This window comes from Podarcis bocagei (assembly GCF_964188305.1).
Source record: "Podarcis bocagei genome assembly, chromosome: 4".
NCBI classification, from domain to species: Eukaryota; Metazoa; Chordata; class Lepidosauria; order Squamata; family Lacertidae; genus Podarcis; species Podarcis bocagei.
Window position 1 is genome coordinate 67,614,157 of NC_138128.1, and position 121,896 is coordinate 67,736,052.

A 121,896-nucleotide genomic window follows, 5' to 3' on the forward strand; every position below is an offset into this window, starting at 1 on the left:
ACTCTAGAATTATATGATTCTAAAATCCACAGATTAGAATGACAAATGGTTATTATTGCATGCTGCTGCCAAATATAATCCAGTCACTTTCTTTGAATTAATTTGAGCTATGCAAATCTGTTTGAAGCAAAGTCAATGCACTTAAATTGGTACAGTTAAAATACAATCATTGATCCCCAGATACTAATTTCCACATATCCCATTTCTAAATAGGCCTGTACATTTCCAAATAAAAAAATCTGATGCAACGATCTCTTAAGGCATATATGTGTGTGGCAATGTATGGTAGTCACAGCAACAACATTAAAACTTGCAAAATGCCTAACTATTAGAAAGCTATCTTCCTCAGCTGAATTACTTAAAAGAAAACTCACAAGGAGCTACTGCCAAACAAGAAGTTTGTGACTAGTGTTGTTTTTTACATTACCTTATATTAACTGATAGGGAAAAGTGAAGAACATACAATTGCATGCATGTTACTTTTGTAAGGAAAGTCTTAAGTCCAAAAGGGCACTGAAATATTCTTCATTATCAGGATCCAATTTCAAGGCTCGTTCATAGCACTCAATTGCCTGCTGCTTTTCCCCATCAAGCTGGTGAATGAATCCACGGATGCCAAAACCCTTAGCATCTGCCGGATCTATCTTGGTTCTTCTTTCTATTAATTTCTTCAGGTTATATTTGCATTTATTTCTCTCAAATGATTCATTTTCAATCTTCAGCACAGCCAGATAATGTTCAACAGCCTCCAATTCTGATTTCTTATGGTATTCCAGAAAGCGCCCATAAGTGAAGTGGAGCTGCTGTTTCTCTTCACAAGTAAGTTTCCTCATTGCAAACACTTCCTGAAACGTCTCTTCCGCTTTCTGGAGCTCTTTCCCTTCTGCATACATGTTTGCAAGATCCAAGTGAGCATAGACAAATTTGGTTTTGTGCTCCACCACTTCTTTGAAATGAAAGATGCACAGTCTGATCAGTTCTGCCATCTTTCTTCTGTCTTTATATGGGTCTTTTGATAATTTGATTTTAAAATACTGTGCTCTGTAGCAAAGCCCCATCTGGTGATGTAGGAAGCCTGAGTTTGGTGTCAAGCTCAACGCCTCCTTCAAAAGCTCCAGGGATCTTTCCACATCACCTTTTTTCCTGTAAAATATGGCAGCGTACCTCAGCACATAAGGGATGCCAGAGAATTTGCCTAGCGCTTCTTCAATGAGCTCTTTTCCTTCTTCCACTTTATTAGTTTCCTGCAGCTTCAATGCAAGGATAGGCAGGAGAAAGGCATTATCGGGATTCAGTTTTGCTGCCTTCTTCAAGGGTTCCAGAGATGACCCTTCTGCTGCAGATTTTTTCCCATAATAATCTTCCAGGCGATATACTGTGATTGCATAGCCAGCATTATATTCTGGGTTTTCAGGTTCTTTTCCTAGTGCCTTTAAAAAGCTCTCCTTGGCTTTTTCATGATACTTTCCCCCAAATTTTAGGAGTGCCCATCCCTTTTCACCATCGATATGTGGGATTTTCATTCTATAGGGAGAGGCACTTCCATGTTCCTTGCAGGTTGTTTCCACCTTCTTTATGTAGCTTTGTACTTCTGCTAGTTTGTCCATGTGGTAATACACCCAGGCAAAGTTGCCCCATGTAATAAGGCTTGCCTTTTCGACTTCTTCTGGGTACTCTGTTTTTATACTCTTTTCAGCCTTCTGCAGATTTTCCAGAGCCTCTTCTTTCTTGCCATTCAAGTACTTCACATAGGCCAGCAGGTTATAATTTCTGACTTTGGACTTGGACGGTAAAAACTTGATCTGTTCAGCCATTCTTTCCTCTAATTCATCAAGATCAATATCTTCTTTCAGCAACCTCCAAGTAAAATGGCATTCAAGTTCCAAGAGGATCCGTTTTAAAGATTCCTTGGAAATTTCACTACAGACCATGAGGGAAGAGAAAAAAGACAGTCACATTTATATGCTGGAAAAACCACAGATCCAAGCATATCCTCATTTGTCATGGAAGTTCTTTCAGAACTGACTAGATTTCATTTCTTTGCCACATATGCATGCAGTACTTCAAATGGGAGAACTGCGAAGTTTCACAATGCAGCTGGTTCACGTCTGACCTGAAAGCTATCATATGTAGCTGTTACACATGTAATAAATCACCTTTCCCACATACTGAGGGTCTTTTTAAAGTTTTTTTCAAACGACAGCATATTTTTATTAAAGATTTCTTGGTTTACAAAAGTATGCGCAATGTCTCTTTTTTCAAGTTACATTTTCTACAGATCAGTTTCATTTGTCGAGACGTTAGTGTTACATTAGGAAGAAAGGGGGAAAGAGGTGGAGGGGGGCATAGTGAGTGGGGTTGGGTGGCAATGGTTCTATTCTACTTAGTGTATGTGTGGGGTTTTGTGTCAGTATCGTTTGTGCAGGTTCTCTTTACTATTCACTTACAGTCATACCTTGGGTTACAGACGCTTCAGGTGGCGTTTTTTCCGGTTACTGACCTGCCGAAACCCGGAAGTACTGGAACAGGTTATTTCTGGGTTTTGGAGGTCACACATGCACAGAAGCACTAAATCGCACTTTGCGCATGCGCAGAAGTGTCGAATCACAACCCGCATGTGTGCAGACACGGCGCTGTGGGTTGCGAATGTGCCTTCCGCATGGATCACATTCGCAACCTGAGCGTCCACTGTATTTGGTGTTTCTTTGGTGGTGAGAGAGGTTGGGGTTGGCCTAGAGTGTGATTGTTTGTTTGTGATTGGATGTGGTGAACTTTTTCCCCATGTGTGAGTGGGTTGGGTGGGTGTTTTTGGATCAGGTTAGCCAGATTGATTCGAATGCTGTTGGTGGGTTCTTCTTGTTGTCTTGTTGGGCTGTGTATGTGATAAAGGGTAACCATATCGGGGTATAGGTGTCTTCTTCTATTTGTCCCCTTGTCAGTTTCAGCTTGTTGGTTAGTTTTTCTAATAAGGCTGTTCCCCATACTATTCAATACCATTGGTCTATGCTTGCTCCTGACAGGTCTTTTTAAAGTTCGGTGTCAAGTGTGTCCAGAGAAAAAGGCTGTTTTAAGGATTAATAGCATGGAACAACTCAGATTAATCCTTTAGATCAGTTTTCCCAATTTGTGGTCTGTGTAATCCACCCAGGGGTCCATGGCATCATTCACATAATGAAAACTACCGTTATAGGGGGTCCATGGCTTAGCTTCTGAAAAAATAAGGGGTCTGCATTACGTAGCCAATTGGAAATCAGTGCTTTAGATTATTTTCTCATTTTAGATTAAAAAGGGAAACTACAATACAGTTTTAATTTTTTTTTTAATGCAGACTGTATTACTAACAAGAATTTGTAGGATTGAATTTAGCCATTCAACCTAATAGTTCTAAAGCAAACAAAGATAACAAAATGTTGGTGTGGTTTATTTGATAAGGGATTGTGAGGAGAATTTTAGCTAAAGGAGGAATGGCCAGTCTGGAGAAAGAGAGAGATACATATGAACAGCCTTCAGTGAATTATAGCTCAGTTGGTAGAACCTTGAGTGTCTTAATCTTAGGGTCGTGGGTTCAAGCCCCCATTGGGCAAGATTCCTGCATTGAAGGAGTTGGACTGCACGATCCATGCAGTCCCACTCCTATGAATGAGGTTCTGGGAGGAAGGTCAGTCTAGAAGTCCCAGCTCCTCTGTGTGAAGCATCAGTTTATATGGGGTCAGGTTAGGGTTAAAATGTACATACCACTTACTATAAAAAAGCCCTCTAACCTGTTTAGAACAACAACATAAATAATAATATCAATTTAAAATAAAAAAACTACCTTAAAAATGTAAAATACTGTATGACTAAACTCAATAATTTAAAACAAACAAATGAAATGCTAAGATTACAAGCCTGGGTAGGCTTGCTGAAACAAAAGAAAAGGCTTTAGTAGGCACTGAAGACAATACAGCAAAGTTGAGGCTTAGTGATGAAATTAATAAATAAAACCACATATTTGTGCCTCAGAGTCAGGATGGACGAAGCTAAGTGACAGACTGGAAGTAAACTGGTTGAAGATCTTATCGCCTCTTGGTTTAACAAAAAGGAGGTAAAGATTGACATGCAACTGAAGGCAACACCTGCTGCTCACTTGTATGCCAGGAGCCTGAGGCATTTAGCCAGTGATATTCAGGTAGTTCGAAAGTACATCAAAGTGCAAATAGATAAATAGGTACCACTCTGGCGGGAAGGTAAACAGCGTTTCCGTGCACTGCTCTGGTTCGCCAGAAGCGGTTTAGTCATGCTGGCCACATGACCGGGAAGCTGTACACCGGCTCCCTCAGCCAATAAAGCGAGATGAGCGCCACAACCCCAGAGTTGGCCACAACTGGACCTAATGGTCAGGGGTCCCTTTACCTTTATTCAGGTAAGAGAACAGGAAGTCAGGGTATTAGTTTGGAGAAAATAGGCATACCAGAAGGGTTACCTTGAAAGCATTTCAGAGAACGTGCCTCACCTGGCTCTGGGAATGGCTTATGTCTTTTGTTTCATGCAAATATAGTAGCATCCCGATATAATTTGAATTAAATGCACTCACGGGGTAGCCAACATGGTGCCTTCGAAATGCTTGGGGTACAATTCTCATCAGCCCTAGTGCCAGAATGGCCATGGATGATAGGAACAGCTGCTCAAAAAATCTGGGTTGCACCAAGTTGACTAACCCTTTTGTCATCTGTCCTCCCCTCCAACACTTGGAAGAACAGAGCAATTCCTTTCTTCTCACGCTAAGCAGATAGGAGAAGAAAACGTGCAAGAAACTGACACATAATCTAACTTGCTTCTGGTTTTATTTACCCAATCATATAGGTCAATTTCAGCCAAATTCAAGTTGAGGGCAAATTGTTTGCTTTTCTTTTAAACTGAGCTACCAGAAACTAGTTTGTACTGGAAATAAGCCGTCAATACCATAACCTTTTTAATCCACCTCTAGCTTTCAAATTAACAGTTACATTGGAAGCACAATTCTATGTTTACTCAATAGAGCTAACTTTCTTTTTAAAAGTGTGTTTAGCTTTGTTGTTTAGGCAGCAATCCTATGTAGTCTTGGGAGTAAACGCCACTGAACTCAGTGGATCTAAAACCATTTTAAGATGACAGAGCTAGTAGCCTAGAAAATCGAGAAACCCAGTCATTTGTTACTCACCCCATGCTTTCCAGATCTGTTATAAAATATACTCGGTCTTTTTCTCTCTCTCTTTGGCCCTGGAAGGGACTGGAGGTAGCCTTTCGTTAAAGATGAGCGAATCTTACTGTTGTTACTGATGTTTCCTTTTTATAGCTCTCTGCAGCACTGACAAATGTTTGCTCTCTGCTTGCAAAAAACGAAAGTGGAAAGTGAAACTTAGCTGCTCAAGAGGTAGGAAACAGAAACTTAGAAAAACAATCGAGAGGGTATGATAGAATGGGATCGGTTTCCTTTTCCTCTGATCCCATAACACTGTTTACACTAGACTACATCAGTGACAATTTTTTTGTCTGAATACTGTGCCCATGAGTGGTGGGGTGGGGTTCTGTGTGTTTGAAAGTAGAAGCTGTACTGATGGCTGCATGACGTATTTACTGTATTAATAAATCTGCCAAATCACAAAAGAAAAGAAAAGAAAAGAAAAGAAAAGAAAAGAAAAGAAAAGAAAAGAAAAGAAAAGAAAGCAGCATTAGAATTGACTTGATGGATCAGATTGAAAACCTGCCTTATTTTTCCTGACAAGCTTAACTTGCTGAAATTCCCTCTTCTGAAGAGTTTTTTTAAAGATGCTAGAGCCCTGTCCACTCTTTCACTTCGCCCTGGAGTTGCTGTACAAGAGAGAGGAAAGGTGCAATTTATATCACACAACTAGGGAGCAACAGCTGAATCCTATTTGTGCTGAAAAATAAGTGAGTCCCACAATAGGTGTATATATATTGCAGATTTGCTGCCTAAGATACACTGAGTACAGAGGGACATGTTTCTGTGTAAGGATTACACTGCAGAACTGATTTTCCAACCCTGTTTATTACATCCTCATTTACTTCTTTAAAAAGAAAAGAAAAATTTAAAATGTTTTTGAAGCAGGTTTCCCCCCCATATTGTCCACCAACTCCTCATCTTCTTTCTCACCCTTCCAAGGTAGCAAACCAATCAACAATAAGAACACATCTTTAAAAGCACCCACCCAAAAGCTATTTAGAACATTTTGAAAAAGGTTGACACATTTTCCCAACCAGGAATTTCAGGGTTGTCAGGAACGGCAACTTCCAGCCATCAAATGTGCGTGTCAGAGAGAGACATCTCACCAGAGATTGCATTTCACAGATGGGAAACCGCCACTGAAGATTCCCTGTAACAGGCCAATGGCAAACATGCAGCATCCATTGGTAGCACCACCCAGGCCTCACATGCCAATTGTAGGGTCCAAAATGGTTGGGGGAGATGCTCTTTAGGTACTTGTGTCCCTAAGCATTCAGGCTTTATATGTTAGTACTAGTACCTTGGGGGACATGGGTGGCGCTGTGGGTTAAACCACAGAGCCTAGGACTTGCTGATCAGAAGGTTGGTGGTTCAAATCCCCGCAACGGGGTGAGCTCTCGTTGTTCGGTCCCTGCTCCTGCCAACCTAGTCGTTCGAAAGCATGTCAAAGTGCAAGTAGATAAATAGGTACCGCTCTGGCGGGAAGGTAAACGGCGTTTCCATGCACTGCTCTGGTTCGGCAGAAGTGGCTTAGTCATGATGGCCACATGACCCGGAAGCTGTACGCCGGCTCCCTCTGTCAATAAAGCGAGATGAGCGCCACAACCCCAGAGTCTGTCACGACTGGACCTAATGGTCGGGGGTCCCTTTACCTTTACCAGTACCTTGAATTGGGGCTGGTAGCTCACTGCCAACTAATGACACATGGGGCGGATAGATACACAGGAAAAGAAACATTTTAAATAAGTCAGAAATTAGATTGTTATAACAAAATAATAATAATAAACCCTATGGAAAAATGGGTACTAAAATTTCCTGCTCTCTGGCACCATCTGGTGTTGCATGTTTATAGCGCATTCAAATTGTTTCTTTACTAATGTAGGTGAGTCCATGGTCCCATCAGGCTGACTCACTTACCAGCTTGGCAGCAACTTTCTGCACTAGCTGCAGATACTGTACCTTCTTCAAGTGCAGCCCCACATACAGCACATAATGGTAGTCCAGACTAGGGACAGGGTTCACTAGAGCAAGGAACATCTATAGCTGTTGAGTCAGCCTAATCTGTGCATTAACACTTGAAAAATGTGTACAGTTGTACCTTGGATCTCGAACGACTTGCGAGTCAAATGTTTTGGGTCCCGAATGCCGCAAACCCGGAAGCGATTGTTTCAGTTTGCGAATGTTCTTTGGAGTCCGAACGTCCATCACAACTTCCACAGCTTCCGATTGGCTGCAGGAGCTTCCTGCAGCCAATCAGAAGCTGCATGTTGGTTTCCAAACTGTTTTGGAAGTCGAATGGACTTCCAGAATGGATTCTGTTCGACTTCCAAGGCATGACTGTACTTTATTACCTTATGGTGCAGCTTCAAGAGCTATTTTTAATCCCAAACCCTGCCACCAATGTCCTGGATGGTTCATCTACTTTATAGGTCCCCCCCAATGCAGTTCAGACCTGACCCAGGAACCCAGGTCAGCACTTGTCTGTGTTGAAGGCAGAGATCCCCCCAGAGCTCAGGGTAAACCACTCCTCTGCGGTAGGAAGCTGCCACCACTCTTGTTAAAGTCCAGCTTGATCCCAGGAGATCCCTGAGTTGTATGCTGGACATCCCAAAGATTCCAAGAAGCAAAAGCTAAAGGGATCACCCCCTGCTTCCTGAAGCTTCAGGCAAAATTACGGTATCCTGGGTCTGAGGTACTGTTTTAGGCTTAAGGCTTTACCCAAATAACCATACAAAAGCGAAGTATACATATTTTATGGATAAGACTAAAATAGCATAGCATGAACCTGTAACCCAATAGGAATAAAAGGATTAAGAATAATATCGGCTAATACTGATGAAGCAGAACATTTAGGAACACACACAAATATAACAAAGTCTAGCTAAGGGCTTGCCCACACTTTCTCTTGCTCTGACACTTTCCCTCAGAAAAATCTACTGTTTACTGCTGAATTGAAGCAAACGTCAATTGGGTTTTCTGTGGACGGACAGCGCTAAAGAGTGGGTTTTCCCAGGGAAACAACAGGACTAACGGAAAACTGCTCTGACTTGTGCCTAGGAAACACAGTACAAGCAGAAAATCTCTTGGACCCATGCTTTTAGGCTGTTGCTCAAGGTGTCAGCTGGGAAACAAAATTCAGGGTAGGGGCAGAACAGGGGCAAAAGAATACTGCGAAGTAAATGTCTCAGTGCCCCCTTGCTTAGCACCATGCCCCTCTCTCCTCAGCCAGTCAAAAGACTTCTACTGTATGTAACTTTCCAGAAGCCCAAGTCTGGTGATGACCCCCATGCCAACACAGCTGAAAAACATTATTCCAAATAAAAAACTAGCCACATAGACCCTTGAGACACTGGCAGCAAATATCGGGGCTTCATAACAATTAGTTGAGGGAGAGAGAACTCACCCAGACGTCAAAACCCCTTTACTGAACCAAAGTTTTAAATTTAGAAACAAAATTTAGACAAGGGCCTGGCACAAGATCCAAGTACACTGACAAAGAGTACTCCCAGACTATGTATCTGTTCTTTCAGGAGAAGCGCAACCCCTCCCAGAACAGGTAATACACCCAGTTCCCAGACACGGCAACCACCACCCACAGCACTCGTGTCTTTTCTGGCTCTGGCTGAGTTTCTTGGCCGCATCCAGTCCCTCACTGCTTCCAGACACCTTCACAGCCTCTCTTGATTCCAACAGAATATGGAGCTATTGCCATGGTTTGTTGGCATTTGGAAGGTAATATGCTCCAGATCCCCTGATGATGGTTCCCAGTGCTTTCATACAAATTTTAAATGCACTGGAAGCAGAATGGACCCCACAAACCCAAAAGCCGTGGGGGCTGTGTAACTGTCTCCTAGCACGAAAGAACCATGTCACACATTGTTATTTCAAAAGGCCAAAATAGAAGCCCAAAACATCATCTGCAGTAAGCTTCATGAATTATAAACAATACTAAGATGGAACAAAATTAAAATTAGTATTAGTATTAAATTAGTAATATTATTAGTAATATTTGTATGGGAGTATTTACTTTCAGCGACATTATCAACTGTGTCCTTGGCCATACCCAGAGTATACAGAAGAGGATATTGGTGCCCTAACTATGTTTGCTTTTTCAGCAATCAGAGCAAATATTCTGAAACTCTGATTCACAGTCCCATATAAGATAACAGTATCGAATGGAGAATTCTGGGGGTGGGTGAATGTGGCAGCACAGTGATAATACAGCAAAAAAACACTAGTCAGGACCGAGGGTGAACCTATTTAAATCAATAAGTCTCAAACTCATATATCCACAGTTATTATTATTTATTTATTTTAAATGTCCCAAACCATTTGTGGTGATGGAAGTTTATATAGCTGAATGTCTTCTAAGAGGGCTTGCTGCAGACAGAGACACTTTCTGACTTGGCTTTGTTGATGTTGGTCAGTCTCCCTAGTCCAGGGGTCAGCAACCTTTTTCAGCCATGGGCCGGTCCACTCTCCCTCAGACCATGTGGTGGGCCGGACTATATTTTTTTGGGAAAAATGAATGAATTCCTATGCCCCACAAATAACCCAGAGATGCATTTTAAATAAAAGCACACATTCTACTCATGTAAAAACACCAGGCATGCCCCACAAATAACTCAGAGATGCGTTTTAAATAAAAGGGCACATTCTACTCATGTAAAAACACCAGGCAGGTCCCACAAATAACCCAGAGATGCAAGCAGGAGTGGAAGTGGGGATCTCTCCCCTTTGATGTTTCCACACCCCAGGGTGGAAATGAGAACTGCCTATATAAAACAATAAAGAATTTTAGCCTACTTGAGAAGCAGGAGTCCACTCAGAAAGATGTAACAGCATATACAGTAGTTTTTGCTTTAAGCTAGGACTTACTTTGTGAGAAAAACATGATTGCTGTCAGGGGAGTTTGTATAAACTACAGACCACTATCCCCATGATACAGATTAGGAGTGAAGTTGCTGTAATATTCCTACTTCCTTAAGCTGCTTCCACACAGCTCCCATGGTCAGCGGTGTTCAGGGTTGCACTCGCCTCCCTCCCTCCCCACAAAGGTCAGCAATTGGGATGACTACCTTTCAGAATAAGGAACCTCCAAAAGGAAGCTTCTGGTGGAATGAGAGGCACCGGCACCCACTCTGTTCCCACTGCAATTTGGAACCAGTTTTAGTCTCTGCTGATGCAGCTGTAGGGAATGCTAAAGAACAGACTTCTTTCTCCTTAAGAACTGCCTAGACAACAGCACCGCCTACTGACAAGGTTAGAATGTACATGGAAAAACTAAGATGAGGCTTTTCGCGCAGCATGCTAGCTTTCCCCCAGGCCGTGGGCATTTTGACATGAGGAAACTTACAGACATCCAATCCCTTCTCTGCAGTTGCTGAAATGCTACAGTGCTGGTGAGGGAAGGAGGGATGCATTTTCAAAAGAGGGGAGGAAGTGAGAAGCCACCAGAGTCAGAGAGAGAGACTTGCAGAGGGGGAGGCAGTTCCATTATCCTGAAAGAGGCCACCTGTGATGGCCTTGGAATCAGAGTCAGAGGCTGAACCTGAGGAATCCCAGCCTGCACAGGAGTCCCCGCCTCCAGGACCAGCTGAGCCGGGGCTGGGGCATGAGCCTGAAAGGTCCTCACCTGTGCTGGATCCTCAGGAGCAGACACCAGCTGAGTCTGCTCTGGCTCCGGAGGTGATCGAGGACCCATTGCCTGCAGGTGCTCCACTCTCAGCCCCATCAGGGGAAGGTGAGGTTGCCTCTGGGTCCAGTAACCCTCCAGCCTCTCCTGAGCTGCAGAGGCTCAGGGCAGAGAGGTGGAGGGAACTAAGTTCCCGCAGGAGGAATGCTCGCCTCCAGGCCAGGAGAGGCGAGTCACCTGTGGACCGGGACCGCCCTATGCCTCTGGGCAGATAAAAGCCAGCCAACCCAGTCCCAGGTTGCGGGAGCAACATTGTTGGTAACCTGTTCCTGTTGGCAACCTGTCCTGCTCTTCTGCCAGAATTCCTGACCTCACCCGACTTCTTGCCTTGGACCCCTCTTCAGCCTTGAAGACAGCCTCCATACCATACCCTCGACCTCAGACTGGACTCAGACCATGCCACACGGTAACCCCCCGGGACCAGCACACCACCCCAGTAGGTTGCTGGTCCCCCCCATTCTGTCCTCCAATTCAAATAGCCTGGATAACAATAACAACAATAACAACAACAATTTATTATTTATACTCCGCTCATCTGGCTGGGTTTCCCCAGCCACTCTGGGCTGCTTCCAACAAAATATTAAAAATACAATAAAACACCAGTCCTTAAAAACTTCCTTAAACAGGGCTGCCTTCATATGTCTTCTAAATGTCAGATAGTTGTTTATTTCATTGACATCTGATGGAAGGGCATTCCACAGGGCAGCCACCACTACCAAATAGGCCCTCAGCCTTCTTGGCAACAGCCCTACCGCTGGATTGAAAATGCTGCTGGTCAGTGCCAGGCTGGAGAACGTTAAAGCTGGCATGTAGGTGTGTTATTCTTCCTCGGCTCCGCCAGGATTATAATAGTAATAATTTTATTATTTGTGTTCCACTCATCTAACTGGGTTGCCCCAGCCACCCTGCGTGCCTTCCAACAGATACAAAAACATAACAAAACATTCAGATGTCTTCTGAAAGTTGTAGAGTTCTTGACATCTGATAGAAGGGTGATCCACAGGGTGGGCGCCACTACCAAGAAGGCCCTGTGCCTGATTCCCTGTAACTTCACTTCTCTCCACGAGGGAACCACCAGTAGGCTTTCGAAGGTGGACCTCAGTGTCAGAACGGTGGTGGTTCAGATCTTTTGTGTACATGACTGCCACAACCACAAATCCAATTTCATGCCTCTCGTTGTTGCAAAAATCCAGATTGCCAGATTACTCATCTGCTAGGTCAGTGGTGGTGAACCTATGGCATGCATAGTGGTGGTGAACCTATGTGCCCTCTCTGTGGGCACATGCGCCATTGCGCCAGCAGGGCTGTAGCTTCCGTGCTGGGGGTGGGGGAGGAGGAGGAGAGGAGGGCTCACGTGCAAGCAGGAGTGGAGGTGGGAATCTCTCAGAAGTGGAGTGGAAGCTTTGCGCTGAGAGATCCCCGTCTCCACTCCTTTTTGCATGCAAGTAGGAGCAGGATGGGGCAGCTCAGTTGTTGAGTGCCTAGCTACCTTCTTGTGGTGCAGGGGCTCTCAGATCCAGCTTCCGGGCTGCCTCCACCTTCCCCAACCCCAGCAACTATTCAGCCTGGGGGCTCCTTTAAACTTCTCCCTTGAGGGGAGTACAGCTGCGAACCCCTCAACAGAAAGTGTGATGGAGCCTGCACCTCCCCAGCTGAGCAGCCCCGATCCAACTCATTCCTGTGCAAGCAGCAATGCTGCCTAGAGGAGCAAGCAGGAGCAGGCTGGGGGGAGGGGTGGCAGTGACATCCCTTACCTGCTCGCTTACCGCCCGGCCCGCCTTCCCTCACTAGGAAAACGGAAGTGTGGCACTCAAAATGGAAGTTATATTCAGAACAGAGCATGTTCAGCTTCTGAAAAAAGTTCCAAAACTGGAACACTCATTTCCGGGTTTGAACTGTTCAGGTTCCAAGTAGTTCAAGAACTAAGCTGTTCGAAAACTGAGGTACAACTGTATTTATTTTTCTCAATGTGAACTGTGTTTATTTTCCCTGATTTGAACTGTATTTATTCCCCCACCCCCTGTGGTGATTTTCTTGAGTCAAAATGAGAGTACCCCTAAACATTTCTTTTTAGGAAAAAAAGCATTGAGTTATACCATAAAATTATATATCAATGGAAAGATAATTTAATGAAGAATATAATGCAACGATTTTTATGAAGGATTATTTATTAGAACTGCAGTCATAACGAAGAAACGCGAAACACACACAAAAAATGAGATATACAGGTTAAATTGCTGTGTTGGCACTTTGCAACAAATAAGTGGGTTTTGGGTTTCAGTTTGGGCACTGTTTCTTTGTTTCTTAGCCAGCAAAATCCAGTCACATACAAACCAATACACAGATGTAACTATTCTGCTCTAGTTACCCCGCATACCTGAACTATTTTTTACTGAAGTTGATACATTCTGCTCTGGAAAGCTCACAATTTAAGTTTTCAATTCAACAGAGCTAAAAACACAGCTTACTGTACTTCACTTTTAAAAACAAAAGGAGTCATGTTACATGTTTTAAAAGCATTATATATTAATAACTCACAACCCTAAAGGTTTCTAACACAGTGTAAATAAGTTTTGATGGATGTAATAATGGAATGCTGAATAGTTTAGTTAATGTAAAATATGCAGGGATTTAAGATATGCAAATGAACCCTGGAAAGAGAAGGGAAGTCACTGATATTCTAAGGATATTTAAATAGGTATTTAGAATAGTAAAACAGAATATATATATATATATATATATATATATATATATATATATATATGTTATAGCTTGAAGGAAGAACCAAGTACCATATATTGAAATGTTTAGCTTTGTACAGAAAACTTCAACTCCAAAAGAGCACTGATATATTCTTCATTATCAGGATCCATTTCTAGGGCTCGTTCATAACACTCAATTGCTTGATGCTTTTCTTCATCAAGTTGGTGAATGAAGCCACGGATGCCGAAACTCTTAGCATCTGTGGTACCTCTCTTAATTTTCTTTTCTATTAACTTCTTCAAATAACACTTGCATTGATGTCCCGCAAATGATTTGATTTCAATTCTCAGCCCGGTCAGATAATGTTCAACAGCCTCCGATTCCGATTTTTTGTGGTATTCCTGAAAGCGCCCATAATTGAAGTGGAGCTGCTGTTCCTCTGAACAAGTAAGTTTCCTCATTGTAAACGCTTTCTGAAAAGTCTCTTCTGCTTTCTGGAGTTCTTTCCCTTCTGCATACATGTTTGCAAGATCCAAGTGAGCATAGACGAATTTGGTTTTGTGCTCCACCACTTCTTTGAAATGAAAGATGCACAGTCTGATCAGTTCTGCCATCTTTCTTCTGTCTTTATGTGGGTCTTCTGATGATTTGATTTTTAAATACTGTGCTCTGTAGCAAAGCCCCATCTGGTGTTGTAGGGAGCCTGAGTTTGGTGTCAAGCTCAACGCCTCCTTCAAAAGCTCCAGGGCTCTTTCCACGTCACAATTTTTCCTAAAAAAAATGGCTGCATGCATCAGCACGTAAGGAGAGCTTGGGTGCTTTTCGAGGGCCTCCTTGATATACTTTCCCCCTTCTTCAGTGTTGTTAGTTTGCTGCAGCTTTAACGCAAGGAGAGGCAAGACTAATGCATTATCTGGATTCAGTTTTGCTGCCTTCTTCAAGGGTTCCAGAGATGAGCCTTCTGCTGCAGATTTTTTCCCATAAAAATCCTCCAGGCGGTATACTGTGATTGCATAGCTGGAATTGAATTCTGGGTTTTCAGGTTCTTTTTCCAGGGCCTTTGCAAAGCTCTCTTTGGCTTCTGCAGTATAACTCTGGCCAAACATTAGCTGTGCCCACCCCTTCTCATAGTACGTCTGTGGGCGTTCCATCCTATAAGGAGAGGCACTTCCATTTTCCTTGCAGGTAGTTTCCACCTTGTTTATGTAGGTCTGTGCTTCTGTAAGTTTGCCCATGTGGTAGTACACCCAAGCATAGTTGCCCCATGTAACAAGGCTTGCCTTTTCGACTTCTTCCGGGTACTCTATTTTAACAGCCTCTTCAGCCCTCTGTAAATTTTCCAGAGCCTCTTCTTTCTTGCCATTCAAGAATTTTACATAGGCCAGCAGGTTATAAATTCCGATGTTGGATAGTAAATGCTCAGTCTTTGTAGCAATTCTTCCCTCTAATTCATCGCGATCCATGTCCTCCATCAACACTGCCCAAGTAAAATGGCATTCAAGCTGCTGAAGGATCTTGTATAAACGTTTTTCACTGCAAAATGGGGGGGGGGGAGAGAGAGGCCCTTTAAAATTTTGCAAAGAAAGGCACATTCCTGCATATTATCTTTTTTTTTTAGAAAGGTGTTTGACAACTGACTTCATTTGTGCATTTTTTAACCTCTTGGTTTTCCTTCCATGTTTACAGCTAGCACTTACTAGTTGCTGAGCTATCTTGGTGGGTCTGAACTGGATTCTTTTGATATGCATTCACATGATATTATTTGCTATAAGTCATTCCATTTTAAAGTTATGTTTTATTATGACTTTTTGTATTGGATCAGATTATTGTAAGGTGTGTGTTCTTTGTTGTGAATTTTGTTGTAAACTGCCTTTTGTATAGTAATATAGAAATACATAAAATTATGTATTTAATTTTTAATACAAATTAAAAAGTGAAATGAAATAAAACAATATTTCACATGTAAGCCCTGTGAGGCATGCGTCATCCATGTCTGAGCTAAAGAGTACCGGTAACTAAATCTTGTCAGAAAGGTTTACTGTATACTGGCATCTGCAAACATCAAACAAGTGCTTTTTGTTTTAAGAACCTAAAAAGGTTTTGCTAGATTTGAAACAGCCTCCATCTAGTCAATCATCCTAACTAGGGGTGCCAGTAAAAGCCCACCTCAACTGAGAGGTCAATTTTAAAAACTCGCAAATTATTTCCCATCTTAGAATGAAATCCAACCCAGAGATGAATTGCCAGTTTTTCTGCCTGGGAAATGCATTATGCATTGGTGTCAATAAACCATTAGCATCAGCACTGATTGGCCGTGGTTCCCCAGGGTTTCAAGCAGGAATCTTGCCCAGCTCCATCAGGGATTGAGCCTGGGATGTTGTGCATGAAAAGTATGCCTTCTACCACTGTTTAACGGCCCTGCAGACCTTCCCCCTCAGTGCAAGAATTTATGGGGTAGAGTGAGTGTACTGCCTGGGAGAAATTGGAACAGAACCAGCATGTGCTCATGGCCTCCTGCAAGCCGAGTGTCTGTGGACAGCTCACTACAAAGTACATATGGGAGAACAAGCTTAGACTGTCCCTGCCCATTGAAAAACTAGCAAATGGGGTGTGTGTGAGGCTAGAACCTTTTCCTATGAAATGCTAGCTTTCCTCAGGCAAGGGCTTTTTCACACGAGGAAGCATGCATTTCTACAATATGCCTTTACATGCGATTAGGGACTCTTGCATAATTACCACAATCTATTAAGGGAGTGGCTACAGTAATAATTTGTTAAGGGAGGCTATAAAATATAGTAGTCAGAGCAATAACACCCAAAACAGTAAAATGCTTAGCCTTCAACTCAATTCCTGGACTGTAATGGAATAAGAATGGAATACTGTGGAACAAGGAGACGGTGAATGCCCCCCCACACACATTATTAATAAAGAACCACATATAGAAATGTTTACCTTTGTACAGAAAGCCTCAACTCCAAGAGGACACTGCTATATTCTTCATTCTCAGGATCCGTTTCCAGAGCTTGTTCATAACACTCAATTGCTTGCTGCTTTTCTCCATCGAGCTGGTGAATGAATGCACGGATTCCCAAACTCTTAGTATCTGCAGAACCTTCCTTAATTATCTTTTCTATTAACATCTTCAAATTCCATTTGCATTTATTTCTCTCAAATGATTCATTTTCAATCCTAAGCCCAGCCAGATAGTGTTCAACAGCCTCCAATTCTGATTTCTTATGGTATTCCAGAAAGCGCCCATAATTGAAGTGGAGCTGCTGTTTCTCTTCACAAGTAAGTTTCCTCATTGCAAACACTTCCTGAAATGTCTCTTCCGCTTTCTGGAGCTCTTTCCCTTCTGCATACATGTTTGCAAGATTCAGGTGAGCATAGACGAATTTGGTTTTGTGCTCCACCACTTCTTTGAAATGAAAGATGCACAGTCTGATCAGTTCTGCCATCTTTCTTTTGTCTTTATGTGGGTCTTCTGATAATTTGATTTTAAAATACTGTGCTCTGTAGCAAAGCCCCATCTGGTGATGTAGGAAGCCTGAGTTTGGTGTCAAGCTCAACGCCTCCTTCAAAAGCTCCAGGGATCTTTCCACATCACCTTTTTTCCTGTAAAATATGGCAGCGTACCTCAGCACATAAGGAAGGCCAGGGAATTTGCCTAGCGCTTCTTCAATGAGCTCTTCTCCTTCTTCCACTTTCCTAGTTTCCTGCAGCTTCAATGCGAGGAATGACAAGACAAAGGCATCATCCGGATTCAGTTTTGCTGCCTTCTTCAAGAGTTCCAGAGATGAACCTACTGCAGCAGATCTTTTTTCATACTCTTTCTCCAGGTGATAGACTGAGGTTGCATAGCCAGAATTGAATTCTGCGTTTTCAGGATCTTTTTCCAGGGCCTTTGCAAAGCTCTCTTTGGCAGCATAATTCTGGCCAAACGTTAGCTGTGCCCACCCCCTTTCACAGGACACCTGTGGCGGTTCCATCCTATAAGGAGATGCACTTCCATTTTCCTTGCAGATACTTTCCACCTTGTTTATGTAGGTCTGTGCTTCTGTAAGTTTGCCCATGAGGTAGTACATCCAAGCATAGTTGCCCCATGTAACAAGGCTTGCCTTTTCGACTTCTTCCGGGTACTCTATTTTTACATTCTCTTCAGCTTTTTGTAAAACTTCCAGAGCCTCTTCTTTCTTGCCATTCAAGTACTTCACATAGGCCAGCAGGTTATAATGTTGAACTCTGCCCACTAAAAACTTAATCTGGTCAGCAATTCTTCCCTCTAATTCGTCAAGATCAATGTCTTCCTCCAGCAATGTCCATGTAAAATGGCAGTCCATCTGCTGGAGTATTTCATACAAAGGATCCTTGGAAATGTCACTACACAATGAGAATAAAAAGAGACAGAGACATTACTAAGTTACAAAGAAAGGCTGATGAAAGCTTATCATTATTTGTATTGGTCCATGACCAATACCTCTCCTAACTTGCCTTGTACATGCCTGATCTAAAACCACTACAACATTGTCAGAAATGTTAACCTGCTAGATAAGAGGTTGGTAAACTAAGGCCTGAGAGCCGGATCAAGCCCAATTGCCCTCTGGATCTGGCCCATGGATGGTCCTGGAATCGCCGCTTTGGATTGGCATGATTGTTCAGGCTGTGCCATTTTGGGGGAATTTTTTTCAGGCGCCATTTCCCCCTTCCTTCCCTCACACTGCAGCGGCACTTTTGAACCAGATCCCCCCTACACACCTTCATGCCTTCTGAGTACCAAAGAACATTTTACATCTAGCCCCTCAGACAAAGGGAACTCTAAAGAGTGTTCTAAAACCCTCTTCCCCCGCCTCGCCTTTCTCCACCCCCTCGCGTGGGCAGGCGACACTTGCGCAGGCGCCGCCATTAGGATGCTCATGCAGGTGACATTCCCCGCCCCCCATGGGTGACATGCCCCCCCCCACGGCGACGTGCCCCACCCTGCCGCTCCAGGTACAAAAGCCCCCAGCTCCACCACTGGTCAAGAGGCCTTGGACCCATGACAACTAGGGTCCAAAGTGTGTGAGGCTAAATAACACATACATGCTCAAATTCACACGCTCTCTGCTTGCCTTTTGTGTACACTCATGTACCTAGATCCCACTTTCTCAGCTTGGTGTCATTGATGCATGCCAAGGGAGCAAAAAATATTTATACCAAAGGACAGAGAGAAAATACAGCGAGCTAATCAGGCAGGAATAGATCTCATCCTGAATCACTAGTTCACTGCATTTCTCTGCTGTTTATTGAGAAAGAGGCTTTCTGAATTAAAAAATGCAGCTACAGTGGTACCTCGGGTTAAGTACTTAATTTGTTTCGGAGGTCCATTCTTAACCTGAAACTGTTCTTTACCTGAAGTACCACTTTAGCTAATGGGGCCTCCTGCTGCTGCCGCGCCGCCGGAGCACGATTTCTGTTCTCATCCTGAAGCAAAGTTCTTAACCCGAGGTAATATTTCTGGGTTAGCAGATTCTGTAACCTGAAGCGTATGTAACCCGAGGTACCACTGTAATTGGTGAGTCAGGCAGAGATGTATTCCTACATGGGCAACTCTCCACAAAACCAAGTAGGTGAGGTGGTTATGTGGCAAGCCAATTTTTAAAGTTTTTCTGAGGAGACCCTGCTAGCCATTCCAGTACCAATGAATTGCCATTTGGTGACAATGCCACAGTGGATCTTTTTTGTGATAGCAACCAGTATCAAATGCCCTCCCTCAAGTAATTTCTAAGCTCCATATTTCGTAATCTATCTATATTTAAGTAGCAAAGCAAAAAAAAGTGTCTCTTTATCTATAGCATTCATATGAATAATATAAACAAGAAGCAAGCACTGTACACACCAACCTATTATTTGTTACTTACCCCATAATCTCAGATTGTTTATAAGGTGTAATGAAGCTTGACCTTCCTCTTCCCATAAAACTGGGTATGGTAGGGAGTGCTCTTTCCTCTTTATAGTCCTTCACAGTACTTACAAGAATTTGTTCTCTGCTTGTAAAAGGAAAGTGGAAAGTGAAACTTATGAGCTCAAGATTCTGGAATCAGAAACTTAAAAAAGGGGGAATCTGTTTCCTGTTCCTCTGATCCCATGACACTGTTTAGACTAGAGTACATCAGTGATTAAATGTTTGGCTATATGCTGTACCCATGGGAGGGGGAGTTTCTGTGTATTTTAAAGTGGAAACTGTAGCGATGGCTGTATGACAAATCACCAAAAAATTAAGCAGCCTTAGAATTGACTTGATGGATCAGATTCTTTTGCCTGACAAGCGAATCCTGCTGAAATTCCCCTCTTCTATGCAGTCTGTTTGTTATAGGTGCTAGAGCCCTGTCCTCCCTTTCACTTGGTCACTACAGACCATGAGTTGCTGTACAAGAGAGGGGAAAGGTGCAATTTTTAACATAGTAGGTAAAGGGACCCCTGACCAGTCACGGACAACTCTGGGGTTGCGGAGCTCATCTCACTTTACTGGCTCAGGGAGCCGGCGTACAGCTTCCAGGTCATGTGGCCAGGATGACTAAGCCACTTCTGGCGAACTAGGGCAGTGCATGGAAACGCCGTTTACCTTCCTGCCAGAGCGGTACCTATTTATCTACATGCTTTCGAACTGCTAGGTTGGCAGGAGCTGGAACCGAGCAACGGGAGCTCACACCATCGCAGGGATTCGAACTGACGACCTTCTGACCTAGGCTCTGTGGTTTAACCCACAGCGCCATACTACCAGGGAGTAAAAGCTGAACCCTATACATGCTGAAAAACAAGTGAGCCCTGCAATGTGTGCATATACTGTAGATTTGCAGCCTGAGCCACACTTGAGTACAGAAGGGGTATGCTTCTGTTCAGTTCAACTGTTTTTAAATAGTTGCCTCCTGTAGTACACAACAGGATATTTAAGTGGAAAGTGACACTTAAGAGATGGATGGAGAACTGCACTGGAAAATTCAGGGAAGTGTGAATTGTGAAGAATGGCTGTTTCAGTTCACGTGATGTTTTGGAAAGTGCAGATTATTGGTAACTTTGCCTTTAAATCCAAACTGTATCCAATTTCTTTTCTAGAAGAAGAAGAAGAAGAAGAAGAGTTTGGATTTGATATCCCGCCTTTCACTCCCCTTCAGGAGTCTCAAAGCGGCTAACATTCTCCTTTCCCTTCCTCCCCCACAACAAACACTCTGTGAGGTGAGTGGGGCTAAGAGACTTCACAGAAGTGTGACTGGCCCAAGGTCACCCAGCAGCTGTATGTGGAGGAGCGGAGACAAGAACCCGGTTTCCCAGATTACATGACTACCGCTCTTAACCACTACACCACACTGGCTCTCTACCCCTATTAGTAAGTCAAAAGGGGCTTCTTTCTCAGTAAATACATAGATAGGATGGTATTGCATGAATGGTTTCCCCTTCTCTCTCTATGTATATATGCCTTTTGGGTTGTTGTTGTTGTTGTTGTTGTTGTTGTTGTTGTTGTTGTTGTTGTTTTGCATGTGTATGTCTTCCATACAGATGCACCTGGCCAGGGGACGATGGAAGCATGTGTTTCAAAAGTGGTGCTTGCTTGCACATTCAGTTTGAAGTGGACATCAATTTGAAATGCCACTGAGACAAGCTGTGTGCTAGTTTGCTTGCTCAGGGTAGCCATATCCCTGCAAATGATGGCAGGGAGTGAGGAGTGCCTGCTGGGCAGTCTTAGTTGATGCTGAGTGGAGGGAGGCGGCTAGCCTGATGCCACCAGCCTAGTGCTATCACTGTACTTTTAGCTTGCCTGCTGGAGTCTGAATTTGGAAGAAGAGCGGTGTCAGTAGAACTTATCTGCCAGTCCAGGCAAAAAAGGAGGAAGCAGATTAGCCAAGGCCTACATCACCCCCACCCTTGGGTGTGCACAGATGTGAAAGTATGGTAAGTATTACCCAACATTGCACTGTTACTTAATTTTGGTTCTCTGTACATGTTTATTTTATTCAGGGGGTGTCCTCTTTTTGTTTTTAATACATGTGATCCACCCATCCATTTTACCATATCAGATTGCATGTGTGTGTTAAAACAGGCCTGCATAAATTTGTAAAGGACAAAGCAAACCAGACACAGCTCACCATCTACACAGTATGCCTCAGGCACTTATAAAAAAGAAGTCATCTGTTTTGCTGCCTTTCTGCAAAAAGGAAATATGTTGAATCCGCCTCTCTCCACCCACCCACCCCAGTTTCCTTGCAACATGGAAGATGCCCCAAAGCTGCTCCCCTTTGCTCATCCTTAGCAGCAAGGCAGGGAATGCAGGAGGGGAGACAAAGCCAGGCGGAAGGGTCCAGCCAGCCTAGGGTTTGCTCCAGGAATCCTGCACAGCTCTTGGGGCTCAAGCTCATGGAAATTCAGAGAACAAAACAAGTACAACCAAATCCACCAAACAGCATGTTTTAGCAAGAAAGTGATCCTTTTGTATCACAAAAGATGCTGTGTAAAAGGAATACAGTCCTTTGGATTATATAAGATGTTGTATAGAGCGCAAACAGTCATTTTATTTACAACGAAAGAAAAAAGGACTTGAGGCTTTGCTCAAACAAGGCATCATGCCATATTTGCCTATGCACCACAGGGTGGTGCTGTGATATCCACAAACTAACATAGATACCTTTCTTTGGTAGTTATGTTTGTGTTTTCAACAGAAATAGAAACCAGCTGTTTGTCCAGTGTTAGTGCATCATCTTGGCTAGAATATGTTCGTTGTTAAAGTTCTACGGTATTCAGAGCCATTGTGAGACAAAACAATAAACCTTCTTAAGAATTTCACTAGCCCTCTATGCTTTAGAGTAGTGGGTTTCAAATGGTCCAGACCCAAGACCCACCTCTGACTCCCAACCTGCAACATGGCACCTACTTCCACATATTCATATTTTATTTATATTTAATAGCACTAATAAGGCACATGATTAATCCTAAAATGGCAATTTACAGAGCAAGCTTAGTATTGCTACTATGTAGATGAAAACCAGTGGGTTTTTTTACAGTTGTTCTTTGCCCAAATGCTGAGAAGCTATTGAAAACCAGTGGGCTTTTTCCCCAGACTTGCTCAAAATTTCAGTGAGACATCTGGGCATGTTTGTTGTTCCAGATTTCATTCCAGTGAGGAGTGATATTAGAAAGGCTAAGTCACATCTCATTCCATGCAGCTAAACTGTTGTTTTTTGGATCATGATTCTTGAGAAGTCTGATCACAAGACAAGTGGTATACAAAATAGCAGCGGGTGGATGATTGTTTCATTTGCCAATTCTGGGTATGTAATCTTTAGTCACTGAAATCCAAAACTTTGGTAAAGTTACTTGCTGAAATTTCCCTTTTAAGGTTGTGTCACAAGAGAGCTCAAGGAACTGTTCTTGTAACTCATATCTTGATTCCAGTGCCTCTGTGTCCCCACAGTGAATAATTGTACTCACTGTACATCCTCACACAGTTTTTTGGGGAAATAGGCACTGAACCAGTTAACTGCTCTACATATTACATAACTTCTCCTTTGATGGAAACAATTATTTACTTTTTGATCAACCAGTCAACCACTCAAAAACCAGTCAAAAGTGGTAAAAGCCACCATGAGTTGTCAAACGAAGCACATGCTGATTATTTATTTCTGAAGAAAACCAGAACAGCCTTGTGAGCAATTGTCCTCCTGACAATCACCTCACTTTTATGTGTAAGAAGAGTTTGGAGTCCAGAACCCACTCCTTTGCAGACAACTTGTATGAAGAGTACTGCTTTTGATTAAATTAACAATTTTCTTAATTTTCACACATTTTTCTAGAATAGGATCCACCTACTTTGGAAGCTAGGGTTTCTCTGTGAAGAGAGTGGTTTATCAAAGTTGCATTTGAAGCAACTTTGTGAACAAGTCGGATCAGTCCATTCTTCCTGTCATAGATGATGCAAAGTTTTCTTGCTCTTAAAAACTGGTTGCCTATTATTTGGGGATAGGGGGGAATCAAGAGGCTTGTATTAAAAACTGGTGTGCTCCCCCCCCCGCCCACCCCAATGCCTCAACGGACACTTCATTTGCTAGTGTCTTGCCACATTTTACCCACTGAAGTATTGGCATGCTACTTTTTTCAATATTAGTGAACTCATTTTCATTGGTCCAAATCTCGGATCCTTTTAGTGGTTGTGACCTCTCTTTTCACTTCAGTCATGTTGAGCAAGTGGACAAGTCATCATCACCCTTATGTTTGCGTTTTCTTACCAGAAGAGCATCCAGGTAGCATCTCCCTCACCATCTGTTTCTTCTCCCACTTTCTCTTTCTGGTGTGTTCCCTCCCTTTTGTTTTCACAACCCTGTGAGGTAGGAAAGACTGAGAGTTCAATGACTGGTTTAAGGTCACTCTGAGCTTTATGGCTGAGTGGATTCACACCTGGGTCTCCTTCTAGCCTTGACACTCAAACCACTCTGTTGGGATTTCTGCTAACACACAGGAAACCAAAACTGTTCACCAACCTGGGGCTCTCAGAGCCAAGTCAGTAACGTGTGCCCAGTTCCTTGTGGCACAATGGACCAGTGCATCTGGCTGTTAACTAGAAGGTTGGGGGCTCGTGCCCACCCAGGGATAGCTGTGGGCAGGATTCCTGCATTGCAGGGGGTTGGACTAGATGACCCTTGGAACCACTTCCAACTTGATGATTCTATAATTCTATGTGCTGTAAAAGCCCAATCCCAACATGGGTCACATCTCCAACACACACTGAGAGCACACGTGTAACAATTAACAGTCTCATTGTCCCCCAAAGAATCCTGGGAACTGTAGTCTGTTAAGGGTGCTGATCTCTCAGAGCTACAATTCCCAGTCTCGTGGTATTGAATGGATCACATACTACAGCCACTTCTTTTTTTATATAATCATTTTTATTAAATTTTCTGTTTTACAATTTCAAATAAGCATTTTACAAACTTTAAAATACAGTGGTACCTCGGGTTAAGTACTTAATTCGTTCCGGAGGTCCGTACTTAACCTGAAACTGTTCTTAGCCTGAGGTACCACTTTAGCTAATGGGGCCTCCTGCTGTTGCCGCGCCGCCGGAGCACAATTTCTGTTCTCTCTCTTTTTTTAAAATAAATATTTATTAGGATTTTACAAATTATACAAACATATCAATACACACAAACACAAACAAAAATAAATAAATAAATAACCAAGTATAGTTTCAAAACCTTATTTTCTTAAGACTTATTTCACCGACCTCCTCATACCTCCCCTTTCTGCATTCCCATTTCAAAAATTTAGTTCAGCAAATCCTCACCCTTAATTTTGTCTAATTATCATCCTTACTTTCCTTTCACTTAATCTTTACAGCTGTACTCCATTTGATTTTAAAAGCCACATCATTCTAAGATTCATGAATTTTACAATATTTCTTAAGATAATTCTTAAATTTCTTCCAATCTTCTTCCGCCGTCTCTTTTCCCTGGTCTCGGATTCTGCCAGTCATTTCCGGAGCACGATTTCTGTTCTCATCCTGAAGCAAAGTTCTTAACCTGAAGCACTATTTCTGAGTTAGTGGAGTCTGTAACCTGAAGCGTATGTAACCTGAAGCATATGTAACCCGAGGTACCACTGTATCCAATGACTTCCCTTCTCTTTCCATTGTTCATTTTACATATCATACATCCCTGCATATTTTACTATAACCATTCAAAGCAATTTCCCACTTTTACATCCATCAAAAATTATTTACTCTGTTAAATTTGTCTTAATGCTGCCAGAATTTCCAGCTGTATACAGTTATTTTCCATATATCCAATAAATGTTTTCCAATCTTCTTTAAATGCATGTTCTTCTTGCTCTCTTATTCTATATGTTAAATAGAATATGTGCATATTCTTTCAACATAAGTTGCCAACCGTCTTTAGTTGGGACCTTGCTCACTTTCCATTTTGGGGCTAACAAAACAAGGGCCGCAGTTGTTGCATACATAAATAGCCTTTTCTGGCACCTGAGAATTTCAGTCTGGGTTATCCCTAGTGCTCCCCCCCCCCCCCAGGAGTATGCCGAGGTATGCATACCCCTCAACATTTTGTGAATCTGACTGATGAATTTAATACTGACTCCAACAAGAGCTTCATTGCATTTAAACACTGTAGCCAACTTAATATTTATAAAATTGGTAGGCCCTCCGTTGAGTTTGTTTAAGCCTTCAGTGTGTGTAAATTCATGGTTTTTGAAAGGACGACATCTGGCGACCGACACCAACAGCAAGCAGAGGAATCGCGAAGAAGTTAGTGCACACAACCTCATGCCAATACCGTGAGCTGTCAGCTGTGTAATATAAGGTAATGCATGTTCTTTGTACTTTTGTTCGTTTACTGTATTTATTTCCCCCAATTTGAACTATAAAGTGGTGATTTTCTTGAGTCAAAATGAGAGTACAGTGGTACCTCAGGTTACATACGCTTCAGGTTACAGACTCCGCTAACCCAGAAATAGTACCTCGGGTTAAGAACTTTGCTTCAGGATGAGAACAGAAATTGGGCGGCTGCAGCAGGAGGTCCCATTAGCTAAAGTGGTGCTTCAGGTTAAGAACAGTTTCAGGTTAAGTACGGACCTCCGGAATGAATTAAGTATGTAACCAGAGGTACCACTGTACCCCTAAACATTTCCTTTCTTTAGAAAAAAAGCACTGGTTATCCTGCATACTACAGCCACTCCTGGACACTTGAGAAGTAGCTCAGTGGCAGAACATCTCTGCTCTACCTGCAGAAGGTCTCGGCTTCGGTCCTTGGCATCTCTAGGCAGGGCTGGCTGGGAAGCTTCCCTTCTCTGATGCCCGGATGAGCCGCTTCCGGCCAGAGCTGGCAATATTAGCCTAGATGGTCTCCCGGGGAGCTCCCGGGGAATTCAAAGGGACTCGCCTCCTCGTAAATGTGCTCATGCCCGCATGAGTCACCACCACGGGAGGAGCACCAGCTCCTCCGCGCGGACGCCAGAGGAAGAGGAAGCCCATAAAGGCGTAGAGGCGGGTTGCCCTTGACGCTCGGCGGCGCCATTACCGACTCCAGCCCGCGCTCCCTCAGCCTCGCCCGCTGCCTCTGCCAGCCCCCGACCACCGGCGCCCAGGCCTCGGCTGGGTGGGAGGAGGAAGAGACGCGGGTGGGCATTCTCTCCCTCTCCGCGCGCTCTGATTGGACGGCGCGCGTGGCCTGAGAGGGACAAGCGAGGCTTGGGGTTGGCTGTGCCGCGCGCCCCCTTTTGCCGCTGAGGGGAAGAAGCCTGGATTGCAACTCCTTCGTCCCTCGGCTTTCCGGTGAGTGGCTTCGCTTCCCAAGCGCACAAGGGGCGAGGAGAGATGCTGGGGCATCGCCTGAAGGAAGGCCGGGTGGGAGAGTCAACAGGGCGCCTCTTGTGCATGGTGCTCCGCGGCCATTGAAGTCCGCAGGATCTGAGCAATTCCCTGGGGCTATAAGCAAAGGTGGCGCGCCAAGACCTGGAGGGGAACGGAAAGTGGCCCAGCGACTCGCGCAGGGACGCTCCGGCCCGTCGTGGAGGCGAGAGGAGCCTCCTGTGCGGTGCTGAAGGGCGCCCGTGGCCTGCACGAAGGGACGCCTGTTGCTGGACCCTTGCTCGGGTTGGGGGGATAGTTGCCAGCTAAAGCTTTCGGGACGGGGGGTTGGCAGGCCCTCCAAGTGTCCCTCTTGCCCAGGGACAGTCCCGGGTTGGCAGAAGCCCTCCCCGTTTCTGATTGGGCCCCAGAATGTCCGGCTTTCCCCTAGGAAGCCCCTGTTTTCATCGGAGAAATGCTGGAGGGTACGGGGTGGGGAATGGCGATATGGACCAAAAGGGAATTGGCAACAGCAAATAAGGCAACACCTAGAAAGAGGGAAAGTGGCAATGACAGGCTGTCCCTTCACAGCACCCCTGCCCCCCATTGGTGCTTCTGCATTGCAGGGGTTGGACTAGATGATCCTCAGAGTCCCTTCCAACTCTACAATTCCCCCTTGCTGGTGGAGTGAACTAGCTTCTTTAACACTACAGGTCTTCCTCTTCTCCCCCCACCATGCCTTGCCCTCAAGTGTGTGTCTTTTTGTTCTTTATATGCTGCATAACGGGCTGAAATGAATCACAAATGAATTACTGGCATGGAGATGGACGTAACTAAGTGGTTGTTTTACTTGGGGTGGTAGGAACTTAATTTTGCTGCTCCCATTTGGCATCTCCCTCCTATGAAACCTTTCAGTCTGTTACTCAATAATGGGTTGCACTTTAGATTAGGACCCTTTAGCTCTTGCAGTTTTAAGTGGTGAGATGGTGCTTGAAAAAGATTAGCTTTCCCCCAATCTTCTAGCTGCATATTTTGGGCGTGAAATAGGGGTACTGATATACAGCACAGGCCACTTGTTCATTCTAATCTGCAACCTGAAATCCGTTTAAATTTATGCCCAGTTTTCTCTTCTTTCTGTCTAGATGGCCAGCTAAAAAGGGACAGCAGTAGAATTCAAGAGTCTTGTGGCACTTCAGAAAGCTTCCACAGATTTATTGTGGCAGAAGCTTATGCGGCAAGGGTAGCACATACGATGCTCTCCAGACGTCGTAACGACTACCACTCCCATCAGCCCCAGCCAGCATGGCCAGTGGCCCAGCATGATGGGAGTTGTAGTTCAGCAGCTTCTGGGGGACACCATGTTGGCCACCCCCATTCTGTGGACTAGAAGCCACTTCATCAGATGCAGCAGATCTTTTTCAAGTTTTGAGAGTTGTGCAGAAGTGGGGGTTTTCTCCGGTTTGCATGATAAGAGACACCTGCGTCTGATGAAATTGCCTCTTCTGAACAACTCTGAAAAGTTTTGCTATACTGATAATTCCTTTTTTTAAAGGTCTAAACAAACACATAAGAAAATGGTGCACTCCTAAGAGCCCTGATCCATCAGCTGAAGACTGTAGTTCAGTGGTAGAGAACAAGCTTTGCATGTAAAAATCCTATATTCAGTCCTGGGCATCCGCAGGTAGGACCAGCGTGGGGAAAGCCCTGCCTGAAATGCTGGAGAGCCACTAGTCAGTATAGACTAGGGTTAGCCAATGTAGTGTCCTCCAGATAATGTAGGACTACAATTCCCATTTGCCCCAGCCAACATGACCAATGGTCAGGAATGATGGGAGTTGTTGTCCAACAACATCTGGAGGTCACCAAATTGGCTACCCCTGGTGTGTGCAGTAATAAGCTGGATTGACGAATGATCTGGTTTCGTAAAAGGTAGCTTGACAGGTTTCAATTATATATGGGATATATAACTTGGGAGAAAGGAAAGAAGCTCTAATTTTGTAATCAGAGAATACTTCATGGTCCCAACTCTGGGTGCTGTAGAAAACTGGGTAGAGCAACACACAGTACCTCTCTTCTCTGCAGTGTTAGAAACTGAAATATGAAAGCTAGGAGCTAAATGGCACCTTAAACGTAGGTTATGGACGCCACAATGGAGTGTCTAGGCACACTTTTTTACAACAAGAATACAAACCTGAAAATGAATGAACTGCAGCTAAAATCTTACGTTCATTTTTCACATGGTCTAGTTCTTCCCCTGCCCACCCCCCTTATATTCTTAAGAAGGCCCCTTCTCCTGGCTAAAGAGAGTGAATGGAATGGGGAGGCAGAAAAAGGTTCTTCTTTCCTTCCAGCAGTGGCAGTACTGTGCCCAGAGCTCAGAAACTGCTCACATTAATGAAATTCCCTGTTGCAAAATTCGCCTAGAGCAATGGGAGTTTCAAACACTGCTCCTCTGACTTCCCAGTGTAATCCCTGCAGCTGTGCAGAATGTAGTTCATTTTAGTGACTTTGAATATGACGGTTATTCCAGGGCAATTAAGAGAGAGAGAGAAAGTGCTGTGCTGGAATTGACAACTTGTTAACCAGGTCCTTCATGTATAAGAGCAGTTTCATCTGCAAACATTAGCCAGTGCTGATTCTCACCTTCATGCCCAGAAATACTTCGCCTGCTGGTTTCTACAGATCACAGCAGTTGTTAAACTTTCACAGTTAAAAGGCACAAGGACAGGCCAGACTGGTTATTCTCTGGTTAGCTGATAACTTTAGCATGTACAGGCATATGTACTCCCCAACCTTGTGATTGTTTCCTGTGTCAATTTGTCATGTTTTTGTTGCTGGTTTTTAAGCCTCTCCAGGTCCTTTTGGGATTTCTCTTTCAAAGTGGTTTCCTCAGTGAGCATTGCTAAGGTAGTTAGGGTTGTGGGAAAATACTTATTTTCCTACTTCTTAGGAGACAACCAGTATAACTCCCTGGACTGGCTGTAGGATGGGGATAGCTTGACCAGTGTAATCCATGCATCGGTAACATTTGTAAGCTTTGAGGCTGGATTACTGAAACCTGCTCTGTGTTGGGTGGCCCTTGGGTTTGGGATGTCTGCAGGTAACTCCTCATTTGCTTCTTCAAGGCCTTGAAAGCTGAAAGCCTTTCACAAGAGACAATTCGGCTCAAAAGCTGACTAAAACTTTTTTAAAAAATCTGTGATAAAGAAAGTTACCTGATCTACTGGCCTTGCGTGTGCATCTTTGATCAGAAGGTGAAGATTTCTTGGCATGGATGTAAAGTGAAGGGGGAAGTTCTCATATGCTTTACACTCTCTGTGCTGCTGCTGAAGGCAGGGTAGAAAAAAAGGAAAGAAAAGTTTGCAGTTTAATATGATTAATGTTAATATACCATTGGCTCTCTGGGTGCCTTGACTTTTATGTTATCTTTCCCCTTGGCCTTTTAGCTAAAACAGGCTTTGTTTAGCTGATCATAGAGCAGTTTCAGGAAAGCGTGATTGCAATGAACTTTATCTTCTCTCAGTCATGTGCTGTTAAAAAGCATGTGGGGAAACTGCAGAACAAGGACCGCCATAGTCACAGATCAAAGGCCAAACTCAATCATGTTTTGCATGTCATATGGGGGTGGAGCATATCTCCCTGTCTTTTATCTGAAAGATAAGACTCTCTCATTGGACAGAGAATGACAACTGCAACAATATTACTATTATTTTTAAATTCAGTATTTGCAACTTTTGAAATTCATCTCTCTCTTGTTGATGATTCAAATTATCAAGGAAATAACTTTTAAAATAATGAGTTTATATAAAGCTCTTGTAGAAATGCCATATATATATACATATTCTGATATATGCCAGAAGAGGTTTGGCTATAGGTGATAATGGCTTCATATTCTGGCTTTGTTTTGAAGTCACTATCTATAGTTTCCAGGCTTTCACATAATGGAAATCTCTTGTTAAATGCTGGGTCTTGGCATGCTTTGTTGCTTGTTTAGAGGGCACAGCAAAACAACAGGGAGATGGTCCTGCATGTGGGTGCACACACACTGGTTTATTATGTCAGGGTTTCTGGCACAGCATTATGTGTGGGCATGGCTGATATGAAAGGGAGCAAGGGATGATCTTTTGATTTAAGACAAAGTGTGTTAAGCTGACACAAGATTACTATCATGTGGTGGCCTCCACAGGTCACTGGAAAATTTCAGAAGCAGATCCGCCACACCAAATGATTGAATGGTGACTCCTTTTTCTGGTTGCACATGTCAATAGTATAGCATCTAGAACAAGGGAAGTAATAGTGCCACTGTATTCTGCTCTGGTCAGACCTCACCTGGAGTACTGTGTCCAGTTCTGGGCACCACAGTTCAAGAAGGACACTGACAAACTGGAACGTGTCCAGATGAGGGCAACCAAAATGGTCAAAGGTCTGGAAACGATGCCTTATGAGGAATGGCTAAGGGAGCTGGGCATGTTTAGCTTGGAGAAGAGGAGGTTAAGGGGTGATATGATAGCCATGTTCAAATATATAAAAGGATGTTATATAGAGGAGGGAGAAAGGTTGTTTTCTGCTGCTCCAGAGAAGCGGACACAGAGCAATGGATCCAAACTACAAGAAAGAAGATCCCACCTAAACATTAGGAAGAACTTCCTGACAGTAAGAGCTGTTTGACAGTGGAATTTGCTGCCAAGGAGTGTGGTGGAGTCTCCTACTTTGGAGGTCTTTAAGCAGAGGCTTGACAACCATATGTCAGGAGTGCTCTGATGGTGTTTCCTGCTTGGCAGGGGGTTGAACTCGATGGCCCTTGTGGCCTCTTCCAACTCTATGATTCTATGTCAAGTTGATTCAGCCTTTTCAATAGCTGTTGAAATTCAAATGATCCATTTGGCATGCCAACCAAACAGGAATATTCAAAGTGTCCTTTTTCAAAACCCAAATACAGTTGACCACTATTATCTTAAAAGAATAACAATCCGTGTGAAGCCACCTGATAAGATGAGATTTGGACAAGATATTTGTTAATTCATGACTTGTCCCTTAACCATTACACTGAGACAGCACACCACATGTAAAGTTTTGTTAAGCCAAGGCTGCAAACCTGGACCCACTTCTTGTAAAGTAAATCACATGGAACTGCCTTCTGGGTTATGCTGGATCTTGAGCAAGGCCAAAACCAATTATCTCTATTACAGAGGTGTTTTCCCTGTAGGAAAGCACTGTTCATTCGTAAAAACTGTTGGTCTTACTCTTCAAAAGCTGCTTTATGTACTGTTTCTTTCTGTGAAACGTGTGCGCACATCCTTGACTGTTCTCTTTGTGGATTTCACTGTAAAAGTATTAATTTAGGTTTGTGGAAAAGTAGTCTTACATATGTGTACTGAAAGATGAATTTGTTTTCATGCAGATCAAGGATGTGGCTCCTCATAGTCGCGGCGAGTTTGATCCAAGGACTTGCAACTTCAGAAAACTTTGTGAGAAGACGAAATGTTGACCCTGAAGCTACTATGAATATTGTAAGCCCTTTTTATCCTTCTGTGTTGTATCTATTATAGTTAAAGGCATCAGTGGCAATTGGTGCTACACTTGATATTCCTGAAGTTGCATTTTCACTGAAAGTTGGGATTACATGAAGCATGAAAATATTCACTTACTATTATTATTTTTTAGGAACATAACCTTCCCTTCTGATACAATTACATTGCTCAGGGTGACTTACAGCCATCAAAGCAAAACAAACAAACAAACAACAATAATCCCATAAAAGATATAAAGTGACAGCGACAGACTTAGCGGATAGCAGAACTATATGCCCACATTCCAAAATGTTTCTGTCCGGCAAGTCTTGCTCAACACTCTCGTGACCCGCTAACACAGGGATGGTTGGACTTACTGTTGAAACATGCCTTCTATTTGCTACAGCAGCAAGCTTCTTTCAGTTCTCTCTCCCTCCCCCTTCTCTCTCTCTCTCTCTCTCTCTCTCTCTTGTGCAGAGAGAGAGTGGAATCCTGCAAATTTAAGGGAAGGTCTCTGAGTGTGCATATGAGGGCACGACACTGAAAAACCTTGTGCTAAACTATTTGTTAGGTGTCAAACTTTCCCTTGATAATTATTCTTGGGAAAACTGGAGGCTGGCTCAATGAGTCTGTTGCTCAAGTACCTAATCGGATAGCTCTAGAAAGCTGAATTGCCTCAGGAATACTGTTCGGTTTTGCATTAAAGGAGGTCACCAAACAGACTGCTGATTTGGCCACAGCAATAACTTATTAGACTTCTTTGGAACTGACAAATAAACTGATTGTGTAGGACAGTCCTCCTCCCTTTTCTAACTTTGCACCTTTTTGCACACTCCAGGTAATGACTGTCTTCTGTGGAAGACAATTGTCTAGGCCTTTTTACAGCCATTTGCTAATGTTCCCAACTGAATGCTGCCCATTCTTTCCTTTCCCTTCCAGAGCGAAATTATTTCCTTCAGAGGATATCCCAGCGAGGAATATGAAGTGGTGACAGATGATGGGTATATCCTGAGTATTAACAGAATCCCCCATGGGAAAATAAATCAATGGAACAAGGGTGAGTGTGTGTTTTGAGGTAATATATTGTGTGTACACGTAAATGTAAATGTCCCACACTATGCAGAGATATAGATGTAGATACAGAGAAAGAAATGAAGGCTTCTTGCTTTGGAGAAATTTGGCTAACATCAGGTTTCACCAGTGCGAAAATAGATAGTTTGTTTGATAATGTAGGGTTCTTATAGATCTATCAATAACAGATTCTTTGTTCAGCGAAACTAACAGTTACATACTGTTACATATATACATACACACCTTGCTATTGAGCTCACTCCTACAAAATGAATCTGTCCCCCCTCGCCCGCAACCCTTTTACCATCTAAGAATTAGGGCATGAGGATAGAAGGGAAGGCTGTTAAGTATTATTATTTAACTTTTTACTGTTTTTTAAATAAAAAAATAACAGTGTATTTTCAGAGTCTTTTTCATCTTCAGGGTTCTCCCCTCCCACAGTAGCATAATCTGGGCCACAGAGAATTTGCAAGACATTCAGATGAATATTACCACACTTGGAGTTCATCCAAAACATGGCATCATTCTGCCTCCACTGGGACCAGTTTTGCTTGTATGGCTTCATTACATATGCCGGAAGGGCATGGGGGAGCACAGCACTTTCTCTCTTCATGTGGGGAAGTGAAAATTCCCTGCTTCTTTTCCCGAGGGCGTTAGATGTGAAAACATTGTACTTGACTGAGCAGGACTGAGCTAAAGCTACTCCACCCACCCACCCACCCTCAGAAGTTGGATATGAGAGGGTTTTGGTTCAAAGGAGCACAGGAAGCCTTGCTAAGTGAGTGAGGACATAGGCCAGGCACAAGCTCTTGCCCGTCTCCCACCCCCAGTTCTCATTCCTTGATTTGCCCATAGGGTGCTGGCAGGTCTCTTCCCAAGCAGTGCAAGTTTGCTGGCTCTTTTCTCCATTCTTGGAGATGTAGGATAGATACTTTATGTTGATAATGACTGGGCAGCCTGCTATTCTTTTTATTATTATCCATTTTGCTTTCTTGGGTGTCTCTTGCTATCCAATGTAGCAAAATAACATGGTGGTGTCCTTTTTCCTATAAAAGTGATGGTTGCCAGCCAAGGTGTCCTCTTCCGCTTTTGTATTTTGTGGTCTCACCAGTTGCTCAGCAATGTGGGAGGAAGGGCACACAATTGCCCAACATGTTCTTGTTCTTTTTTTCTTTTAAGATTTCAAAAAAATAGGCCATACTAATCGATGAAGTCAAGGATATTTTAATCCTTTTCTGAGCTATTAAAAGAAGTGGGGAAGTGTGGTGGCAGGCAGAAAGGGAAGCTAGAATAACTAGTTCATAGTCCATGTTGACATCAGCTGTTTTCAGTCCTGACGTAGCTGTGAGCTGCGCACCATCTTGATACAAGTGACAGGGAAGTGCATGTGATATTTTTGGGGGTGGTGGGGGGCAGATCTCTTTAGTTGCAAAAGATTCTTTTTGCAGTTGTCACAGATGCACTTGCTTCAGCCATTCACAGAGATTCACTACTACCTCTTCTTTCAAAAAGGGTGGAGATGGTAGCACATCCAGCTCAGTGTCTCAATGCCTTTGCCTCTCTTGTCTGCAGCTTTTTCCTTGAGTAAAAGGAGTTCACTCCAAGGTATGGGGCTAGGACAATCTGAGGCTATTGCTTTTGTGAAGCCCGAGTAAAGGATAGTCTAACAAGTGATGATTTTTGGTAGTTGAGGCACAGGTGGCATCGTGAAGAAAGGGCAGATTGTCTGAGCCTCCTGCTTCCAGTACCAAGCTGTAGCTTCAATGTCTCATTTTCCGCCCCTCTTCCATTACAAGGTTTGATGGGGGGGGGGGAAGCTGAACAAATTATTTGTTTAGCTCAATGGATACCCTAGCGATGTTCAACAACCACAAAAACTTTGTCCTACACAGTTGGTCTGTTCTAATCAAGAGGCAGCAAGTATCTAGGGAAAAGTAGCTCATTTCCCTCGGTGTCAGTTTATCTTGTGGCTGTTTGTGTCAAATACGCTGTCTTTCAGTGTTCAGTGATGGTTCTTGCAGTGTTAAAACTGTTAAGTGGGGCTGTGGATCTGTTTGTAATAAAGGTGCAGGTATAGAGAATTTTAGTACAAGGTATCAAAGTGATGGACGAAAAGGACGTTTTCCCAAAGGACATTTAAGTCTGGTGTTTTGATTTCTCATACCTCCAGATAAAATAAGAGCTGTATTGAGTTGAGCAAAGGTTGGCTATTAAAAAAATGTGTTTGCTCTGCTTTCCACATTGCATTCAGAAGTGATTGGGTGGTATTCCACCAAGTTTTACTCAGAGTAGACCTGTTGTTGACTTACTCATGCTCATTAATTCGGTGAGCAAAACTTGGTTGACTGTCCCCCCTATTCATTCCAGACTAAAAGACGCCACTTGTGGAATTGCTGGCTATGCATTCTCTTTGCCCCGTGTTTATAGCAGGCATGGAATGATTGCATGACTGGTGTTAAAAAATTTGATGGATCTTAGTCTTGTTGGAAGCAGACACTGAAGCAGTAACTTTGCTTAAAACATTTCACTTTCAGGTCCCAAGCCTTCAGTGTTTCTACAGCACGGCTTGCTTGCTGATGGCAGTAACTGGGTGACAAATCTGGACTACAACAGCCTTGGCTTTATGCTGGCTGATGCTGGCTATGATGTTTGGCTGGGAAACAGCAGAGGTAACACTTGGTCCAGAAAACACAAACACTATACAGCAGACCAAGAAGAATTCTGGATGTTCAGGTAGAGTGAAATATCTAAACTTACTTGCATGTTGCTGGTTCCTGGTTTTGCCCTTTAGACTCATGCTCTTCATATTGGTAGTTAAATAAACAATCAAACTTGCACATATTGCACATATGGGGAATTGTGTGCTTGGTTGAAGCCCACAATTGGGATAACCCCAGCGTCAAAGGATGAAAACGGTTGGCAATTCATTTTGGGGCCCAATTTGGTGTGCTCACATTAGTGTTTAAAGTTTTAAACGACTTAGGACCAAAATATCTATGGACACTAGCATCTGCAGCAATGGCAGATGAACTACAACTTTCTGATTCCTACCTTTTCTTAATTTGGTGCCCTTTTCTTAATTACCTTTTCTTAAATGGTGCCCATTCCTACAAACCCTCTTGGGGAGAATGGAACCTCTTGGTAGTTCTGCCACCCTCAGAGCTTCATAAAATGACCACCTGGAAGAGGGCATTCTGTGTGACAGCCCCTAAGTTTTGGAGTTCCCTCCTCATAGAGGTGCACTTAATGTATCTTTTGTTATGTGCTGAAGAGTCATCCTTTTCCTCTGGCCCTTGACACCAGAGGTGTATAATTTAGGACCCACCTTCTTTTCTTTTATTGTAATGTCTTTTAACTGTTCTTAATACTGCATTTTAAAATTGTTGCAGCCCACTCTGATACCTCAGGGTGAAGTGCAGGTAAGACATTCAATATATAATGATGGTGGTGAAAAGCGTCCTTAGTGATGTTAATAGACTTTGGGTGGAATTAATTAGATTTGATGTGGGAGAACATCCTCAGACATGGGCACGAGAGGAAGCAGAGCCCTCTGCTGCCCACTGCATAAATTCTGTTCCTCCTAAATTGACATTTTAAAAAGTTGTTTCTCACATTGTTTCCAGTATTCATCACACTGGGAGAAACATGGCTTTTTCATCTCCCTTTTCCAGCAGGATTTGTCTTCCTCTTCCAGTCTGTCGGTGTTGCGTTTGTAAACCGCCCTGATGATTTATAAGAACTATGGTGGAAGTTTGGTTTGCCTTGTTTGGTTTTCCAGGTGCTGCTATCTGACATCTAGGGACAGCTTGCCTGTCAAAACTGTCACATTTTGGTAGCCACGTGGTTGCTGTGAACTAGGTAGTGACCTTTCTTCATGTGCAGTGAATTGCTCATAATGTGGCATTGACCATTTCTGAACAGCGCTGGTGGAGATATCTAAGGAGGACGAGTAATGGCTTGATTAAAAAAAAGACTCTGCTTCACAAACGTTCAGAGAACTGGGGACTTGATGGGTCTGTGGTGAACTTTGATCTACCAAATCCAAGCCTGTTTCTTCGACTGCATTGTGCTGAGAACATTGCGTTTGAGACTAACAAAATGTGGGTCCCACTGCATATGCAAGTCTGTTAAACATAGGCTGTTTTTTCCCCCTTTCCTTTGCAGTTTTGATGAAATGGCTAGATATGACATTCCCGCTTCAATAGATTTTATCCTGAACAAAACCGGACAGGAGCAAATATTTTATGTTGGCCATTCCCAAGGCACCACAATGGGTAGGTTTTCAGGTTTCTTAAATGCACATTGACAATTCTAATAGCTACAGCTATTTCTTTGTACAGCTGCTATTCCAAATTACTTTTAGGAGGAAGCTTGTTCATAGTACCGCGACCACACATGGTGTCACTGGACACACATTGGAAATAAAAACAGCCATTACTCAATTGTAACAGGAAGCTGCAGTCCAACAAACCCAGGAAGTATTGCATTAAGGCCCATGAGAGAAGGCAAGAAGGGAGTGTGTGGGCCGAACACTCATTCTCAGTCAGAAAAGTCACAGGGCAATAGTAGTAGTAAAAGGAGATTTACTCCTTCCCCTGTACCATCTGCTTTAAATTTGATCTGGAGAGTTGGGTGAACCCAATGACAGTTTCAGGGGGCACACAAGGAGAGAACATTCTGTTGCACAAGGAAAAGTCCTTGCTGTAATGGAATATTTGCCTCAGTGCTATGTTGAATAGAACCTGCAGTTGAATAACCAACACAGTCATATCTTAACCTCACCACTGACTGTCACTTCATGTTTTGTTGATTCTTAAGTTTATTGATCAAGTGAATTTACAGTTACTACACTGTTGAGGATATATATGCAACCGTAAACGTTTTAAGTTGGTCAAAAGCAAGAAAGGGTATTTTCTGTTTCAATGCCCAGGTTAAAAAACTCCATCCATAGATCCATAGAGGGGTGTGCTTGAGTCCCTCTGTTTTAACCTTTATGTGTGCTGCTAAGGCTTTTCTATTTTGCCAGGTTTTCACTCTGATTTCATGTATCTTTCCCCCCCCCCCACTTTTAAATTTTGCCAATGCTGGTTGTATTAGAATTGTTTGCCGCGATAGTAATTTCATAAGCCACTTTGAGTTTATTTATAAATAAAAGAAGGGTTCAGATTTCTTAATGCAAACAACTTCCTTTTGACTTGAAGGTTCTGATTGTAAATGGTTCCACACAGGCCATAAAATACTTCATTGCTTTTGTGTTATGAGAGATCTGAGCTTAAAATTTTGATCTTGGGATTTGTTTGAGAATGCCCAGCTAGCTATATTCATTTCTCTTCTCTTCTTTTCCATCCCACTACCCAGCGTTCATTGCATTTTCAACCATGCCACAGCTAGCAAAGAAGGTAAAGATGTTCTTTGGACTGGCGCCGGTAGCCACCATAAAGTTTTCAACCAGCCCACTAGCCAAGATTGGAGTGTTTCCTGAACTAATGTTCAAGGTATGTAAAAAGGTAAAGGTAAAGGGACCCCTGACCATTAGGTCCAGTCACGGATGACTCTGGGGTTGCGGCGCTCATCTCGCTTTACTGGCCAAGGGAGCTGGCGTACAGCTTCTGGGTCATGTGGCCAGCTTGACTAAGCCACTTCTGGTGAACCAGAACAGCGCACGGAAATGCCATTTACCTTCCCGCTGGAGCAGTACCTATTTATCTACTTGCACTTTGACGTGCTTTCGAACTGCTAGGTTGGCAGGAGCAGGGACCGAGCAACGGGAGCTCACCCCATCGCAGGGATTCGAACCACCGACCTTCTGATCGGCAAGCCCTAGGCTCAGTGGTTTCGACCACAGCGCCACCCACATCCAAAGTATTTTGGACCAAATACTTGCTTGAACCACAGTCCGCAATTGTTGCTGGATGTAACTAAGTACTTGGGAGTGTGCTTTTTCGTTGGCTCTGTACATACTTGAAGAAAAGAAGGAACATACCATTTAACAAAAGCCTGAATGAGTGGCTCGTTTCAAAAGTAAACACATCAGTTGACCCGAGACTGCTTGTAACGCTCTTCAGAACCAAAGCTGCTCAAGCTAGTTGATGCTGCCACTTGGCATCAGGGTGTTGCTGTAGCTACTTTGTACTGCGGTAATGACAATGTCTGTGTTGAGAATATAGTGCAGAATCCTTTTGCCTTTGCGTGTGGGATTTGAATGGGTTTTCTATCCTAAGTGACTGTGTAGAAGATTCTCATAATAGTTTTTGTCATGCTATGTTGTTACTTGTTTTGATTGGAAGTATCCGCAGGAAAACAGACGATTGACTTAACCTAGTGACCTATATACTAATGTTTTTTGTTTTGGCAGGCAATGTTTGGGAATAAGCAGTTTCTCCCTCAGAACAAAGTTATGAGCTGGCTTGCTACTCACTTATGCGACCATTTCGTATTTGATTATCTTTGTGGCAATGTTTTCTTTCTACTATGTGGGTTTAATGAGAAAAACTTAAATATGGTAAGTTTTCTGACTACCTAATAAAAGGTACAGACAATGATCTAAATAATTTGGATGTGTGTGAACTTTTCTAAAATTATTACAGCTTATGCCATCCATATCTTACTTTATCTTGGGTAAAATTTGCTTGAATCTTACAAGTTTCTGCACATGTTGCATTGGCATATTGGAAAACACATGATTGCTTGGGTATAACTCAAAGTTCCATATGTTTCTCTTTCTGTTATGGGATTGTATATTGTAATTTTATGTTGTGAACTGCTTTGAGATCTGCAGATGAAGGGCGGTATACAAATAATAATAAAAAAAAAACAGTGACCCTGGCATAGAACTAAGTTGTGACTGCCCACTTTGTAAAAATGGAAAGGGGGAAAAAATGTTGGTGTGGATTATTAGGTGATCTTCTGGATGTAGTTATTATTATTTCCTTTCTTTTCTACCAGATTTCTTCTTTTCCTAGGGTTACAATGATAAACAATGTGAACAAAATACACTCATGTAGTCATACGATTATGTCGAAATTTTTTTATGCATTTGTAAAAGCTGGAACATAACACAATTCTTATGTTCCAGCTTGTACAAATGCACATAAAAATATGCATTGATCTGTGGCACAATACAGCATTAGAATTACAATGATGTGAAGTGAATGTTTGTAGTTGTTATGCCACACCCTGAATACCAATCAGGGCTGGTGCACAGGGAACTATTTAAGAATGTATTGTAGATCGCAAGCAGGCTGTGGCATTAGGCACTCTTTCCTTGCCACCTTGACTCAGTATGAACATGGTCAAGAGTGCTCCTGAATTCTATTTTAGCCTTTCTCAATTAGAATCCTAGAATGCCCCTTAACTATGATTGGTAGCTATTGGATACAATGTGAAACAAGGGTAGGATTAGTTCACGTGCTAGAGAGGTGAGAGTATGCAATCCCATGACACACCCACAGTTGTTTATTGTCATATCTGCATTGGCCCTAGGGAAGTTGTGCTGGATCATTGGATGAATTATCAGGGCTTTAACATACCTGGGAAGCAAAGCCTTGCTGAACACAGTAAAACTTAATTCTCGCAACACACTCATAGGATTGCACTGAAATAATTTTGCTATGTAATATGTAAAATGCATTCATGTTGTGGGACATTAGTTAAAACTAATGTAGTGGGATATTCAGTTAAAACTGAAATACCTTGCCCTAAGGTAATGTCACTGGTAACATACCATATTTTTTGCACCATAACACTCACTTTTTTCCTCCTGAAAAGTAAGGGGAAATGTCTGTGCATGTTATGGAGGGAATGCCTACGGGTGGCATACCTACAGATTTTCCTCCTATAAAAACTATGTGCGTGTTATGGTCGGGTGCGTGTTATAGAGCGAAAAATATGGTAATACAGTGGTACTTTGGGTTGTACCTCAGTTTTCAAACAGCTTAGTTCTTGAACTACAGTGGTACCTCGGGTTACATACGCTTCAGGTTACAGACTCCGCTAACCCAGAAATAGTGCTTCAGGTTAAGAACTTTGCTTCAGGATAAGAACAAAAATCGGGCTCCGGCGGCACGGTGGCAGCAGGAGGCCCCATTAGCTAAAGTGGTGCTTTAGGTTAAGAACGGACCTCCGGAACGAATTAAGTACTTAACCCGAGGTACCAGTGTATTGAGATTTGCAGCTTGTTTAGAGTGCCAAGTTGATCTCTGTAAAGAGCTGTAGGTAGTTACTATTTTGCTGCAAATAAACATAGAACTGCATGATCTCTGATGCAGTACTTTTGTTCAAATAAACCAAATGGAACAAAAGAAATTAAGTGGCTGTGGCATTTTGTGATGGTTTCACTCAATAATGTTGCTGTTTGTTACAGACTCGAGTAGATGTATATTCAACGCACTGTCCAGCTGGGACATCTGTTCAGAACATGCTGCACTGGGCTCAGGTAGAACCTATACCCTTAATTCTGTTTAAAGAAGCTTCCTGCATATAAAAATAATAAATAAATAATATGTGAAGGTATATGCAAACATTACAAATGCAGCATGCCTCTTTTTTTAGGCTGTGAAGTCCGGGCAGCTCAAAGCCTTTGACTGGGGTAGCAAGAAAGCAAACATGGCTCACTACAACCAGGTAAGAATTTCTCACTCATTTGCGCGCGTGCATGTTGCTTACATAATAGAAACCTGCAATGCAATGGACTCCTAACTCCCATCAGCCCTAGCCAGTACAGTCGTACCTTGGATCCCGAACACTCTGGAACTCGGACATTTTGGCTCCCAATTGCCGCAAATCCGGAAGTGATTGTTCCGGTTTGTGAACGTTCTTTTGGAACCTGAACGTCCGACGTTTCCTATGGCTTCTGATTGTCTGCAGAAGCCGCAGTTTGGTTTTCCAATGTTTTGGAAGTCGAACGGACTTCCGGAATGGATTTCATTCAACTTCCAACGTACGACCAGTGATATTGATAGGACAGGGCTGCCCAACAGGTCTATCTACCGGTCGATCGTGGGCTGTCCCTGGTTGATCCTAGTCGATCCTGCGATCTCCAGCGATAGCCCCCCCAAAAAAGCTCAACAACTCTGATCCCTCTTCCTAAAAAAGTCTCAACAACTTTGACTTATCCCTTCACAAAAAAGCTCCACAACTTTGCTCATCCTCTCCAATGGGTAGATCACTGCCAGTTTATTTATAGTGGGAGTAGATCAGAGTCTCTTGGAAGTTGGACACCCTGTGATAGGAGATGTGGTCCAGCAATATCTAGAAGGCCACAGGTTCCCTATTCCTAATGTAGACTGTGTATACATATGCTGTTTTTTTATCCATAAATCTTTGTTGTATTCTGAACTACAAACTTGCCGTTTTTTTAAAACAAACAAGCTAACTAACTAACTAACTAACTAACTGTTTTCCTACCCCATCCCTTTTAGTCAACACCACCTTTCTACAAAGTAAAGGAGATGACTGTTCCAACAGCTCTCTGGACTGGAGGTCATGACTGGCTTGCTGACCCAAAGGACATTGCCCTATTGATGACTCAGGTCCCGAACTTAGTTTACCACAAGAATATCCCTGAATGGGAACATCTGGATTTCATCTGGGGCCTCGATGCCCCACAGCGCATGTACAAAGATATAATTCAACTGATGCAGAAATATCAATAAGGCCACATCATCCTAGGAGCTGTGATTCTGAAACATTTCTTCAAGAAACTAGCATGATCATGCTGCTTTTTTTTTTGTTTAATCATGGAAAGAAATCCTTCCTTCTTTAAATACGTATTCTCTTATTAACCTGTCTACATGCAGTTTAGTAATACCTCAGGAAATTTACATTTTTGCACTGCTCATAAGTGTTCTCATGCATCTTGAATGGAGATTTTGAGACACAACTTAAGTGTTCTTCTCGTTATGGTAGTCTTGAGGAAAGGAAAAGCCTTGTTGCTAATCTTGTCTATTGATAAGTATCTGAAAGTAAATCTTATCTGCCCAAACTTGTTATGGAGAGCAGGGTGGAGAAATGTTCTGGCTAAAGCCTTGCTAACATCAGGAAGCTTTATAAAATGAGATCTTTGCTCATCCCACTTCTCATAGCAGAGTTAGGAAGATGAGCTGTACTTTTGATCAGCGAGCATGGGTGCGTGTTGTAGGCCTATTTCCAAGTGTGTCTGATAATGCCCGTGGGAAGCTTCCATCATTTGCTGATCTTGGCTGACTCTGCACATTACAAGAAGAAAAAAACACACTGCAGTGGTTAAGTGTTCCCAGCATGGGATTCCTCTAGGGCTCTTTTTTTGAGTGTTGGACCTTATAGTCCACCTTATTCTGAAGTGCATTCCCTGGATTGCTCTGGAACTACTCAGGGACAAATGCTTTATAGCTGTGCCCTTGTGATCAAAGCACAAACTGTGTTCTAAAGCTGGTACTACTTTGAAGATAAACTGGCATGTGTTCAGGAATTAAAATGCATGCCTTAAAATGTGTGACACTGTGTCGCATTGGGAGAACAATGCATGTGACTCTTTCAAAGAGGAGCTGCATCTAGGGCTTGCTTCTGTAGCTGTGGAAATATACGAAAGTATTAGCCTTCCAGTGTTCATTTTTAAAATATGTGGGTGCTGTTCCAAGGTAGCGACCCTGTGTTTTGAAAGCAGCAAGGTACGTAGCACTTATTTAAAGGCTGCCAGGTTGAGCCTAAATGCATTTTATTAGGGTTTTGAAAGAAAAAGAAACTTTCTCCAACAAGTCCTTTTTTATTGGAATACAAGCTCTGAGCATGTGTTATAATGCTGTCCCCAGTGGAACATTGCTCAGTGGTGGAGCACATGCTTTACACCCCATGTTTAACCCGTCATTTCTGGGTAGACCTTGGAAAGACCCCTTTCTGAAACCCTGGAGAACTGCTGCCAACTGGTGTAGGTAATATGGAGTTAGATGGGCTAAATGTTCAGACTAAGGCTGCATCCAGATGTCACTTAGTTATGTCTTCCTAGCATTTGCCTACCTGTGCATTTTTGTGTTTTATGTGATCTTTCACGCAATGCAACAGCCACCTCTGGAAATCTAGTGGATGTTTAGCACTCATGCCCAATGCTAATTCTCTCCAGGAAATAATAATAATAATTTGCAATTGTCTTAATTTGGAAAATCGCTGGAGTTTTGTATTGACAAAATTTGGGGCGCTATCCCAGCATATAGTTCTTTAACCACCATTTAAATAAGCACAACATGGCAGCATATTGATCAAAAAGCCCAAGTTCTAAAATGCAACAGGTGCTACAGTATAAAAGGAATGTTAGTGATCGGGACAGAAGCACTTAGCATTATAACCAGTAAAACTAATACAATAAACCCCATGTCTGAATGCATCCTCAGAGCAAGGTAGCTTCCTATGGCTGATGTTTCACAGGCCAAGCCTCAGTGAAACGTCCAATACTCAGCGGCATAGCGTGGGTTGTCAGCACCTGGGGCAAGGCAAGTAATTTGCGCCCCCTAACCCGGGGCAAGGCAAGTAATTTGTGCCTCCTAACCCGGGGCAAGGCAAGTAATTTGCGCCCCCTAACCTGCCGCCGCTGCCAGCTTCTTGCTGCTGCCTGGTCTGGTCTGGTATGGTTCTCTCCCGCGCTCAGCGCTGCGCTGGGCGGCCGCTGCACTGTCCCTCCCCCAGATAGTCCCTCGCTCTCTCTCCGCACCGCACGCCTGGCACCCACCCCCTCCACAGTGGGCGGCGACCCAGCAGCTTGGCTCGGATTCGCACAGCCAGCACTGCAGTGAGAGAGAGTGAGTGAGCCAGGTAGGGGCAGAGAGCTGCGAGTGCGAGCGCCCCCCCCAGATGTTGCGCCCGGTGCGGCCGGCACCCCCTGCACCCCCCACGCTATGCCACTGCCAATACTACCTACCTCCTTGATATTTCAGACCCTATGGAGCTTTTTTCTATATCAAAGAAGTGTTGTGAAAATATATGTTCAAACTGTGAGATGAATTCAGAATTGAGATGGCATGAAATATTTTTATTAACTAAATTCAGAACTAGCTTATATGGAAAATGACTCTTTTTGCAACTTCACAGATCCATAAAGAATGATTAAAAGGAATGGTTTGGATTTTATAAAGCAAAGTTCAGTTTGCAACTTGGAGACGTGTTTTTTTCCTGCAGAGATGAAATGAACGGTAGTGCATAGACTGACTACCAAAGGTGCTCAATTATAGTGTGTCTATGCTCTGATTCTTTATGCTCTGATTCTCTTAATTTTTCGAACTTTTGCACTGAACTGTAATTAACAGATGGAAATGGGGATCTGACAAGTTAACATTATTCATAATGCTTTAATAAAGTTTTTTTAAAAAATAAAAATACTTTTTACTTTGGGTTGTTTTGTAAAATCAGCAAATATCAGTTCTACATTTTATGTGCAATATTAAGACATTCTAACCACTTCCCCTAAATATGAAAACTGATACTTGTAGTTATGCCCGCTTTTTTACCTTACTATTATATGCCATTTTCTGCTTTGGGTGCAAATTAATATTTTAATAACAAAAACAAGGAAGCATAGTTGCAAATATTAAACTTTGTTGAAGAAATCACTCTGGGAAGCCCATGCACTGTGTCTCATGTTTGTCTAAGCTTTTTTGGGAGGAAATGACAGCATTGAATAAAAATATAACTGAAACTAAAAGTGATCTCTGTGTGTTGTTCCCACAGATGCAAGTATTGTACTCTGGAAAGATCTTTCTAATGAAGGCTTTTAATCACAAAAATTGTACATATGAAGGACCCCTGTCTTATCCAAGCAAGATTGGATAGTGGAAGGAAATTACTTGTGTTACAGAAAGCAGAGATCCCTGGTGGAATTTCAATGAGCTTAATTTAAAATAGTTGACTGGAAAGTCCGTAAGAATGCTCAATCATGGCAGAAATGCCTGAAAATTCAGAACAAAGATTTTGGATAACAGAATACCCTTATAGGTAGTACTGTGCCTCCCGAGTCTGCTTCCTGTTGTCTGTCTGAAACAATAGACCCCTACTCTCTCCCATCCCCAGAAACCAATGCATAATATTTACCTCATAATTCTAGTTTATCAGTGACCGTTCAGTGGTATTGCTGCTTCGCATTGTAGAGGCACTGCTCTGCCACAATAGACACACAAGTGTACACACAACACTTAAAATAATGCTATATGGTGTTAACAGGTGTTCCTATCTGAGGCCACAAACCTGTTATACTCACAGGTCTTCCCTTAGCCACCCCAGCAGTGATCCAATAGAAGGAGTGGTACCAGCAGACATAGGGTGGCAGGCAGGTGAATTTGAAAAAAGGGAGGAAGTACCCCAGAAGTAGCTGTCATTGTGATTGAATATGCAAAGTCTGAAGTTCAGAAAATCCTAGATGGGAATTCTTAATGCTGTCCTTTCTGCTTTAATTTGGAAGCATTTCTGGAGCAAGCTACAATTTAAAGCAAGTTGATGCTGCTTTCTGCCACAAGATGGTGCATTGTCACTTACCAGTGATACTTTGTAAGTGGTCCGTAACATTTTTAGCTGGGAGACACTGCTTTTGTAACATGTATCAAAAAAGAGAGACGCTGCCCCAACCTTTCCCTAATGTTTGAAAGCAAGAATACAAATATCTAGCCAGTCTCGCAACATTGCTTGTTGGGGGGGGGGGGGGGAATAAATCTGTATGTTTAGGGAGAAGACCAATGCGTTGTGGGTTCCTGTGTGGGTTCCACTGTACAATTCTATGGTTCCATACGTGCAGAACTGGTATTATGGGGTACCTGTAAAATGCAACAGGGCTGGTTCAATAGATCAAACTGCTGGAGTGGACATATACAGTATGGGGAATGGCAATCCTGGAAGTAAACTGCTCCCTAGCTGTGACGGGCTTTATACAGTATACAGTACTAATAGTGATACCTTGAGCTTGGCCTCGTAGCAAATGGGGAAGTAGCGCTGATCTTCCGCCGCAGGTGTTCTATGCTGTCAGGATCTCATTCATGAAAGCAGCACGTTGTAATACACAATCCAATGCAAACTTAGCGGGGAATAAGGGTCATCGAAAGCCACGGGACTTACAGTGGTACCTCTGGTTACGTACTTAATTCGTTCCGGAGGTCCGTTCTTAACCTGAAACTGTTCTTAACCTGAAGCACCACTTTAGCTAATGGGGCCTCCTGCTGCTGCCGCGCCGCCGGAGCACTATTTCTGTTCTCATCCTGAAGCAAAGTTCTTAACCCGAGGTACTATTTCTGGGTTAGCGAAGTCTGTAACCTGAAGCGTATGCAACCCGAGGTACCACTGTACTTCCAAGTCAGCGTGCCAGGGATTGCAGGACCGGCGGACTTGGCGGTGTGGTTGCTGGAGCCTCGTCTGTCGTTTCAGTCCCGCACCCACCGCGCACCCCTTCCTATGCCACTGGTAGCTAGGCGAGGGGCAATGGGCGCCACACCTCGGCGCCTGCAGCGTGCCTGAGCCATGCGTCGGCGGGCGGACTGCCCGCAAGCTCCGCGCTGGCCTCTGCCTCAGCCTCCCTACAGCTGAGGGGGAGGCTGCAGCGAGGCTCCACGCAGCGCGCCCTGCCATGGCTCGCCCCCATGGCACTCGCCCCTGGCTGCAGGACGCGCGCGCCGCCCCGGGCCCCCGAGCGGCTAGCTACGCCGCTGCGCGGAAGTGCTCGTGAGATGCTGTCTCCCCGGGGCGCATGGAAAAGCCACCCGCCCCCTGAAGGAGCCCGAGTGGCAGCGCCGCCAAGTCCCTGCCTGCGTCGCGAGCAGCTTCCCTTTTCCCTGGGGCAGGTTGGGTCTTCATGGAGCTGCAGCCGCCAAGCGGAAATGCGCTCCGACGGGGCGTTTCAGTCTGGTGCTGCCGACGCGAGCAGCGGGAATGAAGTGGCTTCTCTCTCTCCTCCGGAGCGGAGGGGCGGAGGAGCCGAGCGGGAGGAGCTTCTCGGGCAGGAGGGTTGGGAGGGAGCGTTACGGCCTGCTGAGGAGGCGAGAAACCGAGGGGAGAGAGCGAGCGAGCTTCTGAGGGCTCCCGCGGCAATTTTGCACAAGAGTAAGTCCCCTTCGGTTTCATGGGCTTGGATTTGCTGCCAGAGTACTGTCAAGGCCGGAGGCAAATAACGGGGTCGGGGTGGGTGGGGAGGAAGGGGGCGTGGGGTTTCCCAAATCTCCCACTACAATCCTTTTTTTTTAAATAAATATTTTTATTGCAAATTTCAAACAAAGAAAAGTCACCAAACATATATCACCCTTCACCAAAGATTAATGAACAAAGAAAAACAAAAACATAAGCATAAAATAGAAAAAAGTCATAATACATTTCTTCATAACTAACTGGACTTCCTCACATCTCCCTTCCCTGCGTTCTCAGTAATAAAGTTATAAACAGCAATTTATTACCTTATTTCAATTCTTATTTTGTACTTCTCAAATATTATGTCTCAAACTTCGAATAGTTTTTGTCAAATACTTATCAGCTTGGTTTAAACATAATATTACTTCAAATTTCATCCTTTTCTTAAACATCACTTAGTCTCATATGTCTTTCAACTAAATTGCTGGTACCCTGTTATTTTCAGTCGTGCAGTTCTTAGCATTCATACAGTTTATACTGTTTTTGTAAATAGTCCTTAAACTTTTTCCAGTCCTCTTCCATTGTTTCTTCTCCCAAGTCTCGAATTCTGCCAGTCATTTCGGCCAACTCCATATAGTCTATCAGCTGCGTCTGCCATTCTTCCAGTGTGGGCAAATCTTGTGTCTTCCAATATTTTGCGATAAGTATTCTTGCTGCTGTTGTTGCGTACATAAAAAAAGTTCTGTCCTTCTTTAACACCTTCTGGCCCACGATGCCCAAGAGGAAAGCCTCTGGTTTCTTAGGGAAGGTATACTTAAATACCTTTTTTAACTCATTATAAATCATTTCCCAGAAGGCCTTCACTCTTGGACAGGTCCACCAGAGGTGAAAGAATGTTCCTTCAGTCTCCTTACATTTCCAACATTTGTTATCATGCAAATGGTATATTTTTGCAAGCTTGACTGGGGTCATGTACCACCTATATATCATTTTCATTATATTTTCTTTCAAGGCATTACAAGCCGTGAACTTCACACCGGTGGTCCATAACCTTTCCCAGTCAGCAAACATAATGTTGTACCCAATGTCCTGAGCCCATTTTATCATGGCTGATTTAACTGTTTCATCTTGAGTGTTCCATTTTAACAGCAAGTTATACATTTTTGAAAGTACCTTAGTCTTAGATTCTAACAGTTCTGTTTCTAATTTCGATTTTTCCACCTGGAAACCTATCTTTTTATCCAAATTAAAAACCTCCTTAATCTGAGCGTAGTGTAACCAATCTCGCACTTTGTTTTTATTTTCTCCAAACTCTGCAACCTCCAAGTATCTCCAACTTTTTCTATTATTTCCCAATACTTCGGCCATACGGCCTCCATATTGAGTCTTTTCCGAGCCTTAGCTTCCATTGGTGATAACCACCTTGGGGTCTTATTTTCTAATAAGTCTTTGTATTTTATCCAGACATTAAATATTGCTTTCCTGACAATATGGTTCTTGAAGGCTTTGTGAACCTTTACCTTGCCGTACCACAAATAAGCATGCCATCCAAAAGCATTGTTAAACCCTTCCAGATCCAGGACACCAGTGTTCTCAATAAGTAACCAATCTTTCATCCAGCAGAAAGCTGCAGCTTCATAATATAACCTTAAGTCCGGCAGGGCAAACCCCCCTCTTTCCTTTGCATCTGTTAGTATTTTAAATTTTATTCTGGGCTCCCACTACAATCCTAACCATGTTTACTCCGATGACTGCCGGGCAGGTGGGGTGAAGTCACCTTGCAGTTGTAACCATCCTCAGTCAGAACCCCCATTCAGTTTGTAATGTGGCCTGCAATTGCAGCCTTGTAGAAATGATAATCTCACCACTTTAAGGGGAAACTTTATTTTATAGCAACCAATTTTTTTTTTAAGTGTTTGACGTTTCATTATGCTTTTATGTGTTGGAAGCCACCCGGAGTTGCTGGGGCAACCCAGCCAGATGGGTGGGGGTATAAATAATAAAATTATTTGATTGGAGGACAGTTACTAGACAATTATTTGATTGGAGGACAGTTTGACTTTTTAATGTAAATGGCACAATCCTTCACACATCTACTCCGAAGTGAGTCCCTCTGTGTCTTAATGGGGCTTATTCCTGAATAACTGAGCATAGAATCACAGCCTTGAACAACTGAATTCATTCTCCCCCTCCCTTTTATTGATGCATCAATAAATAGTATAGCATTTAAAATAGGTCTGTTAAAACTTCAGTGTGTCATCATGGGACTCTTCTGCTACTTTCCAGAATTGCCTTATCAACAGATTACATAAATGCTGCTTAAAACAGGTTCTAAACCCATGTGATAATAGCTGTTGTCACAACTGTAAGAACTTGATGGTTAGGCAACACAGTGCATGACAGCCATAAAAATAATAATATTGGAAGCTTTGGGCTTTGTTGGACAATAGTTACTGCTTGAAGTTGAGATGTGTCTCAACAGGTTTGCTCAAAAATAACTTTCATCATTCAGCAGAGCTTGCTCTCAAGTAAATGTGCGTAGGATTGTAGCCTTATTTTTTTTAATCTTTCCTTTTTATCACACCTTTCCTAGAAAGAGCTCAAGGCATCATACGTGCCCCTCTCCACCACATTCCAAATTAAGTCACATATCCGAGCAAAGTGAGCTCCAGTTTCCAAAAGCTGAAGCTACCACATTTGTTACTAAACCTAAGCAATTTCAGCCACTATTGAATGCTTAACAACACGGGGGGGGGAGAGGAGGGGTGTCAAGTCTTTGGTCCTCCAGATGCTGCTGGAAATTGGGTAAGGCCAAACTAATCATATTAACTGGAGAGAACTGGCTGGGGCTCCCCCACCCCATCCAGGAAAGCACTGTCTGTTCTTGACGAACAGTTAGTTGCAAGCTATGTAAGCCATGTTATCTGCCATTTCTTTCTGTGAAATATAATATAGCTTTCAGTGCATCTTTTTGACAGTTGGTTTAATCTAGCTGTGTGGAGGACCAGTCTTGTATATTTGTGCTGAAAGATGGATTTGTTTCCACACAGATCAAGGATGTGGTTCCTCATAAGAGGGGCAGGTTTGGTCCAAGCCCTTGTTACTTCAAAAACACTTCCAAGAAGAAAATACCTGGATCCAGAAGCCTCTATGAATATTGTAAGCTATTTATCTTTTTGTGTTGTATTTGCTTTAGTTAAGGCATATTTGGCAACAAGTGCTGGATTCTACAACTATTCACTCTACCTATGCTATCATCTATCTATCTGTCTATCTCTCTATCTCTCTATCTCTCTATCTATCATCCGTCTATCTATCTATCTATATCTATCTATCTATCTATCTATCTATCTATCTATCTATCTATCTAATTTCAAAATACTATTCCTGCCATCCAAATACAAATGCTCAAGACAGCTTACAACATGTTTTTTTTTCCCCTAAGCAAGTCCGAAAGGGTTACTAATCTGTGCTCTAGTACGGTATATTGCAATTATTCAACAAAAGGCAGAAAAGTAATTTAGTAGCCCACCGTGACCCTGAGTGATATTCAGGTGGTCAGGGGTTGGGAACCACTGCCAGCACAACAACACAACAGCAGAAATAGGCTGGGCTACAACAGAAGGCTCATAGTTCCAGCAGGGGGAGACAGGTGCCAGGAAAGTTCTCTGCCCTTGAATATCACACTTCCCTGAAATGCCAGAGCAAGCTGCGCAGCTCTCTCTCTTGCTGTTCTGGCTTCAGTGATAGCTGCACAGCGCCTCTTCAGCGAAGCGGGAGGAGGAATGGAAGGGGCTCCGTAAGGGCTCCCTTCCATTCCTCCTCCTGCTTCACTGGGAAGCCAGCAGAACAAGAGGTGCTGCACAGCTCTTGCTCTGCTGGCTTCAGCAATAGCTGCGCAGCCTGCATTCACTCCATAAGATGCACACACATTTCCCCTTACTTTGTAGGAGGAAAAAAAATGTGTCTTATGGAGCAAAAAATACGGTATATTTTTCTCACAGTCCAGCTGGGACATCAGTCCAGACCATGCTTCACTGGGCTCAGGTAGCACCTAAATCCTCAGTTATGTTAAAATAAGTTTTGTGTATAGATTTCAGCTTTAAATGGCTGATCATGAGAACAGGCTGATAAAGAGGTGCAGGACTTCTTTGACCACATATGGCACATGTCGTGGACTTGTGACAGTGAAGGATATGGATCTGTATTTCCTCTGCCCGTGAGAATTTGAGTGTTTTGTAGAGAGGTATTGGAAATTGGCTTGTTTCTCTGAGCCATCTGGAGTTGTCTCTTCCTAAATGCGGCTTGCCATGAACCTCTTCTCTGTTTAGGATCAATTGTGGTATTGTAGGATGATCCTTACGGCTCTGGTGGCTGCAGTAGGGTTTGAAGGAGTTGGTCTTTTCTGACTCTGATTTTCTGACTTGGGCTGCAATCCTAGACATGCTTCTCTGGGAGTAAGTCCCATTGAACTGTTTGGAATAGCCACAGAGAGATTTGTGCTGGTGGGGCTCTGTTTGCTCCACCACTTTCCCTTAGGGAAACCTGATCTTTAGAGCTGAATCGGAACAAATGGCAATCAGGTGTTCTGCAGATTGTCATTTGTTGTGATTAATAATAATAATAATAATAATAATTTATTTATACCCCGCCCATCTGGCTGGGCTTCCCCAGCCACTCTGGCGGCTTCCAAAACAATATTAAAACACTATAATACATCAAACATTAAAAGCTTCCCTAAACACGGCTGCCTTCAGATGTCTTCTAAAAGTCTGGTAGTTGTTGTTCTCTTTGACATCTGGTGGGAGGGCATTCCACAGGGAAGGTGCCACTACCGAGAAGGCTCTCTGCCTGGTTCCCTGTAACTTGGCTTCTCGCAGTGAGGGAACTGCCAAAAGGCCCTCGGTGCTGGACCTCAGTGTCTGGGTAGAATGATGGGGGTGGAGACGCTCCTTCAGATATACTGAACCAAGGCCGTTTAGGGCTTTAAAGGTCAGCACCAACACTTTGAATTGTGCTCGGAAACGTACTGGGAGCCAATGTAGGTCTTTCAAGACCAGTGTTATGTGGTCTCTGTGGCCGCTCCCAGTCACCAGTCTAGCTGCCGTGTTCTGGATTAGTTGTAGTTTCTGGGTCACCTTCAAAAGGTAGCCCCACGTTTATAGCTAAAGAGCAGGTTTTCGGGGGGGGGGCAGTGAGGCAAAGGCAAAACCACTCAGATCTGTACCTAGAAAGTGCAGGATAAACAGAAAACTTCTTTTCTGTGTACGGGACAAGAGGAAGTGTGGACAAGCCCTTAGACTACAGTCCTAAATACACTTTGAAATGGCTCTGTTTAAGATTTTTATTCCTGTACATCAGGATTGGGTAACCTATTTAGCTCCACAGGCCAGATTCTTATTAAGATAAGTTTTATAGGCCAAAATTAAGAGCAGGGTAGGGCCACACATTTGTCAGTAACCTGATGTAACAATGAATGACTTCAAAACACTTTGCACAATGCTCTTGAAATAATTCTCTCTCTGTTTTAGTTGAAGATTCCAATGCAAACCTCTTCCTGATTCATCTGAATGAAAACTCCTTACTCTTCAGGATTTGATTTACATGGGATCCCACTCACCAGCTGGCTTATCCTTAAGTATCCCTAAGTAATGTGGGAGTCCCTAAGTAAAATAGGAGACATAGGTGAATGAGCAATATAGAAGAACACCAAAAGCTTTAATAAGACCTGCTGCTTTCAGATGGTTTTTTGTATCTTTGGGTGGTTAGCATGGAAGATGAAGAGCAGACTCCATTTGAGGATCTCTCCCTCATTACAGTCGATCAGGTATATGAAGACGAGCAGCAAAGTCAGTCCTCAGGGAATGTGCAGGTGACCTTGGAACGGACAGCTCACGGAAGAACCCCAACCAAACCTAAGAGGAGGCGTGTAGTGGTGATAGGGGATTCCCTACTGAGGGGAACAGAAGCAGTCATCTGTGGGCCTGACAAGATGTCTTGGGAAGTGTGCTGTCTCCCCGGGGCTAAGATCCAAGATGTAACTGAACGACTGCAAGGAATCATAAAACCCACTGACAAATACCCCTTCCTCTTGGTTCATGTGGGAACCAATGACACTGCAAGCAATAGCCTCCAGAAGATCAAAAGAGACTACGAGGCTCTCGGCAGGAAATTGAAGCAACTAAATGCACAAATTGTCATCTCATCTGTCCTCCCAGTTGAACAACGTGGCCCAGGGAGAGAGGTGTAAAAAAGGGGAAGTGAACAGCTGGCTTCACAAATGGTGTAAACAGGAACGGTTTGGATTCTTAGATCATGGACTGCAGTTTCTTGAAGATGGACTTCTGGCAAGCGATGGGCTGCACCTCACAACGGTTGGGAGGAATGTTTTTGCCAAAAATCTCAGAAACCTCATCAGGAGGGCTTTAAACTGACTAATGTGGGGGAGGGAGACAGTGCTCCTCAAGGTAGGAGTCTATCAATTGATGAAGATGATCATACAAATGTCATAGACCAAATGGAGCAAACAGCACGCAGACCTAGTGGTGGGAGGAAAAAATCCTTAAATAAGAGACACGGGGGAATGATTAATGGACTTCAATGTCTGTACACTAATGCGCAAAGCATGGGAAATAAACAAGATGAGCTTGAGCTCTTGGTACAGCAAACTAAATATGACATAATAGGCATCACTGAAACCTGGTGGGATAAGTCCCACGATTGGAATGTAATAATGGGGGGATACAATCTATTTCAGAGAAACAGACCAGACAAGAAAGGAGGAGGAGTGGCGTTATATGTCAGGGATGTGTATACCTGTGAAGAGATCCAAGATTTAGAACCTCAAAGCCAAAGTGAGAGCATTTGGGTCAAAATTAAGGGAAAGAAGAATAACAGAGACCCCATTGTGGGAGTTTGCGATAGATCCCCAAGCCAAACGGAGGACATAGATGATGCCTTCCTGGAACAGATGGCCAAGCATGTAAAAGGAAGGGAGATAGTAGTAATGGGGGACTTCAATTACCCAGACATTTGTTGGATGTCAAACTCAGCCAAGAGCATAAGGTCAAACAGATTCCTCACTGGCCTTGCAGACAACTTCATTGTCCAGAAAGTGGGAGAAGCAACAAGAGGAACAGCCATTTTAGATCTGGTCCTAACCAATGTTGATGAGCTGGTTAGTGGGGTAGAAGTGGAAGGATCATTAGGCGCGAGTGATCATGCTCTTCTGAAGTTTACTATACAGCGGAAAGGAGCAGCCAAGCATACTAGGACTCAATTTCTTGACTTTAAGAAAGCCGACTTCATAAAACTTAGGGAAGTGCTGGGTGAGATCCCATGGACAGTAATACTAAAAGGAAAGGGAGTTCATGATGGCTGGGAGTTTGTTAAGAGGGAGATAGTAAAAGCACAACGTCAGGCAATACCAATGAGACGGAAACATGGAAGGTGCCTAAAGAAGCCAGGGTGGCTATCTAAAGAACTTTTAACTGAGTTAAGATTAAAAAAGGATGTGTACAAAAAATGGAAAAGGGGGGAAACCACCAAAGAGGAATTCAAACAAATAGCCAGCACGTGTAGACACAAAGTCAGAAAAGCTAAAGCACAGAATGAACTCAGGCTTGCTAGAGAGGTTAAAAGCAACAAAAAAGGCTTTCATGGGTATGTTCGTAGCAAAAGGAAGAACAAAGAAACAGTGGGGTCACTTAGAGGAGAAGATGGTGAAATGCAAACAGGGGACACAGAAAGGGCTGAACTCCTCAATGCCTTCTTTGCCTGAGTCTTCTCCGATAAAGAAAACAATGCCCGACCTGAAGAATTTGGAGCAAATGATTCAGCAGAGGAAACACAGCCCAGAATAACTAAGGAGATAGTACAAGAATACTTGGCTAGTTTAGATGTATTCAAGTCTCCAGGGCCAGATGAACTGCATCCAAGAGTATTAAAAGAACTGGCAGATGTGATCTCAGAACCACTGGCAGTCATCTTTGAGAATTCCTGGAGAACAGGCGAAGTCCCAGCAGACTGGAGGAGGGCAAATGTTGTCCCTATTTTCAAAAAGGGGGAAAGAGAGGACCCAAATAATTACCGCCCAGTCAGTCTGACATCAATACCAGGGAAGATTCTGGAGCAGATCATTAAGCAAACAGTCTATGAGCACCTAGAAAGGAATGCTGTGATCACCAATAGTCAGCATGGATTTCTGAAAAATAAGTCATGTCAGACTAACCTGATCTCGTTTTTTGACAGAATTACAAGCCTGGTAGATGAAGGGAACGCAGTGGATGTAGCCTACCTTGATTTCAGCAAGCATTTGACAAGGTGCCCCATGATATTCTTGTAAAGAAGCTGGTAAAATGCGGTCTTGACTATGCTACCACTCAGTGGATTTGTAACTGGCTGACTGACCGAACCCAAAGGGTGCTCATCAATGGTTCCTCTTCATCCTGGAGAAGAGTGACTAGTGGGTGCCACAGGGTTCTGTCTTGGGCCCGGTCTTATTCAACATCTTTATCAACGACTTGGATGATGGACTCAAGGGCATCCTGATCAAATTTGCAGATGACACCAAACTGGGAGGGGTGGCTAACACCCCAGAGGACAGGATCACACTTCAAAACGACCTTGACAGATTAGAGAACTGGGCAAAAACAAACAAGATTAATTTTAACAGGGAAAAATGTAAAGTATTGCACTTGGGCAAAAAAAATGAGAGGCACAAATACAAGATGTGTGACACCTGGCTTGAGAGCAGTACATGTGAAAAGGATCTAGGAGTCTTGGTTGACCACAAACTTGACATGAGCCAACAGTGTGACGCGGCAGCTAAAAAAGCCAATGCAATTCTGGGCTGCATCAATAGGAGTATAGCATCTAGATCAAGGGAAGTAATAGTGCCACTGTATTCTGCTCTGGTCAGACCTCACCTGGAGTACTGTGTCCAGTTCTGGGCACCACAATTCAAGAAGGACACTGACAAACTGGAACGTGTCCAGAGGAGGGCAACCAAAATGGTCAAAGGCCTGGAAACGATGCCTTATGAGGAACAGCTAAGGGAGCTGGGCATGTTTAGCCTGGAGAAGAGGAGGTTAAGGGGTGATATGATAGCCATGTTCAAATATATAAAAGGATGTCACATAGAGGAGGGAGAAAGGTTTGTTTTCTGCTGCTCCAGAGAAGCGGACACGGAGCAATGGAAAGAAGATTCCACCTAAACATTAGGAAGAACTTCCTGACAGTAAGAGCTGTTCGACAGTGGAATTTGCTGCCAAGGAGTGTGGTGGAGTTTCCTTCTTTGGAGGTCTTTAAGCAGAGGCTTGACAACCATATGTCAGGAGTGCTCTGATGGTGTTTCCTGCTTGGCAGGGGGTTGGACTCGATGGCCCTTGTGGTCTCTTCCAACTCTATGATTCTATGTGATAGGCCCTTTCCCACAGAAGACTGAAGGGGGCGCCAGATATGCTTTTCTGGTAATAGATGATAAATAATGTTTTAGTTGGTTGTTTTTGTTAAAGCAGAAATCAGAGTGTTTCCCCACATTCAGAGAATGGGTTGCCCAAGCTGAAAAGCTCTTCGCTCCCCCTGTTGTGCAGTTGCAAACAGATAGGGGCAGAGAATTTCTAAACAAACAATTTGGGGCATGGTTGTGACGTAAGGGGATCACTCATGTTTGACTAATCCTTATAGCCCTGCTGAAAATGGTCTGTGTGAAAGACATGGGGTTGTAATGCGGTCAGTAAAGGACTGCCTGCTAGTGAATGCAGGATTGGGTCACAACCATGGGCTGTGGGGTGAGGCTTTCCTCACAGCAAACGTTTTGATTAATAGAACCTGATCTAGCTCTATAAAAGATATTCCTTATCGTGTATTGTTTGGGAAAGAACCACAGTGGACAATGCTCCATAACTGGGGTTCTTGGGCACATGTAAATAACCCCAAAGCTCAGCACCAGAAAGGGGGCGCTAGAGCACAGAGATTGCAGTTTGAGGGATACCAGCCCTATGACAAAGGGTGGTGTTTCAATTTACACCCAGGACACATGGTTCTGTCATGAAGCGCAGACTTTGCTGACCAGGACAGATGGACCCAGATTGCCTACTGCCCCTGCAAGTAAGAGAAGAGGTTTCTTCTCACCCATTGGCAACACAGGACCAGGAGGAGGCGACGGCACAGATTTCCCCAAAAGATGTGGTGGCAATAGATAATACTTCTTCTCTAGAGGAAGAGGTAGAAGAGCCAGAGATAAGGGGGGAAGAAGAAGGAGTTGTGCCTAGGCACTCCCAGCATTCAAACAAGGGTATACCTCCTCAGCGTTTGACCCTAGGAAGAGTGAGAGTATGCAATGTGAGTTGTGTGGAACCACAAAGTTATAATGAAGTCTTAGACTTACCCCCTGGGGAATGTGCTTTGTGGCAACAAGCTATGAAAGAAGAAATGGACTCTTTTAAACGTAACCAAGTGTTTGAGGTCATAATGCCACCACCTGGTGGCAGAGTGGTGTCTGCAAGTGGGTTTATATAAGGAAAACCATGTTTTCGAGCCAGATTAGTAGCCAGAGGGTTCACTCAGATTAAAGGGGAGAGTTATGATGAAGTGTTTTCTCCCACTGTAAAGAGTGAAACTTTTCATTTAATGCTTTCCATTGCTGCTGTAGGATAATTAGCAGTGCACCATTTTGATGTTGATGCTGCATATCTGCATGAAAATTAAGACCATGAAGTGTTAATGAGACAATCCCCTGGGTTTGAAGAGTGGAATGGTGCAGTATGGCATTTGAAAAAGGCTGTTTATGGTCTCAAACAAAGTGGAAGGTGTTGTAACCAGTGTTTAAATGAAGCCCTTGTAAAACTTGGTTTTAAAAGGAGTGTGGCTGATCCATGCCTGTACACCAAGGGGACAGGCAACAAATATCTAATGTTCTTAGTCTTTGTTGATGATTTGCTTGTAGCAGGGAGTTCCACAGATGAGATCCAGAAACTCACAAGTCAGCTGGAAAAGAGGTTTAAGCTTAAAGCCTTAGGGCCTGTAAGCAATTACTTGGGAGTAAGGCAGGAAGCTGATGGAAGCTTCCTACTGAGCCAGAAAGAGAAAATTCTTCATTTGATAGAGCAGTTTGGCATGGAAAACTGCAAGCCAGTTCAGACTCCCATGACACCAGATTTCCCAAAGACAGTGTGTGATGATTGGTAAAACCTATTCGGTGTTTCGCAACTTTCTGACTAGTTGCAGGACCTTAGCCAGACCTAGCAGAGTACATGCAGAATCCATGGAAGCAATTGGCGACTTGGCTGCAGACAGGATAGACGAAGCAGGAACCAGGAACTTGTAGTTAGGTGTTGTCAGGGAACTGCCATCGGAGGAACAGGTGGTGGAAGGGCTCACGGAGGCTGGGAGAGACTCAGCAGCTGAAGCAGGAACCAGCAGGGGGAGAGGTGGGTCTCTGAGGGAAAGCGAGCAAGAGGGAGGGCTCAGGAACACGTCCAGCGAGAACAGTGGGGAGGGATCTGAAGCTCCCATAGAGAGACCCACACCTCGCCGGAAACTGTCACGCCGCGAGTCCAGAAGACGTGTTTCCGTTAAGGAGCTTTTATGCTGGAAACGATTCCGAAAGCAACCACTGTCGGAATCTGCAAGTAACTAGAGCAGCCATGTCTGAGGGGCTCCGTCACAGACAGAGGTTTGTGGACTTGCACAAACTCTGAGGGACTACAATTTTACGCACAAGCAGCTCATCATCCCAGCCGGAACCGGAGAAGCAGGAGTTGGAGCGGGTCCAAGCTTGGAAGAAAGGTACCGAGCGTTGGAGATCCAACTGGCGCTGCAGACGGCGAGGCTTGAGGAGAGAAGGGCTCAGGATGCAGACAAGAAGGGGAAAGCCACCCAGTTCACCAGAAAGGTACCAGGATTGGTGCAGAAGTTTGGGGGGGACCCCAAGGACTACCATGCCTTTAGGACAGAGATGCAATATGCCCTCAATGTGCAGTTTGATGAATTCCCTGACGAGGAATCGCGAGTGGCTTTCGTGATTGGGCATCTTGAAAGGGGGGCGAGGGACTGGGTTAGACCCCTGATGGCAACGAATAATGACGTCCTAAAGGACACAATGAAGTTCTTTCGTGCAATGGATCTGATGTTTTCCAGCGATATTGAGCAGGGAGTGGTGCGCAGACAGCTAATGGCTTGCAAACAGGGGAGCCGATCTGTCCGTGAGTACTGGACTGAGTTCACCATGCTGGTTCACAGATTGGGGTGGGACTTATCGGCGGAGCCCATTCAAATGCTTTTTGAAGAAGGGCTTGCTTCGGCTGTGAAAGACGAACTTTCCCGGAGTCCCAGGGCGGTTTCTATGGATCAGCTAACCAAATCTGCGCTGACCATAGGAGCGCGCCAGGAGGCGAGAGCCTTGGAGAGGCGGGAAGGGAAGGGGGAACGGTGGAAGGAGTTCCGCATTCCAGACATTCCAGAGCCAACTTTCCCGCCGGCGGAGCCGATGGAAATCGGAACAGCGCGCGCGCAGTTTCAAAGCCCAGTGAGGGGGGTAAGAAGGAGGGAAAAGGCGCCCGGAAATGCTATCTCTGCCAACAGCCAGGTCACTTTGCCAGAGTCTGCCCCCAGAGGAAGGAATGGCAAGGGATGGTGGGAGCTGTTGAGGGAGGAGTGGAGGAAATACCGGAGCAAGTAAAAGCCAACGCCTGGCTGCCACCGTCGAGGCACAGCAGCCAGGCCAAAGAGCAGTGAAAGTGCCTACGCCAGAACCTCCTAAACCTGCCCTAGTGATAGAGGTGTCACTAGAGCTGCAAAACGGATACCCTCTAAAGATAAAGGCGCTGTTGGACTCAGGCAGCTCCTGCAATTTTATGAGCAAAGAGTTTGCAGCTGAACACCAGATACAGACGATCCCTTTAAGCAACCCCCTGCAGGTGACCACGATCGATGGCAGGGAGCTGTTGGGAGGAGAAGTCAGGCCGTTCCAATGATCATGAAGGTGGCAAGGCACACCGAACTGATAGCGTTAAATGTGGCCACCTTGGGAGGGGCTCCTATTATTTTGGGGATGAGCTGGCTGGCGTTACATGATCCGCTGGTGGGCTGGCATCAGAGAGTGGTTTCCTTTGGTTCCGCACATTGCTTAGAACACTGCAAGGAGGGAAAGGGTGCAGCAGGGGCCCAAGCTACCCTAGCAGGGACGGAAGTAACGGAGAAGGTGAAGGTACCACGACAATACGCAGATCTCAGCGACGTGTTCAGCGAAAGGGAAGCTGACCAACTACCCCCGCATAGACCCTTTGACTGTCAAATCAATTTACTCCCTGGGGCACAGCTCCCTGCAGGCAAGCTGTACGCCATGTCAGACAGAGAGATGCAGGAGCTAAGAGAGTTTATTGACAAGAACCTGAAGCGAGGCTTCATCAGAGAGTCCAGAGCGGTGGGAGGTAGCCCAGTGTTTTTTGTGAATAAAAAAAAAGCACGGACAAGCCGAGACTTGTGTGTGACTTCAGGGCTTTAAACGCGGTGTCAGAACCAGTGGCCTTCCCTATGCCCAGGATTGACGACATTTTGACCAGGGTGCGGAAGGGAAAGATTTTTACAAAGCTGGACCTCAGGGGGGCGTACAACCTGATACGCGTAAGGAAAGGGGATGAATGGAAAACCACCATGTTCACCCCTTTGGGGGCATTTGAATATTTAGTAATGCCTTTCGGCCTACAAGCAGGCTCGGCGTGCTTCCAATCGTTTATGAACCACGTACTGGGGTCTTTGCTTTACAAGAATTGCGTGGCCTTCCTAGATGACGTGTTGGTGTATTCTGAGAATGAGGAGCAGCATGTGAGAGACGTCAGAGAAGTGTTGAGCAGGCTGCAAGCCAACCGGCTGTGGGTGAAACTGGAGAAGTGTCAGTTTCATACCAAGGAGGTGGAATTCCTGGGGTACCGCCTGTCAGACAAGGGATTGGCCATGGATCCCGGAAAGGTCCAGGCAGTGCTGGAATGGAAAACACCCAAAACAAAGAAGGATGTGCAGAGGTTCCTAGGGTTTGGGAACTTTTATCGTAAGTTCATCCGAAACTTTGCTCACCTGACGGCGCCCATTACAGACTGTCTCAGCAGTAAGAAGAAATTTGTTTGGACTGACGAGGCGGAGCGAGCGTTTGAGGAACTGAAAAGGGCCTTCGCCTCTGAAGAACAACTTCTGCATGTGGATTTACAAAAAAAGATGAGAGTCGAAACAGACGCATCAGTAAAAGGAGGACTTCCGGTCGGTGCCAGCGCTTAATGGCGGTCCTGCCTCCGAGCTCCGGAGAAGGACTGCTTCGCAAGTTCGGGTCTTACCCGCTACGGCGAGCGGGGGACCCCTAAAATCCCAGGCGCTGAAGCCTGAGAACAAGGAGACTCGGTGGGCACCATTTGCGCCCCCCGGTACCGTGAAAGAGCCTTTTTAAAGGCTACGGATCGACATCGGGAGTGAGCGCGGTGCTGAGAGTCGCTACCCAGCCTGCGAAGTGAAGCCGCGTCGCCATTAGCGGAGAGCGCCGATTCCTTCCTGAAAAGAAATTTGGACTGAATTCCCGTGAGTAGGAACTGAAAAACAATTGGGAAACTTTAGAAATTGAGCTGAAAGCGGGGGGTTAAATCAAGGAAGTCTGCCTCCCCCCGACTGCATGAAATTTAAAGCAGCGGAACTTTAAACTTGCATCCGATGAAACTTGCTTTCTAAGTAACTGAACCGGGCACGGGGATTTTGGATCTCCCCTCTAGCTAGCAGGGCAGAGGGGAGACGAATGAGACTGTAAATCTGCAAGATCTATTTCAAGCAAAATCCTCTGCTGTCTCGCTCTAAAAGCACGAAACGGTCTGCCTTCTCAGAGCAATAGCTCATTGAACCGACTTTGCCCACAAAGTAATACTATGATACTGTGATACAAAGTTTATACAGTGATTGGCCACAGTGTAATACAAGGGGAAACAACATAGACTGTGAAACTGTGAAACTGTGAAACTGTGGCAATTTGCAGCTACAAGTTTATAGCAATATTGACTCTGACTGTAAAATCCTTCTTTTTTACACCTTTGGACATTCTCCTTTGTTCTTGTATTGGAACTTTTTACTTTATGGCCATTTTGATTTGCTCCCCCTAGAGGGTAATGAATGTTTGACACGGCCCAGGACAGTGGAATTTCCCAGCAGAACAGCTCCCGTGGGAAGTGACCTTGACATGAGTGGTACACAGGAAGAGATTGTCACAAGAGCTAAAATAAGACAACAACAACAACAGCTGCAACAGCAGTCGTCAAAGAAAAGAGGCTCAATTTCAGCTGCAGCTCCAGGACCAGCAGGAATAACAGAACAGGAAAAAGCAGCAGCTGCCTCTATGGAAGCGGTGACAGATGCCTTGCTTAAGATAAATCAAACTCTGGAGTCTTTGACAAAACAAACTTCAGAAAATACGCAAAAATTAACAGAGATATCAGCAAGATTAAATCAGAATACAGAATCCATCAACAAACTGGTAGAGGAAAACGCAACCACACGCCAAATTGCCGAGGATGCGAAAGCTGCTGCTGGAGAGACGCAGGAGAGACTAGAACCGATTGCCAAGAAGGTCTATGAGCACGACGCAACTTTGGCCTTATGGGACTTACAGAGAAAAGAGAGAAACTTAAAACTAAGGTTGGTTCCAGAGAATGAGAGAGACAATCTCGCGGAATACCTGACACGGGAGTTTGTGGGCTGTTGGGATTTGGAGGAAGACGAATTTAAAATCACAACAGCTTTTAGACTGGGCAAAAAACAGGACAGAAAGACCCCGAGAGACTGCTTGATCACACTCAGATCCAAGGAAGAAAGAGACAAAATCCTAGGATTACACTTTCAAAAGGCCCTTCAAATTGGTAACTCAACTGTACAGATCTTTAAAGACATCCCAAAATACATCCTGGATTTAAGAAACTTCTACAAGGATTTGGCCCTCTTGCTAAAGAAAAACAACATCCGTTTTAGGTGGGAATTCCCACAAGGACTGTCATTTGACTATAAATTAAAAAAGGTGAAAATAAAGACAATCCAAGATAAAGATAAATTTCTGGCAAGACACCAGGAGGACCTCCAGAAGGGGACTGTGGACGTACTGGCAGAACAGAGGAGAGCACTAGACATTCTCAACCTTTCGATTGGACAGAAACCATTACCATCAGAAGAAGAGCAACAACTTGGAGCTGTTGGAGGAGCTATAAGAAAACAATAAGATGGCTCTACAATTCCTTAGCTGGAATTGTAATGGACTGAATGGGCCTTTGAAGAGAAGACAAGTATTTCACATTTTGAACAGAGAACAATTGGATTTGATATGCCTACAAGAAACACACATAACCAGAGCCCATAGGAGACTACTTACAAACAAAAGGCTAGGACAAGAATTTGTTTCATCAGATAAAGTTAAGAAAAGAGGAGTTGTAATATATGTGAAAGAAAAATGGGCCCCAAAAATGATTTTTAAAGATGAACAAGGGAGATATTTGGCAGTGGAGATACAAGTACAAGGAGAAAAACTGTTAGTTGTTGGAATTTATGCACCAAACGAAGGCAAATCTGACTTCTTTAAGAGACTTCATGAAACCCTTACGGACTATCTGGACTATAATATGATAATGATGGGAGACATGAATGGCGTGGTCTCTACGAATATGGATAAGTCACAAAGACTAACAATCACTAAGGAAGGGAGACTGCCTAAGACTTTCTTTGAAATGACTGAAAACATGGACTTGATAGATATATGGAGAGTAAGGAACCCTCTGGAGAGAGAGGGAACCTTTTTCTCCCAAGCAATGCTGACCTGGACCAGAATCGATCAAATCTGGATTACTAGTGGTATGGCTCCAAAGATTAAGAAGGTAGAAATCTGCCCAAAAACTTGCTCCGACCATAACGCCGTGAAGATGGAAATGAAACTAACATCAACTGGTCAATTTAGATGGAGAATGAATGACACCCTCTTTCGAGACAAGGAAATTCTTACGAAGGCCCAAAAAACTTTAAAAGACTATTTTGAAATAAATTTGAGGGCTGACGTTGAGAAAAGAGTGATCTGGGACGCAAGTAAAGCCGTGATGCGAGGCTTCTTGATTCAACAAAACTCAATAAAGAAGAAAAAACAGAATGAGAAAAAAGAAAAGATTTTGGAAAAGATAAAGGAAGGAGAGAAAAAACTAAGAGCAAAGCCAAAGTCCCAGGAGATTTTAAGAGAGATTAAGCTATATCAGTCACAATATATGGAATTGATGAACCTAGAGATTGAATGGAAGATAAAACAGATGAAGCAAAAGACATTCGAATCGGCAAACAAATGTGGTAAACTTCTGGCATGGCAATTGAAGAAAAGGCAGAAATTAAATACAGTCACAAGTCTAGAAGTGGATGGAAAGAACATATCTAAACCTAATGAGATTAGAAACTGTTTCTTAGGCTATTTTAAAAAGCTTTATACCCAAGGCCCGCAAAATGAAGAAGATATAGACAAATTCCTTGGAAAATTTGGATTACAAAAAATCTCTCATCAAAACAAGATTGATTTGAACCAGAGAATATCAGAGCAAGAGATAGAGGCTGCCATTCAGAATATGCAACTAGGCAAATCTCCAGGACCAGATGGGCTGACTTCAAGATACTACAAATCACTGAAGGAATGGTTGATTCAACCACTGAAAGAAGTCTGTAATGAGATCCTTGAGGGAAAAAGGGCACCTGAATCGTGGAAAGAAGCATATATTTCACTCATACCAAAGACAGAGACTGAAAAGACTCAATTGAAGAACTACCGCCCAATATCTTTACTTAATGTGGATTACAAAATTTTTGCAGACATTTTGGCAAAAAGACTTAAAAGAGTGTTGATGGAGAAGATTCATAGGGACCAGGCAGGCTTTCTCCCTAAAAGACACCTGGCAGACAATGTTAGAAATGTGATAGACATTTTGGAAAAGCTAGAGGTGAATATAAACACCAAAGCAGTATTGATCTTTGTGGACGCGGAGAAAGCCTTTGATAATATTTCCTGGAGCTTTATGTTAAAGAATCTTCAGGGGATGGGGGTAGGTAAAGGTTTTGAGAATGGTATGGCTGCAATATATTCTGAACAAAAAGCTAAATTGATTGTAAATAATGTAGTGACGGAGGAACTTAAGATAGAGAAAGGAACACGACAAGGGTGTCCAATCTCCCCATTACTTTTTATTTCAGTCCTGGAGGTGTTGCTGAATATGATAAGGGAAGACCAGCAGGTCAAGGGTGTCCAGGTCGGAGCTAAACATTACAAGTTAAGAGCGTTTGCAGATGACCTAGTATTGACTTTGCAAGAGCCAAACGCTAGTACGAAAAAGGTGTTAGAAATAATACAACAGTTTGGCCAGGTAGCTGGATTCAAGCTGAATAAACAAAAAACCAAAGTCTTAGGCAAAAATCTAACAGATGCAGAAAAGGAGAAGTTCCAAGAGGAGACAGGGTTGACACTGGTCAAGAAGGTGAAATATCTAGGGGTCTATTTGACATCAAAAAATGTGAATTTGTATAAAGATAACTATGAAAAATGTTGGTCGGAAATTAAAAAAGACCTAGAAATTTGGTCAAATTTGAAACTGTCAATGCTAGGCCGAATCGCTGTGATTAAAATGAATGTATTGCCTAGAATGTTATTTTTGTTTCAGACCTTGCAGATCCTGGATAAGATGGAATGTTTTAAGAGGTGGCAGAAAGATATTTCAAAATTTGTCTGGCAGGGCAAAAAGCCCAGAATTAAATTTAAAATACTGACAGATGCGAAGGAAAGAGGGGGATTTGCCCTGCCGGACTTGAAATTGTACTATGAGGCAGCAGCATTTTGCTGGCTGAAAGAATGGATGCTCCTCGAAAATACAGACATCTTAGATCTGGAAGGTTTTAACAACTCTTTTGGTTGGCACGCATATTTATGGTATGATAAAGTTAACAGTATTTTCAAGAATCACATTGTTAGAAAAGCATTGTTTAATGTTTGGAGAAGATACAAAGACCTTTTGGAAAACAAAACCCCTAGATGGGTCTCACCAGTGGAGGCCAAAGCAGTGAAGAAACTCAATATGGAGGTCGGATGGCCGAAGTATTGGGAAATTTTGGAACAAGATGGAGATAAGTTGAGATTGCAAAGCTATGAGAAACTGAAGCATAAGGTACAAAATTGGTTTCAGTATCATCAAATAGTGGAATTTTTCAAACAGGACAGGAAAATTGGTTTCCAGATGGAAAAATCAAAATTAGAAACTGAACTGCTAGAACCTAATACTAAGAATTTATCTAGAATGTATAATTTGTTGCTGAAATGGAATACACAGGAGGAAACAGTCAAATCAGCCATGATTAAATGGGCACAGGATGTTGGTCATAACATTATGTCAGATGACTGGGAATGGTTATGGAACACCGGTATTAAATTTACGGCATGTAATGCCTTAAAGGAAAACATTATGAAAATGGTGTACAGGTGGTACATGACCCCAGTCAAGCTGGCAAAAATTTATCATTTGCCCGATAACAAATGTTGGAAATGTAAAGAGACTGAAGGTACCTTCTACCACCTTTGGTGGACATGCCCGAAGATTAAGGCTTTTTGGGAAAAGATCTATAATGAAATGAAAAAGGTACTTAAATGTACTTTTCCTAAAAAGCCAGAGGCCTTTCTCCTGGGCATTGTCGGCCAATTGGTGTCGAAGAGGGACCGAACTTTCTTTATGTATGCTACAACAGCAGCAAGAATCCTCATCGCAAAGTATTGGAAGACACAAGATTTACCCACTCTGGAAGAATGGCAGATGAAAGTGATGGACTATATGACATTGGCTGAGATGACAGGCAGAATCCGTGACCAACGAAAAGAGACGGTGGAAGAAGAATGGAGAAAATTTAAAAGTTACCTTAAGGACTACTATAAACTTAATGAATGTTAATGTGCTGTGGTTTTTAGAAACAAAGGGATACAGTGATATAAGATCAGAACATAGAGAGGACTAAGATGACAGAGGTTGAAAAGTAACAATTGGGAGTTGCTACAAAACTTTGGACATTGGGATGCAGAAGGGGGAGGTATGGGGAAGTCCCAGAAAAGAGGTTTATGAAAATATGTTATGAATTTATACATGTATGTTTGTTCTTTCTGTGTTTGTTTGCCTTTAAAAATTCTGAAAAACCAATAAAAATTTTATAAAAAAAAAAAAAAGAAACAGACGCATCAGACAGAGCCATAGGGGCGGTGCTTCTTCTGCAGCCAGGGAAGGAGGAGTCAGAGTGGAGACCGTGTGCCTTTTTTTCGCGAAAACTGAACAAATCCGAGAGGAACTACACGGTGTATGACCGAGAGCTTCTTGCTATTCATGAGGCTTTCCGGAGATGGAGGCACCTGCTAATTGGCGCACAACATAAGGTGCAAGTGTGCACTGACCACAAGAACCTAGAGTATTGGAGAACGGCACGAGTGCTCAACCAACGGCAGTTGAGATGGGCCCAGGAGTTCTCCAAATTTAACTTTGAGATTTGTTACGTGCCAGGCCCAGAGAACGTTAGTGCGGACGCTCTCTCACACAAACCTGAATATTTGGAGGGGGAGGGAGCACCCGAAGAAACACATGTCATTCCAGAGGACCGCTGGGTGTGTGGGGTGGCATTGGTGGGGCAAAGAGGGAACGGAGAATGATGAATACGCCCAGGACAAACTCAGGGGTCTCAGGAGGGAGGGAGATAAACCCGGAGGTTTTGAGGAGAGAAACGGGGCGTTGTATTACAAGGGAGCGTTATATATACCTGAAGGAGATTTGAGGGGGAAGGTACTCAAGCAGCTGCACGATAGCCCCACAGCAGGGCATTTTGGGCAACACAAAACCATGTGGCTGGTTACCAGGGAATTTTGGTGGCCCAAGGTCAGGGAAGATGTGCAGGAGTATGTGAGAGGTTGTAACCAATGCCAGAGAGCCAAAGGGGAGAGGCGGGCACCGGCAGGGTTATTAGAACCGCTACCCACACCTGAAAGACCATGGGAAGCAGTGGCAATAGATTTCATGACTGATCTGCCAAAGTCCAGAGGGAAAACAGCCATCATGGTTGTGGTAGACCTGCTAACCAAAATGGCCCACTTTATAGCCTGCTCACATGCGGTCACAGCAGAAGAAACACCTAAATTGTTTGTAGAAAATGTGTTTAGGTTGCATGGCGCCCCCTTGAGGGTGGTTTCAGACTGAGGGAAACAATTTACTTCCAGGTTCTGGAGGAAGCTCATGAGCTTACTGCATGTAGAGGTCAATTTTTCGACTGCTCGGCATCCTGAAACCAACGGGCAGGCGGAAAGAGCCAATGGCATCCTCCAGCAATATTTGAGGTGTTATGTCAATGACAGAGAGAATGATTGGGTGGAGAAGCTGGCGTTGGCGGAATTTGCCTACAACAATGCGGAGAACGTGTCCACGGGGATGAGCCCCTTTTTGGCTAATTACGGGTGCCATCCCAGGGCTTTCCCAGGGGGGGAAGGGGAGAGATGGAGCGTTCCAGCTGCCAAACAGTTCGTAGAAGAAATGGAAGCGATCAATCGCCAGCTCCAACTCAACTTAGACAGGGCCAAGGAGGAATATAAGAGGCAGGCAGACAAAAACAGAAGAGAAGGTGAAACCATTAGGGTGGGGGATCAGGTGTGGCTGTCAACCCAAGGGTTACCATTCAAAGGGGGTTGTAAGAAGTTAAGACCCAAAAGATTGGGCCCATTTGAAGTCACGCAACAGGTCAACCCAGTGGCTTTCAGACTCCGGTTACCGAACCACATGAAGCTGCACCCAGTTTTCCACAGGTCGTTGCTGTCACCGTATAAAGGGGACAGAGAAGGGAGGGTCACTCGGGGACCAGCAATGGAGGAAAGGGAACACAGCTACCATGTAGCGGAGATCCTCGATTCCAGGTGGAAGGGAGATCAAGTAGAATATTTGGTACTGTGGGAAGGGGAACCGGAGTCGGAAAACACCTGGGTCATGGCAGAGGATGTCAATGACGAGGTTTTAATAGAAACTTTTCATCAGAGGTTCCCACGTAAACCTCAACCTGTAGCGAGGTTCCGGAGGGAATACTTTGCCACCACCGACGAAGAAGAGGAGTTGGAGGGGTTCACAGATTCCGAGGAGGAGGAGGATTCAGCGAGCCGGAACGGCGACCAATGGAGGGAAATGTTCGAGACGTCTGAAGATGAAGAGGATTCTTTTCGGGGTTTTACCTCCTCACCGCCCAGAGGAGAGGGAACGGGAGGGGGTGAAGGGGGCCCTGGAGGGGAGGTGGATGTCAGGGAACTGCCATCGGAGGAACAGGTGGTGGAAGGGCTCACGGAGGCTGGGAGAGACTCAGCAGCTGAAGCAGGAACCAGCAGGGGGAGAGGTGGATCTCTGAGGGAAAGCGAGCAAGAGGGAGGGCTCAGGGACACGTCCAGCGAGAACAGTGGGGAGGTATCTGAAGCTCCCATAGGGAGACCCACACCTCGCCGGAAACTGTCACGCTGCGAGTCCAGAAGACGTGTTTCCGTTAAGGAGCTTTTATGCTGGAAACGATTCCGAAAGCAACCACTGTCGGAATCTGCAAGTGACTAGAGCAGACATGTCTGAGGAGCTCCGTCACAGACAGAGGTTTGTGGACTTGCACAAACTCTGAGGGACTACGATTTTACGCACAAGCAGCTCATCATCCCATCACAGGTGTTTATTATATACAGTGGATTATTTACAGGAACAGAACACGGATCTTTTGCTAGCTTTCTCTGACACGACTCACAACTCCTACACTGACACACTGAACTCTGAACTCTGAACTTCTGAACTAACACATTCCAGTTAGTAGGCCATTAATTATCACTCCCTTGAGAGATCTTGACCAATCAGGGAGCTCCCTCCATGTCTCTGTTATCACCAGGCAGACTTACTCCTTCAGATTGCCTTCTGGCTGTCTGCCAAACCTTAATTGACTCTGTGTGAGTACACAGTTTCCCAACAGAATTTGATCAGCCTGAGTTTTATCACTCAAAAATAGGATCACTGTTGTATTTAAGCCAGTGGTCAAGGCCAGACATGTGCTACAAATATGTGCTACAAATGTTCTGAGCCAACGTGTATCTAAACCCAGTACTGCTGATTGGTGCGCTTTGAAAAGGCTTATCAGATATCTATTTTTTTAAAAAGGATTTTTATTGATACAACAAGAAAAAACAAATAAACCACAAATACCAAATTACAGACAAGAATAACCATAGACACATAGTCAAAATAAAAAAATTCCTTCCAGTAGCACCTTAAAGACCAACTAAGTTAGTTCTTGGTATGAGCTTTCGTGTGCATGCACACTTCTTCAGATACACTGAAACAGAAGTTGCCAGATCCTTCTATGTAGTGAGAAGGTGGGGAGGGGTATTACTCAGAAGGGTGGTGGGAATGGGAGATTGGCAGATAGCTGAGATGAGCCTGTTGACGACTCTTAACGACTGTAATAGGTCTTACAGGAAAAGGCAAGGGGTGAGAAGGTGAGAAATGGCTTAGTCATGTATAATGAGATAAGAATCCAATGTCTTTGTTCAGACCAGGTCTCTCCATGGTTTTAAGTTTGGTAATGAGTTGCAATTCAGCAGCTTCTCTTTCCAGTCTATTTCTGAAATTCCTTTGTAGTAAAACAGCTACTTTGAGATCTTGTATAGAATGTCCTGGGAGATTGAAGTGTTCTCCTACTGGTTTCTTTGTTTTGTGATTCTTGATGTCAGATTTATGTCCGTTTATTCTTTGGCGTAAGGTTTGTCCTGTTTGTCCAATATAGAGAGCTGAAGGACACTGTTGGCATTTGATGGCATACACAATGTTAGACGATGAGCAATTAAATAGTCCCAAGATGGTATGTGTGATGTTGTTGGGGCCAATAATGGTGTTGTCCGGGTGTATGTGGCAGCAAAGTTGGCATCTGGGTTTATTGCAGGCTCTGGTGCCAGTGTCCGTGTTAAGTCTGGTTGTAGTATTATTGTGGGTTAGGAGTTGTTTAAGATTGGGTGGCTGTCTGTAGGCAATGAAAGGTCTTCCTCCCAGAGCTTGAGAAAGAGAACTGTCATTGTCCAGGAGAGGTTGTAGATCTCTGATGATGCGTTGTACTGTTTTAACTTGGGAGCTGTATGTGATGACTAGAGGTGTTCTGTTATTTTCTTTTTTGGGTCTGTCTTGCAGCAAGTTCTCTCTGGGTATCAGTCTGGCTCTGTTGATCTGTTGTCTAACTTCATCTGCTGGGTATTTTAGTTCTGAAAAGGTTTGCTGTAGATCTCTTAGGTGAGAGTCTCTGTCTGTAGAATTGGAACAGATGCGGCTGTAACGTAGTGCCTGGCTATATACAATGGACTGTTTGGTATGTTTGGGATGGTAGCTAGAGGCATGTAGATATGTTTGTCGGTCAGTTGGTTTACGGTATAAGGTAGTGTCTATGCGCCCATCCTGTATTTTTATAGTAGTGTCCAAAAAATGTATTTCTTGCATAGATTGATTCATTGTAAGGTTGATTGTGGGGTGAAAATCATTAAATTTCTGGTGAAAGGTGTCTAGGGTCTGTTGACCATGTGTCCAGATGATAAAAATATCGTCAATGTATCACAGGTACAAGAGAGGTTTGAGTGAGTAGGAGTTTAGGAAACGTTGTTCTAAATCTGTCATGAAGATGTTGGCATACTTTGGGGCCATGCGGGTGCCCATTGCTGTGCCGCTGATCTGAAGGAATAGGTCATCACCGAATTTGAAGTTGTTGTGGGTAAGGACAAATTGGCAGAGTTTGGTGGCAAGGTCCGCTGTGGTTTTATCTGAAATGGTGTTCCTTATAGCTTGTAAACCAAGTGTGGGATGTTGGTATACAAAGATTCCACATCCATAGTAGCTAGTATAGTATTGTTGGGAAGATTATTTAAAGATTGTATTTTCCTCAGAAAATCTGTGGTGAAAATGGAGAACATGCAAGTTAGAATGTTTCATAATGCATGATTAAGATAACGCTTTAAAACCATTTTATTCTGGGGTATTTTTGTTTTTAAAAATCATTCTAACCACTTACCCTAAATGTAACCACTTACCCTTGAATCTATGTGCCCTTTTGTACTACCATGGAAAGCCATCTTCTGTCCAGGTGAATATAACATACATTATCAAAGACTCCTAAGTAAGCCTAGCAACCATAGAATACGATTGTGGATTAGTAACCATTAAGAAATGGGAAGTAGACAGTAGGGATAAATGAACACATGTTTTGGAGTGCCGTGTCAGAAAAAGCACTTTTTGGTGGGGTAGAGGGAGCCACAGTGCAAAATTGCATGAGGTCATGGCAACCCAAACAGCCACCATGCTCTTGCGATTAAAAATACAGGAAGATGGCATCTAGGAGGATGGCATCATGGATTTTGGCTTCAAAGTGTTGGAAGGTATGCTGGTGCAGGTGTGATGCAGGCCTTGCTGTTGCCCTCTACAAGGACCCTTGCATGTGTGTAAAGAGTTGGGGAGTTACATACAGGAACTATTGCCTGCATGTACTACAAATCCTCATGTCCAGCTCTTCCTTGCCCTGGGATCAAGCAGAATGATAGATGCACTTTATTTTTCCTTACATGGGGATAATGATTGGGTTATATTTCTCCTGAACCTCTCCTCCAAATTCTACCCTTCTTCTGGAAGAGCTTCTTTTTGCTTCCTGGGTCTCAGGCTCATGGGTCTTCGGGTTGTGGCCTGCTGCTGGCCTTCTCCACTACTCACTGAGAAAGCCCACTTGCTTGGGAGATGGTTAGAAAGCATTTTATCTTCTCTTTCATTAGGGACCTATTTGAAGTCCCCACCTGGGACGACCACTCCTTCCTGGGCTGAAAATCGTTTTCTAAAGACTCTAAACCATTTGTGCTTATGTTACCTTTCATGCCTAGCAATGTGATATCCTGAAGCATAATTACAACTGGGGGAAATTCTTTTATATGTCTAGCCATGTGGGATGTGCAAGTGTACCTCAATCCTCTATTTACAGTTGTACCTTGGTTGACGGACGCCTTGCGACTCAAACGTTTTGGCTCCTGAACGCCGCAAACCCGGAAGTGAGTGTTCCTGGTTTGCGAACATTCTTTGGAACCCAAATGTCTGATGCAACTTCTGCGGCTTCTGATTGAGTGCAGGAAGCTCCTGCAGCCAATCGGAAGCTGTCCCTTGGTTTTCGAATGTTTTCAGAAGTTGAATGGACTTCCGGAATGGATTCCATCCGTCAACCAAGGTACGACTAGTTGCAAAAGAGACTTTTTGCATGAAAGACAGAGATATGCACTTCTGTCATTTAGACTGAGTCACTGCTTGATTTGTTTTTTTTAAATGAGAGAGAAACCAGGTCTGTGTGGAACTGGAACCTCCTATCATTGGACAGAACTGAGTTGCCCAATGTCTTTGTTTGTATGCAGCTTTTTCTTGTGTGAGGGTGGTAGGACAGCCTGAAGGTATTGCATTCAGGAAGCAGATTTATCTGAGTGATTGGGTGACAACCACCTCTCAGTGTTTTTTTTTTTTTGCAGTTATCATGCGATCAGTTTTCTCAGAAAATGTCACAATGCAGAATGTCCAGTGTGGAGGTTAACCAAACAGGAATATTCAAAGTGTCCCTTTTCATTCACCCAATATGTTGGCCAGTATAAACTTCAGATGGCTGTGATTAGAAGGATAACAATGTGCCTAAAGGTAAAGGTAAAGGGACCACTGACCGTTAAGTCCAGTTGCGGACGACTCTGGGGTTGTGACGCTCATCTCACTTTACTGGCCGAAGGGAGCTGGCGTTTGTCTGCAGACAGCTTCCCGGTAATGTGGCCAGCATGACTAAGCTGCTTCTGGTAAACCAGAGCAGTGCATGGAAACACCGTTTACCTTCCCACCAGAGTGGTACCTATTTATCTACTTGCACATTGACGTGCTTTAAAACTGCTAGGTTGGCAGGAGCAGGGACCGAGCAACAGGAGCTCACCCCGTTGTGGGGATTCAAGCCACATACCTTCGGATCAGCAAGCCCTAGGCTCTGTGGTTTAGACCACAGTGCCACCTGCGTCCCCCCCAACAATGTGCCTAGGTGAGTGCAAAAGGGTTTAGTTGCACTGGGCACCGAGCTTCTGGTGTACTGCAACAACAACATCCAATGGAAGGCAAGAGACGACGTGTGTGCGCACTCAGTTTCGGCATTGCACAGGGCAGCACTGAAGTTTGAGATGCCAAGGTCTGCCACTGCAGCTGCTGACTGATTGATGCTTGGTACTCTCAGCTGCTATGCTAAACTAGTTTTTACACCTTGACTAACCTATTTTTAAAAACTGAGCTTGCAGTCCTATCTATGCTTGCTTGCAGAGGAGTCTACTCCTAGAGGGCCAAGCTCCCTTTGTCCCCCTATAAAATATTTTAGGGGGCTGGGCCCCTCCAAAGTTGATGGCCATGGCCATTCAAATGATGTGCATGTGTTGCATCTTGCGATCAATTATGTGGGTTGGGGCATACATGGGCCCCTCAATATTTTTTTCCAGGTTAGCACCCATGCTTGCCTGGAAGAATGTCACATGAAATTCAGTGGTTCCATAGGCTTATACTGGGAGTTGGGCAAGGCCAAGCCAACCATATCATTACATTGAATTCCCCCCTCCCCCCGCTTCCTGGTAGGTGTTGACAAACAATGGCTAGCTATTTAAGCCATTTTACCTGCCATTTCCTTCTGTGGATTATGAAGTGGCGTTCAGTACACTGATGGCTGCTTTAATCTAGTTTTGTGGAGGAGTAGTCTTGCACAGCTGTGCTGGAATATGGATTTGCTTCCATGCAGATCAAGGATGTGGCTCTTCATAATGGGGGCAGGATTGGTCCAAGCCCTTCTTACATCAGAAATATTTTTTAAAAGAAGAATAAATCCAGAAGCTGCTATGAATATTGTAAGCCATTAACCTTTTCTTTCCTGTCTTCTTACCTCAAGGAATCTTTGGCAATAAGTGGTGCTTAATGGTGCTATACTCCATATAACTGAAGTTCATTTTTTTAATGGGCTGCTGGGATTTTAGGGGGCAAGAAAATATTTATTATTATTTTATTTTGAATACATACTTTGTCTTGCCAATGCATCATTGCTCAGCATAGCTTACAACATTTTCTTTAAAAGAATAAGCAGCCTAAAGTAGTTCCCAGCTTGTGCTTCACTGAACACCAATGTTCTGTGAGCTTCATTTAGTTGCTCCAACAGTGGCAACTTTAGCATCTTGCAGAGTTCATTATAATTGCTCAACTGCAAGAAGAAAAATATTTAAGTGGTACACCAAGACCCTCAGCAACAGAAGGCTCCCTTCATTTCTAATTACGCCAGAGGGAGGCAGGAAATCAATTCTCTAGTTACCAATTGTTTTCTGTGAAAATAAGTGTTTAGGCATTTTACAGTCACTATATAACCTTCCCAACCAAATCCTCTCGGCCTCGCAGAGCGAAATTATTTCTTTCAGAGGCTATCCCAGTGAGGAATATAAAGTGGTGACAGATGATGGGTTTATCCTGAGTATTAACAGAATTCCTCATGGGAAAAGAAATCAGTCAAACAAGGGTGAGTTTGTGTTTGGAGTTATAATTTGTATGTATGCATAGATACAAACTCTCAATAGTGTTGGGATTTTTCATTATAATTATAATACAACAATTTCTTGCTTTGCAAAAGTTTGACTTATTGCAAGAACACATAGTGAATTTGTTTGGTAATGTGTGACTATTCTTATGATATCTGAGTGTGTCTTTGTTCTATTTTTCCTATAAATTTGAAAGAGATAGGCCTTATAAATTGATGAGGTCAAGCATATTTTACTCTTTTCCTGAGCTATTAGAGAAATGGAAAAGTATGGTGACAAGGAGAAGGGGAAGCTAGAGTAAGTGGTTCACAGTCCACGTTGACTGCAAGTCATATGAATTGTTGTGATATTTTTTATCTATTTTAGTTTTTTGTGGGAGTTGATTTAGTTTCAAAATAGTGTTTTTGTATTCATCACGGATATATCTGCTTCAGCCATTCATAGAGGGTCACTGTTTTATTTTTTAAAAAAGGAGAACCTAGTTCACTGTGGAGATGGAGGCACTGCCAGTTTGGTTGCCCAATGCCTTTGTGTGTGTTGTATTCAGCTTTTCTTGAGGAGTAAGGAGTGAAATGAGATAGACAACCTGAGGCTGAGTAGAGGGTGACAGGAGTAAAGGTGGTGCAATGAAGTACGGGCCTGTGGACTGAGTCTCCAGATGAAAGAGGGAGTGAAGCTGAACAAATAATCATGAACCTTATCATCCACTGCAATGTAAAATTAGCCTACATATTTGGTCTGCTCTAATTAAGAAGCAGTAAATGGTACCAAAGGGAGGAAAGAAAAAGTGTATGTTTTCAAGGCTGGTGCTCTGGTTCCTCACACTTCTAGTCAAATGAGAGGAACATTGAATTGATGTTATATGTTGATTCTTAAAAATACCCCAGTCTTACTACTGTCTACTTATAATCCACTTGTTTCTCAAATCTATAAAGTATTAAACTCTCAAATGCTTCCACCCCTCATAACTCTAACGGCACAATGCAAAAAAGATTTCGGTGAGCCATTAGATGATACTTTATGTAACAGAATCTGGATAAAACTCCCTTTAAAGATGTTTATGTAAGATTCCAGGGAAATGCACTCAAATGTATACCCATTATTATTGAGTAAACTGACTAAAAACGTATTAGTTATGTGTTCAAGAATTTGTATTGCCACTGGTTGATTTATGCACATGTGGTAGCAATACTCCCAAGTTTTTTTTTTTGTTTGGGAAAGAAGTTTTTCAGGAAGCAAACCTTATCACAAAACAACATATCACTTTGAATCCTAAAATAGCACTTCTATCATATTAGACAGAAATTGTTCAACAACTTTCCCACAAATATCTCATTCGTGATCTGATGACCACAGCGTGGCTTGCTATTGCAAGGTATTGGAAGTCTCTAAAGGCAGACTTGCTTTGAGATCTGGATCTTACCACTTAGAGAAGAAAACAACTATGTTTCAATCAACCTGGTATAGTTTTTTTTAAAAAAATACGCAACATTGATAGAACACGGTTATAGGAATTGAAGAACACATGACTGTTTGTGGAATGATACATTAGTTTAAAAATTGAAATAACTTAATGTTGTTTAGTCACTTAGTCGTGTCTGACTCCTCATGACCCCATGGACCAGAGCATGCCAGGCACTCCTGTCTTCCACTGCTTCCCACAGTTTGGTCAAACTCAGGTTGGTAGCTTCGAGAACACTGCCCAACTATCTTGTCCTCTGTCGTCCCCTTCTCCTTGTGCCCTCCATCTTTCCCAACATCAGGGTCTTTTCCAGGGAGTCTTCTCTTCTCATGAGGTGGCCAAAGTATAAGAGCCTCAGCTTCATGATCTGTCCTTCCAGTGAGCACTCAGGGCTGATTTCCTTCAGAATGGATAGGTTTGATCTTCTTGCAGTCCATGGGACTCTCAAGAGTCTCCTCCAGCAGCATAATAGTTAAATGCAGTTGAATAGACATTTGGTGCTTCTGTGGCAGGTTGCTGGAATGGTTCCATATTGACTGCTACATCTTGTACAAATAAGTGAAAACAATAAAACATTTCTTTGGAGGGAGGGGACCTCTGACTTGATTTTCATATTGCATTCTGGAGTAATTCCTTCCACACTCAAATTTCAGGCATGTGAAATTGCTAGCCATGCATGCTCTGTGTTCCTGTGCCCCAAGTTTATAGTAGGTGATATGCAGTAGCTTCCAGTGAAGTGGCATGTGTGGGGTATCATTGCTTTCCTGATTTCCCAATACTTCACTTCACTGGAGCTCATTGAGAGGAAGAGGGGAGGTGCAAGGTTGGGGGAGCTTGTCTTGGTATAGCATGCAGAGGTGGGAGAATTGGATTGGCTGTGCCAATATACACTGCTTCCTTCCCTCTCCCTCTCCGTAAGCACCAGCAACCCAGTTTGGGAAGCCACGAGAGCAACAGTGCCCTACCTGCACCACTTCACTGGCTGCTACTTGCAATATGGAATGATAACAATGCCATTCAAGGTTCTGATGGATCACTGTCTTGTTGGAAAGAAACACAGAAGTTACATCTTATAACTATACTTAAACGACTTCCATTTCAGATCCGAAGCCTGTAGTGTTTGTGCAACATGGCTTGTTTTGCTCTGGCAGTAACTGGGTGGCAAATCTGGACAACAACAGCCTGGACTTCATACTGGCTGATGCTGGCTATGATGTTTGGCTAGGAAACAGTAGAGGGAACACCTGGTCCATGAAACACATCAACTATACTGTGGAGCAAGAAGAATTCTGGCGATTCAGGTAGAGGGAGCTTTCTAAACTTCAGTATGTGTTTCTGGTTCCTAGTCTTCCTTTTAGGATGATTAATCTGCCATCCTCTTTCTCTTCTGTTTCAACATTGAACAGTGCCCTGAAAATACAGGATATGCAGGTATAAAAATAAATTTCCAAATAAATATAATTGGTAGTTGTTTCAAAGAAATAGCATACATTCTTCAAGTGAAGAATTATATGCTCTTATGAAGAATGGAATATGGCAGGATTCCCAAAAAATGTGTTCTACAGTGAGTTGGCTTCAGCAGGCCCCTTGGCAGACCAACTCTGCATTACAAAGTTGCCTGCAAATGTGACAGTGAAGGCTGGCAGTGTTAAACCCACTGTGTGGGAATCCCTTGCAGACAGTCATTCAGGTCATGCATCCACAGCAATGACTAGAGGAGGAATGACCACTGAAGGAGCATAGAAAGAAGAAGTGCCATGGTATAGCTGCATCAGTACAACCTGATGCCCCAGCAGCAACAAGATATATGTATCAGATTCTGCATCCACAGCAGGCATTGTAACGCTTTGACTTCACAGCGCAAGGCACACTCTAATCGTCTTCTGAGACAGATGGGTGTCAACAGCAAAATGAAGCTGGATAACCCCAGCATAAAGGGATGAAATATGACTTTGGTGAGCTCTGCAGACGTTAGCCGCTTTGAGACTCATTAGGGTAGTGATAAAGCGGGATACCACATCCAAACTTTTCTTCTTCTTCTTCTTCTTCTTCTTCTTCTTCTTCTTCTTCTTCTTTTTCTTCTTCTTCTTCTTCTTCTTCTCCTCCTCCTCCTCCTCCTCCTCCTCCTCCTCCTCCTCCTCCTCCTCTTCTTCCAACAGATCAGGTTAACTCTGGGTGCCATTAGATTTTATGTGGGAGGACCAAGTGTGATTCCTGCTGATTCCCAGTAAACTTACTAGGCCAGACATGAGGAGGGGGGAAGGGAGGGGAAGCTCACATCATAAATACTGTTACTTGTGAAACTGGCATTTTAAAAAGCGTTAAAAAGGAGGATAAGTAATTGCTTAATCATAATTACTATGTTTCACAAATGTTTATGAAATTGGTAGTTGATGAGTACATGGAGGAGGTGACCTCTTGTGTGCCAGATCCAAACCTGTTCTTGTATTGCGCTGGGTGGAGAACATGGCATGCTCGGCTTACACAATGCAGATTTCATTGCATATTCAAGTCTGTAAATATTCCTTTTCCTTTGCAGTTATGATGAAATGGCTAAATACGACCTTCCAGCTTCTATAAATTTTATCCTGAGCAAAACCAGACAGGAGAAAATATTTTATGTTGGTCATTCCCAGGGCACCACAATGGGTAGGTTTGAAGGCTTCTTAAACACACGTTGGCCATTCTAATAGCTACACATTTATTTCTATGGTTGGTGTTATATATTAATTTCAATGCAGATCTTGTTTATGGTACAGAGATTTCACTTGGAGCCTATGGAAACCTATGGAGAAGCATCATGAATAACAATCTCTGTGTAAGTTTCCTACATATTCCTACTTAGTAATGTTTCCCATAAAAGTAATGTTTCAAAGCTGCTATGGACTGACAAAAAGTGGTATATGGAGTATAATAATCCCTATACACATTAACTGTGTCTTTTGTTTGCTTTGGTTTACCTGAGTTTCCTAGTCTGGGTGTAACAGGAAGCTGTAGTTTAACAACCCCTGGAAGTATTGCATTAAGACCCCCCAAGAGAAGGGAGAAAAGTGTAGGCTGAGTGTGGGTACCTTGTTTGAGGGGTCCAGGAGGTTGAAGTCCATGGGGGACTGATGGGCCAATACACTTCTCCCAAGCCTGTGTTGGGTTGTGGAACCCAGTCCATGTCAGGGGTGACTCAGCACAAGATCCACCTGACCAGGTTCCTGTCAGATAGCGGGCAGGCTGCCTTTATGCTGGATACTTGCCCAGTGCCTTGGCCATACCTACTCTTTCCTATAATCAATAAAGTTGTGGTTTAATTCAACCCAGTACCAGTCTCGGTGTCCATTCTTTAGGCCCTCCCTGTACTGGTCATGGCCATCATGTGCCCGTGATGGCAAACACTTCTTCACAGGCCTTACAATACTGTGGACTTTACTCAAAATAAAAAAAAATTCCTTCCAGTAGCACCTTAAAGACCAACTAAAGTTAGTTCTTGGTATGAGCTCATACCAAGAACTAACTTAGTTGGTCTTTAAGGTGCTACTGGAAGGAATTTTTTTATTTTGACTATGGCAGACCAACACGGCTACCTATCTGTAACTGTGGACTTTACTATTTTTGTGAGCTAATTTTGTATTCTTCAGTATTTATCAAGACTACATTGGTTGTTATATTCATTTTTCTTCTATTTCTGTTTCTATCTTCCATCGTGTTTCATAGCATTCATTGCATTTTCAACCATGCTACAACTCTCCCAGAAGATAAAAATATTCTTTGGATTGGCACCACTAGTCACCGTGAATTATTTTCGCAACCCGATAGCAACTAAGCTCCTTCAGATTTCTGACAACACGATCAAAGTATGCATTTTGTACCCATCATTTGACCTGAGACCATTTGTCATTCTCTTGGACACCTAAACTAGCTAATGCTGCAACTTGGTATCAGGGTGTTGTATTAACTACTCTGTACTCAGGACTATCAGTATTTTGTAGTAAAAAATGAGGTGCCCATTTCCCCATCTTGCTGTGTCCTGGGTGCCAGCAGAAAGTATCTGCTGTGGGTAACGAACAAAGGGGTGCTGGTATAAGAACAACCCTCATACCTATGTTTGCATTCAGGGCCCATATTAAAGGGTTTGGTACAGGTAACTCCACATTTATGCATGCTCTATTTGAGTGTGGCCATGACCCAAGGAACCCGCAAGTGGATCTCAGAAATGGGGAGTATCCCGAGAGTACTCCTGGCTTGTGAGTAGACCTTTCCCAGTGCCTGAAGAGGGTGGGATATAAATAAAATATTATTATTATTATCATAGGTCACATTTAACAGCAGGGTGGGACTGCCTACCTGTCAATTACCTGATGTAACAATGGAGGATTTCAAAGCATGTTGCAAGTCCCTCCCTTTAGTATTAGTTGGAGATTCTGATGCAAACCTCTTGCTGATTTGTTTTCCCAAGTATTTCAATGAAAACGCCTCTCTGAGCTGCAATCTCAGCTGGTTAGTAGGTGGGAGTCTTTGGAGAAAGTGTGTGGGCCAACCTGGGTCCCCTGGCAAAATAAGGTTGTCTTGTGGAGTGAAAGTTCCTGATCTCTGCAATATATTTCACTTCTGCACAAGGGGTTACCCGAGCTACTTATCCATGTAATCTAGCTGCTGGAGCAGAAAGGAAAATTCAGATTACATGACAAAAGAAATTTGAAGCCCATAAGTTAAATGAGAATTACTTCCAAGTAAATGAGACAACTCCTAAGTGGTAGTACATCTCTCCATCATTCTCACTATAGCAAGTCAGTTAAGAATGAATAGTCTAGAAAAACTGCAAAAGCTGAAATGATACCAGTGGCTTTTCGATGGCTTTGCATATCTTTCTTTGGACGTTTACAACATTGTTCTGCTCCCTAAAGGGAGGAGATTAAACATTATTGCATAGCCTGAGTTACAGCATGACTATTGATTCATTCACTAATTCCTGTTTATGCCCCGGGGATATTCTAGATCCACTTCAGTTGGGGTTTAGGCCCAGTTTTGGCACAGAAGCTGCTTTGGTTGCCTGATATGATGACTTCTGTTGGAGCTAGACATTAGAAATGTGTCCCTATTAATTATCCTGGACCTCTCAATGACTTTTGATACCATTGACCATACTGTCTTTTTGGAGCGGCTCTGTGAGTTGGGGCTAAGCAGCACTGCTTTGCAGTGGTTCTGGTTCTACTTGCATGGTGATGCTTGGGAAGTGCTGTTTGGTCGTGTGGATCCTTCAATGTGGGGTTCCTTAAGGTTCAATTTTATCCCGCATGGGATACATTCCCACTGAAGGAGCAAGTACATCACTTAGGGGTACTTCTGGATCCTTTGCTGTCACATGAGGCTCCGGTAGTTTTGGTGGTGAGGAGTGTCTTCCATTAGCTTCAACTGATGGCCCAGCTGTGCCCCTATCTGGGCAGGGATAGCCTAACTTCAGTTGTCTATGCTCTGGTCTTCTTCCATCTGCCTTGCCCCACCCCCCCAGCCCTGGAAGTCCTCATAAGGAAGCAGTGCCTGGAAGAAGAACTGTGACGGGAAAGACTTCATCAGGCAAGGCCTCCTTCCACCTGCCTTGCCCTACCCTCCAGTCTCTGCTTCTCAACTTGTGTTGTATTATTTTATGCACTATGGCTTGCTGTTGTTTTATTGATTATAGTTTAGAAATTATTTATTGTAATTGTTAAGGGTGGATTTCTGTTTAATTTTTATATGCTGATATTTAATATTATTCTATACTATTCTAATGAATATTGAATATTACTTTATTTGACTTAGGTTGCGTATTTTAAAGTTATGTTTTATTATCACATTTTTGTATTGCATTAGATTGTATAATTAGAATGTATTAGACTGCATTATTAGATTGCATTAGAATGTATACATTCTTTGTTTCTTCAGCTTGTAAACTGCCTTGAGTATTGTAAGATAGAAAGACGGTATACAAATTAAAAGATGATGATGATGGTAACCTATAGGTTACAATCCTGCAACATGTTACACCTGGGGATGCCTTTGAAGACAGTTCAGAAACTTCAGTGGGTGCAGAATTCAGCAGCCAGTTTGCACACTGGGGCAAGACAGTTTGGGCAGATAACACCAATCCTGGCCCAACTGCAATAGCTGCCAGTCAGTTTCTGGATCTAATTCATGGTACTGGTTTTGACCTATAAGGCCTTGAAGTGACTCAGTACCACTATACTCAAGGATTGCCTCTCCCCATAGGAACGGACCCAGACCCTTAAACCATCATCTGAGACCCTTCTTCATGTGCCCCGTCCACAAAAAGTCTGGAGGATGGCAACATGAGAACAGGCCTTTTTTGTGATGAATCCACACTTGTTGAATGCTTTCTCCTAGGCAGCTCATTACTTACCTTTAGGCAACAGGCAAAAACTTCCCTCTTCTCCCAGGCTTTTGGCTAATTACATCACCGATGGCCTTTTAAACCGGGTGTGTGTGTTTGTTCCTTTGTTTTTATGTTATGCGTTTTTGTGCTTTTGTATTGTAAACTGAACTGTGTTCCTTGGATGAAGGGTGGTATAGAATTATTATTATTATTATTATTATTATTATTATTATTATTATTATTATTATTATTATTATTATCATTATCATCATCATCATCACCACCACCATCATATTCCCATTTGATTTTTCAAAATATGGTACACCTCTTTTTCAGTGTAAGAAGACTGGGAAGTTCAAAGGCTTTGACTGGGGAAGCAAGGAAGAAAACATGGCTCACCACAATCAGGTAAGAATTTCTCATTATTTGCATTTCTTTCTCTCTCTCTGTCTGCTTATATGAGGGTAGATACTGGTAAGGCTTGGCCATAGCTACTGGTGGGAAAAGCTGCTATTCGTATAACACATGGTGGATAATATGAAGTTCCAATGTAAAACAAGAACGTCAAGAGTTATAAACTTAAATGAAGTTTATAACCAGGCTGTATATATGTACATACAGAAAACATAATGGTTGTGATGCCCATAAATATGTTAGCAAAATCTATATTTAATTCCATAAACTGAACATATATCAAAAGAATATAACCACACCATGTGAAAAACTATGTAGTAATCTGAATAAAATGAAGCTTTTTGTACAGTGCATGAGGTGTTTTTATACTTCTTCCATCATATTCTTTAGATAATTTAAATGCCTGCATAAGATGTTCTTAATGTCCTTCAATCAGACTTTCTGGATAAGTGAAATGCAAAATGCATTTTGGTGTTCTATGCTTCTCCAGTGGACTATTTTGTTATGCAGCATCATTTATGTATAAGTTCAGTCTCTCACTTTAATTTATTTTTATAAAAAGAATGTACAGTGTTTAAGAACAGCTTAGTTTGTGAACAACTTGGATTAAGAACGCTGCAAACCCAGAAGTAGGTGTTTTGGTTTGTGAACTTTGCCTTGGAATAAGAACATGTTCCGCTTCCTGTTGAGTGTGTTCCATTTGTAAATTGAGTCCCCCGCTGCTACGGGAAAGCACGCCTTGGTTTAAGAACGGACTTCTGGAATGGATTAAGTTCGTAAACCAAGGTACCACTGTGATTAAATTCCAAATACAGGCAATGACCAATTTAAGCACTTTTCATTGACTCGTGACTGTGCACACGCACATTGCGCCAAACCTGGACATCACTAGAAAAATGCAAAAATGGCCATAAAAGAGCCCAGAAAGTAAAAAAAGAGGCACAAAACAATGCCAAGCAATCCTAGGAGCCCTTGCACTGACTGTCAAGGCATGTGGAGAGTTGAAGTTTGAGCAAGGAGGTTTAGAGGGAGCAATTATGGTGGAATTTGGCAGTGTTTGGAGATTATGCATAATGGCCAGACAATGTACAAAGGTCACTCAATCTATGCACATTCCCCTAGGCCTGCTGGAGCCTTTATATATATTAACCAGGAAATGTGCACAATTTCCTCTTCATGGATTATGTGCACATTCTCTATGATGCCTTGTAAATCTGCACAATTGTCCAGTTGTTATGCACATTAACTGCTCAATTTATATTCCCCTTATATGTGTGTTTGTTTTGATCAGGAAGTTTTTGCAGAGTCCTAAGCTACAAACTATTTTTTAAATGGTTATTTCCCCCTCTCTTTTAGGAACCAGCACCTTCCTATGAAATTAAACAAATGACTATTCCAACAGCTCTCTGGAGCAGTGGAAACGACTTGCTTTCAACCCCAAAGGATGTTGCCTGGTTGCTGCCTCAGGTCCCAAACTTATTTCACCACAAGTTTATTCCTGACTGGGAACACATGGATTTCTTCTTGGGCCTTGATGCCCCACTGTGCTTGTATGAAGAGATAATTGAGTTTATGCAGAATTATGAGTGAGTTTGGGATCCTGAAATAGTCCTCCAAGAAACCAGCACTATGAGTCTGTGATGATGAGTGAAACTGCTACTACTTTGAAAAATTCACCATGGAAAGAAATCCCTATGTTTATAAATGCAAACACTATTACTAAGCTGTCTGTGCAAAGTACGGAAATCCCTCAGGAAATAACATTTATGCACCACATATAATTATCTAAACCCATGCATCTTTAGTGGAGGTATTTCCTGTTTTCCCTCTTTCACTACAACTTATTCACAAAGCTTCCCAAGCTACAAAAAAGTGGATAAAATAAAAAAGGAAGCCTTTAGACCCAATTTTGCCCCTTCTAAACTCAAACAGAGGTTTTACAAGTCTCCTTTTTCATTCACAAAAAACCATGTCTCTCAGCTGTGTGACTCTTTCTTCAGCTGCTTCAAAGGCCCCTGAAATTATCCATTTATTTATGTTAATTCTGGTGTCTTTCAAACTAAATCTCCTTTTCCCTTTTTTCAGTTTCTTCCAAAAGCCCACCTCTTAATCCATATATAAATAAAAGTAAATTACACCTGCTCCAGTTTATATCTAGTCCCCATCAGATCCAAATAAATAATAATAAAGAGAAATTAACCATCTATCTTGATGGCAAAAAAGCAGAAAACAGACAAAATTCAATTCAATCCCACAGTGTCAGTGTCTTTTAAATTGTAAAAAAGGAGCAAAGGAAATAAAAAAATAGTCCTTAGAATATATATTAAAAACACACACAATGTCAACATCCCGCTTTCTTCTCTTTCCCTCCACAATATTTAGAATTCTTTCCAGTTTGGCTCTCTTGTTAGAAAATATTTATAAAGTCTAAAAATTCTGCATCCAGTGCTTTAGGCAAATCACAGATTAAACTCAGCTCATCGCCTGGAATGCTTGTTAAAAATAACCATTAGCCAGTATTTTTCTCATACTTAATTTAGTCCCTGCAGATTTTTTCCATGCAGATAAATAGCCACAGCCGGAGGGGGGGGGAGGTTTTGGAGGCCCTTAAGGCAGTTTGCTGTGGGTCTCGATCGCGCTGTGTGTCTGTGCTCAATCTTGGATCTCCCCTGGCTCCCTTGGAAGTTTTGGGAGCTCCTAGAGAGCGTCCTTTGACACTGCTGGACCCTTTGGAACCCAAACTTTTCCTTCGGACTTTTTTGAGGAGGTGCTTTGCCTGAGCACCCTTCCTGCTTCCTCACAGCAATCAGGATGCTCTGAGTGAGCAGTCTGCCTGCAGACCCGGAAGTGCCTTTAATGGAGGCGTTGAAACATAAGTGGACTTCTCATCACAAATAGTAGTCATGGAGAAGGGAAATGACTTGCCCCTAATTTTGCACAGTAATGTATATTGGAAGGTATATCTGATCTTCCCAAATATCATGCAGGGTAGAGTGGAGATAAGTTCCTTGATAGCACCTGTGGTATTGTATTGATGATGTGCAAACTATTTTAATGAAATTTTTCTGAAACATGATCTTGGATTGAACTAAATTTTGCTCAGAGAAGTATTGAAATTAATTACCATGACTAAATTGAATGCCACCCCACTGGCCATAACACAGTTAGGAAGACCAGCTCTACATTCAAGTGTTCCAAAACTAAATCTGCATCCTGAAAGCAACCTGACATGTCACAGTTACTGAAAGACTGGCACCTTGAGACTACAATTGGAAAGAATTTTTGAAATATGCACTGATATCAGTCCTACTTGTTGGAATGCAGGTTTTGTGCATGTATTAGAATGCTGCCCTCCATGGTAGAACACCTGCTTCACACCTAGGAGGCTCCATGTTCTGCCTGTAGTATCTCCCGGTGGGATCAGGAAAGAGCCCATTGTGAAGCCCTGGAGAACATCTGCCAGTCAGTGCAGAGCAGTGGTGGGGAAGTGGATGTGATCAGCAGGCTCGGGCCTTATCTTCCCCAACTGTCAATCACCTGACGTCACAATCCTGTGAGGTGATCCAGCTGATTGTCATGGCTTGCAAAGCTCCGTGTGTAGCAATATGCCAATTCCAGCAATCGGCTGATAGCGAGGCTTTCCAAAGAGTGCCAATCTCTGCTAATATCTTTGTTCTAGCAATGTCTGAACCTGTGTACATCTTCGGGCGTTAACTTTATTAGAGTAATATTTTCAAGACTGAAATGTTGTGAATAGTTTTCCTTTACTTGTTCTGCAGAACTAACTTATGGGAAGCCACTTTTTGTAACTTCACAGCTCTACATGTTTGCAACTTGTACTTTGTTCTTTAAAGGCATACCTGCACTTGATGAACTATTTTAATGAAGCTTCTCAAAAACATGATTTGGATGGTATTGAACTAAGTTTTACAAAGTTACCATGTTATCCTTAATTACCATGTTACAAAGTTATCATTATTTACCATGACTAAATTGAATGCTACCCACTCTAGATTCAGAGTATTCCAGAACAATAAAGCTGAAATCTGAAAGCAACCTGATGTGTCACACTGACTTAAAAGCTTGCACCTTCAGATGAAACACAATTGGAAATGAGTTTCAATACCTGCATTGATATCCATTCCTACTTGTTGGACTGCAAGTTCTGAGCATGTATTAGACTACTGTCCTTGGTGGACCTTAGCTCAGTAGTAGAGCACTTGCTTCACCCCAAGGAGGTTCCATGTTCTGCCTGTAGTATCTCCAGGGAGGCGCAGGAAAAAGACACTTTGGAAACGTAGGAGGCTGTGAAGGTCCTGTGTGAGTGCCTGGAGGCGGTTGGAGGATGGATGGCGGCTAACAGATTGAGGTTGAATCCTGACAAGACAGATGTACTGTTTTCAGGGGACATGGGGCAGGCTGGTGTGGAGGACTCCCTGGTCCTGAATGGGGTAACTGTGCCCCTGAAGGACCAGGTGTGTGTATCAAGGATTTTAAGGTACCAGTGACCAACTCAAATAGTGTCCAAGAATTGACAGACGCAGCAGTGGAGAAAAAGAAAGTGATGTTTATTGCTGAGCAATAATTGATCCAGTGGAATCATTTACAAAAGACTGGGCTCTAGTGCCCAGAGGCTTTATATCTGAGTGCATACATCATAGATCATGACATAATCGGATACAATCACAAACCGCAGCAAAAATAAACGAATGAGCGCATTCAAGCTTTGCTCCCTGATCATGTAAAGAGTTCCCTCCCAACTTCTGCTTTTACAGTCTGAACATGCAGTTTTAACCTTTCCCCCAGATTTATGGCAAGAAACAGAAACTTAAGGCAAAAAGGGAACTTCGGCTGTTGTGCTCCTACACGACCATCTGCTATACTGGGACATACTGGGGTTAGCATCAGTTAGCACCATCCTGTTTAGCTGCTCAGGACCCTGTCTGGTACAGGGGGGAAGTGCCAGCACATCAGATTTATTGCTTCCCCCCCCTTTTGTTCAGTGAGACATCGAAGAGAACAAGGGAGGGTACTAGGGCAGAGTTCATTTAGGACCTTTCAGCTCTAAGCAGTTTGCTATAAGCCAAGCAGAAGCTTTCACGATTCAAACATGGTTTATATAAAATCATCATAGAAATATCTGGTTATATATGTATATATGGCTAACTGATAACTGATTATATGGATAACTGATTATATGAAAAGCATAAGGGTAAAATTCCTCCAGGTTCTGCTTCAGTGAAGCCTGGGAGTCATTTTGGACTCACAGCTGTGCATGGAGGCACAGGTCAATTCTGTGTCCAAGGCAGCTGTTTACTAGCTCCATCCAGATTGAAATAATCCAGGATAATCACTAAACAATAAGTCTATTCCTTTCAGGAGACTGCAACTCCATCTTGAACAGTCCATCTTCACACTTTCCAGATTGGAGAACTTGAAACACATAGCACTTATGTTCTTTCAGAATTCAGTTTTTTAAAAATTGATCCACATCCTGCCTTTCACTGTCTCCAAATACTGGTCTAGCACCTCAACGGGTTCTTGGGTCCTCATGCCATTATGATATTGGGAGCTTTATCTACAGCCCCTTTCCTAATGATCCCCAGCATGAAATCCACCTTTTCCCCCTTCAAAGCAGCCACACAATGGGTCAACATCTTTAGCAAGCGATCTACTATGACCCCATGATCTCAATCACTGTCAGGACAGACCCCAGGAGCTTATACAGTATATGAAATTAAGATTTCCTGTTTCTTAGCAGTTTCTCCTACTCCCTGAGTGCTCTGCTTACTTGGGAGACTTTGGTGTGGTTTTTCTGTTTGCATTTTACTCATCAGGTCAGCAGATGAATTGCGATGGCAAATGAAAAGAGAGCATAGATCCAAGGAAAGAGTTTCATAAGATTCGTACAACTGTTGAGTTGGAAGGGACCATGGAGTACATCTCGTAAAACCCAGGAATCTTTTTGCCCAATATAGGGCTCAAAAGCATGATCCTGAGATAAAGCAGGTTTATCAAGGCTCACTTGCGTGAACTCAGTGGAAATGACTTCTGAGTAGGTTGGAAGTTAAGCAAGGGACAATTCCATCACATCATTACATTAAAATTTTTCTTCTCACCAGGGAGGCATTGCTTGTAATTGACAAACAGTAGCAAGCTATTTAAGCCACCTGTAATTTCTTCCTGTGGAATATAATGAAGTGCATCTCATCGACAGTTGCTTCAATCTAGCTCTGTGGAGCAGGAGTCATATATCTGTTCTGGAATATGGATTTGTTTCCAGGCAAGTCAAGGATGTGGCTCTTCATATTGGGGGCAGGCCTTGTCCTAGTCCTCCTTACTTCAGAAATATTTTTTAAAAGAAGAAAAGTAAATCCAGAAGCTACCATGAATATTGTAAGCCATTAACCTTTTCTTTCCTGTCTTCTTACCTCAAGGAATCTTTGGCAATAAGTGGTGCTTAATGGTGCTATACTCCATATAACTGAAGTTCATTTTTTTAATGGGCTGCTGGGATTTTAGAGGGCAAGAAGGTATTTATTATTCTTTTATTTTGAATACATACTTTGTCTTGCCAATGCATGATTGCTCAGCATCGCTTACAATATTTTCTTTAAAAGAATAAGCAGCCTAAAGTAGTTCCCAGCTTGTGCTTCATGGAACGCCAGTGCTCTGTGAGCTTCATTTAGTTGCTCCAACAGTGGCAACTTTAGCATCTTGCAGAGTTCATTATAATTGCTCAACTGCAAGAAGAAAAATATTTAAGTGGTACACCAAGACCCTCAGCAACAGAAGGCTCCCTTCATTTCTAATTACGCCAGAGGGAGGCAGGAAATCAATTCTTAGATTTCTTTTGAACTGGCAAACAACTGATTGTGTTTGACACATTCACAATCTTACTACTTTAACTGGCTTTTCACCTATCTGCGTACTCTAGTTACCAATTGTTTTCTGTGAAAATAAGTGTTTAGGCATTTTTTAGTCACTTTATAACCTTCCCAACCAAACTCTCTCGGCCTTGCAGAGCGAAATTATTTCTTTCAAAGGATATCCCAGTGAGGAATATGAAGTGGTGACAGATGATGGGTATATCTTGAGTATTAACAGAATTCCTCATGGGAAAAGAAATCAGTCAAACAAGGGTGAGTTTGTGTTTGGAGTTATAATTTGTGTGTGTGCATATATACAAATGTTCAATAGTGTGGGGAATTTTCATTATAATTATAATATGACAATTCCTTGCTTTGCAAAACTTTGAGTTATTGCAAGAACACATAGTGCATTTGTTTGGTAATGTGTGACTATTCTTATGATTTCTGAGTGTGTCCTTGTTCTTTTTTTCCTATAAATTTGAAAGAGATGGGCCGTATAAATTGATGTGGTCAAGCATATTTTACTCTTTTCCTGAGCTATTAGAGAAATGGAAAAGTATGGTGGCAGGGAGAAAGGGAAGCTAGAGTATGTGGTTCACAGTCCATGTTGACTGCAAGTCATGAATTGGTTGTGATATTTTTTATTTAATTTAGTTTTTTGTGGGAGTTGATTTAGTTTCAGAATAGTAGTAATAATAATAATTTATTATTTATACCACACCCATCTGGCTGGGCTTCCCCAGCCACTCTGGGAGGCTTCCCCAAAAATATTAAAACACTTTAATACATCAAACATTAAAAGCTTCCCTAAACAGGGCTGCCTTCAGATGTCTTCTAAAAGTCTGGAAGTTGTTGTTCTCTTTGACATCTGGTGGGAGGGCGTTCCACAGGGAGGGCGCCACTACCAAGAAGGCCCTCTGCCTGGTTCCCTGTAACTTGGCTTCTCGCAGTGAGGGAACCGCCAGAAGGCCCTCGGTGCTGGACCTCAGTGTCCGGGCAGAATGATGGGGGTGGAGACGCTCCTTCAGATATACTGGACCGAGGCTGTTTAGAGCTTTAAATGTCAGTACCAACACTTTGAATTGTGCTCGGAAACGTACTGGGAGCCAATGTAGTTCTTTCAAGAACGGCGTTATGTGGTCTCGGCAGCCGCCCCCAGTCACCAGTCTAGCTGCCGCATTCTGGATTAGTTGTAGTTTCCGGGTCACCTTCAAAGGTAGCCCCACATAGAGCGCATTGCAGTAGTCCAAGCGGGAGATAACCAGAGCATGCACCACTCTGGCGAGGCAGTCCGCAGGCAGATAGGGTCTCAGCCTGCATACCAGATGGAGCTGGTAGAAAGCTGCCCTGGATACAGAATTGACCTGTGCCTCCATGGACAGCTGTGAGTCCAAAATGACTCCCAGGCTGCGCACCTGGTCCTTCAGGGGCACAGTTACCCCATTCAGGACCAGGGAATCCTCCACACCTGCCCGCCTCCTGTCCCCCAAAAACAGTACCTCTGTCTTGTCAGGATTCAACCTCAAAAAGTGTTTTTTATCTGTTAATAGTTCGTATTTTATTCTTGGTTTCTCCCCGTTCCATATGAATCTTGCCATATCTCTTTTCCATTCCTGAAAACACTTCATCCCTCCCAGTATCGGAATTGTTTGAAATAAAAATATCATTTTGAGAAGTATATTCATCTTAACTACCGAGATTCTGCCCCATAGAGAGAGTTGTAATCTTGTCCAGTTTTCCATATTTTCCTTAACCTCTTTCCATACTTTGGTGCAGTTATCTTCATAAAGTTTAATACCCTTTGTTGATATCCAGATGCCTAGGTATTTTACCTTGCCTTTAATCGCTAATCCTGTCAGCTGTTGTATTTCTCTCCCCCCTCCATATTTAGATTTTTAGTTAATATCTTAGTTTTTTGGTAGTTTACCTTCAGACCTGCCACTTTTCCGTATGCTTTAATTACTTCTAGCGCTTCTGGGATACATTCTTTTGGGTCTTGTGTTGTTATTATCAAGGCATCCACGAATGCTCTAACTATATGATTTTTTCCCAATTGTAATTCCTTTTATCTTTTCTAAGATTTTGCAACAAAACTTCCAAAGCTAATATAAATCACAGGGGTGAAAGGGGGCAACCCTGTCTTGTCCCCTTTGTAATTGGAAATTCTTCAGTCATATTTCCATTTATAATTAACCGTGCTTTTCGTTGTTGGCATATCTCTTCTATTGCCTTTCCCATTTGCCCTTCTACTCCCAATATTTCTAGTTGTTTTTTCATAAAATGCCAGGAGATGTTATCAAATGCTTTTTACACATCCAGCAGGAAAGTGCTGCTTTTTATCAGTTTTAAATTCTAAATATTCCAAAATATTTACAATATTCCTGGTGTTACTCAATATTTGTCTCCCTGGTAAGAAACCCACTTGATTGGGGTGTATTATTTCTTTTAATATCTCTTTTGATCTATTTGCAATTATTCCAGCAAAAAGTTTATAGTCACAATTTAGTAAAGATATTGGTCTGTAGTTGGGCATTAGTTCAAGAGATATGGCGAGATTCATATGGAACGGGGAGAAACCGAGAATAAAATACGAACTATTAACAGATAAAAAACACTATTTGAGGTTGAATCCTGACAAAATATTGATTTCACTTTTAGGGCTCTAGTCAGAAAGTGGTATTTGTCTCTTTCTTAGTAAACGTAGTGGGACTTCTTTCATAATTATGATTTCTTCTCCTTCAGTTCTGAATTTCTTTTTCCTTCTTGTTTGTAGGATCTTGTATAAAGGGTAATGTCTTGGCAGACTTAGACTGAGCCTTGTAGTATATAAAGCTAATTGACAATTTACATAGAAATATGATAAAAAAATAAAAGAAATAAGTAACTGCGGTAAAAGTGTATTTAACAGATAATGTACAATGAGAATGTTTGGAAGTCTTTGTAAAACCTCAACTACCTTTTCTTCTTCTTTATTTTATTTTTATTTTTTTCATTTTCTTTCTTTTCTTTCTTTTTTCCTTTTTTCATAAATTGTAATGTCATGTGTAGTGTGAGGTATACAATGTATCTTTGCTTCAGTTGCTATCATTTTCTTTTTTGTTACAAACAAAAACAGAGAGTGTTGTATAAATGTATATTTTTAAAAATAAAAAAATAAAAACTGAAATGACTTAAAAGTTAAATGCAATTAAATAGACATTTGGTGCTTCTATGGCAGGTTGCTGGAATGGTTCAGCATTGACTTTTACGTCTTTTACAAATAAGTAAAAACAATAAAATATTTCTTTGGAGGGAGGGACCTCTAATTTTTCATATTGCATTCAGGAGTGATTTATTCCAGACATGTGAAATTGCTGGCCATGCATGCTCTGTGCCCCAAGTTTATAGCGGGTGATATACAGTAGCTTCCAGTGAAATGGCATGTGTGGGGTACCATTGCTCTCCTGATTTCCCAACACTTCACTTCACTGGAGCTCATTGAGAGGAAGAGGGGAGGTGCAAAGTTGGGGGAGCTTGTCTTGGTATGGCATGCAGAGATGGGAGAATTGGATTGGCTGTGCCAATATGCACTGCTTCCTTCCCTCTCCCTCTCCCTCTCCCTCTCCGTAAGCACCAGAAACCCAGTTTGTTGGGAAGCCACGAGAGCAACAGTGCCCTACCTGCACCACCTCACTGGCTGCTACTTGCAATATTGAATGGCAACAATGCCATTCAAGGTTCTGATGGATCACTGTCTTGTTTGGAAAAAGACACAGAAGTTACTTCTTATGACTATACTTAAAACACTTCTGTTTCAGATCCAAAGCACGTAGTGTTTCTGCAACATGGCATGTTTTGCTCTGGCAGTAACTGGGTGGCAAATCTGGACAATAACAGCCTGGGCTTCGTACTGGCTGATGCTGGCTATGATGTTTGGCTAGGAAACAGTAGAGGGACCACCTGGTCCATGAAACACATCAACTATACTGTGGAGCAAGAAGAATTCTGGCGATTCAGGTAGAGGGAGCTTTCTAAACTTCATTATGTGTTTCTGGTTCCTAGTCTTCCTTTTAGAATGATTAATCTGCCATCCTCTTTCTACTCTGTTTCACCATTGAACAGTGCCCTGATAATGCAAAATATGAAGGAGCAGAAATGTGTGTGTGTGTGTGTGTGTGTGTGTGTGTGTGTGTGTCTATATATATATATACACACACATTTCCAAATATACTGTATAATTGGTAGTTGTTTCTTTAAAGAAATTGCATATATTATTCATTTGGGGAATTACATGCTTTGATCAAGAATGGAAGTTGGCAGGATTCCCAAAAGATGTGCTGTATGAAGAGCTGGCTTCAGGCACCAGGCCCATTGGAAGACCAACTCTGTGTTACAAAGTTGTCCGCAAATCTGGCATGAAGGCTGGCGACGCTAACACTGCTGTGTGGGAATCCCTTGCAGATGGCTGTAGTGCCTGGAGACAGTCATTCAGGTCATACATCCACAGCAGAGGAGGAGAGCAGAAAGAAGGAGCACCATGGTGCACTTGCAACAACACATCCAGATGCCTTCATTTGCCCCAGCTGCCACAATATATCTGTATCAGATTCTACAGCCACAGCAGGCATCCTAACTCTTTAATGGCTTGACTTCACCCCACAACTCACACCCTTCCATTATCTCCTGACACAGGCGGTTGCCAACAACAATATGACCCACACCGTTGGGGTAACTCAAGCACCAAAGGATGAAATATGGTCTTGGGTGAACTCCACAGATATTAGTAGATTAGCTGCACTTTAGGTGTAATTAGATTGGGTGTGGACGAACCCACTGTGGGTCCTGTGAATTCCCAGTACAGTTACTGGGCCAGAATTTGAAGCTCCTCAGACCTGGGGGGAGGGGAAGCAGAGCCATTGGCTGCCCACAGGAAAAACATTTTTCCTCCTGAAACTCCCATTTTTTTAAAAAAAGATGGTTTTTTTCTCTTTTTTCTTCCTGTATTAGAGTTGTGCTATATGTTTTTTCATGAAGAAAAGTGTCAACAACAGATGGACTCATTTCCCTCTTCTAATCTGTTTGTGTTGCATTTTTATACTGCCTAGCTGGCACTCTGATGGCAGCCCCTATTATGTGCAGGGGTGTTCTGCAGGTTTGCCTTATTTGGCTCTCTAGGTGCTGATATTTGCTCTTAACTATGTAGTGAGCTTTTTTAGTTTGCAGTGAACAACTCATAATGTGGCACAGACTAATAGTGAGCAGTGCCAGTGGAAATTTCTAAGGAGGATGAGTTATTGCTTAATCATAATTACTATGTTTCATAATGTTTATAGAAGTAGTCAGGAGAACATTGGCTTCCACAATGTAGATTTCGCTGCATATTCAAGTCTGTAAAACATAGTCTATTATTTCTTTTCCTTTGCAGTCAAGATGAAATGGCTAAATATGACCTTCCAGCTTTCATAAATTTTATCCTTAACAAAACCGGGCAGGAGAAATTATTTTATATTGGTCATTCCCAGGGCACCACAATGGGTAGGTTAGAAGGCTTCTTAAACACACATAGACCATTCTAATAGCAACATGTTTATTTGTATGGTTGGTGTCGTATATTAATTTCAATACAGATCTTGTTTATGGTAGAGATTTCACTTGGAGACCATGGAGACCTATGGAGAAGCATTGTAAATAACAATCTCTCTGTAGGTTTCCTACATTTTCCTACTTAGTAATGTTTCCCATAAAAGTAATGTTTCATAGCTGCTATGGGTTGACAAAAAGTTGTGTGTGGAGTATAATAATCCCAGCTACGCCTAATAAAGGTTGTTGTTGTTGTTTTTATTATTATTATTGTTGTTGTTGTTGTTATTATTATTATTATTATTATTATTATTATTATTATTATTATTATTATTATCATCCCTACACACCTTGCTAACTGTGTATTTGTTTGCTTTGGGTTCCTTGAGCTGACAAACTGTTGTTCAATGTCATTGAAATCCTGGATTTCAAGCGAGGATCAACAGGTTTGTACTTGCAATTTAAATAAAAGTTTCCCAGTCTGGATATAACAAGAAGCTGTAGTCTAGCAACCCCTGGAAGTATTGCATTAAGGCCTACAAGAGAAGGGGATATGAGTGTGGGCTCAATACTCTTGCCATAGTTTATTTTGGCCTGAAGTGTGTGACCATAATATCTGGTCACCTGGGGCTCTAGGTGGTAGCTTTTGCCACATGGCACAGCTGTGGTGGGTCCATGGAGGGTCCACGATGGCCACCTGGTGCCACTCCCTGTGGCATTAACAACAACAACAACAACAACAACAACAACAACAACATATTATTATTATTATTTATACCCCGCCCATCTGGCTCAGTTTCCCCAGCCACTCTGGGCGGCTCCCAATCAAGTGTTAAAAACAGTACAGCGTTAAATATTAAAAACTTCCCTGAATAGGGCTGCCTTCAGATGTCTTTTAAAGATAGAATAGCTGCTTATTTCCTTCACATCTGAAGGGAGGGTGTTCCACAGGGTGAGCGCCACTACCGAGAAGGCCCTCTGTCTGGTTCCCTGTAACCTCACTTCTCGCAATGAGGGAACTGCCAGAAGGCCCTCGGAGCTGGATCTCAGTGTCCGGGCTGAACGATGGGGGTGGAGACACTCCTTCAGGTATACAAGACCGAGGCCGTTTAGGGCTTTAAAGGTCAGCACCAACACTTTGAATTGTGCTCGGAAACGTACTGGCAGCAACCAGGTGTGGGTGGGCAACACCCCAAGGCCTGTCAGGGGCAGGGGCTTGGAGGCTGTGCTCAGCCCACCCCTGGCCTATTTAAGGGGGCAGCTGCCTGCTTGACTGACCGTTGTGATTTCCCACCCACCCATTGGGCTACATTCTTAGTTTCAGGGGCACCCTGTTAGGGGGGTTTCTCTGTCTGGGAGTTCACAGGGGGACTGATGGGCCAATACACTTCTCCCAAGTTGTGGAACCCAATTCATGTCAGGGGTGACTCCCCAGGCCAAAGTCTACCCGACCAGGTTCCTGTCAGATAGCAGGTGGGCTGCCTTTATGCTGGATACATGCCCAGTGCTTTGGTCATACCTACTCTTTCCTGTAATCAATAACGTTGTGGTTTAATTCAACCCAATACCAGCCTCAGTGTCCATTCTTTAGGCTGCCCCTGCACTTGTCATAGCCATCATGCGTATGCGATGGCAAACACTTCTTCACAAGCCTTACAATACGCAATACAGTGGTACCTCGGGTTACATACGCTTCAGGTTACAGATGCTTCAGGTTACAGACTCCGCTAACCCAGAAATATTACCTCAGGTTAAGAACTTTGCTTCAGGATGAGAACAGAAATCGCGTGGCAGCAGCGGAAGGCAGCATTAGCTAAAGTGGTGCTTCAGGTTAAGAACAGTTTCAGGTTAAGAATGCACCTCCGGAACAAATTAAGTATGTAACCAGAGGTACCACTGTGTAAAAGCAATAATGTTGTGAGAAAAGTGGGCTAATCATTTGTTTTTGGATTTTGATCAAGACTGCATTGGTTGCCATATTCATTTCTCTTCTATTTCTATTTCCCATTCTGTTTCTTAGCATTCATTGCATTTTCAATCATGCCGCAGCTCGCCCAGAAGATAAAAATGGTCTTTGGATTGGCACCACAAGTCACCGTGAAAGATTTCCCCAACCCAGCATTGACGATGTTCCTTGGGTTATCTGAACACAAGCTCAAAGTATGCATTTTGGTCAAAATACTTCTTTAAACTACAGTGTGCAAATATCTTTGGCTGTAGCTAAGAACTTGGGAATATACCCATCATTTGACCTGAGGCCATTTGTCATTCTTTTAGACACCTAAGCTGCTCAATCTGGCCAGTGCTGCAGAGTATTGCTTTAGCTACTCTATACCTAGGACTATTTTTGAGTAAAAAAAAAAGGGAGGGTGTGCCTGTCTTTTTATCTTGCTGTGTCATGGGTGCCAGCACAAAATGTCTGACGTGGGCAGTAAAAAGAGGTGCCAGTGTGAGGACGATCCTCATACCTTTGTTTGTATCAAGTGCCAATATTAAAGGGTTTGGTATAGGTAACTCCCCATTATGTGTGTTCTATTTGCGCCCAACCGTGCGTACAAGCGGGGCCAGCAAATTAATCCTGCAAATGGGAAACACCCTGGAGAGTTCTCCTGGCTTTAGGAAGGGTCTCCTCACAAGCAGGAGGCCTCCCCACCTAACAGCTGAAATGTGGGGTGGCTCAGCAGCAGCCACTTCTCCACCCATTTTCCTACTTAGTAATGTTTCCCATACATGTAATGTTTCAACTGTGAGCTGCAGGAACAGCAGAGCTTGCATCATTGACAGGGCGAGGAGGTCTTCCCTGCACTCAGCTGAACTGAGACAGGCGACTCCCCTTTTTATGTGATTTCACTAATGCAAACACACCTATTTCTACCCTTGGTAAAAGCAGACTGAATGCCCCTTTCAGATTGGTGGAAGAGCCATTCCTCGCATTCTCAACCTGGGAATGAAGACGAGAGGCATGACACTAAATTCATTCTCCCTAACGTCACCATGCTGACTATAGAGAAGTAAAGCACTTTTGTTGAAATTAGTGAGGAATTATGCAATTTATAGCACAACTGTTTGGCAAAATGGCAAGCAGTTTAGCAAGCAGTGCCCTTTGAGGCTATGTTTGCATAACTACAAGTCGTTTGCATATTCAAGCTCTTACTGAAATGATGTTAATGTTATGGGGACCACTTCAGAAGGGTGCCAGTTGCTCATTGCACACATGTCAAAATACATTTGACCGCTGTCATCTTGTCTCTTAGCTACAATTACGATGTCTGTGTCTTGACTATAGAAGGGTTTTTTCTGCCTGACTGTGCATGTAGTATTTGAATTATCAATTAATGTATTAATTAGATTTCTATACTACCATTCACGCCAACATCACAGGGTGGTTTACAATATTAAAAACACAAAAAGACATACCATAATAACAAGCAGAAACAACACACAGTTTAAAAGGCCATAGATTGTTTAATGGGTATTCTGGTGCCAACAAGCCAGCCCACAAAATGCTGCCCTTGTGAAGATTAATCGGACACTGTGTCAAGCAATGATGGGTCTTGGTGGCTGTGTTATCCAACACCTGGACATCAAACCTGACAGAATGGACTTATTCAGGCCTGATGGCACACATCTGCCCCCTGCAGGAAATAAATGTTAGTTGGAGACTTCCGGGTTGGCGCCATCGCCGAATGGCGGACTCCCTCCGAGCTCCGGAGGGAGTCTGCTCGGCAGGGGCTGGGTCCACCGGCGACGCGGGGACCCTCAAAAACCACGGGCACGGAGCCCGTGGACATGGGGACCCGGCTGGCACCGCTAGCGCCCTCCCGACTCGTGAAAGAGCCTTTTTAAAGGCTTCGGATCGGGTGCCGGGGAGTGGCGTGGTGCTTTGGGTCTATCGCTTCCCCTGCCGAGCGCAGCCGCATGCCATTCGACGGAGAGCGCTGGCTTCTTCCATTTGAAATTCGGACTATCAACAACAACCCGTGAGTAATTGGGAAACCGGGTACAAAAGGAGAAAAAAAGAAATTTTTTCGGATTCGGCACGAGCGGGGGCGATCTTAAAAGGAAGTCAATCCCCCCCTGACTGTAAACATTCTAAAACAAGGACTGGGTAACCAAGATCGATTCAGAAGTTTACCGCTGGTAAAAATCATTAATTCCACGATGCGAAATTACAAGAATTGTGCTGGAGGAGAAGAGTGGAGGGTGAGAGGGAAAAGGCAACCCCCCCGGGAACCGGGGCGATTCGCAAAGCCTGGCGAAGAGAGACGGAGACTTTGACAGCTGTCAAAGTAGCTGTCAAAGCTTGAGAATATAAAGAGGACTTTGTTACAAGTATTTTGTTGGCTAACTCTGTTACAAATTGACATTATTTGGACATAAATTGTCGGGAAGAAAAGAAACAACAACTTGACTTTTGGATTAGAGGATACAAAGTTACTGCAATCCCCCTAGAGGGGTTTCGGGACATTACAAGTGGTCGTATGTGGAAAATTACTCTGGGCTGAGCACAGGACTTATTCTCTGGGAAAGCGGCAAAACGGAAGCAGTATTTTGTCTACAGAGGTGTTTACACTAAAAGGAGACAATAGAATTTTCTATTGAAGAAAGGAAGGGACTGGACGTATGTTTTTGTTCCTGAATAACAAACCTCTGTAGAGATACCAGAATTCGGAAAAAGAACGTTTTAGCAGCTGAACAAGATAAGAAACCTGAGAAAGTAAGGAATAAAAAGATCAAAGGACTAACTACGACACGGAAAGAGCAATGGGAGGAGCAACAAAGACTAAGGAAACTAAAGGCCTCTATTTGACTGGATTTTTGAAGTTAAACATCATTAAAATAAACAAATTAAAAGAAAACCGGCAAGGCGAAACGGGGAAAAATCTGGCTATGGACTTGAGATCTCCAGGCTGATAACATATAGACTGATGGACATGGGGAATTCAAACCGGGGAAGGGAGGGGGAGTTTTGGAATCCAAAGGCTATGTAACCAACTTTTTGATTTCTTATATCTTTTGTCTTCTATTTTTTCTTATATAACTTTGGTATTTTAATTTAACATGTTTTTTTTTTTAAAAAAGGGGGAGCTCGTGGAAGGAAATTGGGACAGATCTTGGGGGAATAATCTTTTTATTCTTTCTGTTAAAGATGAGGAGTGATGGTAAGATTGTATAAACTTTGGCTAATGGGTTAAACATACTGGTTTTAAATTGGGAATGAGAGCTTGTGGAACCAACTTAAGGAAAGGGGAATACAGTCGGGAGGGGAAGGAGGGAGTCCCAGAAAGAAGGTTATGAAAGTAAGGATTTAAGTTTCTCTTTCTTTTTCTTTCTTTCTCTATCTCTTCTATTTTTCTTACTCTGTTATTATTGGAAATTTTAATAAATATGATTAAAAAAAAAGGAAATAAATATTAGTTGAAGGATCTTTGATTGGTTGCAATTGTAGGTTGGTTTGGTGGCAAGTTGGCAATTTCACTGTCTGGGGTGATGGGTAAGGCCTGGGGGTGATGTGATGTATCACCCCTAACCCAGACTAGTGCAATAACAGGGAACTAGAGGGGTCTAGTAGGAAGTCTCTGTCCAGAAGCTAAGGGGTGCAGCAGATGGGCCATAGGGCTTCCTTCAGCAGCTTGGGAGGTTTATATGTGCAGACCTGCAGTTTGTGGATAACCCTTTAATCCTGGGCTTGACCCTGTCGTCACTGGCGGAGGAAGAGGAGTGTGGGGGAAGCACACTGCCCCCTGCAGCGTGATCCTGGTGGGGTGCCATCGCAGCTGCTCCCTGCCCGCGCTGGGCACCACGCCCCCACAGGCATCATACCATGTCCCCAGGACACGCATCATGCCCCTCCGGGCAGCACGCCATGCACCCAGGATGCACACCATGCCCCTGGGACGTGCGCCAACCCTGCCCCTGCCTGCTCTCTGCCCCCCGGTGCTGGAGCATGAACCTCCGTCACTGCCTGCCATGGCACAGCTCTCTGCCAGGGGGCTATGAGGGATATACACACAACACCTAAGCCAAATCCAACCTACATCTGGAACCAACAAAGTTGTGGCCAGTTTCTAAAATCCCAGAACATTGTCTTGTCCAGTTTGTTCCCTTTTGGAGCTGAGGCCTTGCTTGGGGGGGGGGGGGAGTCACCATGAGTGGGCAATATTTTTTTGTGGTATTTTGTTGCTACTTGACATTATTAGACGTATCTCTAGGAAAACAGGCTTGAATAACAAAATGACCTATGTACTGATGTTTTTCTTTTGGCAGGGAATATTTGGAACTAAGCAGTTGTTACCTCAAAGCAAATTTGTAAAATGGATGGCTACTCATGTGTGTAACCGTTTCTTAATTGAATATCTCTGTAGCTTTATTATCCACCTAGGAACTGGCTTTAATATGAAAAATCTAAATATGGTAAGATTTCTGATTATTTACAGGAGTGTGTGGAGGCATATAGAAGAACAAGTGAAGTTGTTGAAGAAAGCATATAGTATTCTGCTAGAATTGGAAATGAAAAATAAGGAGGTTAAATCAGTCATAATTAAATGGGCACAAGATATAGGACAACCTAGCAGTTCGAAAGCACAAAGTGCAAGTAGATAAATAGGTACCGCTCCAGCGGGAAGGTAAACAGCATTTCTGTGTGCTTCCTCTGGTTCGCCAGAAATGGCTTAGTCATGCTGGCCACATGACCAGGAAGCTGTCTGCGGACAAACACCGGCTCCCTCGGCCAATAAAGCGAGATGAGCGCCGCAACCCCAGAGTCGGTCACGACTGGACCTAATGGTCAGGGGCCACTTTACCTTTTATACAATTTGAGGATTGGGAAAAGCTGTGGAAGGTAGATTGGAAATTTACAGATTGTCCTCTTTTGGAAAAAAAAATAATGAAAATGATGTATAGATGGTATATTACACCAGTGAAAATGGTAGAAATGTATAAAACTGGGTTAAGTGTATGTTGGAAATGTAAAGAAAAAGAAGGTACTTTGTATCATATGTGGTGGGAATGTAGAGAAGTTAAAATTTTTTGGGAGATGATATACAATGAATTGAAAAAAAATGTTCAAAATAACATTTGCAAAAAACCCAGAAGCATTTTTGTTAGGGATTTTAGGACAAGACCTGCCAAGAAAAATAAATTTATGTATGCAACAACAGTGGCAAAAGTCTTGTTAGCACAAGGATGGAAGAATGAGGAAATCCCCCAAAAAGAACAATGGCAAGAAAAACTGATGAGCTATGTGAAGTTGGCAAAGTTAACACATAAACTGTGTGAGAAGGACAACCATGACTTTAAGGAGGAATGGGAACTATTTACAAACTATTTAAAAAGACAAGAAAAGGATTTGGACTCCTTGGCAGGTTTTGAATAAACATCCACAAATTTATTAGTAGAACATATGACACAACTTTACAACATGCAGAGAATAATATGTATGAACAAATCAGAGAGGGGAGCTGAGGGAAGTCTCTGGAGGGTGGGAGAGGGAGGGAGGGGAAAATGTAATTGGTTATATTTGATTTATAATTTGATTTGTTAAATTTGCTGAATAAAAATATTTTTAAAAAAATAAAAAAGAAAGAAAGAAATGCATTTACATTGTGGAACAGCTAAAAGTGAAATGCCAAATTTCCATTTTGTTTGGTAACATAATATTGGGAATGGCAGCTAGTTTAGAGTGTTAAACTGATCTCCATAAAGAGGTGCATGTAATTGCAGGCCAGGCATCAGGCACCTCAGTCCCCAACCCCCTGGAGAATTAATGGACAACCGAGACTGCTTTGGATTGAAACAGGCCACAATTTTATTGAATACAGATGAAGGGTTTGGCTTGGGCATGGGGCAATCAAAATACTTCTGTCCTACCTGTTGGAAGTGATGCCGTAGGTCAATCTGTGCTAGGGTTCCTAATACTTACAACAAATAGGGTGACGCCAACAGGGACCGCCGTCTGGGAGAGAGCTCTGGCCCCTGACTGGGCAGAAGGACATGGCACCTTCCCTTGGATCCCTTTAACTGAATACCCCAGGGTTTGGAGGAGCAGGCAGAGACTACAACCTCCCCTCCATCCAAGACTAAGATTACCCCAGTGACCAACCCAGTAATAAATAATAATAGTAATAATAGTAATAATAATAGTAATAGTAATAGTAAAAATAGTAAAAATAGTAATAATAGTAATAATAATAATAATAATAATAATAATAATAATAATAATAATAATAATATAGATTTATTACTTATACCCTGCCCATCTGGCCAGGCCTCCCCAACCACTCTGGGTGGCTTCCAACTGAATATTAAAAACACAATAAAACATCAAATGTTAAAAACTTCCCTTCTAAAACGTCTTCTAAAAGTCAGATAGTTGTTTCTTTTATTGACATCTGATGGGAGGGTGTTCCACAGGGTGGCACCACTGCCAAGAAAGCCTGGTTGTGATGATTGCCATGAGATAGGCAAAACCACTAGGCCAGAGCCAGTTTGCCTTGTGGACAAATTCCTACCTGGCCCAGAAAGTGGTGACCATCATAACCACAGCAAGGTCATTGAGCAGCAACTTGAACCAAGGGTGGGTGGGGACCCCGATGAAAAAACTCAGGTAAGGGCTCCAGGTGCAAGCTGTTCAGATGTCCTGAATACGGACCTGAGGGAAGCTTTCTTCTTCTGTCAGCTCTGCCACCTGGCTTCGCCCACATCCAAGCCTGCACCCCCATTTGCCAATCCCGGGTGCAGGCTTGGCTATGGTCTCATCTGGACAGGATGCCAATGCTGCGCTCCCTCATCAGGGCCTTTGGAAGAGCCTTAGGTAGTGAGTGGACTTACTAACTAAACACTGATTCCTTCATAATATCCAGATGTTGAGCTCTGGTGTACTTGTTTTCTTCAAACAAACCAAATGTAAGTGAAGTTGGTTGTTGTACTTTGTGATGAATTCAGCTAACCACTTTGCTCTTCTTTCTTACAGAGTCGTAGTGATGTGTATCTATCACACTGGCCAGCTGGGATATCGGTTCAGAACTTGCTTCACTGGGCTCAGGTAGAACCTAAATCCTAAATTATGTTAAAAGAAGCTTAATGTATTGATTGAAGCTTTGAATGGATGATTGTCAGGTCTTTTTTTTAGCCGGAACTCACCAGAACTCAATTCTGGAACCTCTCAGGTGGGCGCCATTGCCATTATAAGAGAACAAGTGATGAGTTCTGGCACCTCTTTTTCTATAAAAATAGCACTGCTGATTGTATTCGAAAGAACAGACTATTAGAAAGAAATCTAGAAATATAACAGAAGGAAGCATTCAACTATATAATTCAGCCTCTCTTTGTACATATTTAACAAATATATTTTGCTTTTATGCTAAAGGATTTAAAGCCAAGGGTGCTTTTGTGTTTTTAACTTCCCTGTTTAGGGAAGTTTTTAATGTTTGAAGTTTTATTCTGTTTAATATTCTGTTGAGAGCCACCCAGAGTGTCTGGAGAAACCCAGCCAGATGGGCAGGCTAGAAATAATAAAATTATTATTAGTAGTAGTAGTATTAGTATTTTACCAAACAGAAGTATTTCACCAGCAACAGATATAATCATTCCCCCAGTGGATTTTTTTTCAAATTGAAAATATATTTCCTCTGTATGTAGATGAACATATATTAATTTTCTGTGGTATTTTGTTGACAGGTGTTTTAATAAATAACCCAGGTGTTGTGAGTGCAACCGCAACCTCTGCCAACCTGCTTGGACTACAACTCCCATCAGCCAGGCCACGCTGGCTGGGGTTGATGAGAATTGTAGTCCAGAACATCTGGAGGACTCTAGGCTAGTGAAGGCAGTGTGTTGTAGCATAAGGCAAGCCAAGAAAGGCTATGATTTGGGAGTACATGGTCTTGAATGTAGTCACTGGTAACATCTGCGTGGCCCTGTGAAAAGAACGGGGTTGGGGAATCCTTTTGACACCACAGGACAGTTTTTTATCAGGATTAGTTTCAGGCTCTGGACCTGGTGTCTTCCATGGCAACACTAGGGCTCTCCCAGTTTGTTTCGGGCCCCACACATCAAGCAGGCCACACGCTGGATTTGATCTTTGGCACAGGTATAGATGTGATCATGTCTCCTTTGAGGAAGGTGCCATGGTCTGATCGCTACGCTCTGAAAGCCAGGATTGACTTCCCACCTCCACCCTGCTTAGGTGGCGAGCCGATTTGGGCCCGCCTGCAGAGGCTGATGGACCCTGATAGATTCCGCCAAGCCTTGCTCCCCCTGGCGACTCATTGACTGAGCTTGTTGAGGGTTGGAATATCTGGCTCCTGGCGGCCATTGATGAGATCGCACCTAAGCGCCCTCTGCGACCCCGCAGAATCCGGGCTCCCTGGTTTACCGAGGAGTTCCGGAAAATGAAGTGGGACCTCAGACAGCTAGAGCGAGTATGGCAGGGTGCCCACAACGGAGCTTCAAGAACATCTTATAGGGTTTTTATGAAAACCTACGAGATGGCATTGAAGGCCGCTAAGAAGTCTTACTTCTCGGCCACCATTGCACCCACTAGCTCTCGCCCGGCGCAATTATTTAGTATAATTAGGTCTTTAACGTCCCTGGAGGGACAACCAAATTTAAATAACAATTTGACATACAGCTGTGAGGCATTTTGCAAGCTTTTTTGCAAAGAAGGTCCTGTTGCTCTGCTGTGACCTCCCTGCCAATTTGGATACAATAACAGAACTGGAGGCCCCTCGACTGTCCTCGGGTCTAGTATTGGACCACTTTGACGGGATATCCCTAGCCGATGTGGACAGACTCCTCCGAGCTGGAAAGCCCATAACCTGTCCTCTTGACCCGTGCCCGTCCTGGCTGATTAGAGCGTGTGCAGACGAGGTGCGGGCCCCCCTAGGGGATATCATCAATTTGTCCCTTGGCACCGGGACATTCCCAGGGGAATTGAAGGAGGCAGTGGTGCGCCCGCTCTTAAAGAAAACATCGTTAGATCCTTTAGATCTATCCAATTACTGCCCAGTTTCGAATCTTCCGCTTGGGGGGGAATTGTCATCACACCACTCCTTGGTGTGTGGAGTGCCTCAGGGTGCGATACTCTTCCCGATGCTTTTAAACATCTTTATATACCCCCTCGCCCAGCTTGTCCGGAGTTTTGGGTTGGGCTGCCATCAGTATGCTGATGACACCCAACTCTATCTGTTGATGGATGGCCATCCTGACTCAGCCCCAGACACACTGATCAGATGTTTGGAAGCTGTGGCTGGATGGTTACGTGGGAACCGGTTGAAGTTAAATCCTTCGAAGACAGAGGTCCTTTGGCTGGTTTGGGACGATATGGGATGGGGGGGCAACTCCCATCTCTTGCGGGGGCGCAATTAGTGCCAGCACCGTCCGTTAAGAGTTTGGGTGTAATCTTCGACACCTCTCTTTCCATGGGGGTGCAGATTGCAGCTATAACAAAGGTGGCATTTTTTCATCTCCCCCAAGCAAAGCAGTTGGCTCCTTCTCTCGCCCTGACCTAGCCACTGTGATCCACGTGATGGTCACCTCGAGACTGGATTATTGTAACTCGCTCTACGTGGGGCTGCCCTTGAGACTAACCCAGAAACTCCAGCGGGTGCAGAATGCTGTGGTGAGACTCCTTACGGGGTCCTCGCTGCGGGATCACATTCACCCAGTGCTATACCAGCTGCACTGGCTCCCGTGGAGTACAGGATCAGGTTTAAGGTGCTGGTTTTAACCTTTAAAGTCCTACACGGCCTAGGACCTTTGTACCTATGGGACCACCTCCTGTTATGTCCCACAGAGGACCTTACGGTCTTCAAACAAAAACATCCGGAAGGTCCCAGGCCACAGAGAGGCTAGGCTGGCCTCAACCAGGGCAAGGGCTTTTTAGGTTGTGGCTCCGATCTGGTGGAACGCTCTGTCACAAGAGACTAGGGCCCTGCGGGAATTGACATCTTTCCATAGGGCCTGCAAGACAGAGCTGTTCCACCAGGCCTTTGGCCAAGGCACAGCCTGACCCCCTCCTTTGGTAATTCTTCACAGAACTTTAGCCCAATGGTTGCCATCAAATTGATTTGAACTGATTTTATAATGAATTGATTTTAGAATGCTGTATTATTTTACTGTTGTTAGCCTGAGCCCAGCTTCAGCTGTGAAGGGCAGGATATAAATAAAATATTATTATCATAGGTCACATTTAACAGCAGGGTGGGACCGCCTACCTGTCAATTACCTGATGTAACAATGGAGGATTTCAAAGCATGTTGCAAGTCCCTCCCTTTATTGTTAGTTGGGGATTCTGATGCAAACCTCTTGCTGATTTGTTTCCCCAAGTATTTCAATGAAAATGCCTCTCTGAGCTGCAATCTCAACTGGTTAGTAGGTGGGAGTCTTTGGAGAAAGTGTGTGGGCCAACCTGGGTCCCCTGGCAGAATAAGGTTGTCTTGTGGAGTGAAAGTTTCTGATCTCTGCAATATATTTCACTTCTGCACAAGGGGTTACCCGAGCTACTTATCCATGTAATCTAGCTGCCGGGAGCAGAAAGGAAAATTCAGATTACATGACAAAAGAAATTTGCAGCCCATAAGTTAAATGGGAATTACTTCCAAGTAAGTGTAAATTAGGGGACGTGGGTGGCGCTGTGGGTAAAACCTCAGCGCCTAGGACTTGCTGATCGCATGGTCGCCGGTTCGAATCCCCGCGGCGGGGTGCGCTCCCGTCGTTCGGTCCCAGCGCCTGCCAACCTAGCAGTTCGAAAGCACCTCCGGGTGCAAGTAGATAAATAGGGACCGCTTACTAGCGGGAAGGTAAACGGTGTTCCGTGTGCTGCGCTGGCTCGCTAGATGCAGCTTGTCACGCTGGCCACATGACCCGGAAGTGTCTGTGGACAACGCTAGCTCCCGGCCTATAGAGTGAGATGAGCACACAACCCTAGAGTCTGGCAAGACTGGCCCGTACGGGCAGGGGTTACCTTTACCTAAGTGTAAATTAGACGACTCCTATGTGGCAGTATATCTCTCCATCATTCTCACAACAGCAAGTCAGTTAAGAATGAATAGTCTAGAAAAACTTCAAAAGCTGAAATGATACCAGTGGCTTTTCAATGGCTTTGCAAATCTTTCTTTGGATGTTTACAACATTGTTCTGCTCCCTAAAGGGAGGAGGTTAAACATTATTGCATAGCTGAGTTACAGCATGACTATTGATTCATTCACTAATCCCTGTTTATGCTCCGGGCCATGATCTATTTACATGGCTACTATTATAAGCACTTATGCACCAACACTGGATGCCGATGCAGACATCAAAGAAAATAATTAGGCTCAGCTGGATACTGTCCTGTCAGAGAATGAATACAACTTAAAAACAAGATTAAAATACAACATTAAATTATCGAAACATTAAAATATTAAAATGCAGCCTCATCACAGGAGGAGAAAGGAAAAAGAAAAAAAAAGAGGGGGAGGGAATCAAATTGGCTCCAAGCCAAAGCCCAGGTAGAACAACTCTGTCTTACAGGCCCTGCGCAAAGAAATCAGATCCTGCAGGGCCCTGGTCTTATGAGGCAGAGTCTTCCACCAGGCCGGAGCCAGTGTTGAAAAGGCCCTGGCTCTGGTTGAAGCTAATCTAACTTCCTTAGGGCCCAGGACCACTAGGGTGTTGCTATTTATGGACCTTGAGGCTCTCCGTGGGGCGTATCGGAAAAGACGGTCCCGTAGATACGAGGCAAAAGCTCATCTCCCAGCCTAGAGGAATCTACAGATAGCCTTTCAGAGATTGCAGGTCAGCCTTTGAGTATTCCCGATGGTTTTCGGCCTTCTAGGGGGACAGTGGACATGATTTTCACCACTTGACAGCTTGAAGAAAAATGCAGAGAGCAAAACCAACCCCTGTATATGGCGTTTATTGACCTGACTCAGGTTTTCAACACTGTAAGTCATAATACTCTGTGAACTGTCCTTCTGAAAATTGGCTGCCCAGATAAATTTGTGAACATCATTCAGCTCCTCCATGATAATATGACAGCAACAATCGCAGATAACAATGGCTCTCAAAGTGAACCATTAACAGTGGGATCAGGTGTTAAACAAGGTTGTGTTATTGTCCCAGCTCTATTCATTATTTTCATTGCCATGATTCTACACTTTGTCAAAGGGAAACTCCCCACTGGAGTAGAAATCATCTGTTGAACAGATGGAAAGCTCTTTAATGAGCAGGCTGAAAGCAAAGTCATAGAGCTTCAGTATGCTAATGACAACGTAGTGTGCGCACGCTCAGAGGATGACCTCCAAACCATCCTAAATATCTTCGCAGAAGGTTATGAAAAACTTGGCCTATCACTGAACATCCAAAAAACCAAAGTGCTGCACCAAGTACAAAATAACCCCTCTGTATCACCACAGATCCAACTCAATGGTGCAATGTTGGAAAATGTTGATCACTTTTCCTGCCTGGGCAGTTATCTTTCCACAAGGGCTGACACTGATGCCGAAATCCAGCATCGCCTGAGCTCTGAGAGTGCGACTTTCTCCAGATTGAAGCGCAGAGTGTTTGAAGACTGGGACATTCGCAGAGAAACCAAAATGCTTATTTACAAAGGTTTTGTAGTACCAACCTTACTGTATGTTTGTGAAACATGGACTACTTATAAATGGCATCTCCAACTCCTCAAAAGATTCCATCAACGGTGTCTCCAAAATTTTTTACACATCACTTGGGAATACAGGAAAATTAATACCAGTGTACTGGAAGAAGCAAAGATCACCAGTGTTGAAGCAATGATTCTTCAACATCAACTTTGTTGGACTGGTCATGTTGTGCAGATGCTTGATTATCGTCTTCCAAAGCAACTACTCTATTCCAAACTTAAAAATGGAAAGCGTAATGCTGGTGGTCAACAAAAGAGGTTTAAAGACCGTCTCAAGGCAAATTTTTAAAAATGTATAAGCACCAACAATTGGGAAACACTTGCCTGTGAGTGTTCCAAGTGGAGAATAGCCTTTACCAAAGGTGTCATTGGCTTTGAAGACACTCGAACTCAGGATGCAAGGGAGAAACAGGCTAAGAGGAAGGCCCGCTTGGCAAATCCACACTGTGATCAACTCCCATCCGGAAACCAATGCCCCCACTGCGGAAGGACGTGTGGATCCAGAATTGGCCTCCACAGTCACTTACGGACTCATTGTTAAAACCATTTTCCATGATGACTTCCGGGGTGGCGCCACCGGCAATGGCGGACTCCCTCTGAACTGGAGGGACTAGCTCCGCATGAAACGGGTCTTTTCCGCTGCGGCGTAGCGGGGACCCTTCTGGAAATCACAGGCGGATGAAGCCTGTGACCGTGGGACTCGGCGGGCATCCTTAGCGCCCCCCCAACCCACAAAGGAACCCATAAACGGGCTCCGAAGTGAAGAGGGGGAAGTGGCGCGGTGCTGTGAGTTAATTGCTTTTTCTGTGGAGCGAAGCCGCATAGCTGTTGCCGGAGAGCGCTGCCTTTTTCCTGGGACAATTTGGCATCTAAAATAACCAACCGTGAGTACTGGAACATTAAATATTTGGACAAATTCAGTACCTAATTTGGTACTGAAACGGGAAGGTTTAAACAGGAAGTCACCCTTCCGTTTCCTTGTAGTCAGAACAAAGCAAAGACAACGCAAACTAGAGCCTTAAAAATCACTTTTAAAGGATAGACTTTCATCATTTAAAATCGCTGAACCCCCCTTCGGTAACAGGAGAAGAAGGGGGACTTTTTCCTGAGCTGTTTAAACCTGCAGAAGTGAAGCTAAAGCAAAGTAATTTTCCACCGTCCTGACCCTGGAGCGGGGTGTAAGATTTGATGTTTGACGCTCATTGTCCAGAAATAAATGCTTTGACAGATAGTTAAAAGAAGCGAAACATTGTGACTCCATTGTTTCCTTTCGTCTTTTAAAAGAGCAAATATGGACAAAATATCTTAAAAAAGAAACTTTGTTGCTATTGTTTTCAAGGAAAAGAACAACCAGAAGTTTTTCCCCCTAGAGGAGAACTGTGAAATTGTAACTAAATCCTGGGAACTTGCAGCTGTTACTGATTACAACTGTGGGAAAGGATTTGTGACCTTGTAGGACAATGCCTTCAGAAGCAGTGTTGGGTGCTTTCTGTAAAATAAATGCCCTATTGGATCAGTTAAGTCAGAAGACGGATTTTATGACTAATGCGGCCAGAACCTTTGAACAGGTAGTGGGAAACTATATGGAGCCCACCCAGGAACCAAAACAGGAGCGTGCCATGACAGAACAACTGAAAGAAGAGGACCTTGCTGAATCTTGGGTGCCAGGGATGGAGGGACTTTTGGCCCAGCAGGAAAATGAGCCTTTGGATTTGACAAATGAACTTGGAAAAAACCAGATTTGGAAAGACAAAGTTTGGCTGGAAATGGGGGGTTGGACTGACCCCCCTATGCAGGGATGTTTGGACTTTCTGAATCTGGCAATGGGCCGTCAGAGGTTTGGAGCTGTTGGGACTTCCAGTCTTGGAGGGAATTTGAAACATGTTTTAAAATACCACATGGAGTCTAGTCTGGACTATGAGAAAGAGGCTGATTTGTTGAAAAGGGTCAAAAACACTACCAAGCTGGAGTTCCCACGAGTGAAAGGAAATTATGGAGAAGAACTGCGGAAGGGACATGGAAGAGATTTGATGGCCTCGGATATAAGATCACCAGGTTAATGTGCCAGACTAATGGGATAAAAAGGACTGACAATCCCGGGACCGGGGGGAGGGGACGCTGGAAGAAGATTGGATTGTTTTTATTCTCTCTTTTTTATCATCAGAAATGTTTTATGAACGTTGAAAAAATGTTGAAATGAAATTACTTGGCTCTTGTAAGAATGTTTAAAGAATTAGGTAAAAAGGTAATGGTTATGAGAAGCTGGTAAAAATAAGATTTAAGTTTTAAGTTTTAAGGTTTTTTATAAAAGATGAAAATAGAGCAAGATAATGTAATGACAGAATATTATGAATTATGGAAAGGATTTGCTGTGACTATTATTAATCAAGATACAAGAGATGGGAGGAGGAGGAGGTCATGGAAAGAAGGTAATGAAAGTGGAGAATTTGAAAATGATGGTTTTCTTTTTTTCTTTCTGTTTTTGTCTTTTTTCTCTGTAATTTTGTCTTTTTTGTAATTTTAAAAATTCTTTTCTTTTTTTCTTTCTGTTTTTGTCTTTTTTCTCTGTAATTTTGTCTTTTTTGTAATTTTAAAAATTCTTTTTTCAATAAATATCATTATAAAAAAATAAATAAAACCATTTTCATGGAAGACAATCTTACTCGGCTATGAGTGATCGCCAGAGAAGAAGAAGATCACGCCCAGATCCAGGCAGTCTTGAAAGAAGTGGATTTTCTAGATCCACTTCAGTTGAGGTTTAGGCCTAGTTTTGACAAAGAAGCTGCTTTGGTTGCCTGATATGATGACTTCTGTTGGATCTAGACAGGGGAAATGTGTCCCTATTAATTCTCATTAGACATCTCAGTGAAAAACTACAGAAGCTGAAATGATACCAGCAGCTTTTCAATGGCTTTGCATGCCTTTCTTTGGGTGGTTCAGAAAGTTGAGGATACAGAATTCAGCAGCCTGTTTGCACAGAGAGGCAAGTTTGAGCAGATAACATCAATCCTGGCCCAACTGCACTGGTGGCCAATCAGTTTCTGGGCCTAATTTAAAGTACTGGTTTTGACCTCTAAGGCCTTAAGTGGCTCAGTGCTGCTGTACCCAAGGATTGCTTCTCTCCAAATGAGCTAACCCAGATGGCACAGTCATCATCTGAGGCCCTTCTACATGTGCCCTCTTCCACAAGAGGTCTGGAAGATGGAAACATGAGCCTTTTCTGTGGCAAATCCCCAATTGTGGAATGCTCTCCCCAGGGTGGCTCATCTGATGGCTTTATTAGGTATCTTTAGACACCAGACAAAAACTTTCCTCTTCTTCCAGGCTTTTGGCTAATTACACCTCTTTTAAACTGGGTGGGGAAGGAGGGGAATTGTTGCTTTTTTATGTTATGTATATTGTAAACTGAACTGTGATCCTTGGATGTAGGGCAGTATAGAAATATAATTAATGAATAAATATAACGATAATTTCCCCATTTTATTTTTCAAAATATGGTACATCTCTTTTTCAGGCTTTGAAGAGTGGGAAGTTCAAAGCCTTTGACTGGGGTAGCAAGGAAGAAAACATGGCTCACTACAATCAGGTCAGAATTTCCCACTAATTGCATGCATCTCCCCTCTCTCTCTCTCTCTCTCTCTCTCTCTCTCTCTCTCTTTCTCTCTGTGTGTTTATATGAGGGTAGATACTGGTACAGGACAAGCAGCCTGAGAAGGAGTTCAATGCCAGCTGTGGTTGGCTGAACTGCTTCAAAGGTTGCTTCAATTTGAAGAACATCCCCAGCACTGGTGAAGCTGCATTTGCAGACATGGAGGCTGCTGAAGAGGCTGTTGCAGCAGAAGGAGTATCTTCAAGAGCAGGTTTTCAACACAGACAAGATGGGCCTGTTCTGGAAGAAGATGCCTGAGCAGACCTACATTGCCAAAGCAGAGCAGTTAGCCCTTTGATTTAAAGCTGTGAAGGATTAACACGATGGGTACTGATCTGCTTTCTCCAAGAAGCTGCTCAAACATCTGATTGGTGTTCTGTACTCTAAACAGAAGCTTATAAAGGAGGAACTCTCTGCACTGGACAACTCTGTCAGGAATCACCCAGCTTGGCAAGAGTTCCACAATGAAAAAAACAAACCATTTACCACTCTCAACTAGAATTACTGAAAAAACAGAAAAACAAAAAACTCTCTAACCTTCCCAACCTACAGGCTACTAATCAAAATAACAAGATCAACAATATTGTTAATCTCTCTCAGCAAACACTCAGCCCAGCTGAGGAATCAGACCTTTCACACGGACTATCATTCTGCCCTGCCAAATCCCCACACATGATTCAGTTCTGCAGAGACTTGGAAGCATTTTTCCGCTGTTTACGCCTGAAGGAGTACTTTCAACACACACAAGGGCAAGACAAAGTAGAACAAACAACATCTCCACAGCACAACATCTCTCAGCCTACTGGGGAACAACCACCACCCTCCCAACACATTAATGAACAGAACATTGACCACCAGCTACCACTGAATAAATGCTACACAAAAAGGGACTCCACATGGACCCCTCCTGATGAATGCAATACCACACTAGATCTGTACATCAATTCCTTCTGCCACAGAATCCAAACGGTTGTGACCAGAAAACACCATTGCTTACAACAAAATCTTAACCATGCTGAAAGGAGAGCCATAGATAATCTCAGGAACAACCCAGACATTATGATTAAAGAGGCGGAGAAGGGTGGAGCTGTCGTCACCATGAACAAAACTGATTATATCCAGGAGGCTCACAGACAACTTTCCAGTACCGCCTTTTACATAAAATTGGACTCAGACCCCACACAGGAATACAAAAAAGAACTGAACAAGATTGTTAAGGAGCTACCCCCACACATCCAAGAACAGATCCTTACTAACACACCAGTAGAACCTCGATCAGGAACTTTCTATCTTCTACCTCAAATACACAAACCAGGATATCCAGGACACCCCATCATCTCAGGTATTGGCACTATTACAGTGGGTGTTTCCAGTTATATGGACTCTGTTCTGAAACTGTATGCCATCAGTGCTCCCAGCTATGCAGATGACACCACAGATTTTCTGAGGAAAATACAATTTTTGAATAATCTTCCTAACAATACTATACGAGCGACTATGGATGTGGAATCTCTGTATACCAACATCCCACACAATGATGGTTTGCAAGCCATAAGGAACACCATTTCAGATAAAATCACAGTGGACTTTGCTACCAAACTCTGCCATTTTGTCCTTACCCACAACCACTTCAAATTTGGTGATGACCTATTCCTCCAGATCAGTGGCACAGCAATGGGCACCCGCATGGCCCCACAGTATGTCAACATCTTCATGGAAGATTTGGAACAATGTTTCCTAACCTCCTACCCACTCAAACCTCTCTTGTACCTGCAATACATTGACAATATTTTTATTATCTGGACACACGGTCAACAGACCCTGGACACCTTCCACCAGACGTTCAATGGCTTTCACCACACCATCAACATAAGTATGAACCAATCTATGCAATAAATACATTTTTTGGACACTACTATAAAAATACAGGATTGGTGTATAGACACCACCTTATACTATAAATCAACTGACCAACAAACATATCTACATGCTTCTAGCTACCATCCCAAACATACCAAACAATCCATTGTATATAGCCAGGCCCTACATCACAGCCACATCTGCTCTAACTCTACAAACAGAGATTCTCACCCAAGAGATCTACAGGAAACCTTTTTAGAACTAGAATATCTGCCTGATGAAGTTAAATAACAGATCAACAGAGGCAGACTGATACCCATAGAAAACTTAATGCAAGACAGACTCAAAAAAGAAAATAACAGAACACTACTAGTAATCACATACAGCTCCCAAGTTAAAACAGTTCAACGCATCCTCAGAGCTCTACAACCTCTCCTAGATAATGATAGTTCTCTTTCTCAAGCTCTGGGAAGAAGACCTTTCATTGCTTACAGACAGCCACCCAATCTTAAACAACTTCTCACCCATAATACAGCAACAAGACTTAACATGGACACTGGTACCAGAGCCTGCAATAAACCCAGATGCCAACCTTGCTGCCACATACACCTGGACAACACCATTACTGGCCCCAACAACATCAAACATACCATCTCAGGACTATGTAATTGCTCATCTTCTAACATTGTGTATGCTATCAAATGCCACCAGTGCTATTCAGCTCTCTATATTGGACAAACAGACCAAACCCTACACCAAAGGATAAATGGACATAAATCTGACATCAGGAATCACAAGGCAGAGAAACCAATAGGAGAACACTTCAATCTCCCAGGACATTCTATACAAGATCTCAAGGTAGCTGTCATATTACAAAAGAATTTCAGAAATAGACTGGAAAGAGAAGTTGCTGAATTATAACTTACTACCAAACTTAAAACCATGGAGAGACCTGGTCTGAATAGAGACATTGGATTCTTATCTCATTATACATGATAAAGCTATTTTTGGCCATCTCATCCCTTGCTTTTTCCTGTAAGACTAATTGCAGTCATTAACAGTCATCAACTGGTTTACCACACATATCAGCCAATCACCCATCTCCACCACCCTTCTGAGTAATACCCCTCCCCACCTTCTCACTATATATAAGTCTGGTGACTTCTGTTTCAGTGTATCTGAGGAAGTGTGCATGCACATGAAAGTTCATACCAATAACTAACTTAGTTGGTCTCTAAGGTCCTACTGGAATGATTTTTTTTTTATTTTGCATCATTTTGCATTGAGCAGGCAGTGGATGCTATCAAGCCTGAAACGGTAAATGGATGCTAGTGCAACCTGTGGAAGGAATGTGTTCACAATTTCAAGTGATTTCAAGGAATTGTCCAAAGCCGGTTGGAGACTATGTATATTAACCAGGAAAGTGCACAATTTCCTCTTCATGGATGATGTGCACATTCTATATGATGCCTTGCAAATCTGCACAACGTCCAGTTGTCATGCACATTAACAGCTCAACTTATATTCCCCATAACGTGTGTGTGTGTGTTTGCTTTGATCATGAAGTTTCTGCAAAGTCCTAACTTACAAACTATTTTTAACCTGTTATTTCCCCCTCTCTTTTAGGAAACAGCACCTTCCTATGATATTAAAAAAATGACTGCTCCAACAGCTCTCTGGAATGGTGGGAACGACTGGGTTTCAACCCCAAAGAATATTGCCCGGTGGTTGCCTCAGGTCTCAAACTTAGTTTACCACAAGATGATTCCTGACTGGCAACACACAGATTTCTTCTTGGGCCTTGATGCTCCACAGCACTTGTATGAAGAGATAATTGAGTTTATGCAGAATTATGAGTGAGTTTGGGATCCTAAAATAGTCCTCCAAGAAACCATCACCATCAGTCTATGATGATAATGGCAACAACAACAACAACTATAACTACTACAATTTTTTTAAAAAATTCACCTTGGGGGAAATTCCCTATGTTTGTTCACACAAAATAATCCCTTTGGAAATAACATTTTGAACTGATTATCATTATTTAAATCCATGCATTTTTAATAGAGGTGTTGAGACATAACTCAAGTGACTTCTAAAAACAGTAGTCATGAAGAAAGGAACTCTGATCTTCCCAAACTTTGTTTTGCAGTGTGGGGTGGAGACAAGTTCTTTGCTAACATCTGTGGAATTGGCAATATGAAAACATGCTTTGGGTGGTATTGAAGTTTTATGCAGAGTAGATCTGTTGAAATTAATGAACATGACTAAGTTGAATGCCACCCCCACTGCCCATCACAGAATTAGGAAGACATTCAGATGTTCCAAAACAGTAAATGAAAGCAACTTGGTATGTCACACTGGAAGACTGGCACCTTGAGACCAAGCACAATTGGAAGTGACTTTCAATACCTGCACTGATGTCAGCCCCTAGTTGCTGGAATGCTGATTCTCAGGATGTATTAGACTACTGTCCTTGGTGGACCTTAGCTCAGTAGTAGAGCACTTGCTTCACCCCAGGGAGGTTCCATGTTCTACCTGTAGTATCTCCAGGGAGGGGCAGGAAAGAAACACTTTGGAAACTCTGGAGAACTTCTGCCAGTCAGTGTAGAGCAGTGTGGGGGGGGGAGTGGATCTCATCAGCAGGCTGGAATGTTATCTCCTCTAACTTTCAGTCACCTGATGTCACAATGATGTGAGGTGATCCATTTTATTTGTTTTACTTTATGCACAATCAGGTGCTTGTGATGACTTGCAAAGCTCCATGTGTAACAGTAATCAATAAACCCACAAGACGTAACCGGCTGTACTTTTGAATAAATAAGATATAATATTCATTGTATCAAATTGTAGATTTCAACAGAAGTCTCATAAAGTTCAATGGAAAAAAGCAGAAGACCCAGTGGATCAGTTCATTCTTTAGTCAGTTCATGCATAAGGTTCATACATGTACAAGTATCTATTCCACCTGTTTGTTCATAGAGTCCAATAATCCACATGAAGGGTTGTTACAGTTCTACAGAATCCTTTCACAGAGTCCAAGATAAGGATTTCTGGAATATTAGCCTTGTTTCACCATCCTAGGCTTCATCAGTAGATCAGGCTCTAGGTAATGCAAATAAATACAACATAGTAATCTCACATATTTTTTACAGCAAAAATATAGAAAACCATAAACAATTGTATATACCATATGTAATATTACAGGATAGTGGATCTTATGGCATAGTAGTGGTGCAGTAAGCAGTGATTGTTACAAAGCAGGATTATATGGACAAGCACAATAGCGGTTTGAGTAACAGGTGTTGGCAATCCACAGATACAAAATTTCTTTCTTAAAGTGACCCATATGGCACAACAGAAGTAAAGCAATCCATGCTCAGATGTTATACATGTAAACTCATACATAAATGTAATCAGTTTTCAGATCTAAAGTAATAGCAGTCCACAGATACAAATCCCCCCCCCCAAAGTAATCCACTCGTCCCACAGAGGTAAAACAAACTTAGCCCATGCTCAGGTGTTCTACATATAAACATTAGTACACATTCACAAAAAGCAACTATAATCCATTTCAGTATTCAGACCTGAGAGATGCAAAGAATTCAATAAGAAAATGAACCTAGTTTATTTCTGCATGAGGATTTTTTTAGTTCATTCAATATGACCTAAATACATCCAAATTACAAAAAATGTCAACTCATGAGTGATCCAGCAGAACTAGGAAACAGCTCTCACCTTTGTCCCTAGCCCACCGGAGATCATCAACCAGCACAACCAAGGCAGTTTCAGTCCCACAGTGAGGCCTGAATCCCGATTGGAAGGGATCCAAATGGTCCG

The 121,896-nt window shown here is 43.1% G+C and overlaps 6 protein-coding genes across 7 annotated transcripts in view; 4 read left to right on the forward strand and 2 right to left on the reverse strand.

The window, feature by feature from the left end:
- LOC308586004 (interferon-induced protein with tetratricopeptide repeats 5-like) overlaps positions 1–5,420 on the reverse strand; it is a 5,647-nt gene extending 227 nt beyond the window's left edge. Inside the window, exons 1-2 of the mRNA XM_081192204.1 lie at positions 5,180–5,420; positions 1–1,920 (exon numbers count right to left, since the gene is read on the reverse strand). The exon at positions 1–1,920 is cut by the window's left edge and continues 227 nt beyond it. Of these exons, the coding sequence (XP_081048330.1) occupies positions 477–1,920; positions 5,180–5,184 (1,449 nt within the window). The 5' untranslated portion in view covers positions 5,185–5,420 and the 3' untranslated portion in view covers positions 1–476. The remainder of the gene's footprint in view (positions 1,921–5,179) is intronic.
- A 7,628-nt stretch (positions 5,421–13,048) lies between these two features.
- Positions 13,049–19,657, reverse strand: LOC308584653 (uncharacterized protein). Its single transcript, XM_081189518.1, has 3 exons — positions 19,499–19,657; positions 16,554–17,981; positions 13,049–15,134 (listed from the first exon to the last, which is right to left on the reverse strand). The coding sequence occupies exons 1-3, from the start codon at positions 19,552–19,554 to the stop codon at positions 13,706–13,708; spliced, it is 2,913 nt and encodes a 970-aa protein (XP_081045644.1). The 5' UTR covers positions 19,555–19,657; the 3' UTR covers positions 13,049–13,705.
- A 6,980-nt stretch (positions 19,658–26,637) lies between these two features.
- On the forward strand, positions 26,638–44,923 carry LOC308584740 (putative lysosomal acid lipase/cholesteryl ester hydrolase). Of its 2 annotated transcripts, XM_081189754.1 has the most exons (10): positions 26,638–26,907; positions 32,324–32,432; positions 33,372–33,489; positions 36,038–36,236; positions 37,668–37,777; positions 38,862–38,998; positions 39,859–40,005; positions 41,866–41,937; positions 42,054–42,125; positions 42,923–44,923. In XM_081189754.1, the coding sequence occupies exons 2-10, from the start codon at positions 32,331–32,333 to the stop codon at positions 43,154–43,156; spliced, it is 1,191 nt and encodes a 396-aa protein (XP_081045880.1). In that variant the 5' UTR covers positions 26,638–26,907; positions 32,324–32,330; the 3' UTR covers positions 43,157–44,923. The 2 variants fall into 2 exon arrangements, with proteins under 2 accessions (XP_081045880.1, XP_081045879.1); XM_081189753.1 differs by lacking the exon at positions 26,638–26,907 and having other exon boundaries at positions 32,289–32,432.
- A 3,641-nt stretch (positions 44,924–48,564) lies between these two features.
- LOC308584781 (putative lysosomal acid lipase/cholesteryl ester hydrolase) lies at positions 48,565–89,376 on the forward strand. Its single transcript, XM_081189848.1, has 4 exons — positions 48,565–48,608; positions 51,620–51,728; positions 85,398–85,469; positions 86,832–89,376. Exons 1-4 carry the CDS (start codon positions 48,568–48,570, stop codon positions 87,063–87,065), a joined length of 456 nt encoding a protein of 151 aa, XP_081045974.1. The 5' UTR covers positions 48,565–48,567; the 3' UTR covers positions 87,066–89,376.
- On the forward strand, positions 76,555–82,605 carry LOC308586122 (putative lysosomal acid lipase/cholesteryl ester hydrolase; the record flags this gene model as incomplete). The annotated part of the gene is made up of 5 exons (XM_081192398.1): positions 76,555–76,563; positions 77,102–77,219; positions 79,803–80,001; positions 81,240–81,349; positions 82,406–82,605. 5 exons carry the CDS (start codon positions 76,555–76,557, stop codon positions 82,603–82,605), a joined length of 636 nt encoding a protein of 211 aa, XP_081048524.1.
- A 2,272-nt stretch (positions 89,377–91,648) lies between the features above and the next one.
- Positions 91,649–120,856, forward strand: LOC308584737 (putative lysosomal acid lipase/cholesteryl ester hydrolase). Its single transcript, XM_081189749.1, has 9 exons — positions 91,649–91,871; positions 92,500–92,617; positions 96,145–96,343; positions 97,752–97,861; positions 99,927–100,066; positions 104,174–104,320; positions 106,878–106,949; positions 116,062–116,133; positions 119,683–120,856. The coding sequence occupies exons 1-9, from the start codon at positions 91,743–91,745 to the stop codon at positions 119,914–119,916; spliced, it is 1,221 nt and encodes a 406-aa protein (XP_081045875.1). The 5' UTR covers positions 91,649–91,742; the 3' UTR covers positions 119,917–120,856.
- The last annotated feature ends 1,040 nt before the right edge of the window (positions 120,857–121,896 follow it).

What these genes read in the sequence shown, in the direction of transcription:
- LOC308584740 (XM_081189753.1), top strand. Translation starts at nt 32,304, where the DNA reads ATGAATTTGTTTTCATGCAGATCAAGGATGTGGCTCCTCATAGTCGCG. An exon ending in ATGAGAAAAACTTAAATATG is followed by an intron (nt 40,006 to 41,865) that starts GTAAGTTTTCTG and finishes TGTTTGTTACAG; the next exon opens with ACTCGAGTAGATGTATATTC. An exon ending in ACATGCTGCACTGGGCTCAG is followed by an intron (nt 41,938 to 42,053) that starts GTAGAACCTATA and finishes CTCTTTTTTTAG; the next exon opens with GCTGTGAAGTCCGGGCAGCT.
- LOC308584781 (XM_081189848.1), top strand. Translation starts at nt 48,568, where the DNA reads ATGGGCTTGGATTTGCTGCCAGAGTACTGTCAAGGCCGGAG. An exon ending in GAGTACTGTCAAGGCCGGAG is followed by an intron (nt 48,609 to 51,619) that starts GCAAATAACGGG and finishes GTTTCCACACAG; the next exon opens with ATCAAGGATGTGGTTCCTCA. An exon ending in CAGAAGCCTCTATGAATATT is followed by an intron (nt 51,729 to 85,397) that starts GTAAGCTATTTA and finishes CCTCTTTTTCAG; the next exon opens with TGTAAGAAGACTGGGAAGTT.
- LOC308584737 (XM_081189749.1), top strand. Translation starts at nt 91,743, where the DNA reads ATGGATTTGTTTCCAGGCAAGTCAAGGATGTGGCTCTTCATATTGGGG. An exon ending in CAGAAGCTACCATGAATATT is followed by an intron (nt 91,872 to 92,499) that starts GTAAGCCATTAA and finishes TCGGCCTTGCAG; the next exon opens with AGCGAAATTATTTCTTTCAA. An exon ending in AAGAAATCAGTCAAACAAGG is followed by an intron (nt 92,618 to 96,144) that starts GTGAGTTTGTGT and finishes CTTCTGTTTCAG; the next exon opens with ATCCAAAGCACGTAGTGTTT.
- LOC308584653 (XM_081189518.1), bottom strand. Translation starts at nt 19,554, where the DNA reads ATGGGAAGAGGAAGGTCAAGCTTCATTACACCTTATAAACAATCTGAG. An exon ending in AAACAATCTGAGATTATGGG is followed by an intron (nt 17,982 to 19,498) that starts GTAAGTAACAAA and finishes CTCATTGTGTAG; the next exon opens with TGACATTTCCAAGGATCCTT. An exon ending in TTGAGGCTTTCTGTACAAAG is followed by an intron (nt 15,135 to 16,553) that starts GTAAACATTTCT and finishes CCCATTTTGCAG; the next exon opens with TGAAAAACGTTTATACAAGA.